This window comes from Patagioenas fasciata, chromosome 7, assembly GCF_037038585.1.
Source record: "Patagioenas fasciata isolate bPatFas1 chromosome 7, bPatFas1.hap1, whole genome shotgun sequence".
Lineage (NCBI taxonomy): Eukaryota > Metazoa > Chordata > Aves > Columbiformes > Columbidae > Patagioenas > Patagioenas fasciata.
This window is the reverse complement of record NC_092526.1, coordinates 15,613,286-15,756,559: the sequence shown is the minus strand read 5'-3', so window position 1 is coordinate 15,756,559 and position 143,274 is coordinate 15,613,286. Positions and strand designations below refer to the sequence as shown.

The 143,274-nt window shown below is 43.5% G+C and overlaps 2 protein-coding genes across 24 annotated transcripts in view; both read left to right on the top strand.

The window, feature by feature from the left end:
* CYP27C1 (cytochrome P450 family 27 subfamily C member 1) overlaps positions 1-9,953 on the top strand; it is a 21,598-nt gene extending 11,645 nt beyond the window's left edge. For 3 of the 4 annotated variants that reach the window (XM_065841099.2, XM_071810888.1, XM_065841101.2), the window contains 5 exons: positions 1-142; positions 3,414-3,580; positions 4,377-4,455; positions 4,792-4,995; positions 7,658-9,953. The exon at positions 1-142 is cut by the window's left edge and continues 22 nt beyond it. In XM_065841099.2, the coding sequence (XP_065697171.1) occupies positions 1-142; positions 3,414-3,580; positions 4,377-4,455; positions 4,792-4,995; positions 7,658-7,774 (709 nt within the window). In that variant the 3' untranslated portion in view covers positions 7,775-9,953. Of the gene's footprint in view, positions 143-3,413; positions 3,581-4,376; positions 4,456-4,791; positions 5,038-7,657 lie in introns of all 4 variants that reach the window. The other variant, XM_071810887.1, reaches the window with a different exon arrangement.
* A 14,253-nt stretch (positions 9,954-24,206) lies between these two features.
* On the top strand, positions 24,207-124,053 carry BIN1 (bridging integrator 1). 20 transcript variants are annotated; one of them, XM_065840479.2, is made up of 20 exons: positions 24,207-24,552; positions 67,272-67,352; positions 74,110-74,164; positions 74,621-74,715; positions 76,561-76,656; positions 80,898-81,005; positions 83,723-83,815; positions 88,872-88,957; positions 90,787-90,862; positions 92,881-92,963; positions 95,704-95,754; positions 100,147-100,297; positions 104,340-104,468; positions 107,234-107,341; positions 109,064-109,087; positions 112,667-112,759; positions 113,530-113,640; positions 115,000-115,101; positions 116,307-116,357; positions 118,547-124,053. In XM_065840479.2, the coding sequence occupies exons 1-20, from the start codon at positions 24,469-24,471 to the stop codon at positions 118,652-118,654; spliced, it is 1,785 nt and encodes a 594-aa protein (XP_065696551.1). In that variant the 5' UTR covers positions 24,207-24,468; the 3' UTR covers positions 118,655-124,053. The 20 variants fall into 20 exon arrangements, with proteins under 20 accessions (XP_065696551.1, XP_071666986.1, XP_065696552.1 ...); XM_071810879.1 differs by having other exon boundaries at positions 24,209-24,552; positions 95,704-95,748; XM_071810884.1 differs by lacking the exon at positions 24,207-24,552 and adding an exon at positions 27,303-27,392.
* The last annotated feature ends 19,221 nt before the right edge of the window (positions 124,054-143,274 follow it).

Here is a 143,274-nt window from a genome sequence, read left to right as displayed (position 1 = left end):
ATTGAAGGCTATTCAGTCTCAACTGGACCAAGGAGAAGTGGTGAATGGTGGGCTGCTTACATACCTCCTAGTGAGTAAGGAACTTACGTTGGAAGAGATCTATGCCAATATGACTGAAATGCTTCTGGCAGGAGTGGACACAGTAAGCTTTTTATAATTTTTCTTGTGCACAGTTGTTACTGTAAACCAGTACCATTTGCAGCTATCTTCGCGGGGGGAGGAGGAGACGTTACTTATAAGGACATAATTTCTGGTACATTTAAGTCATGAGCTCTTTAAAACAGTAGAAAATATGGCACTGTGTAATCTGTCTTCTAGACTGAAGTTGGTGTTGTTCTGTTCTAGCTGTGGTTTACAGGAACCCCCCATTTGAAAGTCAGTTCCACACTTTATTGAACAGATAAAACAGCAATTGTCTTTACATTCAGCTGGAATTTCATACATTTTCTTTTCATAGTTTGAATATCAGGTTGGTATTTGTGCTTCTTTAGGTAAACCACAATAGGAAAGTCTGCTGAAAGTTATTGTGAAGAAATTGATCAATGAACTTGTATCTATAATTTGATAAAGGATTTTTACATATGGCTAATTGAATCAACTGAGACACACATTATGATTCAGATACCTGGTTTCTGCTCCTCTATCAGGTGGAGGGTGTTGGGACAGCACTATTGTGGGTAAGCCGTAAGTTCACTACCCTGCTTGTGCTGACAACAGTCAGGTCAGTCTGAGGCAAAGAGCTGTGGTGATGGGGCTCAGCATCAACGAGGGATGGTAACACCTGCTGAAACATTTTCAGTGGCCATTTTACCTTCTTCTTCTGTTCTGTCATCTAGAGCATTTGAAGAAACATTAAAGTCATGTATACATCTTCCCCTCCTCTCTTCCTATCATAAGAAATCAGTGTAGCTTAGTATTCTCTGCAGTATGACAGTCAGAATAAGAAGAAAAGATAAAAATGAGTTATTATGTTGTATATACAATGTGTATGGAGTTATTTAGAATATCAGTGAACACTTTTATTGTAAATGATTGTAACTGAGCAATTAAAAAAAAACCTATATGAATTTGATAAATAAAGTGCTATGTAGGACTGTGTTTTATAGTCTTACAGTAGAAAAGATGAGTGAAAAAGTAGAGTAGCCTTAAAGTAAAAAAACCCTCTCTGGATAATGGAATTCAGATTTTTTTCTTCAAAAGAGTTTGTAAGGTCTCTAAAGAAACCCCCCCCCCCCCCCAACATTAGTGCTTTTGAATTCCAAAATAAGGAGCCTATGTAAAGCTTATTTATGTGCTAAAGATTATTCCATTGGTTAAATATCCCAAGGGCTTACAAGTTTTGAGAGTGTTCTGATGTTTGGTTCTTAAGTAAAGCACAGTTATTCATACCATTCATTTTCTAATCTTTCAGACCACTAACTTGCCATTTTTAGTGTGTGACAGAGTTTTAATCAGACTAAAAGGACATTATTCAAGTTCATGCCAACAAGAGTTTCTCTTTCTGTTTGACTCAGCTTTCTCAGCTGGCAACAATAATTTTGTGAGAGGACAGTACTTCTGATTTCCTCATTTCCAAGTACAAGACAGAAATTGAGGGAACCTTTTTTCCCCTTACTGCTGTCACTTCAGATCTCATTTTATCATAGAAATGGAAAGAGGTTTAGAGGATTATAAAAGCTTTCAACAGAATTGTAAGGCAGGTTTTGGCTACAAAGCATTTTGGCTGTCCCTGGAACTGTGCTAATTTTTAAGAGGTTATGAAGGAGCTGGGAACCTGGGAAGAAGTTCTGTGTGCAGCTGGCACAGTTGCCAGCTCCTCTGTGCTCTCAGTGCAGCTCTGCATTTTGGCAAGTGACAGCCACTCCACATTACAAGAAAAGAAAGATGTCCTGAGAATGATACTTCTAGCATTATACCCAAGTTTGAAGATGAGACATAAAAGGTCACCGTCATGATGAATTTGCATTCTAACTTGATCTTAAATGTAAGCCCAAAATAAGACACTTCTTGAAGTTGTTTTTTTACCCATACATTGTTTATAACTTTAAGCTTTGTTGTGCCAATAAATGAGAAGCTGAAAATAAAACTGTTTCCTGCCTAGAAAGTGAACCTGGTTGTCTGTCTTCATTAAACAAGTTGAAAAAAAAAACCCCACATTTAAAAATAATTCAAGAAAATTAGAGTAGAGGTTACAATTTTTCTCTCAAAATTCTGTAAGATACTAAGAACAACACAGGTAAGGAACAAAATTATTACATTGTCACTTCCTTTTCCATATTTACCCAGGAACACTGAAAATAATCTTTTCATTGTAAACTTTCTGTCTTCAGTGATGGTTGTGAGGGCAGCAGGCTCAAGTAAGGCCATTTGCTTGACCTTAATGTCTTGGGTGCAACTGATAGTAGAAGCAAAATGTCCTGATTCTGTCTAGTATTTGAATGAGACAGTCGCTGAAACCCAGGTAGCTTAAACACAGGGGCTTGTGGTTGAATGACTGGTAAATATTACATCACAAAATTTGAAGAGTTGAAATACTCTACTTAGTTCCATGTTAGTACAGATGGAGTGAGTCCATGCTCTCAGAATGTATCCTAAACCACAAATGTCTGTTGAAGTGCAATTTTTCTAGCTGAGGTGAAAGAGGATTAGATGATGGGTTCAAATTGAACTGTCTCCTTCCTTCATACAAAATATTTTAGAATGATTTTTCATACAGTACCTCTTTTCTGGATGATTATTACAATCATAAATTATGGGGGATGTGTGGTATTTGAACATTTTGGGGCTACTTCAAAAGTATAAGCTTCTCTTCGAGCTTCCTTAAGAAATGTTTCAATAGGATGCTGAATGACAGTCGAGTGGGAAATTTCAAGAGGTAGAAAGTGCCTATTGTGGTGTAGTATTGCTTACCAAAGGGTAAAGTGTGATCTTAGCAGTGATAGTATCAATTCTATTGTGTGGATGCCATGAAGAGACCACCATATGCTTAAAAGTGGCCGGTAGTGTTCTGAGTTCTCATGTCTTGTTTCCTGTGAAATGTTTTTGTTGGGAAGAAAGATGAAGCATATGGAAAACTAACACTTCATTTGTTGCTGGTTAGAGTGTTTAAGTTTCAGTCTCGTTTCTGTAGTTTTGTTTGCATTTGTTTTTTTCTGTTGCTTTTTAGTATTTCACTGGGAAAACATCAGTATGGCTTGTTTTGATACATGGGGGATTTTTAGATGGAAAAGGGACGAAGGAAGGGATGGTAAAGTCTGAAAACATCCCATGAGTCCAGATATGAATCATTGCCTGTCTGTTTTATAACGTTTTATAAAACACGTAGTTGAAAACTGATTGTTTTTCTTGGCTTGAAGTTATTTTTAATCTAATCTTGTTGGACTTGATGATGATGGTTGTGGTTTCTTCCTTAGACTTCTTTTACGTTGTCCTGGGCAACATACTTGTTGGCAAAGCACCCTGAGGTTCAACAGCGTGTTTATGAGGAAATAGCCAGTAAGCTGGGGAAAGAAAAAATTCCTGTTGCTCGTGATGTCCGCAAATTGCCTTTGATTAGAGCTGTGCTGAAAGAAACCTTGAGGTAAGTAACAGACAACTGCAATCATTAATTAAAAAAATAAATTCCTTATCGTTGTCATGGATTTTGAGTGCATGGTAATGTTCGTATTTAGTTGTTGTTACTGCTGTTTGCTGCTTTTACTTTCATTTGTTGTAGTTGCATTATGTCCAAAGATGCCCAAGCAATGAAATATGACAGTTGATATACAGTTTAATGTTTTAAGTATGGTAGAAGTAGTACCCCACATGTAGGACTTGTCTGTTGAGGTAGGTAACTGAGAGCTTGATTTTTGCCTTTTAAGTATTGGTTTGTATGATGGGCTGTAGCAACCTCCTCCCCCACACACTGCTGCAAAGTGGTACTTTGCAGTGCCACTACAATCATTTTAAGCTTCTTGACTTAAATTGAAGGCATGTGACATGCTTTTTTAATATGTTTATACCAAATGTTCATAGTGAGGTGAGTAAGAGGATTTTAGAGAAGGCATCAACAGGGCTTTTCCAGCTCCCAGTAGTGCTAAAACGTCTCCAGCTTGACCAATTCATTGAATGTTTGCTCACGCATAATGCAAATAAATATGTAGACCAAATAGCTCAACCTCCACTTACTGGTAAATAACTTTTCTCAGATATTAATTGTAGTCTCACAGATGATTGTAGGCCTTTGAATCTCCAAGGTGTTCTGTACTTTTGAAAAATCTTTTTGCTGTGAATGCATATTGCATTCGTATAGCTTATTTGTGAATGCAAATTGGGATCTAAACTGTTAAGTTGTATTAGCTGTTACTGTTGAACTTCTCATAAATATTTGTCTCTAGGTTATATCCAGTATTGCCAGGAAATGGAAGAGTGACCCAAAAGGACTTGATTGTTGGAGGTTACTTGATACCTAAAGGGGTAGGTTCTGTTGCAGTCCTCTGCGGAGAACACATTTTAATTTTTGTGTATGAAATGGGATGTGTTACATATATACACTTCATTGATTTCAAAAGATTTCACCACTGCACCATCTTTAAGATATCCAGCAGCATTTAAAACAATTAAAAGATTATTTCATTTGACCACTTGAGAAAGGGATCTGGTTTTCTAGGTATCATTTTTTCACCTAGAATTATTCAAAGGTGCTTAATTTTTATCACCTCATATTGCAGTAATTGCAATAATTACAAATGCTTTTTAAATTTGTTATGTGTATTGGAGTTAACTAAAAGTAAACATTATTTATTTCCTCAGACACAGCTGGCACTCTGTCACTACACCACCTCATACTGCGAAGAAAATTTCTCCATGGCAAATGAGTTCCGACCCGAGCGCTGGCTGAGGAAAGATAATTTGGACAGAGTAGACAATTTTGGTTCCATCCCCTTTGGTTATGGCATTCGAAGTTGTATAGGAAGAAGAGTTGCAGAGCTGGAAATTCATCTTGCACTGATTCAGGTTAGAACTATGTGACAGCATTACAAGAGGAAAAATATATTGGTATGATTCTTTCCTATGTACACTGTTTCTGGATATCTTACAGTGCTCAATAACTTTGTTTTAGAGTGTTGTCTATCTTGCAAAGGCTTAAAAAGTTGAAATTAATCGTGCTTGGAATGTAGCAATCTAGTTAAACTACATTGCAAAAGAAAAAATCTTTAGAGTACAAATGAAGTAAAACTAAAGGTAAGATTGTTAAAGAAATATATGGAGTTAGTACAGAAGTTTTTTGTAAGCAAATGGGAAGTCTTTCTTAAGTGCAATAGCTACCTGCTCAGTTTCAGTATTTCAGTTTGAAGAATTCAGTACTTACAAAGACATAATATAGTTTTTACATCCTTGTTCTGACCACGGTGTTATGACAAATAGTAGAGTTTTTCTGTTCCGTGGTCCTCTGTCCCTTCTTGTTCTTTCTTCTAACTTTATTATCATTTTAGATACACATAATTTATGTATAGTAGTTAGTACATAGTGATATATATTGTTTTCCATTGCTTCATATCATAAAGAAAGCTTTCCCAACAGCTGCTACATTTTTTGTCATTTACAAGACAACCTTTAACTCAAATACTGAGATCAGATTGTGCAATCAAAACTCAAAGATTTGGAAACTGTAGTTACTTACCTATAAAAATGCTTAGACCCTTCTATCTATTCAAAGCAAAGCTTGATTGAATTTGCCTTAGAATTTCCTTAGGTAAACTCCTAGAGCAATCTCTGAACAATTAGCATCTGTCTTTCGGAACTCAGAGTGAGATAGCTTTCAGGAGGCTGGATGAAACAAACATACTTGCATCTTTGTGAAAAGGAGGATCAAGGAAGTAACAGAGAGCCTGCTTGTCTGTTCTGGAAAGAAACTGGAACAAAATAGCACACAACCTATTTACAAGCATCAAGATGATATTTAAGCGATTTAAAATAGAAACACATGAAGTATGGAGCTGATCAATGAGAAATGGTGTCAGACCAGTCTGATTTATTTCTTTGACTTGATCACTTACCTGATGAGGTGGATATGAAACAAATAATGTATTCTGACTTCAGCAAGTATTTTCACACATTCTACAGATTGTTTTCAAAATTAAATTAATAAAATTTGTTCCAGATGGAAGTACTTATAAAATGCATACACAACTGGTTGGAAAAAAGAAATAGCTGGAGGCAGTAGCTGTCACGTATTTGCTGTTGAACTGGGAAAACATTTAAGTAAAATTCTGTGAGAGTCTGTCCTGCATTTGATTTGAGTTAGTATTTTCATTAACAGTGTATATGATGGATTAGAGAATACTTTAGAGTTTACATAGGATACCAAGCTGAAGTGAATTAGGTTAAAATAAGAGGATGTGAATATAGAATTACAAAAAAGGGAGAAATGTTCCAGAATCAACACAAAATTGTTCACTAGGGGCAGTTGCAAGTTACTGATCTCAACGAGAAATCAAATGCATAAATACAAATTACTGACCAACTGTCTGGGTAATTAGTACCGTAGAAAGAGACTGGAAGGTTTCAGTAAAAAATCAGTCGACAATAACGATGCCAATTCTGACAAGGCGGTGTAATTCTTGGGTACATTGACAGTATTAACAAGCATGTTGTATGTCAGAAAGAGGAGCTCAGTTACTCAGTCTTACCAAACACTGGCAAATTCTCAGATAGACAGTGACAGGCAACCAACCCTGTGTGCTGCGTTTTAGGGACAATATCTTTAAATTGGAGGAAATTTGGAAGACAGGGAAAATAACAAAAATGGGAGGTTTGAAAGAGAGAAGAACGAGATGAAAATTTCATTAAACATCTAACACTGAAAAGGTGCTTATGTGTCAGAAAATAATGCATTGTTCACCATGCTTTGAAGGAGAAGGATAAAGGGAATATTGCTTAGTGTATGAGATTTAATATTAGGAAAAGTTGAGGATGTTGTGGTATTTCTTCTTTAAAGTTTAAAAATAGGTTGCTGAGGTATTCTATGTTCAGCTTCGAAACGGGTGAAAGTTTGAAGTTTGTTTTAGCCTACAATTTCTGTGATTTATGTTTGCAACGGGTTCAGTTAAAATGTATGGAAGTAGAAGTTTAATGTATAGAGAACCTGTGTGATTGAATTACAGTGATTCTGTTCAGGAGAGTTTCTAATATTTGACTCCTTGAGTTATGATGGTTTAACTTGGCGCACTGGACAGTTGCTGCCTCATGTTTCTTTTGTTTTCTTCTGCCCAGAGAAATGTGTGTAACGGGATTGGGACTCTTTTATTGCCTTGTTTTATAATTGTACGTATTGATTTATATTAAAGGCAGCGAAACAAAAAAACACATGAAAAGGAAGCTCATGAGGTTTGAAAGAGACCTTAGTTTCTTTGATAGCTCAGACTATCTAATGTAGTTGTGTGGAATTCTTCAGAAAGGACCGGCTCAACCCTCCCTCTGTCGGGGGATGAAGACTTTTAAACTATAATCTTCACAATTATTTTTTTTTTCCTGAGTGAGAATCGTGGCATTCAGACTCCACAAAATTGGCAACAGAATTCTTTTTGTGACAGCCTCTTATGTTCTCTTTTCCAAAGTCTAATCTTTATCTGTAATTTTGCAGCTTTTCTAATACTTGTCCTGTTTATCTTCACAGTTGCTTCAGAATTTTGAGATCAAAATTTCTCCCAAAACTGTACCAGTTCGTGCCAAAACCCATGGACTTTTGACTCCTGGAAGCTCCATCAATGTGAGATTTTCTGACAGAAAGTGAGACTCAAATGTTTTGGAAATACCTGTGAGATTTTCATGGGAACAGACTTGCATCTTATGGATGTTTAATCATGCTTGTTCTGTGGTTTGTAGGTATTTGGCAAAATGATCAAGTATGTTCTGCCTTAGTTCTAGCAGTACAGAACAGAAATTACCTCTCCTGTAATAGATAATTACATATATGAAAATATAAACTGAAAGAATTTCCTTCTTGCACTGGGAATCTCCCTTTACCTGGGAAGATTTCTAGTAAAACAACACATGTAAAAAATCAGACATGTCGGTATTCAGCAGTTTTGTTACACCGAGTTGTCACAAAAGTCAACTACTTAGTCAGTCTATTTAAGTGCAAGAGGATTACTATGTATTATGTGAAAATTAGCTGCATTTATGAATTAGTGTTTTCCTTTTTCTTATCCTCCAGTGGTTTTTAAAAGGTTTCACCTAACATTGACGTTATGAGATCATTTTTCTCTAGTCTGTGAAAAAAATTATGTGTATTAAAAAATGAATACAGTAATCTGAAAAGTAAAGATAGGAAAAATCCAATTTATGTCACTTCGGTTAGACTCAAAATCCAGAACAATTAAAAATCTATCCAAACATAATCCCCATAAAATGTTTCTATATATTTTTAAATTAAAAATCTTAAAATAAAAGTTTAAATGTCACATTTTAGAGTTATGAACCCAGACACAGTCCTCACCACCAAAGCATAAACTGAGTGGAACAGCACAAGCCACTTTCACTGTTCTAGTTAACATTATGCCAAAAAAACAAATGTAGCAACTATTTCATTTTTATTTACATTTTTGTAACTTAATTACAATACTACTATTAACTATCTTCACAGTTCTTCAACAGTAAGAGCTGGAAAGTTCCCATTGTAACATGCTGAACCCACAGGCAGGTGCACAGTTGCCTTCTGTAGCATGGAAATGGGACTACTGAAGTATTTGGAGATTTTTTGCTGTCTGGTGTCTAATACAAAGAGCGGACACCTGAAAGGTTGGGGTTTTTTAATTATTATTTTATTTTTCCTTTAACAATTAACACAAAAGTCTCTCTTGGTGATACTTCAGTCTTTAGACAACTTCAGTATCACTGCACTAACCTCATGTTCTCATTTTAGAGATAAATCTTATATCTTGGGACCATGTTATGCCTTGAACGATGCTCAAACCTGCCTATCAAATATGAAATGAGCTATGTATAGTTGACTGTTTACGTGTCAGGTTCTGACTGTTGTTTGTGAGATAGTTCACAAACTGGTAATTGTAAGCTTTCCAGACATATGCAGAGTTAGAAAAAAGTTGTGCAACTCAGTTTTTAAAATGACAGTATTTTTCTTTGCTCATCTAGCTATAAATAGTCAGAGACGGGTTACAAATTCAATAACTCACTGTAGTTTTAATGGTGTACATGAAATTCCACATAGCTAACTACTGCAGTCACATTGTTGTGGTATTTTGGTTACTTTTTGTAGTACCTTTTCAAGATCTTGACAAAAGAAATAAAATTCTCCTTTGTATGGATCTTGAGTATAAGATAACACTAAACAAAAATTATGTGATCTGTGAGAAGATTAAATGTTTACATGATGACTTCAAAATATTAATCCTGTATTGAGCGTATGTATGGAGTATAAGAAAAACAGGTAACCTGTGGAGGGCTTTTTCCTTGAATGAGCTTGTCTTCTGATGCTTATTTCCAGGGCTTCACATTATTCCCTTGTTTTTTTCTTTCCCATTGTCATTTCCATTTGTCCCCATCTTAAACAGAATGAAGAGTTGTATTTGCTGGAGCCAGCTCACATCCCAAAGGTGTTTTGCGTAGGATGGTGTAGAAGTTTGTGGGTTGAGTATTTGACTCTGTAACTCTGCCTGTTTTAGCAGACTTGGGGACCAAAGAGCCCCCAGTCCTTGAGTCTAGACTTGGATTCTGTATGGTGCCCTCCTTTTGAATCACCTTAGCATCGTTAGAAACACCAGCCATTGCTGTGTTGCAGGATATTTGCTACTTGTTACCAGTCCCTAAGTAATACATCCCTGTAGAACAGGGAACAGGCTCTTTAAGGCATTTGAATCTTTTTCATGAAAACAGAAAGCCTGTGATTTGTTTTAGTAGACAATCTATCCGTGTAAGTTGTCTTTTGTACGTAATAAAATATTTATACAGAATTTACAAGTCCTGGTTATTTTAACGGCTAATTATAATTGCATTTTTCTTCAGCATCTTAAAGTTTTTAACTGGGTGGATAGCACTGGAAGATTCACTGCTGCATGGAAAATTACTAGTTCAGATAAAAAAGATGAGGATCCATACAAAAATTTAAGGTGTTTAATGAAGGAGTGATAACATTATATTAAAAGTACTGTCGTTCTGGAGGAAAGTTACTGGCAAAGCTACACAAGAAATACCCTAGTACTGATTCTAGTGTCATGTTTTGTTTAATGATAATTGCCTAATACATAGAAGAGTGTTAATGATATAAGGAGTGAAGGCACCAAGTATTAATAAATAAATAAAACAAGCAAAACCCAGAGCCTAGAATGTAATGGAAATGATATGGAATTTAATAGCAAAAGACATGTACGTACAGAATAAAAATAATTTATTTGAGGAGCTCACCAGTTGGAAATGGAATGTGTAGAGGAAGACCTAGGTAATCACAGATGACCAGAAATGGCAAGTGTGTTGGAATAATGAAAAATACAACCTAGAACGTACGAGATGAACTATCTCTGATAGAGATTAGGGAAAAACAGTTGAGGCTGCATCTTAAGTGCCATGCACAGTGTGATTATATGTGTTCAAGAAGGTGGAGTTGGATTTGAACAGGTAAGGTTACTACTAGGACTATGAGATTAATAAAGCTTCTGTGAGTGGAGAAGGGGTTCCACTATGATGCCTTTTGCTTTGCATCCCTGGGCTTTCAGCAGACCACAGCCTGCAGAGCAAGCCCTGCACATCTGGAAGCCACATAACCATGGGCTTAGGAGAACACACAACTCTGCTGACTTGATTATGTTCCTTTCAGTGGGATAAAATTGCGGATGACGGAAACGCGGCTGTCTGCAAGACACTGAATGTATCCTCAGAAATGCTCACCTACTTAGCCTAGAAAAATTAATATTGAGATAGGAGATAAATATTCTCTTTCAAATACCTTCAGATTGAGGTGTTTACTCCTGAAGGTAAAGGGTAATGCTTGCCCAAAACAAGTTTTACCAGCTAGCAATGGATAAACTGGTGCAGAAAGTTTCAAGCCATCAGGAGGATGAGAGTTTAGCATAAATTTACTGTGAGAAAGGACAAAGACAAGAAAAATCTCCAACCAGCTACGAAATGATGGAAAATGGTGAAAAGAATTAAATAAAGTGACTGCTTAACTAGAATCACTGTATTGAGGCAGGCTGTGCTCTATTTTTTCTTATTCTGTTGTAGGTGCATAGGTGTGGAAGGAATCTGTGAGATCGATGGTGAGGTAGTCACAACTCCAGCAAAGTTATGCCAGTGGTGACAGGAACTGAAGAGCTCCTTGAACAGCCCAGCATTGATGTGGCTGTGAAGGTGAAGAACAGGATGCGTGTCAGCTGTGAACAGGAGAGAAGTAGGCACTGGGGGGTGCTTGGAGCTAGAAACAGAGGAGCTGGGCCATCATGCACAGGACTGGGGAAGGGGAGGAGGAGGGCCATGCAGAGTGGAGGTTTGGGGTATACCAGATAGACACTGAAAGCATTCATTAGATCCAAGTTAAGAAACTGGAGAGGTGAGCTGTGCACTGTGTGTAGGATGGGGGAGGATGAGAGAAATGAGGCAAGAACATTTTGGGCTCCTGATGTGTGTGCTATTTGCACCATATACCCCCCAAAAAGGGCCACAACTCTCTTTGATAATTTATTTTTCTTTCTATATTATGTTGTCACATCATGTTAATAACTTAAAAAAACTACGGTATAATTACTGAAGATTTAGATCTTTAGTAGTGTCAAACTTGCCATGTGCACACCCAGAGAAAGACTCTGAAGGGATATAACAAATCATTAATTTTCATTCTTCCAGAATGGCATTAGTTTGCACTGACAGGCTCTTATGGAGACAGATGCACTGGAGGGTTTTTCACCTCCTGAAATGTCAGCAGTGGATTTACAGGGTCGCATGAAAAGCAGATGCCAAGATGATTTAAAATGCTACCAAGTTATAGTTGTAGCAGTGCACAGCTCTTTAGGACGGATGTAAATACACATACCAATACAATCACTACAGAAGACAAGTGGAAACTACACATTGGACCCTTCTGTTTTTGTAAGGTGTTCATCAGTGTCCTGGACAGTATATATTGAAGAAAGATAAATTATAGTTCACTGTAATGCATGTTGGAAAATATTAGGGAATAGGTCCAAAGTTGTTTGATGTTTCTTATTCATATATAGGTTTTCATCTAAATTTTACATCAGCAGTAGTAAATAATAAAGTTAGATGGGAAGGTGTGAGTACTAACTATTTTAATACCAAATCATTCTTAAAAAAAATATTTGTAATATCTCTATGCACCAAAAAAAGAAAAATAGAAAAACATCCCCTGTGACTAGACACACATTCACGTGTCTTTTTCCCTTTCAAAGAAGATAAGTAAATCTGTACCAAGAGCTTGCAAATATTATCTGTTCATGTTAATGCTGAATTAAAAAAAAAAAGAAGTAGATGTCAGGGGTATTTTAAAAATAATTTAATCTGAGAGTTTCCCCTATGGTTTCCAAAGTAATTTTCTTGAAGGAAACCCCTGGATATGCTACACTGTGGGGTTTTTTGTACCACTAGGTGGTGCTGCCTTTATAGTGTTTCTTAGTATCCAAGTCCTTGAAGATCTGTCTATGGGGAAAAAATTATAGCTAAAAACAATGTACTTACTATAGCTTCTTAAAGATAGAGGAGTTTTGTTATACTTGTTTGACAAAGACACTTAGCCCTTGTATGTGTAAATGTGCTCACTTTGTGTTCATCTTTTGCATCTGCTTGCTTAAAATAGCGATTTGCCCCCAAGGATGTCCGAAGTTTGGTGTAGGCCTCTGCAGAGCTGAGATTGATCCTTCACCGAGCTGGTTAATCACTGAGCTTCCACACTCCACCTGTTATCATGCAAAATTCAAAATACAGTTCCTACTCTGAAAAGATTACAGTCTAGATGAGATAAGGGTGAAGAAGACAGGAAATAGTTGAGGGCGGATGTTTTCCTTGTTTCAGGTGCTGTTGTCCTGCATTGCAGTGAACAGTGGGTCTTTTGACACCATTTAAGGGGATTTGTGCTGATCTTGGCGATGTTTGAAACTACCGGGCTGCTGCCAAGTGTTTATCTGTTGGGAAACAGTTAAATTGAAATACAAACTCACTGGATCAGCCCCCTTTATTCAGATAAAAGTAAGGATGGAATTAGGGATTTTGGAAGGAAGTGTCTAAAGGATAAACAATGGCAAGAGAGTATTTGACACTGTTAGGTTTCAGGATAAGATCTGCTTTTACAATTTTATTGTTTCAAATCAGTCCACTGTAGAATTGGTGTCTAAACCAGAAGCTGAAAAGTGTGAGCAGATTGTTCAGGTTGCATTGTTTCTACATTTTTGAGAGAAAAAAATGGAAAAAAAAAATGGAGTATGAATAAAATATTTTTTGTAAAAGGTGAAAGTTGAGTGCTTTCCCCTGTGCAGGACATGAGGTATGAAGTTGCCCAACTTTGTTCAAGTTAACCACTATTTTTTTCAGAAAGCAAGTTGTTAAGCCAGCTTGAAGAAACCAATAAGCAATAGTAGCTGTTTTGAGATATATTTACTGTTGGTTAAATTTCTTTGTCTGCAAAATGCAGATAAGGATTTGCGTTCAGGTTCCCACTTGTCAGCTCAACTGCAGAAAGTTTGTGGGGGCTCTTAGCCCCTCACAAATAAAAAATAATGCAAGAAACCCGCAAAAAAGGATACTTAAAATTGTATTGTCATGAACCAGGAGCATGCATGTAGGCAATTATCAAACTGACCTGATACACATTATCTTAATCATTGGTCTGAGTATTAGCATTTATGGGAGATCTTTACAGTTTAAAGTGCTTGCTGGGACACAAACTGGAAAAGGTATAATATTATGGGGTAAAGCAATGCCCATATGAAAATATTACATATAGGATGTACATTAAAACAAACAAACGAAAACAACAACCAAAAAATACAGAGGCAAATAACTGTTGCAAATGGTCTGAAAAATATTGTCATGTGATGTCCTTCCCAATAGCAAATGTTGATGTTCTTAAAATGAGAAATAGTGCCAACATACATAGACCATTTTTTGAAGTGTTTATGGGAAATGACAAAGAACTATAGGCAGAGAACATGACTAACATCTTGCTAAAGGAACTGTTGATAGAGAAATTTATAATATAGCAATGTTGACACATCCACAATTACAGCAATCTAACCTTAAAAAAAAATTAATCATAAGATTTCAGACATGTTTACATTAGCAGCTGTGTTCCTTTTGGCAATTGGTTATCAGCTGTTTTTCTAACTGAATTAGTGCTTAACTTGGTTTACAACTGCAGGTGTAGACAAGGAGAAGATTAAAAACCATCTAGAAAAGTGTCTCAGTAGCTCAGCTTGGAAGGTCTTTGTCTCCTTTATGCAGACAGGGGTAACCACTTGAATTTGCAAGATGATTCCCAAATAGTGCAGAGATAATCTCATCACAGATGGGAAAAGCAATCAGTAACTCCTGATGGTTAGGGAATCAGAAAGGTATGTGGGAAATTAGTTACACATATTTGGAAGGGCTTGGTTAAAAATCTTAGTCTAAGATACCACTGAAAAGGCAATATTTCACTATCACATTTATAGATGTTTTTTAAATGTTATTGTGACAAATTCATAGATGATAAATGCGTAGTAATCATGATAACTATCAAACACTAGTTATTTTCAGATGAAGTTGTATGAAATAACATACAACTCTTTTCACACAGAATGTAAGCACCAAAATCATCCAAGAAAGAATAGTCATTGCTAGTCAGCTTAGTTTTGCGATATAAATAGGTATCAGTGCCAGAAAGTGTGGGCAGCCATTTGTCTCAGTTCTATCCTACACTGTATTTTAAAGCAACTGTCTCTAATGGTTGTATGTTTGCACATTTGCAAGACTGTAGATTTTAAGCCCACAGTGAACAGTTTCACTGTGTTGAATTCCACTTCCTGTATCTTCTGATGTTGGGCCATCTTGGTTGGTAAGCGTTATTGGCGAATGTGCAGTAGAGATTAATGTTTTCGTCTGTCATGACACATTGGAGCGCAGGAGTAGTACTTGTAATTACTACACTTATGTTGATGTATAATTTGGAATTATGTACATTTGTAACTATTTTTTGATGTTTGAATTTCACTTCCTAATACTGTAGGATGGGGAGAGGGCAAATGAAATTTATGCAATTATTTGGCTAGAAAAAAATTACAAGTAACGCACTATCTTATTCTACTGGCACAGAAAATACTGGTCTATTAATGAGGTTTTGCCACGAGAAGCGATAAAATATCCATCATTCAATTCAGGTAAAATTAAAATAAATTAAATTACAGAAAAATGTACAGTGGATGGGGAATAATTTAATGTTTCCTAGATGACAGGTTAGGTCAGGGTTCTAAAGCTTTCCCACTGTATTGGCTACTTCTCAGTGCAGTTAATCTTTCCTAGGCCTTTGCTTCACTTTTATTACTTTTATATATTTTCTGATATTTATATAAAAAGATGAAGACTTGTTTGCTGGGAGTTTCATGGAAAGGATAGTTAATTAAATATCACCAGGAAATATTTCATTAACAGTAAGGTCAAACCTTCTTGTTCTCTGTCCCCCCTTAAAGAAAGCTTCCTATTTAGAATGGGAATATGTAACTTCAGTAGGAAAGAACTGTGTGGTTTCTAGGATTATCACACCCTATGATGCTATGAGTAGACATAGTATTGGCAGGATTTGCAGCTGATTTGTACCTATTTGTTGCTCTGTTCAGGGAATATAGGATTGCTTGCCTTGGTAAATATTTACTGTATAAGTCTTGGTAAACCTGGAGTGTGTTGGCATGCTAGGGAAGGATTTTTTTTCATTTTTTAATTTTTTTTTTTTTTAAATCTAGTATCTCAGAAGACCTGTCAGCATCATACATCCAGGGGATAAGGCTGTGCAAGATTATTCTTATCCAGGCAGTCTGTTTTGTCTTGCTGTGACGGAGCTCACTAGTGTTATGTAAAAACAAAACATACTGTTCTTGTAGAACAGTTGCCCTTTGGGTTTCTGTTTGCTACCAGTCTCTGGAAGCTAAATATGAGTAGCTACAGTATGCAGTGGGTTTTTTTCTCATATCTATCTGTGGGTATGAAGTCTGCTATTGCTTACAGTAGTGTGACCACAGTAGCAGAGCTATAAGCAAGCTAATGACCTCAGTGAAGCAGGAGTAGATGAGGAACAGTCTCTTCCAAATCCCCAGAGCTAGAAGATAGATGAACTACATCCTTCGGATTTGACCAACAGTGGTCTAAATAGCATCTGGGGAAAAGAAAAAGTAAATGCAAAAGCCACACAGACAGAGTAGGAGAAATTAGATGAGTTTGTGAATTTTTTTTTTGTTTGTTTTTTTGTTTTTTTTTTTTAAGACAGACTTTTTTGGATGTTTATTTGAAATAAAATATTTGCAATAAGAAGTTTCTCTTTCATTCCTCTCTTTGCCTACAAGATGGAATTACTGGGTGGAAAAATATCATTTTCACAAAGGGCAGTGGAACCTGAGCAGTAGTTGGACATTATAGCTTGTTTTCATGGTTTCAGGTTCCCATTTCAAGCAAGAATGTATTTGATGTATTTTCATGCAGGTTCCTTTGTTTACTCAAAGGTATCAGATGGTGACAGGGAATGGAAATATTGAAGTCTTTCCTTCATGGCATGTGAAGTTTGTCTCTCTGGGTAGTTTGGTTTGTTTCAGTTTGTTGTTTAGACTAAAATGTGTATATGAGCATTGCAACCCATTAAACTTTCTTCCTTTATAAGGACTGGTCTTTAGGAAGTTCAGGAAACTTCCAACTACTCAAACTCTCTCCCTTTGGCTGAAGTGTCAAGAGGCTGACGGTGACCACATTGTCTTGTCACTCTTAGGCAGGAAAGAGATGCTCACTCCTCTTAAACTCTCTTCCCTTAGCTTCTGACTAACTGTCACTAACATTGAAGTATGCAGCTTGAATGTCTTAAACTGAAAACATTGATGCAATAGATTAATTCTCCCTGCCCTTCTTTGGTTTTGAGCTTTTGGGATTCAGATTTTGAAGTTTTCTTCCTTTCTGGAAACCTATTCATGTGATTCCAAAAGGTGGGGTTTTTGAGACAACATCCTGTATTGCAAAATTCCTAGTAAAGATGTTGAGATGCTGCGACATTTCCAGACTTGTTCTTTGGCTTTCAGAGTAAAATAGTTGGAATAGTATGCACTTCCACCACTTGTACAGTGACACGTTAAGAAAAAATTTCACACTTCAAAGATGTTTGGTTGGTTTATCTGGTAGAGTCACCTTGTTTCAAAATAGAGTTTGGAAACAAAACAGAAATTTAGCTTGACATTTGTATTTATACCTTCTAGTTTGCTGATGACTCTGTTATCTGTATACACAAGGCTGTGCCTCATTAAACCATCAACAATGCTTGCTTCAAGGCTCTGCAAATGTCTTCTGGTAAATTTGGCAGGGACACTTCAAGATGTCAGAGCATTGAATAACATGTAAAAATGTCATATAATTTGTGAAGAAAAATGTATCGATTTTAACTAGATGACCCTTAATTCTAAGTCTCTATAGTATTCCGTTGTCAATCATGGATCAAGTATTTGTTTATGAATAAAACAAAACTGGTAATGTACTGAACTTGGAAACAGCAAAGCATCTGTAGCAATTGAGTACTTAGAATTCAGGTAGGAATCCAAGTTGGAACAGCAAAGAGCTGTTCACATTAAACCTGTTCTGATGGGATTGTCTGCTCTTTTCCTTCAGAATGGCTTGTGCTTTCTTCCTGGATTTCTAAGTGTGTACTGTCACAGTGCATGGACCCACAGCATTTTTAAGGTGGAATATTTGAGTGATGCAGCTGGCAGCTAGATAATACAAATGTTTCCAATGCATGAAGGCTTACATACAGTAGACAACTATTTTAATTCTCTTTAACCTGTTCTTTTCTTTTCATGATAAATTAACCCTTTGGTGTGTACCAAATAATGGTATAAAGAATAAGAGTAGATTGTATAGTGATGGTGTATTGAATACACGCAGAAAACTGCACTTGCTCAAACCAGAAAGTTACTGTCCTCATTTTCTGAAAAATGAAATCCCAAACACCAAAACCAAAGAGCCGGATAATTTGGAAAACTGAACAAATCTGAAGTGACAGTGAGCTTGCAGTATATGAAGGCAAGATAGCTCTTGTAAATAATTTGTAGTGAATGAGTCACTCAATTTTGTTCCCAAGGAAATGAAATGAGGCTATCAGTAAAGGGACACAAGGAGGAAGACATTACAACTGGTACCATTACATAAGTCTACCTGGTATGGTTATCACCAATGTGGAACCTTGTGGAGGTATGTTTCTCAGAAAATATTTTCTGTATTTCACTGATGGTTTGTGCTGTTGATAGGTATCCTGGTGGCATGATATCCTTTGTGTGATTCCACCAGATGGGCCATGTGTTCCCCCATAGCTACAGACAGAGATAAGCTGGCTAATCTATTAGAGTATATAATTAATTTCAATATTTTAAATATCTTAATTAATAGTAGAAGACTTTCAGAATTCTCAGAGTAATTTCCAAAGCAGGTACATGATTCACTTATCTGCTTCCTTGTTGATGGATGATACTTAAAAACTGAAAAAATGTGTTTCATATGTGCGAAATCCATTCTTTCCTTGCACGATAGGGCACGTAGAAATTTTGGTAAGCTTCTTGGAACTGTATTTGTCCAAAGCTTAAGAACTATTCCCATTTTTCACTCTCTTCATTTATTAGTGAAGGGTAACTAATCTGTCACAAATTCAGGACCTAAGATGACTTTGTGGTGGCCAAATCCACACAGACAGAAAACAAAAAACAGCTATATGCAACTGAATCAAGCATCCAAAATGGCATGTGGGTGGAAAATAAATTTGATCTGAATTTTGAAATTCCATTAAAAAAATAACAAAGTCTTAAGGTCCCAGTAAGTTGTATCACGAACACCATGTAGTTCTCAAGAATTAAAACAAGCTTGCAATCAAGGGACAGTCTTCAGTGAGCTGTGAGACAAAGTTTTCATGTCATTTTATTTCTTGCCTCTCCCCTTTTCTAAGCAGGTGAATCTGAACAAGACTGGCAAAGCTCTCAGCTTTGGAGCTTTCCCTGTGCTCTGGTATTAGATATTTACACTCAGGTGTCATCTTCTCTTGCTCATAACAAGATACTGAAGAGATTCAACAGAAGTTGTGAGTTTGAGAGATGTAGGAGAGAACACCTTCTGGACACTATTTTAAAATCAAAATTGTTTCATCTTACTTTTGTTTTAAGATATAGACCAAGTAATCAGCAAGGTTTTATCTGTTATTTTATGGCAGAAACTTCCTAATCCTTCCCAGCACCTCTCTGTGGGAGAACAAAGCAAGAGTTTGCATGAGAATATGGTCAGTCAGAAAGGAATTATCAAACTAGATAATGGTGGGACTGATGTCTGAATTACCCTGGATAATGTTATTAGGTTAAAAGCAAAGCCAGAACTCACCTTTGCAAGCTCCTCCTCAATGTTGTTCCAGAAGATCTGCAATGATCTGCAATGATCTGCAATGGAAAGGAAAAAGTGAGCAGGCTGTTTAAGTCAAGTAAGGTTGGCATCAGAACTCAATTAGATTTTTACATAATCTATTTTGTGTAATTTGTTTTTTTCAAGGTGTTGTTTCTACTGTCTTAAATTAATCCTTTGACTGCCATCACTGAAGCAATGGAGTGGTGCTGGCAATGGGTGAGGCCAAGTGATCTGTAGTGTTATGGCTGGAGTTCCAGCAGGAACAAGACTGTGGGTCCAAACAACCAGAGGCTTTGGGGTTGCTTAAAGTGTTAACATCAACTTTGAAAACAAACAAGAAACTGTGATTGAAATAGACCCACCTTGCATTATATTAGTACTTGGGGAGAAGGGCTGTAGAGTTCATAGAATAATTTATTATAAATAATATTTAGCATGAATATGAACATTTTAATAATTCAATAATGATATAATTATATTTACCATAAACATCTTTATTGATTGAGCTCTAGTAAATGTGGGGGTTTTTTAATGATGATTATAAATTTAACATCAGAATTCCTTGCAGAAAAGAAACAAAAATAAATTTTACTGAGCTTTGATCTTCTCTGCAACTGGAAGAGAGAATATATACTTCTAGTTCCTAGAATGGTAGAGACTACTGCTATTGTAATTTAAATATTATTTTATTGAAATGAATTAGATTATACATAAAAGATTTTGCCACCAATAGCAGGGAAGCAGACACATTTTGATTATCACAGCTTGTAGCTCTAAACACACAAGCTATGATTAAAAGGCTCAAGTCAGAAAAAATGAAGCTATGTTAATGGGCACGTTCTCAAATCAGTCTTTAAAAACTAAAATTTTATACCAACCTTGAATAGGAATAACGAAGCAAACATCCTGCTCCCAGATGGACAAACTTGGCAAAACAGGAGTAATAATAATAAAAAAAAAAAAGTATCAACAGTTTGTGCAATGAAGGGAATAAATTGTACCTAAATTATAAAATAATAGACTCCAACCCAGCAAGCACTAAAGCATATGCTTAATTGTAAACAGGTGAGCAGTTAATCTCTTTTTAATAAGACAATTGAGAAGTGAAATGCACTTATGGGGCTGAGACCTAACATACGCATTATTGACTGGAGTATTAATCAATTCAGAAAGCAATAAAAAACCAACATTAGGTATGTACATGTTATATATGTGTGTTTGTGCTATTGTGTTTGACAGATTTGTTTCTTCCCTATGACCTGTGTAAATGAATCACACTGTCACCGGGGGGATGGACTACAGGTGGACTTCACAACCTACCTGGCTCTCTGCACTTCAGCTATTTAAGCTATTCATCTAATTTCCCTCTGTAGCTAAGCGGGGAGGGAGATGCTTCTAGAAGCTGTTTATCCTCCTTTGGAGGTACTGATTTCTCTCTTCTGACTATAAAAGAAGCCTGGGTGACTCAGCTGAAATTAAACTAGATACATTTGGCTGGTTACAGTTAGGTGAATTGAAGTGTCCTAGGATCTAGTGTTAGAATAAATGAGACAACTATGCACATACTGAGCTTAAAGAATCTCTTTGCAAGAGATGGATGTAAGCATCAGGTTCTACTTCTTTTAACTCCAAATGTGCAGAATCTGTCATTAACAGCTTCTAAAAGGTTAGACAGCTCTGCCTTACAATGGCACAAAGAGCAAATGAATGTAAGTTTTAAGTTGCTAGCCTGTATGTTTATTACTACCAGTAGTCCTACTGACATATGAAATTATTTACATTCATAAGACTGTGAAAAACTGTAAGCTTGAGATCAGAACAATGGTGAATAGATGTGAGACTGAAACCTCTCCTGTTCACAAAGCAACAGCCTTCAGCGGATATCGCTTGGCTTAAATGGCTTGTATGTTCATTAAAATGCATAGCCACTCACAGTATGTGATGTTCCCTGGGCCGAGCCAGGGGAATGCCTTTTGCGGCACACCTGGAGCCTCACAAATGCTTTGCAGCTTTGGTGCTGATCCAATCAAGCACAGAAATAAGTGGGAAGTGACTCATGCTGAGAGGTGGATGCTTGCTGTTAATCCCAGCTTTTAAAATGTACACGGTTTGTCATCATTTTTCATTGTGTTGAATATGTGTGTCTGGCCACTCTTGTGTCTGATGTTTGCCATGGACTCTCTTTCCAGCTCATGTGCTGCAGTCATTTGCTCTTCACTTGAAAGGACGCAATCAGACAAAAATCCCTTTAAAACCAGTTTCACTGAAGAAAAGACCTAAACAGGAGAAGAAAATATATGAGGTAGGGTGGAGAGGAATGTGTTCCGACCCTGAAACATCTGCTCTTTTAAACGTGATGTTACAAATGTTTAACCACATGTGTGTCTTTCACTCTTAAAAGCTCAGCTAAGGAGGAGGAGAGAGGGGGTAAGAGGCAAAGCAAATGGTACATTAATTATGTTTCCAGAAGATACTGAGCAGTAAGATACTGCAACATTATAGATGATACTGGACAACAACAGTAATATGAAAATACTTAGTAAGACTGAAATAATGGGCAAAATGAGAAGCATTTGGGTTAATTACACAGTTGCATTTCTACAGAAAAACACACAGAAATATAAATACTAAACATGAAGCCAGAAAGGAATTGAATAAAATTGCAGTTTGCAATACAGTGTGGCACCACAGGTATGCACATGCTTGAGTCTGAATATGTCACTGCACTTTTCTCAGATACAACCAAAGCACGTGCCTAGGTATTTTATTAAATGGGAATAGTATGGCTACTAACATAATTGAAATATAGCAGGGATTTAAACCAGTTTCTGAATGAGGGCCTTTGTCATTAAAAAAAAAGCCATTGTCATAAGAGGCAAGAAATGCAGAGGCACTATCTCAGAAAGCCTCGCAAAGAGCTGTTGACAGATTCTCTACCCACAGTTTCTAAGGGCTCTGGCAAGGCAATTGCTTTTATTCCATGTTCTGAATGAACAGAAATCGTACTGAAGCAGAAATGGAAAACAGTAAATGAAATATAAGACTACAAATCTGGCCTAGCTCTCAAGTAATCACTTTCAACATTTTTCTGTTGCTTTAGAGTGCTACACTACCCCTGTGTGTTTGAAACTCTGGAGATAAGTCTTCATCTGACGAAACAGAGACCGTGTGAAATCTTCTTGGTATGCAGGTAGGTTTTGGTACCATCTTTCAATTAAAATAGGTGTAAGAGATGCAAGTCTCAAACAAAGGCAAATGTGAGTTCCTTAACTATCTGAAATGTCTGCAGAGAATTGGTTTGGTTGATACTGCACTGTGTGATGCGTGCACAGAGAGCAGATGTGAGCTCCCACACAGAAGCAGTAAGACGAGTGTGCAGATGAAGGCCTGGAAGGAACCTTCCCCGCCACCTGCCCGAGCCCCAGTGTGTGGAACTCACGGAAACTTTGGGGCAGAGTACTAGGATATGAATAACAGCACTGGGGTGCTTCCTGTATTCCAGGAAGCAGAACTTTGTCCTGTCTTGTGGAGGAATAGTTTCGTGAAAGCTGTTTGCACAGTAGGTCTAGCAAAACAAAACCAAAGCCCTGTTGGGGTGTAGGCAGACGGGAAGTCCAGGCAAGGGGCAGGGTGCATATTTGGGCCAGGAGCAACAACACTGAAAAGCAGTTGAGTCACAGCTGAGGGGTAACACCATGCAGACTAAGGTAGCAGGAATTCAGGGGAAGTTTGGCATATAAAGCGCTCTGTGCAGTCATGATTGTTTTTCTTCTGCAGTGGAGACACACAAATCACTTCACTGTCACTGTTACTCCCTAACTGGAACAGCCATCATGTGCAGCCATGCTGAATCCAAATTCTTGTGCAAATCCAAAACCATGTAAAAACCTGCTACCACAGCACATTCAAAGTTCTGTACATGCATTAATTAATTAGCCATCCTCATGCTATTGTGAGATGAGCTGGTCAACTGATTATTCCAGTTTTCGGAGACAGGGCTGAGTTGAAGGCATTTATCTTGGTCCCGTAATAGGTTGGTACATTAAAGGATGAAATCTTCTGAAATTTCAGTGCACTTTTAAAAATCACAGTTTTCATTCACTTACAGATACCTTCTCCTCAATAATGTAAATTTCTCACTTGTGTTTGTAAAGATCCGGGGATAATTTGAAAAGTACCTTTGCTGTATAGATTTAGGAGTATGGACACTCAGTGATAGCAATTAGTTATACAAATCTCTTAAAAACAGCAAGAATGCTGTTTTACTGCAGGATAAAAGACAACAGCAAACTTGTACCATCACCTATCTGAGGTTAATCACTTGTTACTATACAGCACTATGTGACTGTGGCTACTAACAAAGACTAATAGAGCCATTAGCCGGCATCTCTAAGTACTGTTCCTCAGCTGTTTTTAAGTATTAGTGGCATGTGGGAGGCACATCTCCTCTTCACCAGGAGGCCACTTGGCATCTCTCCCTCCATCCCACATCCCTCCTTGCGATGCTTCCCAGCTCCTTCCGCCCTACCTGTCTCCTCTGGGCCAGGCTGCAGTGGGTTTCCTGCCACAGCCTGGCCCAGAGGAGGCAGGCAGGGTAGGGAAAATCTGGCAAACACCTGCCCCCACTTCTCCCTCCCGCCTTCCAGCAGGAGCAGCACAGAGGAGATGCCCAGCCGTGCCGCTGCTGCCACCTCCCGGAGCGAAGCGCGGTCCCTTTAAGGCGGCGCGGAGCGCACTGTCCCTTTAAAAGGCGGCGGGCGGGAGGCGGCGGTGACCGGGGCCGTCGCCTGCCCGCCGGGTTTTCCCCCCCTTTCCTGCCGGCCCGTCGTTCGCAGCCGCCCGTTAAAAAGAGAAGGCAAGATGGCCGAGCTGGGCAGCAAGGGGGTCACCGCCGGGAAGATCGCCAGCAACGTGCAAAAGAAGCTGACCCGGGCGCAGGAGAAGGTAGGGGAGAGTGTGTGTGTGAGGTGCGCGGCCGCCGCCTCCCCGGGATGCGGCGATGCGGGTACCGGGGTTGACACCCTATCTCAAATCTGTGATGCCCCCGAGGGGCTGCCAGCTGCCTTCCCTGCCTGCGGATTTAGGGCCCCTTTGCATACCGAGAACGCACGGTTCCGCAGTTGTGAGCCGTGCGGGTTTGCCCTCCGTCTGCACGCTCAGGATAACCAGAAACATGGCATCGGCTTCGGCTTCGGCGGGGAGACGGGGGGAGGACGGAGCGCTGCACATTTGTTTTAAACATGTAGATGCTTATTGTTTCAGCAGGAGGAGACCTTCTTTCTGTGGTATTTAGATTGTGCTTTATGCGGCAGTTTAAAGAGCAGAACTGTATTTTGCAATAGCGCTAAACACGCAGCCTCAAAGGCGGTGAGAAAAAGGAGATAACACTTGCTTCCTTACTTCTAATAGCATGGCATGATATTCGCTACTTGTTTTACTGACCTTGAGCTCCAGATTTTGGAATGGTGGTAAGGGAAAAACCATACTGGCTTTGAAGACTGTGCCTATGTCTGGTGAGGGAGGGGTGTTTTTGAATCCCGGGAGCCCTTTCGCTCTTCTCCACCCACGCCTGTGCCAGTGAAAGGTGCCAGGAATATGCAATGGATACTTGTCATGTTCATCTCTCTGGCACGCTGCATCTGATGCCAGCTGCTTGCTCTGCGTAGGGATTATTGGACGCTTTACGCAGGGACATTGATCAGCTGCTTTTATCTCGGGCATGCTCATCTTGGTTTTGAATGATTTGCTGTGAGATGACATTGACTGAATAAGGACTGGTGCATCTTCAAGGGAGGGAGGGTGAGCAGATCTGCCCACTGCTGCTCTGGTTCCCTGGGAGTTATCTTTAGCAGCTAGATTTAATCTAGGAGGTTTGGGATTGGCTGCAACGCTGGCCTGAGCCTTGTACCAATTGCTGACGCTGTTACAAAATGCTGCTGGGTCAGAATGGCAACCCAAACCTGTTGGGCTCAGTTTTGCACATGCAGCTTCCAGTGGTTAAAGCTCAATTATGGAGACTGGAAGTGTGCTTTGAACTTACCTGGCCGCCTGGGAGAAAACCCAAGTGAGTAGCACATCCAGTATGGAACTGGCTGCAGCGGCAGGGACCTGGCTTTGCTCCCTACCTGAAAGTGAGTGTGGCCACATCTGTGCTTTTTCCCTTTCCTGAGGTTGCAGGAGGGGACAGGACAGGGAATCTGTCTGCTGGTATCTGGTCCACTCTGAACTCATCATAGATGCTAAGTTCATTCTGAGTTAGCCACCAGATGGCAACCATATTTTTAGTTAATATTAAGGTAGGTGATAAAGGCCGAGTTCCTGGCCTGCTGATGAAGTTATTGTATTTATTGCTGCAGCTTGGAGCCAAGTGTGGCCTGCCAGGCCCTTCCCCGGCTTCTTATCTGAACACACAGGTTCTTTTCCTAGGGAGAGAGTTTTCCACAAATGCCTCTCAACTGGAGATCTAGTTCACTTCCTTGCTTATTCCCTGATGGTGATTGGGGATATAGGAATAACAACAACAACAATAGTTGATAGTTTAGCTGTGCATTGCAGGTAATTTGCACCATCTGAGATCAGTTGTTTGTCCCTTTACACAGGAAAAAAGCACAGCTCCTTTTCCCTCTAATGAGAAAAGGGAAACAAAACCCAAAGCACTTATTTAAGAAGTTAACACAAGTTCTAGGCTGTTTGGCTGTTGTTTTCCTAACGCAAATGAAAAAACTTTGCTTTCTGGGGTCACAAAATATATAAAAAAATGGCATTGCTTGCTTCATCCCTTACTGGCCCCTTCATACTGCTAGAGCTTCATCTCTAGCAATTCTTCTTTCATGGAGTGTTAGGTGTTTTACCCTGTCTCTAAGGGACAGACTGAGGCAAGCATGTGAATGTGAACTTTAAGGTCCTGAGGAAAGATACAGCTGAATATGCAAGTGAAGATGAAGGCACGAGTGGTTATGGCATTATACTGGTGTTAACCTTGTGGTATTGTGTTTTAAACTGCGATGCATGATACTATGTTTAGCAGGAAGGGTAAACCACGTATCTGGAGATACAGGCCAGGTGTTTAAAAAAAAAAAAATAAAAAAAAGCAATCAGAAGTGGGCAGTGGTAGATCTGGGCATGCAACAGAGCAAGAATTTAAAAATGTATTAGATTTTTGTGAAGGAATGCTGAATGGGGTTGAACTTTCCTTTTAGAGGCAAGGATAATTTGAGGCTTAAACAAGCTGACCGTGTTCCTCTTACGTATCCTCATTTGATTTGAATGTAGGATAAAAATTCTTCCCTTCAGAGTGGTATCTCCCTCCCAACTTGAGCCCTGAGGCTTTGAGTTCAGCGATTTCCTTCATGGTGAATTTAAGCCTTGTGTTAAGCAAAGAATGATGTCTTGTTGTGCAATGCAGAATTTGCAGTGAAACGCTGTACACATCCTTTTTTCCCTCTGAGACGGCTATTATGTAAAGTATGTAAGATATTCCTTCAGAAATACTGTTTGTTTTGAGCCTTTCAGTAAAACTATTGGCTATTTTTGGAAGAGCATTTCTCAGTTCCGCAGGAAATATGGGGCAGAATGGTTGACTATGCTGTCTGCAAATGGGCTGTGCACCCTTTTAACCTCTTTCTCTATTCAAAGGTAGCCTCAAGTACAGCACTTGGCAATAACTTGCCAATTGTCCAGTGAAATGTATCAAATAAGCTGATGCCTCCGTCCAGAGGAACCCACCAAGCAGAAAGGACCCTTTCAAGTGTTGCTAGCTCATGTATCATACTTGCAACTAACAGGTAGGAGATTTAGGCTGGAAGTTGCACTTTGTTCATTCTGTAGTTAGCTGAAAGATTTTCAGAATGAGACATTGAGCTCTGAACCTTTCATAATTCTAAACTTCTTGAAATGGAGTAAAATTGTAGTGCCTTCAATGTGACGGTGTCGTGGAGAGAGCCTAGTGTTTGCAAGGTCTTTTAAACTTTGCCAGTAAGGATTTGAAGTTTTATCTTTATGTCTGTAATTCATCATCTTGATTAAAAATTTTGTTTCTGCTATGTGATCAATTTTTAACTTATACTTTTGAAAATTTTAAGTCTCCCCAATTTCCTGAGTTCTCAAGGGTGTCCTGTTTCTGGATGTGTCAGTCTGCACACGCACAAACGCTTCTTGCTTTGAACAAATTAAACCAGTGTCTCAGTGACGTGATGCAATCCTGGTGTGAGGTTCTCGGAGGGGCTTAAGCTCGGGGAGCACACGGATTGGGGTTTTGTTGCTTGGCTTGCTGTGAGGGTCCTCATCACAAGATCAAGCTCTTTTCTCTCCTCCCGCAGGTGAGACAGAGATTCAGAGTGGAAAGTGGGTATTGGTTGTGCAGGCCCTGACTGATGATGTAATTTGCATCCAGGTTAACAAGCACATCTGGGGACATAATTTATAAAGTTGACAATGGATAGAGAAGTTTTTCCTTGCAAGCTTATTTGTGTGTAGAGGAGTAGAAAGTGATGAACTTATTTTTCCCTTTCTAAACTTATACTGAATGTGGGAAGTTCCTATCCTGTCGAAGTGGTGCTTTCTGTTCATTACAAAGCTAGGCAAAATGATGAGTCTGCGTCTGTGCTATGAATAGGCTGTCGTATTTTTTCATGTGTTTACTCTGATGTACCAACGCATGAAGGCATCCCCATTTTTTTCCCCTCAGTCCCTAACCAAAGGGGAAAGCTTTTTCCCAGAACCTGACAAAGTTTAGTTTGGACATCCAAACAGTAAGGGGTGTCATTTACGTTGTTGGCTTTGCCACTGACTTGCCATGTTGCCATGAGATGTCACTTTTGCTTTCTGTTCTTCGCTTACCTCATCTGTCCCACTGATGTTCACCCATGTCCTTCTTGGCAAGCTTTCCCTGATTAAACCTTTTGTCAGAGCAAAGTTCTGCTCCCCTCTGGCTGCACACTCCAGGGACGCTGGGCTGTATTCCTGGTCTTGCAGGGCTAGTCTGACCATAGGCGTTGGTAGCCAGGCTTGCTGATACTGCCCACTACAGTGCAAAGAAATATTTATATGCCAGTAAAACAGGGTCTTCACTAAAGAATTTGCAGCCTAGCAAGGAGAGATAACCAAGGACACTGGCCCTGAAAAGAAAAGTAGAGGACTGCTTTGGTCAGGCCACTGTAGCCTCGTGTGCCAGTGCTTTTTCCAGTTAATTTGTGTCATGTAACAATTGTAGTAGCACAGGCTGTGTCCAGAAAGGATATTTTCCTTTTCCAGAACCTTAGGCTTTGTTTCTTTCTCCATGTTATCCCTTGTTGGACATGAGGAGATTGTGATTTGGGTGGAACAGGTTTTACAGAAGGTGTGGCTTGCATTTTGAGTTTGCCATGATAAAACTTTTTCCCCTGATAAAACATGCTCCAAGAGGTGGAGCATGGCAGGTGAGAACACCTAGAATGAAATCTCAGCCCTGTTGAAGCAGGTGGGAGTCTATACCAATAAGTAGTATCCAAGAACTTTAAACCGATTTTAAATACATCTGTCTTCAGAGTTCACCTGTTGAATGCTGCTTGATCTGTAGAATGTCTATGGATGAGGATGGAGGTTTTATGTAAAAAATAGTAGATGCAGAAATCTCTCTTTTTGAGAAGGAAGTACCACATCTACGTACTTGAGAGGATGAAAGTTGCTTATTGGTTTTCCTTCAGGATCCTTCTGTCTCTTCAAAGCTTCTGTGGTGTTTGTTTGACTTTGACCACAAAACCATCCCACCATAAGCAATCTGCCTTGTTGTGCTAGTGAATTACAAGAAGCCTGAACAGCTACAAGAGTTCTCTTGCTGGTCTGGCATGGAACTTTATAGTGGCTTTTTTTTTCCTGGAAAGCTCTCCAGAAGATGAGGAAAGGGCTTCTTACTTTCTATCTGTTAGCTTGCTTTCTTAAGAATGCAGAGCTTGAGCCATGGGTAAAGTCTCAAAGGTATTCTGAGCCTAAAGGTTGCTGGAAATCAGGTATTGGATAGAGGAGGGAGGCTGAATTAATGCCCCTAACATACAGATGATTCCAGTATGAGCTCAGAGTATATTACTGGATATTGGATAAACTGCATGGGGCTGGGAGGAGGTGAAATAGGAAACCAGGCTCCACATGTTCCCTTGCCCATGGAATGGTTTGAACTGGCAGGGCGCTTACAGTGGCCTGCTGAATGTACCCCTCTGTCTGGGTATTGACAAGAGATTTCTTTGAAGAATCAGAATCTCATGGTACATGCGTTTTCTGACTGGAAAAGGCCTAGACCTGTTCTTGGTGACTTTATCTTCCCTGTAAGTTTGTGTCTTACCACCAGTCCCCTTCAGTGCAGTTCTTGAGAGACCAGATTCATACTGTAGGATCTGTGAGAGATCTTTTCAGTGAAGACCTTTGAGTCTCTAGGCAGGATAGAATTGGTGTTACAGAACTCACCTGTCAGGGGTCTGCCATCAAACCTATCTGTCCTCTCCATCTTGCATGCTGATTGTTAAGTGGGGTTTTGTGTTTGCAGGTACAAATGTTCTTTACAACATTACAAATGCTCTTGGCATGTGACCAGCAAATGACATGGCTCACCAAGTCATACAGGAAAGCTGGGTGCAGCCTGAGGTGTTCAGCACCTAGCCAGGTTGGGGTCTTTGGGAATAATGCAGGTTTTCCTTTGTTCCTGACTGTTTGGACAGAGAGATGAGACACTGTTGCTTGGGACCAAAAGCATAAAGCTCTGGTTCTAGAAAGTTTTGGAGTGACAGGAGAGTAGCTTAGGTTGACAGGTATTAGAGTGGCTGTTTTTTCCTGCTGTTGTGATGGTGATCAGACACCTGAGCTGCCTGCTGTGTGAGCTCTGCAGCTTCCTGAGGATCATCTTACAGTCCTGGTTTTCTACCTGTACACGCAGGGGTCAGACTTACTTCCCAGAAGTGCTGTACTGGCAACTTGACACTATCATGAATATAGGCTGGATTTGCCTGAGCAGAACAGACTTGTAGGCCTGTCTTCTTCAGCTGGCCACAGTTAAGTGTGCTGGGTTCTTTGAGTGGGCTGACAAAGCCAGGGTGTGCAGACCAGCTGCTCCTTCTGTGGGATAAGACCGGATTAATGGTGGCCAGGAAACCCTGCATTTTACACCTCAGAAGAGTGAGATGGCAACAAATATTAAAATATGAATAAAGCTTCCTCTGAGAGCTGTTGGCATGTAGAATAGCACATCAAGGTCCCTTGTGACTTCAGCTTGTGTTTTTTAGCCTTCTCTTGAGGGACTGTATACTTGCTTTTCTCCAACACCTGCAATATTTAATGCATGAATGCCAGCAAACCTGTACTATTCACACCCCTGAGTTAAAAGGGGGCATCTCTCACAGGAAGGTGTTGAAAGAAGGAAGAAAGTAATTTACCTTGTCTTGCCAGTTAAAATCCATTTTCAATATAGTATTAGTTGACTATTTAATACTGTCAGAACAGGAGTGAGGAACCTCTGCAGAATCTCCTGAACTGCTGGCAGCAGTGCAAGGGATGAACAAATCTTGGCAGGTGGTTTTTCAGCAGGTGCACATGAGTGACTGATGGATCTCAGACAGTTCAGGTTTCCCTTGGAGCGTCTCCTGGCTTTGGTAGCCTCTGAAGCTGCTTGATCTTCACAAAGCTGGCAAGTGCTGCAAGTACTGCTGTCCCTCGTTCCTAGAAAAAATGATAATACAGTTATTAATATTAGCAGAAAATAGGATTAATGAATATTTTGTTTTGTTTTAGATTACGTTTCTATTATGCCAACTGGCTTACATAGTTTTGTTTCTTAGCTGCTACTCAGAAGGCACCTCTCTTCAGATCTGTAGTTCTGTGGTCGGAAGGAACAGTCCTGGTGAATGAGAATAGAAACTATCCAACCTGGATATGTTGTACAGTTCAATTATTCTCCCCCCTCTCCCCTTTATTTTTTAAAGTTTCTCCTAGATTATGGCGGGAGTTTGTGTTCAGGAAGAGTTTGGGCACTAGTTATATTTTGAGGAAGATGTAGAAGCTCCTGCTTGGGGCATTACACAGGCCTAGGCAAGGTCTCACAGAATCACTGTGAAGCAGCTTTATGAAATGAGAAATAGGTAATGTGTTTGCTCAGAGCTCTGCAAGTACACATGTATAACAGAGATTTGTCTACTATTTAGGCTGTTCTGAAGTAAACTTTGCTCAGAGCTGTAGCTGGAAGGTGGAAGTTTTTGAAAGCCAGCTGGAGGGTACAGTTAGGAGAATCATAAATGGTGGACAGTGTCCGTTTCATTTTTGTCTCTTTCTTTAGAAGAAAGGAGAAGTCTGGGTGGCAGTTTGTTCTTAATATAGGCTGCCAGGCAGGATGGAGAGTGCAAACTTTACCAATAAGGAGGAAAGCAGTATGTAACAGCAACTAATCCCTCTCTGAAAACCATGATTCGAGTTTAATCTTTTAATGATACACAGATATTAAAATCTGAAGTACTGGCCTCTCTGCAAGGATTTGACGTACAGATTCGGAAAGCTGGTAACCTCTTCTGTAACGATTTATTTTTTGGTAGTTCTTCATCAGTCATCTTTGGTTTGTGTATTTTAGGTAGGTTTAGAACTTCTTGTAAAACAAAAAAACTTGGTTCTTTTCAAAGTTATCTTTTCAGGAGGGAGAATAGGGGTTGATGTAGCTGAAGTACAAACATTTTTCACTGGGCAATTGCTGACACTCTGCTTTGAAACTGTGTTAGAACTGCAGTGCTTGTTTGGCAGCAGGGACGGAAAGAGAACTTCAATGGTACAGTAACCACAGTGATTGAAAACACAGCTAAAAGTGTTTATGCTGTGTGGTGTGTTTGGTTGTGTGTTGGGTTTTTGTTTGTTTGTTTTGTTTTGTTTTTTTTTACTTCATGTTACTTGGCTTGATTGCACATTTTATCAGGCCAGAAGCAATAATGCATGATAAAACCAACTCAGAGCTGGATTTGAAGATATTTGCAGAGCGAATAAACAATTATCTCCCATTGGATTTATTTGGAATGGTGCTAGTAACAGACGTGAACAAATACTGAAAAAGGTATAAAGACTGACATTTGAAAAAAATGTAGATCTCCATGTCTTTTTCCTTAACAGAAATGCTGGTCCTGTCCCTCTCTAGTACCAACCATTGTAGGTAATGTTACCCAGTCCTGTAAGTTATAGTAAGTGTTTTGATCATAGCTGCTCCAGGATTCTGGGTGTGGAAGGACCAACCTTATTTCTATTCCTATTTCCTCAGCCATTGTGGGGGAAAAAGAGGAAAAAAAAATCAGGGGAAAAATTAGTATATTTTAAGAACACAAGGAATTCCTTTCCGGGAATTGATATGTTCAGCTCATAAATTTTGAATTTTCAGGCAATTGAGAGGTGTCATGGGGAGATACTTTCTTCTGCCCTCCGTCTGTGGCTGGAACATGACCCCTCTGGTCCAAATGTTGATTCTGACACAAGAGACCAAAAAGAGGATTGAGGTATTGTGGCAGGGGACAGCATGTTTCAAAGGTTGCTTTGAAAATACATTTTGTAAAAATTCTGGTGAGAGGGATGGCAGGTTCTATGAGCGGAACAGTGCTCGGGAAAAGTTTAAATTCCTTCAGATGGAGAAATATACTTGGGTTCTGCATTAAAACGCTCCTTAAGGTCTAGGTTCCTCAGTGGAGGAGTGAAATGACTATTCTTCCGTGTCTTGAACTGATTTCTACAGTAGGAGGACACTAGGGATTTCTCCCTTTTCTGTCTGTTCAGACTAAGCCACTGTGAAAGGCCAAGCTTAGCTGTGTGTTAATAAACTTGAGCCACTGAAAGAATGTAGCCACTCTGATAATGTTTCCCTCATCATGCTTACAGACAGTATGATTATTTGTTAGTGTCTGCAGTGTGTTTGTATTATATATTACCAAAAAAAGGCCATTCCTTGTCTTGAAACAATTCCAACATAAATATTGGACAGTCTCAGATAATGAAGATTCTGGTTTGTTTCAGTAAAATTCTGTATTCCAGAAGACGTAAAAGGGTTTTCAGATATTTTTGCAGAGGTTTGGTAAGAATGGTTTTGTAGACAAGGGTACAATGCTATTTTCTATTTTTGAACAGCAAATTTTGTATGAAAATACATAAGGTGAAGAAATTGGAAAAAGAGATTGGTTTCTTTGGAGAGGAAGAGCAGCTTCCTCTATGTGCAGGGCTGGGAGGGGAGGGTTTGGAGACTGACTGGTGCGGTAGAAAAAGTCTGGGGCTGACTTATCAGTCAATGGTAGAGCCCTGTAATGATACGTTCCATTCAACTGCTCATGGACTGGGACTTGTGTGCGAATGGGTGTCGGAATCAGTGGTTAGACCAGAAATTTTTGCTGACCTGAAGGCGTCTATTCTCCCTATTCCCTGACCCTCGGCGAACATAATTACTTATGGGAGGAAGTGTGTCTTATCGGGGCTGGATGCCCTTATGCCTTCAGGACGAGTCTGTGGGTACAGTACTTGAAAAGAGCTGTGTTGCTGTGCTGGATGAAGGTGATTGACTGAGAGCAAGGGTGGTTTTAGCTGGAATATCTTCTAAGCTGCCAGTCCCAAGTCTCTGGTTGAGGCCTTAATTTTTGAGGAGGCTCTTTGGGGAGCACATTATGGTGCTTTTCCTCTCCAAAGGCAATGTGGCCCAGATTTTCAGCAAGTACTTTGGCAAAGAAGCTGTAGGGCTTACACCCATTCACAGCAGGAGAACTAGCCTATCAAGCCCAGTTCTCAAATTTTCTGTTACTTATCCTGCAGCTCTTCTGAAGTAGAAGCAGTCCTCTTGGGCAGAAAGGAAGAAGAGCTGTTCAAAAGCCGCTTGAGAAGAACCAACAAGAGCTGTGTTGCATCATATGTTCCCACTTCGATGGGACAAGCCATTCCTGGTAACGCAACCTGGCTGTGGAGGGCACCGTTCCTAAATCTTTCCCCCATGTTTGATCCTTTGCAGCTATTGCCCTCTGGCTCAGTGCATCCCAACAGCTGATTCAAATGTCCGTGTCTTTTTCCTTTGCCCCATCATGAATACTACGTGTTCCAGATCTGTCCTGCATTTAAGAAACTCCCATCCTTGTTCAGCAAGGTGGTCGCGAACATGTACAGGAGCTTTCCTGGCCTCTTAAGGGCTCTGTGTCCAGCCTGTCCCTTCTGGAAGTCCCTCTCTCACATCATTCTGCCTTCTAAGAGCTCCTCTGCCCCACTCCCTCCTAGCACACACCTGCTCCTTTATCTCTTTCTCCGGCTCAGGCATGGCCCCAAATGCCTTTTTTGTTCTGTCCTGATTTGGTTGCTTAATTTTGCATTAGGGCCTGTGTAAAAATAAAAATACTTACTGCAAATGTATCAGCATTTAAAATGAGTGTTGCAGAGAAGGAGGACTTGAGAAGGGGGATTTGTGCAAACAGCACTATTTATACTATCTATTCCTCTTACTAGTATTACCATTGGCTATAGATAGGGTTTAATTAAGCTATGTTAGATGCCTGCCCACGTAACAGACATTGATGTTGCTGAAGTCCTTTTGCCTGGAATGTCACATTGATGCCAGCTGAATTAGGTGATGCCATTTGGCCTTATTAACTACAGAACTACGATGTAGCTACTATCCAGTTGTGCCCGTGTTTTTTTTGATCTGCTTGAGGCTGAGCCAAACAGAAAGTAGAGTGGAAATTTACCTGCTTTCTTGCAGACTGTTTGGCATTTCCTGCTTCTTTATTTTCAGGGTATTGATAGATACATATTCTCCCCAGTCTCTGGTTTGCTGAAAAGCAAGAACTCTGGGGAATTCAGTGTTTTAACCTTTCTGCTTTGAATAAGAGCAAACCAAGTGGAAAAAAATTGCCCAGAAAGTTGTGAATTAGGCATACAACCACATATGGCTTGATTGCACAAGCACACCTAACAGCTGTGTGTTCAGTTGTCTGTCTCTTGGGCAGTTATGTGGTGGAGTGGTAGACGTGCAGCTTGTGTACCCCTGACTCATTCAACAAACCAAGGATGAATGGTCAAGATGACCCCAATAGAGCTTATGTGTCTTCTGGTGAAGCTGTGAATTTTCAGCCCCTCTGGTATCAGGCCACCTGCTTAAGGCGTCAGAGTTGAAGCATTAGAAGTCTGAAAACTCTAGTTTAAGCTCTTAAGATTCTTAATCTCCCTCACTTCTTGAGGTAGGTGCCTGCTGCTGGCTCTGAGTTTGGTCTGGTGGAAGAAGTCACCACTTCTGAATCGTCATCCTGTTGCCCAGTTTCCTGCTTTGTGCACTGCTGCTGGAGCACTTGGTGCGAATCTCCATCCATTCGCCTGTAGATGAAATCCTGTCTTTGTCAGATCAACAGTTTGAACCAACCCAGCTACTCCCACTGGGGCAGCAGTTTCACATCACTCTTAAACCACATCTACCACTGAGATGTCTCGTCTCCAGATGCTTCTTTTCTCCTCCTTTCTGATGCCACTACCCCATTAGCATCACTCTGATTGTGCTGTTTTACCTGTTTCAGTTTCAAGCCTCTCCTCACAAATAGGTGCATTTGATAGTAAGTTCTGCACAACAAGTGCGGGGACAGGAGAAAGACAGCAATCCAGGGTGGTCAAGAGAGGATCTACCCTGAGGTACAGATAAAGTGGAATTAAGCCCAAGTTCTACCCAATGCAAGTGTGGCTGAATCAGCAGGACCATGGGGCAGTGGGGTGGTACCTGAGCTGGGGCACTGGCCGCTTCCCCAGCTCAGCTTGACTGGACTTATAGCTAGCACCTGACTTTACATTCTCTTTCCTTTATATTCTGCCTGTCTGAAACCCCTGACTGAAGGGCACAAAATACGAGGAAAAAAGTGAGTGTCAAGTTTAAATGACATTTTCCAGGGTTTGTTTTCTCAGAAGTTTGTGTGGTGAAAAAGCAGGACGTTTCCATGTTCTTCTTCAAGATAAATAGGAGACTGAAGACCGAATGGTAGGAGAGGGAAGTATCTGTGCTTTCTTTTTAACTGCTGAAATCTATCAAGCAAAGGAAAATATAAATACATAAAAAGCAATATGTTTTCCTAATTAACTTTCCTAAAGCAAGGCAAGCTCATGCATTTATAGAAGGGGGGAAAACAAGCCCACTTAATAACATAGTGAGTTAGACTTAGAAGGAAGATTATGTATCAGTCAAATGTCTGGAGGTGGGTGAGGAGGTGGGAACATGGATATATCTAAGGAAATAAAAAGCAATAAATAATTCTTGTTTCAGTTTCTTGTATATTGTTTGTTATAGCCTAGAACCAACCCTTGCATTTATTCTAGGGTACACCAGAGGCCCCCGCCAGTTCACTAGCTCAAGGCTTGTCCCTCTTTCAAGTCCCCTCTGTGGAGAGGAGATGGTTTGAGCCCATGGTTACTTATGTAAGAGAACCTTTCTGCCCATCTAGTTTGCTGTGTGCAAAGTAGTAAGAGACAAGGCTTGCAAAACATCCGGAGAACCGAGGTTTTATTTGTGTGTTTTTGTAAACATGCTGTAAAATTACCTTGAGGAAAATAGCCCTTGCATCCTGGAGATATACTGGATTTTCCTAAACTGATTGCTGTTTTCTTGTCGAAAGCAGTTCCTCTGAAGGCTGATATTATACATACAGAAGGTGCATTTATTTTCTCTTGCAGCAAGAAATACAGATTTTTAAGACAGATCTCTGCTTCCAATCATTTCAGTTTGGATCAAACAACTGATATTCACCCATTTCCATAGCTGGCTTTTTGTTACTGTGACGTTGGGCCAATCTCCTGCTTGTACCAGCCTTTTTGTTGTTGTGAGAGCAATTTCAAAGAGGTTTATACTATATCTTGGTCATTTCTGGAACTCACTGGAGCGATTTTTATGTATATTTAAGTAACCACATCCTTAATTTTAGTGCTATGTCTTGACACATAAGGTTCTCCTATCAGTACCATTTAATTTTGTTTCATTTTATTTTTAATGTAAGTGGCAGCAAAAATCAGTTGTTACTATCAAATGAAAAGCTTTGTCTTTACCCTTGATTGTCAGACTCCTGGATGGATTAGTGGTATATCTCAGAGCTCAGGCTTGCAGGCATGGGTGAAAAAGCTCCCCCCATTCCCAGCCCATTCATGTGCATGGTAAGCTGGCTGTGACTTACTGCACATAAATGGGAAAGAGGAGTGAGGCTACGGCTGTACTGATTAATGAAATCTTAACCGATTCTCTTTCTTGAGACAAAAGAGAAAGCAAAATGATGTTGTAGTTCCTTGCCATCTGAATTTAATTGTATTTGATGGATGCTAACAGCAGCTTTCCTTTTCTGCTGGTTCACGTTGTACTAGTGTGCTTTCTTCTGCAATGGGTGCCAAAGCCTGTTTTTCAGCTCCTGCTCAAAGGTGAGTGCTGCCAGGGAGTGGTTGATGTTCAGAAAAAACAGTCTGTTGTGATGGTAGAGAGTCTGAGTGGCTTCCCCTTCAGTATCCCAATGTATTGACTTTGACAACTGCAGTATAGTATGAATGCCAATTACTTGAACAACTTATCAGGGAAGGAAGGGAAAATGATGCTGCTAGCACTTATCAAGATTTTTTTTTTCTACACAGGGATAAATGATTCATCCAAAGTCACTCTTAAATTGGTGAGAAGATGCCCAGGTTGGTTGGGGGAGGGAACACTTCAGCTCAGAACTGCAGTAAGGTGCTATCCAGCCAACCATCCCTCAGTATGCCAGGAAGCTCTTTCAGCAAAAGTGCCCTTTCTGCAGCGTTCGTGTCCTTTTCTATGGAGCTGACTCCATAAATGGACTATTTGGAGGCTCCAGAGCATAATATTCCCAGTTACTTTACCTGCAGGGTCACCATGCCCTCTAATGCAGCTTGCAACCAGACTGGCTTTGCCCTGTCATAGTTATGTGCTTAAAGAGCATTACTCTGGTTATTCAGGAGGGCGGATTAATGGGAGTTGATGGATAATTGGAGCAAGAGAGAGGTGCTTGGAAGGTGAATTTGAGTTGGCAGACTTGTTACGTGGAACAGTCCAGTCTGCTTGTGGAAAAAGTCAACCAAAGAAACAGGTCTGAAGGCACTGTCCGGCCTTGAAGAGCTTGAAGGGGAGGATGGCAAGGTGCTTGTGTGGGAATTTGGGTTGTTAAAATTGTCACTAGTGAGTTGTGGCTGTGTTTGAGGAACTCAGTAAAGTCTTCTGGAATAAAATGTGGAAAAAATAAATTGGAATTGTGGCAGCTAAGTTGTAATTGTTCTAAAACCTGTGTGTTTTCAATCTCCAGCCCTCTGCCATGGTGTAAGCGAGTGCTACCCTGTGGGATGCTGGGGTCACAGATGGGAGACAGTGAGATGTCACACAGCAGTCTGATATACTAGCCACAAGTGGGCTGGGTTAGTGAGGAGTTGTCCCTCTATGTGGTGAACAGAGGCCTTGTGGTGGAAGGGAATGCAGGAATGACCTGGCCATCAGAAACCTTCTGATGTCCAGTGGCTGAGAAGAGCAGTGTATTGGGAGATGTACGAGCTGTTTAATGAGGAAGGGAATGGAAATGGTCTCCAGGTCACCAGAGAACATCTGGTAGTGTAGAAGGAACAAATGTGTTTTAGAGAACTCAACAGGAACAGGATTCAGCTTCACTCTGGGCAATGAAGAATGGGGGAGAGTCTGAGGGTGCGGGTGGAAGCAAGGGGCTTCCAGAGGCGAAAACAAGACTGTCTGCAAGGAAAGTGACACTAGTGCCAGTTCTTACCTAAAAACATGCTCCTCTAGAGGGACAGGAAAGAAAGGGATTGCCAAAGAAATAGCTAGAGAGTGATGTTCTGCCATGTCTTCCTGGAACATGTGTTTGCAGGGACCAAGTTCTGCCCTTGGACAGTCTTAACACCGCTGCTGACCTTGGTGGGGGTTGGATGTGCAGTGCTGACTGTCTGTCCTCACAGCCCTGGAGACACAGATCTGTGTGCCCCTCGTCCAACAAAGTAACAGTAACGCAAGTTGATTTCCTGGGTGAGATTAAGTTCACCATCATGAATGGGGCTGTGAATGAAAACCAGGATGGGACAGTGGAGTGGCAGGCCTAGGAAATAAAGACCTTGAGAGCCTGTGGTAGCTTCCTGCCAACCTCCCGTGATGGGCAGCGGGAGGCAGGGTGACAGCTGCCACTGTGGTGGGGACGCACCCTGCAGCACATTCTTGAGGCTTGGGGATGGCACAGGTCCGAAGCCAGTCACGCTGTAGATGTGGAAGGGTATGGAAAGCGTTGATGGATATTCTTAGCCACATGAGTAGGGGCAAGGGTTGAAGGTGCCAGAAAAAAAAAGAAGCAGCTATTCTTGCATTTTCAGCCTCGTGATGCTGAGGAATTAGGTGTCCTCTTCTAGGGATGACTAATTCCTTGTTCATGGAGTGGAGAAGAGCAAGGAAAGTACTTTTTTTCCTCATCAGATGAAACAAGTAACTGTGTTTGGAGATGAATTTGTCATGCTCAGAATCTGCTGCCTTCGGAGCTTCCTTTTGTGTTACCAGTTGAGTTGCTCGTGGCACTAAGACGTATCTTTTAAACGTAAACCTCAGCTCCCTCACACATTGTAAAATCAAAGACTTGACTAATACCTCTTTCTATTAAAAAAAAAAAGTTAGAGGTGAGGTGTGGGGGAAACCCTGTTGAGGCAAAGTGTATCATTCAATTGTTCTGGTTTGTTATTGTAGGGTTGCTTATGAGAGCTGGGCTGTGAGTGAGTATTTATCTAAGGCCTTCCTGTTTCTTCTTCCCCCTCCAAGATAAGATCTTGTCTCTGGTGAAGCATCTGGGAAAGATGTGGGAAGGGGAAACCTGGGCTCTGAAAAATGTGTGGGCTCTTGTGCCATTCTTAAGCACTCACTGGTAAAGTCTCTGGATGATGAAGATTGAAAAATGGAGAAGGGTGTTTGTGGTGAGAGAACAAATTCTTCCTTCATTTCTTTCCCCTGCTGTGACCTTCATTAATTATCTGACTGTAGTAAACTTCTGAAAATATTTTTAATCATAGAATATTGTTCTCAGTGGCAATGGTAGCTCTTCTATTAACCTCATGTCCATGTACCAACCTGGGTAGATTTTTAGTGTGTTATCCTACAGCTGTGGCCAGGATAAGCAGTGATTTTAACAAGTGGCTGGAAACATGGAGAAGATGTATGAAAACAGAATCTGTTTTCATGGTGGCAGACTGAGATGAAAATTCATGTTTAATGTTTTCTGCTGCCTCTGCTGTCTGGCTCTACTGCTTCCTTACTAAAATCCCTTGATCTGCTTTCTGTTTGTTGCTGTCATTCTCTCTGGTGTTTCTTCTAGCTGTCAATCAGGGATGGCTTGGATTGATTTTGCCGTTTGTGTAAAGAAAGAAAAAGGTGCAAGTCGGGATATCCTCTGCTGAAGTCAGCTGGGGCTGCTCTGGGAGAGTCTGCAGTGGGAGGAGAGGAGGTGATGCGAGATCTGTCAGTTCCCCTGTGCTTTGCTTTGTCGGTGGGGCATGCTGGAAGGATCCAGCTCATTTATTTGGGCTTCAGAAATAGTTACTAGCTATACTAGTAACATATGGATTGCAAAAAAAAAAAAAGGCTTAGAGAAACTGTTGTGTAGTTACCTGTGTTAGTGTATCTTGGGACTAATATCTATGCATCCTGTATGTTTCAATCCCACCTCTTGCAAGCAGTAAGTCTGCCTCTGTCAGAGAATTACCATGTGGGAATGTTCTTTTGAACCCTTTAGACTGGCTTTCGCTGTGCAGTTTGTGTCCTTGCTTTTTGGAAGGAAAAAACCTCCTGTAGCTGAGATTCAGCCTGTGCAAAGCTGACTCGAGGCTGCAAATATAAGCAGTTTTTCATCCTGCCTTCACCATGACCCCTGGAAGACTGAAAAAGAGCCAGAAATCAAATCAATGTTTTTGTCTCCTCTGGCAATACCTGGGCTTGCCTGTGTGTCAGAAATCTTATCTTGCAGTGTGTACTGATAACACAGTAGTCTCTGCAATGGTAAGGAACGATGTTCAGGAGTTGTGAAATTATGTACTGGATTTTCATCACGTGAAAATACTAGCCCCACTATGACAGAAAAGGTAATAATATGGAAAGGCATCATGATTTGTACAAAACCAAACAGAGCATCTATGACAAAGGCAGTTTTTCAGTGCAGCTTTTCCTGGTTTTGAAGGGAACTATGGCAGTTTCTCCATGCCTTCTGTAATAAAGGTTACTGTTTAGTATTGAGGTACGTATAATTTAGGGTTGCTTTTTAGCGCTCTTTCAGACTCTTTGTATGGCAATGAGAAAGTTACTTGTTCTCTAGAGGTCTCATTCTACCATCTGCAAATGATAACAAGGAAGTGATTCTGTGTTGAGATGAAAAAAAAAAAAAGTCCTTGAGTACATGCAGACGTGCAACAAACCATTGCACGTTGCCTGCTCTCCTCCTGACACTGCTTTTAAAATGTGGCTAATGCTGCCCTGCTCTCTGTCGCAGAGCTTTATCATGCTTGTGTTGTCTGTGGTGGTGAAGATGGTCACAGATAGACTGCCTGCTTTCAGCAAGCATCCTTGGCTTATTTATGACTCTGCTCTGGAGTTTGAGATGAGAAAGAAACTGTTTTGTGCTGGCAGTGCCCCGGGCAGTACCAGTGCTTTTGTGTGACACACTTGCTTCTTTTGATACAGAAAAAAGTTCTGTGTTTGTTTTGGAAGTAGATGTTTGAGCATTTCACTGCTGCAACTTGTGCTTCACAAGATATTCATGATCAGCTCTGATTATGCGTATGTTTCTCTCCTTTCTTCTGCTGAGCAAAGCACCTTACTTCTTGGTAGCATCAGCTGCACATCACTAAACTTTCCGCTTCCAATCACCTCTTGCTTTCAATCCCCACACAGTAGTCTTCAGCCATCACCGTACTTGGCAGGAAATCAAGTGCTTTAAGGCCCAGATGCCCTCGTCAGCCAGCTACCGAGAGAAGGGCTTTTCCCAGCAAGATCCAGGGGAAGCCCTAGAAGCTTGATCACATCCCTGTGCTCCCAGCTCCTTTTTGTTGTAGGAAAAAGTGCCCCAACTTTGACTATATTTTCTTGCTTTTGGGAAAACTTGAGCTATCACATCCAACAACTCTTTGGATTTTCTGTCCTCTGATTCTAGACTATCCAAAACACAGGCAACCCTTTCTCTTCCAAGCTAAGATTTTTCTCAGGATCCATGTTGTTCCACAGTAATATCTATTTAGTTGTTGTTCTAGATCCTTCTTGCTGTACTTTTTCTTGCTCTTCCTATCATTTTTAACCTTTGCCTGTGGCAGCTGTGCAATCAGACTAGAATCCAAATAAGCTGCCTCTTTGATCCTGCCTGCATTTAACAATAGGGCTGTGGTTGTTACTGAGGAAATAGCATATCAAGGTGCACTGACTCTTCTCTCATCCAGAAGTTTAATTAGAGATCTGGGCAATGTACAATAGTCTCTGTGTTCTGGAGTGGTTGTGTGGAATTAGAGACCCAGGATACTCAGGAGTGCTTAGTAATATCTGTTACTGTTGGTACTTATATACCTAAATGAAAGGCATGTGGTAGGTATCACACTGAGTTGATGATGCCTGTGAAACCTCTGGATTCTGAATTTTGCCTTCCTGTAAGTTTTCTCACTTTCCTGGGAGCATTTGATGCCTTTTGGTAGGAAATCCAATGAGTTTTGTCTCCCCCAGAGTTGGATGTTGTTTCTGTGGAGTAGTTAAATGGAAACTGGGCACACAGAAGTGCTTTGGAGTTTTGCCATTACAAACTTATCTCTGTGATTTTGCATCCTACTGTATGTGACTTGGAACAGGAGATTCCCACTTTATTTATTTATTTATTTATTACCATTTGAATCTCAGTGCAACCCTGAAGTATTGCAGGAAGTGTGCAAAAACTGACATTTGGAAGTAACTCTTGGTGAGTGAAGCCAAAGTTTTCAGTAAATAAACTAGTTTGTAAAACACTTCAAATTTAAATGAGTTTGAGCCTGAAAATGTGGCTGACTTGTCTCTATCTCTCTTGTATTAATAAGAGATTTTTTTCTAAAAACATTGAAATGCCAAGACCAGAATTCACCAGCTTATCTTGAAATAGAAAACAGCTTGACTGTGATTCTCCTTCTTTAGAAGTAGCAGTGAATTTTTTAGTTCTGTTGAAATATAAGTGTGGCAAATCTAAACCTTGATGTTTTCTTGGGAGTTCATGGATAAAAACGAGACACCGTCTCGTCAAGCTGCCCAGCCACTGAATCTAGTCCTTCAGACAAAGGTCTACCCTCACAGTCTGTGTGAATTAGTGAAAACAATGGCTCTGCATTTTGTAAGAGGACGTAAGTAGGCACTGCTGCTGAGAAAATAATTTCCACCCTTTGTGAGCCAAGCTGGGACATCGGAAACCATTGGTTACTTTTAACATGGATCTGCATTGCTGGTTTTGGTTGAGGTTAGTTTCTCAATCCTTTTTAGCACATGGCCACCCAGATGCTTGGGTTGGCACAAAGGGGATACAGCGATGCAGAATCAGGAGAGAGAGTGGGGAATTAGATTTTTCAGTGTCCTTGTTGGGAAAACTTTAAGTATTCACAAAGCTATGGTGTCTCCAAAGACTGTGATGTGCTTTGGAGAATTCTTCAGGCCAAGGCAAATTTTCTTTTCATCCCCCAGGCAGGATGGTTCTTTTCTAGAAATGAGGTGGAGCAGATGCTCTCTATGTGCTGGAGAATGTACTTCAAAGGAAGGTCCAACTGTTTCTTGCAGGAGATGAATTAGAGCAGAGCTTTCACCCTGGAAACTGCGACTGTCAGATGTCTCACCTGGAAGTGATTAGGTGTCAGTACTTTTGAATGCTTTGTATGTATAAGCTGTCTACAGATGATGGCTTCCACATTACTTTGCTGGTGCCCAAAGGTTTTTAGGATGGTACCCTTCTTAAGAGCGCAGGTCCCTTTGACAGGGAGGCCCCCTCATACAAGTCAGAGGTGCACAGAAGGTAGGAACAACCCAGCCCATTCTTTCCTGCCCCATCCTGTTTTGCCAGCACTGCTGGAATCGATCCCTGTTGATTCTGGCGCTCATTCTGTGCTGGAAGCCACAGGGGACAAAGGCTCCTTTTGTTGGGAGCTGCAGCCAGGCACATGGACGTGCTTCCCGGCACTTGCCTCTTCCCAGAGTGTCACGCAAGGATTTTGCTGCCTCCTGGAATGCGTGTTGCTCAACGTGGTGTTGAAGCACTGACCAGCAACTGTTTCACGTTGTCATGTTCGGGGATGGGTAGGAGAGAAAAATCATGAGTCAAGTGGTGGTTGAGGTTTGCACAAGAGGAAGCTAAATATTGGGTAAACGTGACACTTCATAGCCAAGTGTAGATAGCAAACAGTGAATCAACAGGGACAAATAGACTTTGTTCCATGTTCTCTTCTGTCTTCACTCTTAAAGATACTTTGTGCAGCTAAATCTCAGTTGTGTGGTGTTTTTTTTTGTTGTTGTTGTTGTTTGTGTTTTTTGTTTTGTTTGTTTGGGTTTTGGTTTGTTTTTCTTTCTAAAACCTGTCTTTGTTCAGGCAGTACTAGCGTTCGATACTTTGGAAGCTGTGCAGGCTGCACAGCGCTAATACTGAAGTGCAGTGGTTGCTGGGGGTAGGAGTTGGAGGATCAGGTTGGGATGGGAGTCATGAGCTGGGAAACTCCCAGCTGGTACCAGAGGTTCTCCTCCCTCCTCAGGTTTCTGTTCCCTTTGGTGGGAGGCCCTCCAGTTCCTGTCCTTGCTTGGCTGTGGTCACAGAACTGTTTGAGGAGGAAGCGAAACCTGTGGCAGGATTGTACCTTGCAGGAGGATTTTATTCTGTCCATGACTGGTGGGGAATGGAGGTAGCACAGTAAGTCTCTTGCCAGTGAAATCTCAAAAGACTACGTTTAATCTTCAGAATGCTGTCTCCCGTGCCCAGCAGGTGCTGCAGCGTTATCCAGTGTGGTGATGAATTGGGCAGCTGCTGCAACAACTGTTGACGGCAGCCTTGATGCCTACACTGCCTTCTGGTAGGTGATAGTAGGAGTATTTAGGTGATGGCGCTTGAAGGCACAGAGTGGTGTGCACGTCGTGTTCGTTTTCCTGAGGTATTAGTGTGAATAGCAGCAGTTGTGGAACACTTGCTGGTTGCTGTCATCATTAATTTTTACTAAAATCACGCCGAGCCAAAATTAGCATGTAGGAGCTGCCCAGGAGGCTGATGTGACTGTACTGGAAGGACATCTGTGTGGGTGAGCGTGCGTCACGCTGATGCCCTCTGTACTGGGGAGGGAGATAGGTCTTCACCTGCTTGCAGCAGTTTGCTGCAGTCACAACATGTGTATTACTAAACGTTTAAGTCAGTGGCTGGGTTAGGAGCCTTACTGGATGCAGAACATGGATGTGCCATGTTTGAACAGCTGTATTGGCACACCTGGCATGGTTCTGTGTTTGGGGATCAAGAAAGGGATGTTGCTCAATTCCCCTGACTCTTGCCTGGGAATTAGAAAACAGAGAAACTTTCATAAGGTTTTTGGATAGAAAACTACTTGTCACTATGGTTCTTTTACCCTAGTCGTTTCAGGTTTAAGTCTTGATTCATAATGGGAGTAGATTATCTTGTGTTAGTCTAATGCGGTGCTTGTTCTTTTGTCAGACACACCGATTACTGGCTGATGTTGGAGGGGTTAGACCTGACAGACTGAGCTGTGTCTAAGGTGAAGTCTTTTCTTCCATCCCCTTAGCTGAATGGTCTGCAAATGTGTCAGTGGCATTGAAGGAGTCTCCCTTAAAACCATGATGAGGACTATACCTCATGAGTACAGTCTCATCTGTGCTCTAGCTGAACTAGAGAAGGGCTTCAAATGTTTTATTGAATCATAGGGCCTCAGTTTTATCTTCCAGGGGTTTGGTCTTCTCTGTAAATGCCAAACAAATAGCTTGCTTTTCATAGTTCTTCATGGTCCTTGAAGTCTGCAGACTGCATGCTGAAAATCACAGTGTTGTTTTCTGTTTGTTACCGGATCTGTAAATTCAACCCAGTGTCTTCTGGCCTTGCTGTGTGGTTTAACTCCCTGTGCTATTTCTGCTTTAAGGTTCTGAGCAAATAGTAATGCATAGGCAGGCACCTATAGGCCTTCCACGTGTGCTTGAGTTGTCTTCAGCCTGCTGCTCTGAGCAAAGATTTTTCAACTTCCCTCTTTTGAAAGGGAATTTAATTTAAAAGCTGAAGTCTGTGCATATGGCTCTGATTCTGTGTCTCCACTTGAGGTCTCTTTCCTCCCTACTCCGAGCCTGCACCTTGAGATCAGCTCTCAGTGCACAAAACTGTTTTTCCAATTCATGCAGGTTGGCTGGTAGATACGGGCTTTTTCTTCCCTTCACCCTGCTCCTCTCCCACCTCCCTTTGTTCCAGGTGGCCTGTTACCTTGTGATTAGGACTCAGTGGAAGCGGTACCTTACCCCGCTTTGGTTAGTGTTACAAGCGATTCTTAAATGTTGTCGGGCTGGGGACAGCACTGGGAGGTTCGTGCTTTGTTGGAGGTACTTCCTTGGAGGTACTTGCTTTGTTAAAACCAGATGACCTCCATGCAGGCCATGTTGAACCACTAAAAGCGCAGTATGGTGATGAGAGCTTGTCACTGTGCCCATCCAAATACGAGTGAGGCTAAATCACCTGCTCAGACCTGGCTGCCCAAGTGGTGATGTGGCTTTGCACCAAACACCCCCTTGTTGATCCTCTTGTGTCCTCTGAGAAGGATGCTTTTTGGCAATGCATGGTAGAGGTTGCTTGGTGGATGCCTATGCCTTCCAGGTTGTCTGGGTTCATCTCGCCTCCTGACTGATAATTGCTTTCAGAGGCAATCAGAGAAGCAGTAATTAACTTCTACAGGAACTCCCATGTGTCAACTGTGGCAACTTTATTTTGCTTCCTACAGTGCCAGATTATCTAATGCTGTTTCTGCCTTATTTCATGTGCTTGACCACTGCCCCCCTGTTCCCCATCAGCATAGATCTGGACTCTACTCTGTGGGGTTCATTCTCCGGGAATTTAGTTTTCTAGGTAGGTGAACAAAACCTTAAATCACTCTAGCCATTGAAATCTTTGTTCTTTTCTTTTGCTGGTTCTGCTTCTTCCCTGACTTTAGGCAACAAGAAGAGGAACAGAATGGGGAACAACCAGGATAAGGGTGGCTATCAAAAGTCAGTCTGAGATTAACAATGGAGCAAATCCACTGCAAGGAGCTGGGCAAGTGGAAAAGCCCCTGCGGTATTTCAAATGTGGGACAAGGGAGGACAAACTGACTTGCATGTAGTAATCTGGAATAATAAATGCGTAAAGTGTTGATTTCATAGTGAGGATTCGAACATGGTACTCCTGAAGCAGAAGCTTTCCAAAAAGCTGTTTAGGAGACTGATTATTAACCGAAGTTGTACGTGACTGTCTGGAGACAGTTAATGTTTAAATAGGCAGGTTTTAAAATAGATAAACATTTTGTTACAAGTAACAGGTGAAGTTATTTCATCCTGTTGAATAGCGGTGCAAAAGCTTGTTTATTCCTTTCTTGCTCTTCGGATTTCACGTTAAACTTTGTGCTGATGATGGTGCAGCAGAGCGAGTTGAGTGGAGTGCTGGCATTTTAAGAGCTCTGCTGGTGAATCTACCTCAAGGTCACAGCTTGGTGCTTTTGTCACTGCGGTGGTGAACTGTTTTGCGGTACAGAAGATGAGCTGATATCAGAGCACAGCCTGACTGGTTAGTGGACATGGTTGTAATGTATCAAATACGAGACAGAAAGTATACTGCACTAAGTTTGCTCTTACTCAAATGCACACAGTCAGGTCTTTGAGTTTTCCCTGCAGTGCCATCATGTCTTGCACAGCCAGCACTGAACCTTCCTCTTAGGGCATATGAGCTGCAAGACTCCATGAGTGGCTGGGACATGAGTGTCTGTATCACTACAAAGCGAGTCCAGGACTAGAGATGTATTAGCAAGTTCTTTAGTCTGACTTCTTAGATTGTGTACTTGAATCCTTCTTGGTCATCCAGTGTGTAGTGCAAGGTGCCTATTGCACATTAGTTTTAACATGTTGAATATGAAGTGAAATGTAAAAAACTGTGAATGTTCTTAGATATGGGTAGGGCTTCTTTGGTTTGAGCACTGTTTGTGTGCTTGAGAGTTTTGGATGATGATTTATGGCTGGCAGCTCCTGTGGTCTGTGTCCTAGGCAGGAACATGCTTGTACACCAGCTCTCAGGTAGTCCAACAAGTTGGTTCGTCTGCAGTGGGACAGCTTTATTGCAGCTGGTGGGCCAGATGAAAATGTACAGTGACCTCTTTGGCATGAAGGTCTGTAATCATGAAAACATCCTTTTCCCTTGTAATACAGAGCAAAGAGGGTTTACAGCCTATGTAACAGGGGTGTCAAACTCATTTTCACTGGGGGCCATGTCAGCCTCACGGTTGCCTTCAAAGGGCCGAATGTAATTTTAGGGCTGTATAAATGTTTGACACTCTTGCTATGTAACATCAGACAGTTTGATAGAAGCACTCAGGTCCACCTTGCATCTCTTTGTTTGCCCTAATATACACAGCCCAATTAAAATGTATGTGACTTAAGCTATGTAAGGTGGAATTTCAAGGCATTAGCTCTTGCTACTGCAAAGGGAATCTAGAAGTAGTTTGTCAAATACTGAAATCTGGGCATCAAAGACCGATGTAGTCACTGGAGATAAAGATATTCTTCTGGTGGTGCTTTCACAGCCCATGTTGGCAATAGAGTAATAATCACTTGGTGCTGATTTAACCAAGGGTGGGCAACAGTGAATGGGCATGACATCTATTAAACAGCAGTGACGTGGTTAAAGAGCATTGCTCTAAAACAGAAATGAGCTGGAGTTTTACCTGGACTTACTCTTGGCTGCCATTTTCAAAGAAGCTCTTGGGCAAGAGGAGATAGAAGCAACTAGCTGCAGTTCTGGCCTTTTCCCGAGTGCTGCCAGCTATAGAAACAAGCGTGCTTTGACCACAGAAGGTCAGCGAGGCCTTTAGGCTCTGGATAGACGTCTGATTTTATTGTTAGTCTGTATAACAAGATTAGCACCAAATGACTCACAGAACAAGTCAGGTGGTCTTTAATCTTCTGTAACTGGGTTGGAATGAAGGTATTCTCATTATCATGACAAAATATGGCAGAAAACTTTGACAAAATCAGGTCTTCAGTGACAAGCGTTAATTCTTTATGAAGTCTCAACTTCAATCAAAACTAAACATTGAAAGGGTGTGGTTGTGGTTTGTTGTTTATTTTTTGTTTTGTTTTTAAAACAAACCTTCCCCCCAAGAAGATGAACATCCCCCCCCCAAAAAAAAACAGGAAAAAGATTTTGACATTGGAGCTTTTGGTGAGAGAAAAGCCAGTGCTTTCTTCTTAGCTCTGTGGTGAACCCAGAGATGGTCCTGAACTTCTCAAATGAGGGGGCAATGGACATCACAGCTGAAGCTCTAAGTGATACCAAATTTTGTTCGGGGGACAAGTTCCTTTCTGACTCCTGATCTGCCCTCGCTCACGTACTTGCATGTTGCAAGCTGATAACAATTGCTGCAGCATGAGGACTTAGTGTTCATGGTATTAATAAGTAGGTGAATCTCCATAGTAAATGAAATCTATACTAAACAAAGAGTGTGCGTTACAACACAGACATTCTCCTTTCTCTTAACTGCTTCTGTGCTCATGGCTGGCCTTTATGCCACAAGTACAGAAAGTGTAGCAGAGTTTGCTCCCATTGTAGGAGCGGGGTAGGATTCAGATTAAAATGCATTTATTTTGTCTTCATTTCAAGTTTCCCGTAGACAACGCATATGACGTAGTCAAAGGAATACCATCAGAGCCACCCTGCAAATATCAGTTTATATGTCATCTTGAAAATGTTCTGCAGTCTTTCTTATGTTGAAATGAAGCTAATCCAGTTTTTTTTATTAATGAAAAACATTAACCTATGTAAATACCAGGTGGCTTTAACTTATCAAGTGGTGTGATGGGATGGGAAAAGGAGATTATGTTAAAAGTGGAGATCCTGGCTTGTTAGTGAAAATGTGACTGGAGTTAATAATTTCTGGCAAGGTAACCTATCCTACTTGTGACTTTAGATTTCTCCCTTCTTATTTATTATCTGGCTGCAATGAGTTTATGGTTCTGTGTTGTAACAGCTCAGGAGGTTTAAAAAGGACTTTGATTTACACAACTTTTGCAGAAGGGAACAGAGAAGCCCAGACTCTGATCCCTGAATTTTCAGGAGGCCCCTTGAACGACTTCTGAAAATGTGCTGAGGGCAAAGTCAGCTGTGCAGGAATGGTGAGAACTGTGTGCTAGACTTATTGTAGATGAGACCATGTACAACTGTGGCAGTGCTGCAGTGCACCAGGTGTGTAATAAAAGCATGAGGTCACCAAGGCAGAGGGAGGCCAAGAGGGAGGAACTTGGTGACATTGCTTAAGCATTTGGGTAACTTATCAACCTTTATGATTCCAGCTGACACTTGTATCAGTCTTACAATGTCAGAGAAGGATCAAAGGAATGACTTTGTCTGTAGACATGCAGGTGCTTTGTAGTGGATGAACTTCAAATACTGGATAAACAGAAAGGTGATTGGTAATGTGGTGGGCAAGGAGCACTCAGGTGCTGGTGGCTGTGTTTCCAGAGATATGCATGAGTAGGGACCAGGATGTGGGTTATACATCCCCTCCTTGAGCTACTGCCCAACTGCTCCATGCAGAAAGCCAAAAATCATGTCTGCTTTTCAGTTCCTGTGCTTTTACTGTAAGGATTGTTTCTGCTCTGCCTTAAAGGGTCTGCATTGGAAATACAAAGTTCATAACATATATCAAGACCTCCCTTTCTCTGCATCATTTCATGCCTGAGGTGCAAATGGAAGTGAATGGGCTCAGTGTTGTCCTCAAGCACTGCCACAAACCTCAAATCATTCAGCCAAAGGCAACAGGGTTTGCTCTCAGATCACTGAGAATCCATCTATTTCCCATAGAATCTTATTCTCAGAGACTCCTTTTGAGAGATGAAAGGCTGCCATCCTCTCGCTCTGTGATAGGATGTGACTGTGGGGACGGGACAGTGAAAAGCGAATACTGGTTCTTCATAGCACACACCTGAGCGATGATGCAGCTGAGCTGAGCCTGTGCCCAGCTTCATCTACTCATGTGTGCTGTTCTGCAGACCAGACACAGGCACATCGATTCATATACAAAACATTTTTGTTTTCCGTGAGTGATGCAGATCTGCTTACAATTTCAAGCTTTTTGGAGTAAGACTGTAGCATGAAGTGGTGGGGTGTGGAGCAGGGCTTTGGGAGAGCTGCAGGTTGCTGACAGTTCCTCTGGTTTATTAATGGCCGCAGCAAGGGCTTGTAGGTTCTGAGAATAGACTCTGCATTTGCTTTAGAGACAGCTGACAATGGTGTTTAATACAGCAATATGTCTCTGCCTGACTTTTGACTGACAGTGACACAAACTTGCTCTCCTCCCAGCCATGGCTTAAACCTGGTGACATTTACAGCAGAGCTACTTCTCCAGTCTAAGTTTAGATGGTGACTTTGGTGTTTGTCTGCATGTGTATGCTTAATAAGATAAAAAAGGAGGAGAAGGCTTCTGCCAGTAAAAATGGAACAGGAATTTCAAACCATGGCTGAACGAATGAGGGAGACATTCAACCTTTCATGGTCTAGTTGCTGTGGTTCCTTGTTCAAGATATCTGAATGTTGGAGGATTATTACCTACTTTGGCACTTTTGGTTTGCTGTCATGAAATATGTGGTAAATATTCATACTATGAGGCTGTCTGTTTGATGGGGTGTTTTGGGTTTTTTTTTTTGGGGCAAGCTGCACTTGGAATTGGCTGGTAACCTGAGGCCCACCTGTGTACATGTCCTGTAGTGGGTGTATGTATGTGCATAAGCCATCTGGAAATAGCATGTGATCTTAGCTGGCTGCTGAGACTTAATTTCTTGCCATGCATCGACATTACTCTTTCAAAAGGTTCTCCTGTTAATGAATGCCCCCCACAAGAGAAAAATCCTCCTCCCCACAGCAGACAAGCCCAGGAGAATAAAGCTGGCAACATCCCTCTCAGCCCTGCTGAACAGTGTTGGGGAAGCCCATCGCTGCCCCATTGGATCCTCAAGCCCGTGGTGCTGGAGCACAGTACAAGTGAGAGAGCAGATCCTTTCTAGCGCAGGCTGAGCATGAGGTGTCCTGAGCTTCTGCATAACTTTATGCTGTGCAGTGGTTGTTGAGTGGGAACAGCTTTTGGTCACTATCACTTGGAAGCCTATTTCAGGTGAATGACCTAAAGGGAAATGGATTTGTTTCCTATTACAGACCTTTGCTAAGCCTTCACTCTTTCGGAAACATTATTTTCTTCTGATACTGTTTTCAAGACCTGGTCTGGCAGCAGGTCATATAAGCCAAACAGAAAGAACTGCCTTTTAGAGTTGGTGCTGAGGGCTGAACATAGACACTCTGTATCTTCCCCTAGATGCATGGAGGATTTGCACCTATGTTCCCCTGGCATTACAATGAAAAGTGGGCTATGAAAACTGGTGGAACTTGACCATTCATGGACGTCATGTGCAATTTATTTGCCACATGTTTATAGTTTTTTTTTTTTTTTTTTCCTAAAATGAAGGTGCAAATGTATGATCAGGGCAGAGAACTTGATTGCATCAACCTATTCAGAACTGTTCCATGATGTCAGCAGTCCACATGTCTTTGCATCCACCTTTCCTTCAACAATTGGCTGCCTGGGTTGGATGGGAAAAGATTTGCTGGAAAGTTTTTATTTTACCATTCCTTTTCTTCTCTGTTTCCTCTTCTTTCACTCCCTGCTCCTAAAGTTTGCAAAAGCACACTTATATAAGCAGTGCTAGCAGTATTTTACACTGTCACTTGGTATTTGTTCAGTGAGCTGCCTCTTTTGTCTGCAGGAGACTTGGGGATTTTCAGTTCCAAGTGCTTTGCAACCCTTCTGCCCTTTGCTAACCCAGACACGTGGTCCAGATTCATTCTTGTTAGTGTGATAATGCATTAGTACTGCAGCAGTTCTGAAGGGGAAAACTCCAGGGTCAGGATCCCTCTGTAATCAAACCAATGTGGAACAAGAAAGTCCTCTTGCCTTGAGGTTGCACACAGTGGGGTTGATGCAGGGCAGACCAAGCTTGTGGTTGTGTTGGTGCTGTTATAAGCAATCCTGGCTGCCCGCGTTTGGGATTTTCTGCGGTGTGACATAGAGGTGTGGGTGACAGGGAGGAGTTGGTCCGTCAGCACTCTTGTGAATTAAAGGTGCAGAGCTCTCCTGATCTGACAAATCTTCTTATTTCAGTAACTAATTATTGGATGGTACCAAGATTTCTAGGTATTCCATGTGACATCTATAAAGATATGAGTGGTAGATTGATACTGCCTTGCTTGGAAGAAGGTGGAATGGGAATTTTTTTTATTTTTCACACCTCATCAGATTAAAGAGATTTTTTTGAGCTATTTCATAGTAGCTATGTACCTCCTTGATGCTCTCCTTGAAATCTTTTGCAGCAGTTCTAAACAATTGCCCATGTATTGTTTCATGGCCCTGTTCTTAATGTTGTTGAATGTATGGTCCATAGCAGGAATAAAAGCAGTCTGAAGGTCTTTTAATGGACCCCCCTCCAACTGATTTACAGTGACAAAATTTCCTCAGTGTGCCTTTTCCTTCTCCTGTGGGAGTGACAGGTCATGTCCACTTGTTTGTAATATATTCAGCATCTGTCAACAGTCTTCCAGCCTGGAGTTAAGCAGAGACCCAATCTTCTTGTCCAAAGCTGGTAACTGAGCTCTGAAACTGCTGTCAAAAATAAAAGCTGCTGAGCTTGAATCAGGTCTTGTTATCTGAGAACTGGAAACTGAATGAAGGACAGAAGTGACTGAATTGATAATTAGGAGCACTTAATGTTTTGCCTTGGTTGGCAGATCTTCATATGAAGGTTTAAGAGAGGATAAGTTTGAAAACCTACTTTCCTTGACTTGCTGTGTCCTGTACCCAGTTTAAGGATTCATCAAACTTAGTGCTGCTGCTCTAGCAAATGAAGGAACCCTCTCTTTTCTGTTCCTTTCACCTTAAGAAAAAAGAAAAAAAGAAAATCATCTCGAGATGCCTCTCCCACTCTCTGGCTTCATATGTCAAACTCACAGATCCCGATGCTCATAAAACCCTGTTGTCCAATGCGAGTGTGCCAGAGCTGCAGCACAGCACGCTCTCTGCCCTGTGGAGATGTTCTCAGCTGCGCTGGGCTCTCTTGAGTCGGCCTTTGCATCTTCTGCCACATAAGAAAAAGACGCTTGAGAGGTCTGCACAGTGCTGTGTAGAGGACACAGTTGTGATCAGCTGGGAAGAGGGGGCAGCTGAGCTCACATCACTCCCTGCTGTGGGCACACAGACGTGCCCGGTAACATGTGGATCGCAGCCCCTTTCACACTACCAGTGAATCCGTGCCTGATGTAGGCAGGTGGTGAAGTGTGAAAAGGTCCTGCTCTCCACAAACGGCCATATCAAGCAATGGTGTTATTGTAGCGTACCTGATACAGGTATGTCAAGTGTCCTTGTGCCCTTCACCTTTGATTTGTGTTTTTCGGTGAACAGTGTGAAGCATTCTGGATCTGACCTTTGGAGCAATGGAAGTATTTGCTGCCAGGCCAGCCAGCTTAGTCTTTCCATGGTACCTCCCCTCTAAAGATCTCCAAGTTCAGTGTTCACCTTGCTGGTAGCTAATAGAGCAAACCTGCCTGATGTGGATGTGTTCATGGTAGCTGTTGGAAGGAGAGGACTTGTGCTTGGCAACCTGTTCTTAAGCTCTTAAGAAAATCTTGGGACTGGTTGTATGACTTAAGCCGCTGATTTCTTCAGAAGTGTCTTCATTGTTGACCACATTTTTAACTTTTCCTAGGACAGCTAATAAAAGTACTGGGCTTGCTACTGTTAGGGGAGCAATTCTATTTGTGATTAATTTTTTTTTTTAATTACTTTATGTAACATTTTAGGTGGAACATTGTGTATGTGGTGTAGCTTTTATATATATATATATGTATATATCCTGGTGATATTAGGAAGAACTGAGTTTGGGGTTTTGAGGGTTTTGGATTGGTGTGTTTTTGTGTGTTTTTTTTTTTTTTTTTAATTTTTCTCTTTAAGACTCAGCTGGATCCATTCAAAAGTACTATGAACAAGGGTTTTTTTTTTTTTTTTCACTTAAAGTACCATCTGGAGTAAAAGCAAGGGAGTGCAAGTAGAGCTTGCCTGTTTCTTCAAAGATCTTGTTTATTATAGGCTCTTTGCCAAAACTGATGCCACAAAAAATTGACTGAGCCCCTGGGCTTTGTGTATGCTTGAATGTCATCTTTATCTCTTTCCTTAATGAGTTTGTTTGAGGCTGGAATTAGCCCAGAGTAGCTGCATGGCACTTCCTGTGCCCTTTGGTTTCAGAACCCTGATTTGCAGAACAAGTCCTACTGCTGTTTTGTGGAAAGCCAAGAATCAACCCATCAAACTTGCTGAGATTCAGATATTGTAGCCCCGTTGCGTGGGAAGTAGCAGTGAGCCTTTGGGAGAAGGTAAAGGACTAAAGGACTATGTATGTTTTTTTAAAGCATCTCCATACTTGCTGGGTATCTGTACTGCACTCATTAAACTATCTGGAGGCCAGCATGCTGTGAAGCTTATATAAGGGATACAGAATAAGTTATCTGTTAGATTGGGTCCCTGGTGAGATCCTGCGAACTAGGAGAATGTACTGAAGAGGACCTTTCTGCATCAAAGCAAAAAAATACCCCCAAAATACCAAACACTGGGATGCTCCTTTAACCCGTATTTATTGTAAAGGCAAATTTCAGAAGGTTCTGTGCATTATGCATGTTTTCACAGATTGAGTACTTCTCATGTTGAATACAAAACTGCTCATGAAGTAGTAGCAGGGAGCTGGAGGGTGTTGCAGGGAGCAGAGGCCGCTGGAGGCAGGACGGGTGGGTGAGAGGTTTCACCTGGGTTTCCTGCCTCCTTGGGTGACACTTGCCAAATGGCATTGGGTGTGAGGTACTTGAATGGTCTAAGATGGGAGGCTAAAAAACAACTATCTTGTAGTAGCCTGAGGGATACTCCTGCTGTAAGCAGGAAGTTTTTGGATAAAAGTGAGATAGAACCTGCTAGCTTGTTGCTTGAGTGCTCCAGGCAGTGTGGTAGATTAAAGAAACAAAGGAGTACTCAAGCCTATGCCCAGGAGAGAAGAGAATTGTGGAAACTGGTCAGCAGACAGCTGTTTTGGAACCACCCTAATTACTGACAGAAACCCAGTTCTCTGGTGAGTACTAACTAAAATACAAATTGCAGCCATGTCTTGGTTTTGATTTTTCAATGCACAGGCCTTGGACAGTTGATTCCCAGTGCTGAGAGTTGTAGATAAGTGGGTTCCCAGGCTTTCCTTAAGTAGCAACCCATAGTTACATGCAAAGAGAAGAAACAAGTAATGTTAAGACATTTGGAGACTGGAGATTTTAGGCTTCTCAGTGGGTTTTTAACTTAGTGTTTTAAATATACAACTGCTTATTTCTAGATCATAAGGGTTTGCCAGGTTCTGCCTTCTTTTGGAGAATTTATCTTTCTGAAACCTGTGAACTGGCTGAATAAAATATACAAGTAGAAAGACTTTGGACATTAAGTCAGAATTATTCTGTATAATGTGCTGGAGTATTATGGCTTTGTTTTTGATAACAGTTTGCATAACCTTTCATGGGTTCATCAGTGTGTTAATGAATGCTGACAAGCCTTCTTTGATGCAGCTGGTATAGCCTGTGGACAGACTAAATTAATGTGATAGTATGTGTGTGAGTGAGTTACTCCAGGTCTCTAGACCATTTCTTCAGCATCTTCTGTAGGCCATCACCTACAGTCATTCAGATTGGCCCCAAAGTCTTGATGTGTCATATAGAAATACACAAGAATTTTAGATGTGAACATTTTATAGGTAAATACAGGTGTGTTTAGAAGACTTGAGTTACATGGGCACCCACACAGTAACCAGTCCTTGTAGCACACAGGTTTTTGCCTTCAGACAGGACAGGAGAATGCACACAGAACCTTGGCTCCCATCTTTGATGTTTGGAGCAGTTACACTTTATTGCCTGAACAATGTGACTTGAGCTTGCAAAAAAGCATTTCAGCTGTCCTGTAGGCAACACGTGGGAAGGCTGTGTAGGCAGATTATCATAGTTTTTGGTGGTGGAGGAGAAACCTCTGACTTAGATAAGTATCCAAGAATGAGGTTTCTGGAATTACTCTCCTGACTTGGGGGAGTAGGAAGCAGAATGAAGCTGGCAAAGTTACTCTTTCCATCCTCTGAAGTCCTCATACTTGACCTTTTTGAACAAGGAAATTTTGATTTTTGAAGGAAAATGTTCTGCTCAGGAGGTGGTGGTCCTCAACAGGCTCCTTCCTCTAAGAGGGAGGGCTTTTGCAGAGAAGTTTGTGCCAGCCAGGTGTGGAGCTTTTAGCCTGTCCCATCGTGCTGCTCCTTTTCTTTCCTTCCTACTTTCTTCCTGAAGTTTACTTGTTGACAATATACTATAGTTAGAGACAGTGTTAGCAGATCCCGGTAGTGAAGGCGTCCCAGAGTGAGTGGCATTAAGGGAGGGAAATGTCAAAGCCCAATTTAGAAAGGTAATTTGGTCACAGGGTGAAAATTGAAAGCAAAGTACTTCATGACTCCCTCAGAAAGGAGTGAGTGCTTTCAGTAGGGTGGGAAGGGGCTGAGGGGGAACCTGCTGCAGGTCCTACTCTAGAAAGAAAAGGCTATTTATCCTGGTCCTCAGAGATATTGGTCTTGCTGAGACAGGGAATGGAGTCAGCAGATATTATTGCAGATGCAGAGAGTAGTAGAAACAGAGGACGAGGTAACCTTGGTAATGACAATCACCCTGGCCTTTTTCCTACTGCAGAAGATTAATTTGGGTTCTGGATGTGTGTTCAAAAGGCTCTTTACCTTGAGGACAGGGCTCTGCCCATGGGCATGGCAATTCTGACTTGCAAAGCAAAACAGAAGTTCTAGCAGAGCATGGGAACCAGCTTCTGGAGCTCCAGGTGCAGGAACAGCCTGAGACCTGCAAGGCTCAGTGTGTGGGAGGAATGTGAGTCTCTGGACCTTGGGTGCACTTTGCAATTTTGTCACCCCTCTGTTGCGCTACAGCTCCAATCCTTATCTTTAGGCTGTGGGGTGGACATGGGAGACCAGCTGACATGAAGAGCTGAAGTGCCAACAGCTTTCTCCCACTCCTTGCCGGCTGTCCTGGGCTGAACAAGTCTGAGGGTTATCCCCAATTCTTCTCATTGCATTTACCTGTAGTATAGGGACACCTGCTAATGATGTACTATGTGTAATGATGTGCTGTTTGATAACCAGTACTATGACTGATGTGAATCCCTTGTTTGATAGTCTGTAGCTTGAGAAAAGTTTCCCTGAAGGGAGCCAAGCACAGGAGAAAAAGTCTTCAGAGTGAAAGATTTCACAACCTTTCTACAGTTAGTCTTCGTAATTAATATCCTGAAATAATATAAGTACCTTTACAGAACAGAGAATACAAATACGAAAGTGTTTTTCTCCCTGTAGTAGTATTGATTAACAAGTTTCTAAATGTTTTTGAGATGTTTCAGTGTAGAAGCTGTGTATTTGTATCCATTTCTGGTGGATACTTGCTGGCTGACCCCCATGGGGAGAAACTGAGCAAAGTAACTTTGATTTGCTGGAGGTCTTGGATGTGAAGCACGTGGTACAGTTACAAATAGCTTGTCCCCATAGGGCCATCGCTATAGGCTTGTACCCTGCAGTTGCTTCAAGAAAGGCCTCCGAGTTTGGATGGAGGATGGCAACTGCTATAGACAAATCTGCTGCAGCCAAACAATCCTCCTTTTATGCTTCACATAAAAACAGGAGTCTTCAGCAGTGTCCTCAAAGGAAAATGCTGAAATAAAGCAGGCATTCTTAGATGGGCATGGTGCAACATGGAGCTTCAAAAGTGTGACAGGTCCTTTTTGTACCCCCTTCTTGGGGATATTATTCACTATTTATGTCTCAGCCTTAAGAATAAGGTGACCATCACTCCAAGCCTCCAGACTTGAGAAACGTCCTGCACTTGCTGTGCTTGTTTCTACATCTTGTCTTATAGCTGGCATGGTCAGAAACAGGGGTGTATTCTTAAGATGCTAATTACAGCCTGGTGAAACTTGTTGCCTTGAACTCCCTCTGAACCAATTATGGGGAAGCAGTTTTCTCCAGAAGATAATTCAAAATGCGAAAGTGGAGCTCCTATTTCTTTCCCTATTGACTACAGAGTGAGGAAGAAGGATGAACCAATGTGACCACATGAAGTCACAATAAGCTCAACACTTGTCCTGAAGGTGCAGATCTCGGTGAGGCTGCTCTTTAGTAGTTGCCAGAGGCAGATATTTTAGTTGAGCCTTCAAGGCTGCATTGTGACTCTTGCTTCTACAGAAATTTTGCCATATAGTGCAAGTTAGGCAAGGTGACCTGCTTCTTTGATTATAGGCTCTATATGCCATTATTATTTAGTCACGCTTGGATATATGTTACTCTTCAGACTGATATGGAGGAAGGAAGGAGAGTATTTGTTCAGAGACAAAATGATTGACCTGTTGCTGTCATCTTCAGGACTTGGGAAGACTGGCTTTGGAAGGGCCTTACAAGGTCCATCCCCTATGTGGAGTGGGATCAATCCAGCTTAACTCGCACTCGAGATGCTTATTTAACTTATTTAAAAGTCTTTAATTATCAAAGGATCTCTAAGCAATCTATTCTAATGATTTAGATTCTTCATTGTTAGCATATCGTTAGGGGATGTTCTGAAACTTCAACACCAAAATATGCTGAGAAAATTTGTATTTTTAGTTGTTTGGGTTTTTTCCCTAGTCAGATTGCGTTTTAGAATATGGCTAAGCATGCAAACTCTCACAGACTTTAATTAGAGGGACACCTGTGAAAATCAAACTCAATGTGCCTTGAGCTGAGTACTCAAAACTGGTCACCTCACCTCCGTGCACCTCTCTTTCCTGTTTGCCAGCTGGGGATGCCAGGGATAATTTTGACTCTGCAACCTGCTGAACAACCACTCCTCTTCACAGTTGGATGGATGTGACATTGGACATGGATTTTCTAGGTCATTCAGGAAGTCTCTAGTAAAATTGAGTATTGAACCCTGATTTCCCAACTCTTAGCCTGGCAATTAGCCCTGTTTTTGCAGAGTCTGTTGAACCTTGTCAGCAAGTAAGAAGCAAACAAGAACCACTCTGTCTGCGCCAAGTGTGAAATTGCTCTTTCCCATATTCTAGTGATCTGGGTCTTGGTCTTGCTGATCGCTCAGCCACGGGAATAATTTTCTTAACTTGAAATGAACATGTTTGGTGTTTATTCCTCTCCACCCCCATCCTCCTTTGTCTAATTGTTTCAAAGAAAGACTTAATTGTGCCAAGCTTGCATGAGAAAAGCCAGGCTGTCCCCAAAACCAGCCTAGAGGCAGGGGTGGAGGGCAGGAGGACGTGCCCTGCTGCAGGGAGGGCGGGACTGGGAGCAGGACTCCCGCTTCTGGTCCTGCTTTTCTCTCTGAATCTGAGTGCAAAAACCAAATTATTCCATGAGTACAAATCTACTTCGCTGAGCAAGTCACATTTCATTTGGGTAGAAAACAAACCAGGCTTAAAAAAGCCTATGAAACTTCCTTTGCTTGTACCTCATTGAGTTATGTGGCTTTGTGCTTTCCATCTGACTTGGACACTTTCTCTCCCTCTTCCGATTATAATGTCCTCCATGGACAAACAGGCAGCGACCTGAGATCAAAGATCTATTTGTTCTGTTCCTAGCTGACCCGTTGGCACATGCCAATTTGTTGCAATTCAAAATTAGTCACAGTATTTACTGGCTTTGTGCCCAGTTGGCAGTTGGAGATAATGCACTGGATTTGGCAAATACAGTGAAAGTCAGAGGCATTGTTTTTGAGGGGTGGAGGGGCCAGGATATGGAGTGATTTAGGAGCATGAGGCTCATATCAGTAAGATGTAACTCCAACCCCTTCTCTGATAGAGTGGGGAGTAAGAAGTGGACCTGCAGGGCTCAAGCTGTATGTGCTCTGGCTGTGGGCTTAATGACGCTCCATTCATCAGGGCTGAACCACCCTAAATTCACTGTTTCATATGCAGATTTAGCTCTCTTTGGGATCCACAGCTGCATTTATTTTTTGCCTTCCTACTCATCACGTGCAGGCTCTAAACTGGTCTTTGGCATGGGTGACCCATGCCACGAAAAGTAGAGTTTTATTAGGTTCACATGATGGATTTTCATGGTGTTTGCTGTGAATATTTGGGTTTTCAGGGCTTTTGTTGTGTCATCGATACTTCAGAAGAGAGCTAAGGAAGGTGCTGAGTGGGAACTGTGGATACATTAGGCATCTGGGGTATATTTCTCTATTAGAAAGCATAAATGTGAATCTATTACAGTTGCTTTTCAGAGCAAAGAAGAACCGTGTTTTAGTTGGTCTGATACTGCTTCTTGATGCCCACTGCTGCTGCTCTGCTGGCAAGTATTTGTCCTTAATGGTGATTTCTGTTCCTCATCAGAGTTTGGTGGTCACAGGGCTGATCTCCAGATCTTAATTTCTTATGTCTGGTGCTCAAAGGAGAAGAGCATGGGAGATGCTATGCTAAGCAGTGCAGGGGTTTGCCCTGTGGGAATGCTTCCTCCTGGACACCTGAAAAAAGAGGGTAGACTGCAGCCAGATGAGATGCTTCCCTTTGAGTCCTACAAAACAGTGGTGGTTACCTAAATGCCCAGTTATCCTGTGAATCTTAGTCTTGCTATTGAGAAAAACCTGCAACTTGGATTTTCCTAAGCAACCTTCCCCCGCTGATGGGAAAATATGTTGGTTTTAAAGGCTGTTTCATGCCGTTACTTGCCTGACCAGTGCTAGCAGAATGCCAGATCTCTGATACAGAGGTTTTCCAGATTTCTCTGTCACTTGTTCTGTGTTATCTCACTTCTCAAAGTGTATAATTTCAGAACTTCCTGCAAATAGTTCTACCTGCAACAGTAGATGACAAATGCATCCATGATATGAAAGGAATGTGTTCATTTACTTATTTGTTAATAGCATCTTGCCTCCTGGCATCTTAAAGTGCTTTTAAAACTTCAGTCCGTATCTTCTTGTTTCTTGTTTCTTTTATTCAAATGCAAGTAAAACTGAGGCTCCATGGGTGGAATTTGGCTCTGTTTGGAGATGCTGCAGTAGTTGGTCAGGTGCCTGTGATTCTAGTTTGAGAAACGCAAAGTACCTGCAGATCTAGCTAATTGTTGGAAGAGACCTCGTTTCTGAGCAACACTGGAAAATGGTGTTTAAGTGTCCAAATGGGTCTGGTGCCTGAGGCCAAAAACATTGGCTATGATGACATCCCCATCTTGTCATAGTGAATCCGTAGTAAGCCAAGACTGAAAACCCATTGAAGCCCACTCTGAAATCCATCCCACAAAGTGGTTTGTGGGATTCATGCAGAATTATTCCCTCCTTCACGTTAAGCTTGTACCCTCTTGAAATGGTCCCTTTCCTTATGCAGGGCCAGGACTTCTCAGGTCAAGGGCAGATCAAGGAGCCTAGCCATAGTTGCTTCTTAATCTTTTAAATGCCAGATCCATGCCCTCTGCCTGGTGTGGTTTGTCTCCAGACAGCAGCTGACAGATCACACCATCTCTGATCTGCCCTGAGATTTGGGAGCTGCAGTGGAGTCCTGACTCTTACCCTGGTAAATCTGCTCCATTAATAGCTATCAAAGAGCCTGAAGTTTCCATCTGAACTTTATCTGGCTTTGCAGCAAGCTGAAGGATTAAAGACCATTGCAGGGGAAGGGAGGGAGCAGCCGTGGCTCACCCGGAATAGCCTGACCTATGACGGCACGTACCAGCCCGGGGAGGGGACTGGTCCTGTGAGCTCACGGGCTATTAGCAGTGAGCACAGACATGCCTGCGGTCAGCAGCACACCCAGGGCCGTCTGCTCCACATCTGGCTGACTTAGGGGCCCAGAGGGATTTGTTAGTACAACTTGCCTACATGGCTGTTAGATGGGAGTGGGCTTGAGGGCCAGCCTTGTGAAGCCATCATTTAGTGCTGTTCATATGACCTTAGGGTTTGACTGCTGCACTGCTTGCATGGGGCAGGTCTGTTTTTGAGGGAGAGTGATATGAGAAGATAAACTCTGCCCAGCTGCAGCCCAGGGCTGTTGTCTCTCTGCTGTGTTATATTGAGTAATGAAGGGATCAGAGTGGGCTGTATGGCTGGGACTCGCCTATAGGGCCAGCAGATGTGGGGCACGAGCCATCATCTAGCAGACGGGGGAAGAGTGTAGGAAGCAAGAGCAGGTCTTTTGTTGTAGCCAGGGATTCACTTCTCTCACCCTCTCATAAATAGTTTTGTTTTCCTTGTCTTGTTCCTCTGCTGGTATCCTCAAATCCTGTTTCACCCACCCCATGTCACTCCTGTGGCAAAGCGCAGGGTTTCTTGTTACTTCTCCCCATCACTCAGAGCTGCTCCTCATCTGGGCATCGCTGTTGCAGCAGAAGTCTTTTCCTTGGAGGCAGGCTGTGAGTTAGAGCCCTTTCCAGTGCCCAGCGTTTTGCAGGACTTGTGCAGAGCACCTCACCGCGGTGGAACAAAGATCTTTCCAGCTGGATGGATGACCCCAGACTCTGTATTCTTGTCCCCAAAGGAGCAGTGGAACTACAGATTAGGTTCTTGGACATGTGGGAAGCAGGAGTTCAGCCACCACAATGAGTAGTCTGTGGGTGCTGTTCAGTGTTTTACACCAGGAAGCTTGGAGGCTGTTCTAAACCTTTGACCCTGATGACATACTCCAGATTCCTCCCAGTTAAACAGTCTCCTTCCCTCCCCTCCAGGCCTGAAAGCATTTCATCTTCTGACTAGCCAGACAGATGCATTGCCCCATAGAAAGCTGCTTTGTGTCCCCAAGAATTCTATTGATCTGCACATTGGGAGCATCATTCTGCTTTGGAATTTGCAGCTTGCATACTTGATTGTTATTTATTGTGTTGGGTGCTATTGGCCTTGTGGCTCTTTGGACATCTAGGAAGTCACCCAGCGAGTGGGAAATTGTGCTCCATAGGCTGAGTAGCCTAGGGGAGTACAGCAGAACACAGGGCCTTTGAGCAGCATCCTTTCTGGAAGAGGATCACCTTTCCACCTGATGAGAAAGATGAGGCCATACTGAATCCTTCTCTCCTGCTGCCATGGCAGAGAAATGTGCAGCCTTGGCAGCAGCATTGCTGTGATGTGTACTCTCCTTCACTAGAGCAGATGAGCAAAGGAGGCACCAGTGGCTGGTGTACAGGACTCTGCCTGTCCAACCAGTGTTGCTTCTTCTGCTCTCCAACAAGCTCTTCTGTGCCAAGGCTGAGAGGAAGAAGAGAATATTCATGTTCTCTATGTCCTGTTACATAGACAGGTTTACGAAGCACTTTGGGTGCTTGTAGCTGCACTGCTTGCTGCTGTTGCTTGTGCTGTAGAAAGTTATGCTTCTGACTCTGGAGGTTTTTGGTTCAGCCCTTGGTCACAAAGAGATCAGTCTTTATGTGTATGTGTCCTTTCCCCCGCTTTTGCTGAGACTTGGATACCTCAGCGATTACTGGCAGTGAAGAGAGACTGTTGAACAGAGGGAGAATGAAGAACAGCGATTCCCTCCTAGACATTCAGTCCCAGTCTAAATTAGGGGATTTACGAGCTGGGTGCTCAATGATGGCACTAATTTATCATGTCTAGGGCTAGAGTCAGTTTTTGTGGTCAGGAGTGAACTGGGAATGTCTATGTGTATATGGGGGACAGGGGAACAGAGATGAGCCAAATAAACATAAGTGTCCTCTACCTTGGCTGTGTAAAAAGATGAGAGTGGGCCAGTAGGTGCATTGGCTAGATGATCATGGTAGGTCCCTTCCAACTGAAAATATTCTATTTTATTTTACATCATGTTGCATGGACCTTCTCAATACCATTTTGGGACTGAACGTGAAAGGCTGATCCCTGCCCTGCAGGGGAAAAATCCTCTGAGAAGATCTGTGAGTAGCAAGGGGAGCTGGAGGAAGCTGGTTCAGGGGGCTGTTAGGGCTACCGGGCGGTCCCTTAGAGCATTTGGTCTGGAGACACTTACTAGTGGCATTCCTATAGACCTGATAGCAGTAACATGCACCTGCTTTTGCTTCTTGACCCTCTTCTCTCTAAGACAGGCTGAACATGATGGCCAAGACCTGTGGCTGAAGGACTGATGTGCTCAGCAGAGCAAGAGAGACTTCAGCTTTCCAGTGCTTTCTGCCTCTTGGGCAGTCATGCTCTTGGCACTCAGGAATCCCTTGCTTTTAAAGATATTTCCTCAGCACCCTTTGTAGCTCACCTCTGGCTCTCCAAAACCTCCTGTGACTGAGGATGAGGTGGGCCTTTCTCTGTTTTACTGGCACTGTGAGACAAGTGGTGTGTGTTGTTTGTTTTTTTTTTTTTTTTTTTTTTTTTTTCTTTTTTTTTTTTCCCCATTTTTTTTTGTGGTTAGGTTTTATTTTCCATTAACCAAGATGTTGTAATAGAGCTTAACCAGCTACAGCTTTACATCCTCATCTCCCTGCTGCTGGAGTTGCTTGGGGCATGAAGTAACTGCTGCCCTCTTCCACAGCTGCGGTTTGCTCAGCCTGCTTCTGATGGACCTACTTTCCTACCCAGAAAATGGAATGCTTTGATCAAAGCTCAGGAACAGTCCACTTAGCTGCATGGAGAGATCATTAAGAGAGAAGTGTGATAAGGGAAGTAGTCTGATAAGGATTTTTATACAGGCTGTTGAGAGCTGTGCTGAGCAGGGAGGGGGTGAGAGGAACAGGGCTGGCTGCTGGCACTCTCAGATGTGACACACAGACTGAGTGCCACATAGACTCATGGTGTGAGGTCCCCTGCTGGTATCAACAGCCAGCTCCTGCCAAGCATGAGCATAGTGAGGAAAGGTGGAAAGGAAGTGGGACGTTTACTGTTCCGGCCACCTTCTCTCTCTAAGGAGGTCTCTGCATGGCTCTCTGTGGGGGTAGTCTAGCTGTTCTGGGAGCAAAAACCCTGTGTGGACCAGAGACCAGTGTTAAATCAGGATTAGTGTAACCACACAGCACAAGGCATATTAGGGATGTGGTTTGTTTCTTGCCGATCCAGGAGATAAACTGCTGGGTTGCTATTGCCTTGTCTGCAAAAAGCATCAGGCCAGTGAAAGACAAACCTCAGTCATGCTCTTGGGCACAGCAAAGTATAAAAGGTCTGAGTTTATCCTGATTCATCTGTAAGTTGTTTTTCAAACTATGACTATGAAATATTCTGAAAATTCTGAGTACAAGAATAATGGAGACTTCTGAACTTCTGTTCTTTCAGCCTAGTGAGCAAAAACTTGCAACTTTCTTTGTCTCTGCTTTGCTTTCTCTGTTTGAAGTCTCCTGTATTTCTCCTCTCTTTCTGCAGGTCCTTCAGAAGCTTGGGAAAGCAGATGAAACAAAAGATGAGCAGTTCGAACAGTGCGTGCAGAACTTCAACAAACAGCTGGTAAGATAATTTGTGATATGCAATTACACCCTGGGTTTCAGTCTTAGCTTCCAGTCATCTGCTGCAATATGCAATTAAAGCCTATTAAATTAAATGATGCCATAGACCTATTGAAGTGACCCACAACTCATAGCTGTTTACTTATGAGAAATTACACTGTGTCTTCCAGTGTCCCTATCATGGAGTCAGTGAGAGTATATGCTGAAAAATAATAGTTGTCTAGACCCAAGTTTAGGAAAATAAATAGTTCAACCAGAACACTTCGTTCAGCTAGAAGCTGCTTTGTAATGTAATTTTTCAATGCTGGGCTGGAAGCAGAGGCCAAAGAACAAAGAACAAAGTTGGATAGGATGAGAAACAGATTAGGAATAAAAAATCAAATGGAACAAGGCAGATTCAGTTTCCCAAGGGCAGTGGAGAGCGAAAGAGACGAAGAAAGCAAATAGTGAAAAGGGAACATCCTTCTGTGGCTAAGACCTAAGTCTGACTTCCTCCCCATCCTCGCTTATTCACTGTGTCAGGCCTGAGTCACTGTTCTTTCGCGTGTCTGCTTCAGCCCTATGGTTTAGCACACAAAAATATTTTAACAGTGGAGCAATTTTCCCCCACCCTTATGCTTAAACAACAGTCAGTTTATATCTTGAACTGGGTGTGTGTGGTTTTTTTGTGTGTGTGGTTTTTTTTTTTTTTTTTTTTTAATCTGGAGTTTTCAGCCACACAGAGGAGAGGAAAATGTCAGTTACTCCAGGGGATTTGCACTGGAGTGCTTGGTGTTGAGGAAAGTGGTGTTTATGTTTCACGTCAGGAAATGCATGCCACACCAGAGCTCAGGTGGTGCTGAAGAAATCTTCTAGTTCCTTTGTGCCCTGACATACTCAGGACCTTTTTCTGGAGCTGTTAGCAGCAGCTGTGTCGTGTCTGTTAAGCCTCAGCAGATGTGCTTATGTGTCGCAAAACCAGCTGAGAAGGGATTCACCCCAGCAGAATATAATTACAATCTTTCAGTCTGACTTTGACTTATGTCTAACTGGAGCTGCCTGGAGATTCCTGGAGACTGATGCCCATTTTCTTGGCAGCAATAGTAGCAGTTGCTACAGAAGTTCATGTAACATCTCTCTAGCATGTTGACCAATGATATTGTCTTGTACAAAGAGGAATCCAGTTTGGCTTCTTTCCAATGACATGACATTACCAGGAGTGACTTTTCTGTATCATTTTTAAGTATCAGCAATCAGGAAATAGCCTTTTAAAAGGAGAAATTCTAAAAACCTCAAATCCAGACATCTTGATCTGGCTGTCTGGAATGGCTTTTCAGTTTCCAGAGCCACAAGTTCCAGTGGTGCACTGAGAAGCCTATTAAAGAACCACTGCCTTTTTACAGCTGGATTTCTTTTCTCATTTTGTAGGGGCAGGCCATGAACTAAAATTCTCCAAATAATTTATCAAAGGAGCTGGAGACTGCTCTGCCTTTGATGTTTGGGGTCTGTTGGTTTTGCTTTGGCACTCAGTCTCCCTATTACTAAAATAACAATGCCTGTTTTACAGGGCAAACTGTAAATAAGAGTTAGCTGGATTGTTAGGATATCCAGGTCTGAGAGGTTATCATGATGCCAAGCAGACTGGGGAGAAAAACTTCAACTATATGCGCATGTGTACGCACTCATTTTTATTTTTACATGTACGATATATGTGTGTAGTGTAGGTACGTGTGAGATTTCTGTGACCTTCCCTTACCAAGTCTGCTCCAGAGGGGAATGGAGTCTGGAGGGAAGCTGAATGTGCTGCAGGCTTGTGACAGAACAGCTGTCCTGTGGAACTGGTGGGGCTGTGACCAGGCAGTGGCCTTGTTTGCTGCTTGATTAGAGGCTCCTCTGACTCTAATGAGGAGTTCCATACGTGGGCTGTTGATGAATGGAGAGCAGGTCTAAAAATTACTTGTTCATTTTCAACCAAGAGGTCTTCTGGTTCTCTCAAATGGTGGTTGAGTGGATAGAGAGGAAAGCATTGTACTTCCCAGCTCCTTGTCCATTCAGGCTCATATAAGAGCACTGCTCTGAGATCTCTGAATGGCAAGAGCTTTTTAGCTCAGACAGGTGGAATTGCTGCATGACAAATGAACTGGACATAACTACACTTCTAGAGATCTTGTCTGTTTCTCTTGAAGGCTCGACAAGCAGCAGAACTGGCTATTATATTACTCCCTCATGACAGATTATCTTTGGCAATTAACCTCCCAAAAAGTTCATTTGAAGGCTCCCCTCTCCTTCCCTTTCACAGTGTCACTTGTGTTCAGGCGAAGGAACAAGGTCTGTCCTGGAAATAGTCCTCGCAGACCTGGAAGCAAGAGGCTGGCTGCAAAGGTGCCACACAGCCACATCCCAAGGTGTGCCAAGCTCTGGCTTCGCTTCTCTTGTGTTTGAAATACTCGCTGGAGAGACAGAGTGGGAGGCTGGTGGCAGCCCTTACACCTGGCACCACATTGTTTTTCTGCCTGGTGGAGTGGCTGTATTGTGAGACCCTTTGTGAGCTGTTGCTTGTGTGGAAGTTTTGGGTTGGTTTACGATGTTTCACAGCAAACACAAGAGACAAGCTGCTGCTGGCATGGGCTGCATCCATCTCTGTCCATATCCCGTGGTGTTTGGCACAGCCTCAGCCTGCAGGGCGGGCAGCGGGGACTTAGCCTTTGCTCTTGCAGCGTAGTTCTGGAACAGGACATTACCTGTCTGTCTTGAGTGCAGAACATTCCTGTTGATAATAAAAATCCTTCCCATGGGAACTTCAAAACAAAGGAGGTTATGTAAAGAAGGGGTTGGAGTTTAATGTTAGGATGAAATAATTTCTTTTGAAGATTGGGGAAAAAAGGGTTTTAGGAAACCTGTCTTCCATGAAGAAAAAGCTCTGTGGAAAATCACATGCTTAGCTAGTGCTCAGTGAAAGGTATCGTAAATAACAACCCCTCAGCAAAGCAAGAAAGCACAAAAGGAAACCAAACCACTCTTGTTTTTTAATTGAGAAAAGCTATATGTAATAGGTGGTTCCTTAGGCCTTTGGAGTAAAAGCTCTTCCAGCCTCCTAAGCATAGCACTTCTGTTTTAAAATATGCATCTTCTTGTACATACTGTCCTGCATATTATACCTGTTTGTGTTATAGGCTCACAGGGTCAAATTACACCGTGATTACAAGTATGGCAAAATCTGCTCAACACAATACTTCTGTATTTGAGTAGAACCACTTGTTTTGGTCACTTTTATATCAAGACACAGTGTCATTGTCCCTGCATTAAGGTTTTAATTCAGTTTGTTAGTGCAGCAATGAGAAATGAATATGGGGTTCAGGATCAGCACTGATCTTCAATTTTTGTTCTAGTTTTACTTTCCTTTTGTAGAGTTTTGTAATTCTGAGATGTGTGTGTCTATATATATATATATATATAGACACACACACATATGCACACTATTTATCCTTTTTGATTTTTTTTTTTAACATTCTTGTGATTTAAAAAATACTATACTATTAGGTTTTTGAACATCTTTAGATTTAACCATACCTCTGTAGCTTCCTTCTGCACACCTTTAAACCTATTGCTCTTTGATAACTGGGGAATAGATTAATTTTCCAGATGCCAGTGTAACCATCTTCCCTACCTTTTTTTTACCTCTGAAAAGCATCTTTTAAATGTGCACTCAAGGGTGTTGAAAGCTTCTGTTCTATACAGTACTTGACAGTTTCTGACTGCATTGTGAGAGGTGTTCATGCAGAATTGTCTGTACTTGATAGCTTGCTGTAGCCTGCTTGAAGAAAGCAAGTGCTGCATGCACAGAGAGAAAGCAATTGCCAGAGTTTCTTGGGAAAGCATTAATGCTTAAAATAATAAAAAGAAACCATCGTAGCAAGTGAGGGAGCTGCTTTACTGGTGCACAGGAAATAGCTCAATGGAAATGCCAAAGAGGGACTTGGGTAGGAACTCCAGGTGCTTAGGGGAGCTGGGGAAATGAGATTCATGGCAAAACTGAGCCACTCCTGGGAAATCCTTCTTCCTGCAGATCTTACGGGCTGTAAAGTCTGTTCACTCTCCCTGGCAGGCTTGGTACTTTATGAGGCTTAAGCAGCTGCATAGTCGTGGGGATCACCTGTAACTCTGACTTTAAACATCAGCAAGGGGTGACTAGGAAAGACAACTCCAGTTGCAGGATGCAGCACTGCATAATGGTGACTGCACATCACGGCGAGACAAGTGGTGTCGAGGATGCGGCAGCTAGTTGTGCGTTGCTGCAATTGCACACTCCAATATTTGGGCCATGACTTGCAGGTTTTTCTGGTGTTCTACCTAAGAATCTTGATTTGATGCTTAGTTATGATGCCAAAATACCTCGGAGGATCCTTTTGTCCTCATGAATTTGGGACTGGATATCAAAACCTGAAGAGTCTGGGTTCTGTCATGTGCTGCTTTAGCAGGACTCAGGCAAGTATGGGCTCAATTTTAGAGGTAGTTTCTGATTTTAGATGCTGTAATTCTGAGAGTTACGGTTCTAGATATTGCAGTGCCCAAGTATGTGTTAGGCAAGTTCTGTAGAGGACCTTCCCTGTTGATTAGTTTCTGATAACCTCAAAGATATGTGTTCAAATTTAGTCATTTTTAAAAATTATACAGCTGCAGGATGACAGTGTATCCATGTGAGGGATTTTGCATGATAATTTCTTCAGCGCTATTTCTTCTTGTGTTTTGACATCTGATTTTGCCAGTTTCAGTCTGTGATTTTTAGCATGGACCAATTCCAGGAGGGAGAGCTGCTTTCCTCTAAGCCTTTCTTGCTTCCTGTGTCTGGCACAAGCAAACACATATTACAGAGTGACTGAACTGCTGCTTGTCAGCTCAGCCTCCCTGATGGTCCTCTGTGTGTGCTGTTTGATTATTCTGGCACCTCTTCCCTGGTGCTTTCTGATTGGACTGCTAGGAAGGTCTCATTGCCCAGGTTTCCAGACTCACCTTAAGCCAGCAAAAAGCTCTACATTTGTTTGCTCTGTGTTTTAAGAACTCCTAGGAGTTTTGAAGCAGATGTGGTCTTTATTTCTTTCCTCCTGTACTCTCTTTGTGTCAGTTCCCAATGTTTCTCCAGACTAGGAGTCTGAATTTCTTTTATACAAGCAGCCAGCTCTTTCCCATCCCTCATCTCTTTTGTTGATGGCAGTAGGGAAAGCATAAGTGTGAACTTACCCAGAACTTTTGAGGCAAGGAAAACAAATTGGGCCACGGTGTTAGAAGCAGATGGATTTCTCCACAAAGCTATGCTAACACTGCCACTTCAACAGCTGGGCAGATTTAGCCTCTGCTTAGACAGCACAGCTGCAGTGAGAGCACAAGGGATCACAGCATGAGCTCAGTTGGGCCAAGAGATGCCTGAGTGCTGGGGAGCGCTGTTGGGAAACATCTGCTTTTGAAGCTAGTAGCTCTGAAGCAGCTGTCAGAGATGTCCTGGGAGCTTCCTGTCTCTGGAGTTGTCTTCAGCTGTCAAAATTCATTATGCTGGGCTCCCCCCCCACAATGGGACACAACCAGGGGAAGAAGAGGAGGAATGGCAGCAGGCTGTGAGGAAGGTGTGAGGTGTAGTTGTTGCTTTCCTCCATTCTTGTTTTTGCAGCTACTTTGAGGGATAGTGAGGATCCAGTGAGATCCCTCAGGGTAAGGGATAAAACCACTTTTATAACTGAGATCTTTGCCTGTCAAACTTTTTCTGTACCTCTTGCATACTCCAGAGGTTGTCTGCACGGTTGTCCTCAGTGTCTGCTTCTTTCCTTGCTTTGACATGCTCTGTGGTAGTGTTGGTCAACTTCTCAAGCCTTCCTTTTCCTTTTGTTTCTGTTTGTATAATGTCACTGTATGGATTTGAGAGTGTTTCCCTGTCAGCCTTGCACCACTGTCAGTGACACGTGGTAGGGTGAAGGGGAGGTGGCTATCCTAGTGCAGGAGAGCAGTTGCATGGAGATTGCATGTACATGTCTGAACCAGCTTTGCTGTGAAAGTCTTTGTGACCCTTTCTAATCTGGATTCTTGTACTGCACTCAGCTGTGTCATCTGAATGCTTAAACTGCCAAAACTTAGCCCAGCTTCTGGTATTAATCCTTTGTTTCCTAGTGAGTGAGATCTGCTCTGACAGGCCACTTCCACAGTGAAGCTAAAGAAAAAGATTATTAACTCCATATTTGCTGCACAGGACAATTTAGATAGGATGTTTGGGTGGGTCAGAGGTCCCTTGTACCTCCTTTGCACAGGGGTTTTAGTTTGCAATGTGGCAGGAAATGGTGGTGAGCTGAACTGCTTCCAAACCAGTACAAAATCCATCAATTCCATCTGTCTTCTGTGCCCTACAGACTCCCTTGAGTTACATATATTGCATAGATCTACTAGACCTTGGCTTATAAACTAATTGTTGCCCTTAGAACCCTCTCTAGTTACTTGTATGAAATCAAAACACTAAAGCTGGCTCTACTGGTAAGAGCAAATTACAGCTTTACCCACATGAAGTTACTTGGTACCTTGGTAGTATTGTTGGCCAAACATGCCTGCAGGTCACTGGCTGTGGGCTTACCCAGTCAGAGGACTGTATAGTCTCGCTGTTATTTGTGTTTCATGTTGTCATCAGGCAGGTGTGTAGCCCATCTGCAAGACCATTTTTCTTTATTTAGAAATGCTTGATAACTCCTTCTCATGCTCTTTATGTAAGGGAATAACTGATGTTCTTCTCCTTACATTCACAGTCTGAAGGCACGAGGCTGCAGAAGGATCTCCGAACCTACTTGGCTTCCGTCAAAGGTAAGGACTGCATAAGGAGAGGATCGTTTTCCCTCTAGTGCTTACCTATGCAGTGAGGTTTCTGCAGCCACCCCCTTCCTGGTGTTTCCTCAGATGTGAGTTGTAGGGAAGGTCAGCATTGATTGGGTGGGGGATCTTTCAGAATCCTTCAGGACCAGCTGGGATAGAATAGGGTTGTGCTTTGATGCCGAACAGGTGGTGCTGTCTTAGGAGATAGACTCTCATGTCTTCTGCTAAGGTAGGACAAAGACAAAGGCTTTGATGTGACTACATCCTCAGTTTCTTTTCTCCCTCTGGTCACCTTCCATCTTTGTGTTACCAAGAATCAGATATTCTGTAAGGAGGAGCTTAGCATTTGTTATAACCCTCCTGTGTCCCTGTTCCTCAGGATGAGGGTTAGACTGTGAGGAACACACTGTTTTCTTCTCTCTGAAGCAGTTCCCTCTTCTTTCCTAGCCATGCACGAGGCATCCAAGAAGCTGACGGAGTGTTTGCAGGAAGTGTATGAGCCGGATTGGCCAGGGAGGGATGACACAAATAAAATAGCAGAGGTAAGACTGTCCAGGATGTGGGGTCACCAGGCTTGGTTGGTCAGTGGAGATGAGCTTTGAAGCTGTGTCTGTGTACTGCATTTCTTCGGGCATATGACTCTGGAGTAGAACTGAAGAGACAAACTCAGCATTGGGAAGAAAGGAAAAATGAAGGGAAGTGGCCTGTAGTTTTGTCTGTGTAGAACAGTGTCCCCAGATGCTTGAATGCTACACAGAGCAGTGTGCTTATGCCCACAAGCAATTTGTTCCCCCAACAGTGGCTAAACAGGAACAGAGAATGCCAAAAGAGAGCCAATAGGGTTAACTGGGTGTATTTCTTAAGCTCTGTGCAAGAGAAAGGGGAGGCTAAATCTACGCCCAAAGCACTGTCAGAGCAACCATTATGTAGCTGGAACAACCTCTCACTTGCAGCAGTACCACCAGCTGCCATATTTTGATTGCCACTTTGTTTGGCTGAGCCATGTGTCACCCCAGGCTGCCGTTTTCGCATCCCTTGGTGGGGTGATGCCTGTCCAGCTTGCCCAGGTGTCTTCTGTGGAGCTCAGGGCACAGCCTGTCATTGACAGCTTGGCTCCCCTTGTCATGTGTGTGCGGTGGGTCCAGCTGAGGGCAGGTGCCCTCTGCTCTCTTGCTCAGCTGTTCTGCTGGGCAGCAGCTGTGGCAGTTCAGCTCTGAGGATCCATCTGCCATGGGGCTGCAGGACTTGGCTTTTATCTGCAGCTGTTTGTGGCGTTGGAGCAGTGGGGAAGGAATAGAAAGGAGAGCAGGAGAGGGGTTCTTCCCTTTGCTTTGCCCTGCAGAAAATCTCACCTGAAATAACATCTGCATCTTGCCCAGGAAATACTGACTTCAAAGCAGATAAATCAAACAAAAGCTGAACGTTTCCAGGTCAGTTCTTGCATTAACATGGAAACTTTCCATTAGGAAGTGCTGTTGCAGTAAATAATGGAATTGTAATTCCACTGTTTGGCTTCACATTCTCTGTTGGCCTTGTTTCTTCCTGAGTTGCTGCAGTGCCTCTTGGGAGACTGTCCCTTCAGAGAATTAGAGCCAGAGAGGTCAAGGGGAGCAAGAGTACAGAGAACTACCGGTAGCTATGCTGAGGGTCTGCAGGAATATTTCCAGCTCTCCACCTCCCCCTTTCATGCCTTTGTTTATATTTCTGTCTTTGAGGAAAAGATGGGCAGGAGAACAGTGCTATACCTGCCAAAAAAAAAATAATTCCAACATAAAGTGGGCATTTTTCCTGAGTATTTTAGGCAAAACCCTCTGTTCAAGTGGAAAACCAGGACAAAGCAGCAATTTCCACCTAATTCAAGGGGTTGATATGAGTTTACTGTGCCTGAGATAAGATCAAGGGTACAGGGTGCACATCTTGGATGGGACCTCCACTGGGCTGTGGAGGCAGGCAGGGTGAGGGCCGAAGACATCCGGAATAGCTTTTTATTATTGTTTGTTGTTCTCCAGAAAGCGGTGTTGTAATGAAAAGCAGAAAATGGTGCCTAATGTTGTCAGGTGTCTCATTTTTGTGGCTGCTGGGAAAAGGAGGTAAAGCCAACTTGACCTTCATCTCCCCTTCCGTGGTATGGACTTGGGCTGCCACTGTGGGGGAAAAGATGGGCCCTCAGAGAGGTCACCTGAATTAGCAGCATCAGGCTTTCTCCTCTGTTTCTACATTTCTGGCATGACCACCTATTTTCAACTAATTTTTCTGCTCCTTAGTTTTTTTCAAAGAAATTACTGTTTCTTAAGTGCTCTGGGGGACTGAAATTGTTGACTGTAGGATCATGGAGAAATGCAGAGCTCTGTGTTCTTAGTAGTTAGCTCATTGCTTTTGTTTTTCAGAACAATGATCTCCTCTGGACGGATTTCCATCAGAAGCTGGTGGATCAGGCACTGCTGACCATGGATACGTACCTTGGCCAATTTCCAGACATTAAAGTAAGATTCTCTTTAAACCTTTTGAGAGAATCACAGCAGATGAAACCTCATAAGAATCAATTTCTTGCATCCCTGTCTTCTTTAGGAGGATGTGTGCGTGGTGCTCTGCAAGCTCTCCTTTTAGAGCAGCCAAGATCTTTGCAGCTCTGGGTCATGTGAAAATGTGATGTTCTCTTTTGGGGCTTGAAATGAGGGTGAAGAATCCAGGGGAAATATGCTGAAGAGAAAACATAAGTGTGAAACGGAAGGATCCATAAAATGATTTATTGTATCACAGCGCAGGAGGGCAGTGTCGGCAGTAGCTCACAAGCTCTCAGTCTTAAGTTCTTTGATTTTTTTTTTAATTATTATTATTTTTTTTTAACTTCCTTGTAAGTACAAAGCATTTAGGAAGTGATAAGTGGCAAATGTACCTTATAGGTAGAGGCTGGTATGAAAGACAGATCTGTGTGTTCACTAAAATTGTGCTGTGCGTATAACTAGCTTTTTGCAGAGAAGAGGGAATGCTGGGTAAGTGTATTTTTGGGGAGATTATATCCTGGGACCTAGGTTTGAACGATGTCCTGTTGCTTCCCCCACAGTTATCTTCTCTCTGCTCGTTTTCAGAAGGTTATGCAGGAAATGTCTTCACCATATGGAAGTGCTAGTAATGATATTGCCATATGGGAAATATCAGCTTGGCTTCCTCCCAATGAAAACAACCCTTTCTCTACCACATGCTTTCTAAAAAGTTTGTCAATATTTGTTGTTTCAAGAGGATCATGCTTTTTCAGAGAGGGGCTGGTCACAAGCTTGTAGTATGAACCTTCAACAGCTGTGTCCTTGCTTCCTGGGGCTTCTTGGTTCTGCTTCATTTTTCTAGCCTCTTCTGTCCCTGCTATTTCAAGGCTGCTGTAGACTTGGACTTCTGCACTGCTTCAGTCCAGATCACATTTTACCAGCCTTGTGGGCTGTGCACTGAGTCACCTCGGCGTATCATGTTTCTTCTGTGCTTAGTATCCTAATTCTGCTGAGGTCTTGCTGAGGTTTTATGGTGAGATTTTAGGAGGAGCACAAGGTTGGGACTGACCAAATTCCACCGAAACTCAAAGTGTTAGTTACTGAGTTCCCACGCATCTTTTTTGTCTTTCAAATGGGCCACGAAGGTGTTTATTACTAATGTCCCTTTCTCAGTCTTCAGATGATGCTCTAGAAAATTGGACATTAAAGCAATTTTATGCATGATTTAAGTAAAGCATTAAAGAGAGCACTACTTGTTTGTAGTTCCCTTCCTAAAACAAGTGAGAATTTGGATTTCTGTTGATTCCTACAATAAGATATGGATATATTTCACAGAGTTGGCTATCTGTTTAAAATGGACTTTCAGTGGTATGAATTTAAGAAGGTTGATAAGCTTTTATTGGTAGTTCAGCTGAATGCATCACTGTCCTTACCCCAGAGCAGTGAGAAGTGCTCAGATCAAGGCTGGTTTGTGTGACTGATAGAACCTCTTGTAAGTATCATTGTTGGAGGTTGTGACAGTTGTACAAAAGTGTAGTTTGGCTTCACATGAGGGATTAGAGTTCATGAGAGTGGCAGGCAAACCCCTCCCAGTCTTACATAATTTACAGAATATTTCAGTAGGTTTTGGTTGTTGTGGTAATAGTTTTCTGTTTTGTGTTTTCCACAAAAGCAAATTTTCTGCCTTTCCTGGGATTTTGGCATTACTGTGATAATGAAAGATGATTTATGGAGAGAAGATGAGTTTGAGTTAAATGAAGGCCTGTTTTTCATTAATGGCCCAGTAATGTGTGATGAGTTAGATCATGCATGCATTATTTTTTGTTAAATTCTAACATATTCTGAAATCTCCTTCACTTGAGGGGCTGGAAAAATTCCCTTGAATTTTTTTGGGCTTCCAATGGGATCCACAGCAGGAATGTGAAAACATAGTTTCCTTTAGTAAGGATTTTTTCCTAAGTTAAAGGGAATAGTTTTTTAAATGTTGTATGGGGAGGGATAAGCAAAACCTCTCTGTGTTCTCTAACTTGAAAAATGGAAATGCAAAAAATAGTTCATCCTTTCTTTGCAGGTCAGTATCTATAGGTTCTTGGAGTAGGATTCTTGCATAACCTATATTACTTCTGAGTAAGTTTTTGATTGAGGTTGCAGAATACACAACGAGAGTACAGGTCTCTGCAGAGAAGATAAGCCATAACTCAGGTTCTGCATAGCTGCGGTGATTTTCTGTCTTGCCCTGAAACTGGTATCAGTGAGGGTAAAGCGGAGAAAGGTTTTTTGTTTGTTTGTTTTTAAAGGAGACTTAAATTAAGATGGATTTATTGCTGGAGATAGTGGTGGGCAGCTGCAGCTATCCTGGAGTCATACAGGGAAGCTGCCATGCAGCCTTCAGAGCCTGAGCTCAGTCCCTTTACTGTTATCATGGTTGTGCTCAGTGACTACTCCAGGAGTACTCGCTGTGTATCTGCACCCTGCGGTATTTCCCTGTACTCTAGTAGAAACGTGAGGGTGGCAGAAGATTGGGGGCTGCAAAAAATGGTAGGAGTGACCTTGATGGGACATGGCTGACTTTGAATCAAACTACATGAGTGACATTGAATCAAACTCCCTGGTGGGGGTGGTGGGGAAACCTAGATGTTTGCCACATCACATATGTGGGCAAAACTCCAGCCATCTCTACCAGTCTGACGTGGGGGAGAATTTTATCTCATAAATCCATAATCTGGCCGTATGTTTTATCTGGTGTATGTGTAAGATGCATTAGCTAGCATCTCAAAGACTGTCACACTGCTGGAAGCCCCCCTGACATCCTGTCTCCATCTGTGACTGGCAGTGTGATGTCAGGGAGATGTGACTGAGGTGGCTAAGCTTTGTTGTGATTCCTCTCTAGGAGTGAGCTGAGCACTTTGAAATCACTTTGCACGTGTGTGTGGCTGAGATCCTGCAGATCAGCCATGACTCATGCAGAGCTGCACCAGCGTTTGCTGAAAGCGCAGAGGAGAATGTGTGGGAGATGTGCGAACTGGTCCCAGCTGGTCTGGCAGAAAGATCAGCCATGCGTGCGGTTTTGCAGCTTATCTGCAGGAGCCTGGGGAGAGGAGACCACATCTCACTGCCAAGTGCAGTGCGGGGGGGGCGGATTTTGCTGTTGCAAGTAAATCCCAATGCCGATTCTTCATCTTGCACTTTCAGTTTCCCTGGGTGCTGTGGTTAATTATAAATGCTTCTGACTCCTTGCCATGCCTTTTCACTCCAGTTCTGCAGCCTGCTGGACCAGGCTCTCTGAGCTGGGGGTGCTGGCGTCAGGCTGGGAATACCTGTGTTCCAGCCCAAATAGTCTGGGAAGTTTGTAGAGTCTAAGGGGGATGGCTGGTTGATTCTTAAAACAGGTCAGCCCAGTGGGACTGGGCCTCACCAGGGTGAAACTCTGGTGGGGGACCGAGCCTGAGGCACCTCAGATGAAGAAGAATAATGGAGGGTCAGGCCACGGACCTGAGCTGTCTGTTCTGGATTCTCACTCATGGACTTGTCAGGACTCCATTCCTGAACACGAGTCTGATAGGCAGGTGGCTGCCTCCTTGTGTTTGCTGCAGCCTCAGTGTGTCTTGCCTGTCAATGACACAGTGCTACAGTTTTTCCGTCATGCTTCTCTTGCTTAATAGCTGGTTACAATGGACCACTGCCTGTGGCTGTGGTTGCTTCTGTCTGGAGCTCCTATTGCAGGGTCCAAAATGCTGTCCTAGGCGTATCCTGAGCATGTGGATGAGTGTTTTTGCTGTGCTGGCAACAGAAATTCTTTCTTTTGTTGAACTTAATGTATGACCTTTCATGGGAACTAGAGCTGTGAGCTGGTTAGAGTCTGGCTGCAGCCCTCGGGAGGCCCTGGAAATTATAAATCAGGTGCCTGAAGGATGCAGGCGCATGGGGAGGCTTAGGAATCACCAGAGCTACAATTCTGAAAACACTAATGTCATCCAGAGGTGGGCCCTGTTGTTGGTTGGATCCATTTGCTTTCCCTGGCTCAGTCTGCTCTCCCGAGGAGCTCCCTCTAGAATGGTGGTTTTCTCAGGTGGCTCCCAGGGCCACCTCTCTGGGCAGCCTATGTGGAGTATCCAGTGAGTGTCCTTGAGTGGGCAGAGCATGGAGTGCTCTGGAAGTTGGGTGAGGAGCATTTTCTGAGAGGCTTTGTGCTTTTTGCTGCTGGGGAAGATTATCACAACTCTTTTCTCCATCTTTCTTAGTCTCGTATAGCGAAGCGAGGAAGGAAGCTTGTGGATTACGACAGTGCCAGACACCACTTTGAAGCCCTGCAAACTGCAAAGAAGAAGGATGAAACCAAAATTGCAAAGGTAAAGCAAGCAGAAGGATGTTCAGCCATCCTTTTGTTTTGGGAGGTCTGCCTTTGTCTACTGAGCAGGTTTTACCTGCACCTGTACCTCTTCACTGGGTCTGTTTTCATAGAATCATTTAGGTTGGGAAGGACCTTTAAGACCATCGAGGTGTCGTGAACTGGTAAGGTGTCGTGAACATTTCCTTCTCCCCTGTTTAGTTCTCCTAGAAGGCAGGATGGTCTGTATTGTGTTGGTTCAGATGCACAATCATCAGTCTGCATCTCTTAGTGGCCAAAGCCTAGGCATGCATTTCCTCAGATGCTGCAGTACCAGTAATGTCTGTCAGAAAAGCCTGTGTGTCTCTGAGAGAAGCAAAACCTTGCAATGCCCCAGAAAAAATTTCCAGTTTGTCTGCTTCTTGGGCCTCTGTCTCCCCATCTTAGAACAGCAGTGAGAGTGTTTGAGTATTGCTTGAAGTTGGTTATGTTTGTGAAGTCCTCTGATATTCTAGGACAGAAATGCTTAGGAGTGTGAGTTAAAAGTTCATTGGTGGAAAGGCACCCTATACACACTTGATGGCTGTGTCCTGTTGTCTATTGGTAACAATAACTGGATCATAAATATGGCTGAAGGCATTAAAACAAGAGTTTTCTCTTGTCACGCTATGGCTTTTTTCATGCCTGTGAACAGCTTGATCCAGGATTAACTGCAGAGCATGCCCAACATGCAAGTGAAGGATTTAATTTTTAATTAAAGTAAATGTCATTTAAAATAAAATTTAGATTTTCTGTTAAATGTAGCTGAAGAAAGGTGATAGTGCTAACCTTGTTCTAGAGGAGGCACGTTGTTCAAATACCTACCCAGAAAATGAGCTGTGGATTACTCCTGTACTCTGAGTGGATTGGAACCTGCATGCCCCACTCCACAGGATAAGGCTTGACAGAACAGAATAGTCCAGGGCTGGGGAAATATCTCTGATTTTCTTGAATGGGGGCCATGGCATGTCAGGAGTCTTCAGGCTAGAAGCAGTGCAGGAAAGAAAGAGCCTGGATCTGTATCTTTCAACCGGGCTGAGAAGAGTTGTTGGCCTTTGCTTGAAGTTATTTCTGGTAGGGGGAAATATGGGCTATGTGTGAGAGACTAGTGTTTCTCCTGCATGGAAGAAATAAAGATACATCTGTCCCCCAAGTGAAAGATCTGCATTTAATGGCCAACTGATAACACTTTTATTTTTAATCTGCAGGTCATCTGCTCACTCAGTGCATGCACTGTGATTAACCTTGACAGACTAAGGGAAGAGAGATTGATGGCTCAGGTGTCTTTGCATCATTTGTGTGGCAAAGCAAGTCTTGGTTCTGTATGCAAGGCATGAGATCCAGCTGGTTGTGCCTTCTGTTCAAAGCAGTACTTCATTTTGTTTGGGGAGCAGAGTTTCCTGAGGCGTGGTATTACTCATGGTATGTGCCTGCAGGATCTTTGCTGCAGTGGAAATGTTTTTTATAGGAATTAATCTGCTCAGGTTGGTACCTGGTGATCTGCCCCAGAGGCTGGCCACCTTTGTCATTGCTGCACTTGCTCATGTTGCCCCAAATGCTCACCTAAGATGTTAGTAGCAAGGGATCGTTGTTTGCTCTTTTGTTGAAGTATGAAGAACAGTGCAGTTTGAAGAGTAAAATGTTGAGATTTAGGAATTGGTGCTCTGTTTCTGATACAACCTGTGTGTGTGTCTATTAGTACTCAATCGGACTCTTCTCATTAGCCACAATGTGCACTGAATCAGGTCTTTCCACCCTCTGTGCTTTAGGCCTTAAGTCCATGCACAGGATAATACGTGACACATCACACCATCCTGATCCTGTAAAGATGGGAACAGTGAGTCCCCGAAAGTTCTGTCCATGTGCTCTTCCCAAAGGGACAGGTGTCACAGCCCAGCCAGTGATCCCACACTTGCAGTCATGCAGCTCTTCAGGGCTGTGGGCAGCAGCCAGGGCTGAGTGTGCACTAGGCTGGGGTAGGACGTTCACCTCTCTGGTCCTGTGACTGCAATTTTGCTCATGGGACCTCTGAAGTAGGGTTTTTCTGGTGTAAGGTACTTTGGAATATGACAGGCTCCTAGGAAAGAGAAATCGTGTTTGTGATACAGCATACAAAATGGGAACTGACTTGATTGATGTTTCATGGTATAATAACAGAAACAACGAGAATAGTTTTTGGAGCTATATGGTCTCTTTTTTTCTTCTCTAATATATCCGTGTTCTTTTCCCGATCAGGACTCCTGCCACTTACTGCTAAACTCACAGCCTGCCATTAAAATAAAGCACTGTGGTCTTTCAGCTGTTGCATGTGAATAATTACCGTGGTTAATTAATCCTGACCTCTCTTTAAGGAGCTCCCACTTCACAGCCATGACTCGGAGTAGGGTTGTCTGTGTGCTGGATCACTAACAACTTTATCTGTTGCTCTTTGCAGCTGCCTGGCTGGTCTGCAGTGTCCCAGCCCACACTGGAGCATTAATTACTGCTAAACTTGGCATGCTTCAAAGGATTCGCAACCGATTGGTCCTGGGATGTTTGTTTTTTCTTTCACCTTGGTGATACTGGTTTGGCCCAGCCTCTAAATACACTCTGTTGTGATTTTAATTTTTTTTTTTTAATCCTAAAAGATACATGTTTGTGTCTCTCTTGTTCTCTGTTTATTTTTTTTTCTTTTCACTCAAACATGCTCCCTCCCTGCAGCCTGTTTCGCTGCTTGAGAAAGCTGCGCCTCAATGGTGTCAAGGGAAGCTACAAGCTCACCTCGTTGCGCAAACTAATCTGCTCCGAAATCAGGTGACTGCTGATTTACCTGGCTCTAACCCTGCATGCGCTATTTTGGGCTCTAGATTGTACCATGCAACTAATCTCTAGGTAACGTTCACTCTAGTCCCCTCTGTTAAGCGTGTCCTTGGGACATAGCGTCCTGAGCCACAGCGGATACATGGAAGTTACTGACCAATGAATGAATGTCTGCATGTCCTATTGATTCCTAATCAGGTGTGCTAATACTGGACTATTGTTTTCTCACCCTAAAATGAAATGAGGAGGAAAGAAGCCCATCGAATAGCACTGAGGCAAGGGGTAATGTAGTGTAGCACCTCCAATTATTCCTTTTTCTTGTGAGAGAAGCAGTCAATTTTTATTGTTGCTGTTAAAAATAAAAAAAAAAAGGAAAACATTGGAAAAATTGCTTCTGCGTTTCTGTTGGTGAGTAAAACCAGAAAAAAAGCCCACATTGCTTCAAAAGCAATTTCTGTGGCTACCGATTTAAGTCTCAACATTCTCCCATGGTAAAATCCAAATTTTCAAAACAGGCACTGTCCTGGCTCTTGTGGTCTAAATGAGCTGTTTCCAGGTATACAGAGATTCAGTCTGTGTAGGAGAAGCAGTATGCCCAGACCAGGGAATTTCCACCCCAAATATATTTGAACGGCTCCTGGTTGAAGTAATGGTTGCGTCATTTGGCGGAACTTGGCCAAACATTAAGGTTACAGTGTCCTGAGGGACATAAGAGCAACTCGGAGAAACTGCAGGGACTAAGTATTTCTATCCTACTTGCATAGGAGAAGCATGGCTTCCTGCTGAAATCTCCCTCAGTATTTACCTGGAGCCCCTGGAGGGATGAGAGGGAGCTGGCAGAAAACAGCCAGTGAGAAGAAAATGCTTTCAATAGGCAAGGGATATTAAATCATTACCCAGACTGCCAACACCAGCTACCTGCTCACAAGCTCCTGGTGAGCTCATCTGTTCTCATTCAAATGTTCCTACTGTCACATTCTTTGTCAGTGAATGAACTGGAGTTCAGAAACACTAAGGCACTCTCACCTTTATAAAGCACCTGGATTTTTCACAGTCAGTTTATGGCTACAGATCCAGGAAGATACTAGATTACCACACCAGTAAAGCCTGGGGAAAGAACAGCTGTTAGCAGTCCTCCTTAAGATGCATAGCAAAGGGAGGAAATATGTGTTCATTCCTGATTGCGGGGAGAAGCATATTTGGCATGTTACCCGAGCTCCCGCACCTCAGCCCTGCTGGGAATGATCTGCAGGGCTGTGGTTCTTGACTGGTCTGTTTGGTTGGTGGTATTTCTAGAGGACTAGAAAGCAGGTCTGGGAAGTTTCTCAAGCCACAGATAAATAAATCAGCTCTTGGGCACTTTTCATCTTCTCAGACTGGCTGAGGAGACTGGGAGTAATCCCAGTGCACACAGATTGGCTGTGGAAATGGTGCCTAGGTGTGCTCCCTCTTCCATTGCACTGGGAGCACTCGGACAGGCGTCCCAGAGTCTTTCCATCATTTCACTCACAGGGTGACTTTGTCCTAAAGCGTGTCACAAGGGTTATGTAACTTCCCACTCGCTGTGTTGCAGGGTGTTCATCTGCTAAGTGGCATTAATATTTGCAGTCACCCCAGATATTTTCAAATCAAGTCCTCCTTTAAGTTTTTCCTTTCATTCTTGAACTAAATAATACTATTGTCAACCTAAATATTTAATTTCCAATTGTGCAAGTTTTAAATGTTTTTGTTTAATTTTTATTTTGAATGAGGACAAGCAAAAATAATCTCAATAAAGATTAGTTTGTGTTCTGAACCTGTGGGTTTTACAGCTTTTCTCCACAAACATGAGCAGGCAGGAAAAAAAATGGCTTCAGTTTTTGTTCGTGTGACTCTCAGACTGAAGGTGTTAATGACAAACTTAAATCTCATTAAGCTCTTGATAAAAGTCAGAGAGCTGATGATACTGCATTTATTGAAGAGCTTCAGAATGATAAGCCTAAAAAAAGTCTTTCCTCTTACCAGCAGCTGTGTTGCTGTCTCTTCTTGCCTGATAATTTTACAACCTCCAAGCAAAAATGGGGTCAGTGATACCTATTATTTCTGCTGTAAAGCCAAGTCCCTCCCTCCAGTGTACAAACTACTGGCTTTTTAGGCCTTTAGCAGATACTAACAGAAACAATACAGTGTGTGTTTTCTGTAAAGTCTCCTAGGGGGGTTGCTATTGCACATTCTCAGTTACAAATCTTAGTGACTGTGCTTTTTGAAACAAAAGGGAAAATGCCTTAGAACAGCAAATTCTTGCATTTTTGCTAAGCTCCACTGAAATGCTGAATACAGAGTGAAAAAGCCACATCCTTGGTGCTGGAATAATAGCAGAACAGTGTCTCTGTCTCTAAGAGAAAGCCAGCAAGTTGAGTCCTGGGCAGTGCTGCCCTCTGAGAGGCGGGTCTGGCTGGCACTGCTGGGAGCTCTGGCCTTGGCTGGGCTGCCCAGCTCACCTCTTTGCCCCTGCTTTATGTATTTCTAAACTGTTTTCTGAGCTGTGCATAATTACCACACTTCACAGAACAATGTTTGAAGATAAATTGTCACCAGATTACCTGAAAGCACCATGCTGAATGTTGCCAGACACTCATGAATGCTGGGATGCAGGATGGTAGGAAACAACGTGGAATAGTTGCTCCTCCGTCACACCTGAACTGGTTGTGCGTGTCACTCTGTGGCTTGGCTCTACAGAAGGTCAGGAAAGCATTTGTGTTGTTCAGCTCCTGCTCAAACCTTCCATCTTTCAGGCAGGGAGAGGAAGAATTTTCTGAGAATTTCATGGACCTGGCCTTATGGTCTTCTGCCTCTGTTCTCCATCAGGTTGGTAGGGATGACACCTGAGATAGGTGCACAGATACAGTAGCAATGGACTCTGCCCCTGAAACGTATCTTTCTTCCTTTCCCCACCTTATTGCATGAGCTAGATTTCCCTCTAGCAGGGCTCATGACCAAGTTCTTGTCTGTCTTTGGCTCCGGATGGAAGCAGTCAGGGCTATCCAGTGTCAGGACCCCTGCTTCCAAGCAAAATAAATCCCACTGGTGAGAAGATCCCTGGGCTGAAAAAGGAGTGAAGAATTAATCCAATGCTATACGTGGGAATGAGAGCACTAGTTGGATCCCTGATTCCTACAGCTACTCTAGAGTGAACGTTGCCTGTTGCTGATTTTGCCTTTGCCTCGGGATGTCACAATATTGACACATTGCTTTCTAGGTTCTCTGACCTTCTGAACAGGTAAACGAGTGAGGGAAAGACTGTTATTAATATTCAGTGTATCTGAAAAACTAACAGCATTCAATGATGCCTCATCACCTGGGTTGATTTTGGTTCCAGTCTAATTTGGAAATTAGAATAAGATAAAGCCAAGGGATGGACTGTATTTTTTTTTTTTTTTACTTCCTTTAAAATGCTTACATTAGAAACATTCATTTGTAAAGGGATTTTTAAGGCAGAATGAGTCTTTGTGATGATAATTTCTGATCCAGCATAAACTATGTCTCTGCTAAAATGGGCTCTTTGTTTTGTGCAACCTCTCTTGAAATGCTAGGTTTTTCAGTGAGTGTAGCAGTGAAATACAGGGGTGTCTGGGTAGAAGCATCATATCCCCTTCTCCTCCTGCCTGTTCCTCACAAGGTCTGCTTAACTTTTGAATACTTCAGTTGTGTCTTCTTCTGGGGGAAACTTTCTCTGCTGATCTTGAGTACAAAGTGTTATCCTTGCCTTTTGCAGCAGTGAGCAACCCTCTGTAAGGCAGAGCTAGCTGGAAAGTAGGAGCTTCTGCGGCATCAGTCAGGAGAGAAATGGAAAGAGTGTGAGGATTGTACACAACACTGTGAAGAATAGGACTCTGAACTTCAAAGTGTTTTTAAGTCCTTTCTCCCATGAATCCTGTCTTTGCCATATACTCATCACTAAGGAGCAGTAAGCTGAAACTTCCATTTCATAGAAGGGGTAGGAATCTGACTGTAGGCTCGTAGAGAGATCCAGTTCCCCGGTGACTTGCAGGCTCTTTGCAGAGCCCTATGGCGTCATGACATTCCTGCTGTTGTCACACATATAAGTAGGTACTGACCTTGATGTGAAGATGTGTTGACAAGTTGCTCATGCAGGAATTGGCCATCCTGCATCCCACTGCACAGGGTTATGGGAGAATGCTGTGCTGTTGCAAATTACAGAACAGAAACGTTTTAATTTGCAAGCTTTGAGTTTTAAGTCAGTGCACTGGAAAGAGGAAGATGTCCCAACAAATATAGGAAGGGGAATGTGCTGGCAAGATTAATGTGTCAGTGCTGGAGTCTGTCAGTATCTAGGTCAAATGAACAGATCAAATTGAAACTCTCAACCAGGAGAAAGAGGTCCTGTACAAAGCAGGTTTCCTTTAGTGTTGGGGGCCAATAGCCAGCCAGGGATTGCTCTTGTATTAGATCCTCACTGAGTGTACGTGAGACAACTGAAACCAAGACCTGTTGCTCAAGCGCTGTAGCCTGGCCTCCTGCTGGCACAACTCATGCTTTGCCTACCCTTCCTTGCTTCTCCAGCCAGCTTTGTGAGAGCTGGATCAGCAAGCCATACAGACCTCCCCCCTTCCTCAGAAGAGCTGGGGCTTTGGCATGACGTTACTTGAACAGAGAGTCCCCATGAGGGAGGACTCTTCTTCAGTGCCATTTATGATGGATTTCAACTCTTTCGGAGACCTGGCAAGGGGTCGGGGTCACTATTATCTTCACCTGTACCAAGCCGGAGGCTGAACTGCCTGACCAGCTCCATTCAGTTTTTGAAGGCGGAGAAACATATAGAACTTAGAACACGTTAGTGAATGTTTGAATTGCTTTCTGAATATCTGAACAGGGAAATCAATTGAGTGAAAGCCTGAAGGGGCATCAGGTCTTCCTGGGGACTCATTTGGGATGAGGATTACCCCATGCCAGAATTTTACCTGGTCTCCCAGGGAGAGTCACAGTTGTCACAGCCCTGCAGGGTACTTGTCTGTGCTGGAGCTGACAATCTTTCTTCTCTACTGTTAAGGCTGAAGAAGAGTTAGTGAAGGCTCAGAAGGTGTTTGAAGAGATGAATGTTGATCTTCAGGAGGAGCTGCCTTCGCTATGGAATAGGTGAGTGCTGGAAGTTTTTCCAAGGGCTGGTTGGAATGAAGCAAAAACCCAAGCTCTGGTATCACTGTTCTCTTTATCTTGGGTTGGTTGTCTGCTCTTGTTTTCTGGGTCATCTCAGAGAGGTTATCTGAGGATTCTCCCCAGCCAGGTTCCTCCTGGGCTTTCTGTGCTTTGCTTCATGATCCTAATGAAAATCTCAAATTACCACAAAGAGAAACTGTTTCTATGCTTTATCTGATTAATCCCTTTGCCCCACCAACTCTGCCCAGCTTTCCTGGGCAATGGTCCAGCTTCTGCCATGGACAGCAGACAGAGCAGACAGGGTCACTAAGATTCTAAGTATGGAGTCAGCTGGTTGGAAGGAACATCTGCAGCTGAGTGGGTATGTCAGCTACCTGACCAAGGGAAGATGAGATGTTACAGTCACTGGGATTGGAGAGAGCCAAGAGGGGATGCCTTGATCACTGTGTCTTGGCATGCAAGCTAATGAGCACCCACTAAACCAGCATGTTTAACAAAAAAGAGAGGCTGAGAGGACAGGTTGCTCTGCTTTGAATGCCACTTTCAGGTTTGGGCAGTTGGGTGAGCAAAGATAAGGTGTGGCGGCTGCCTTCTCTTGCCCCTCTATGTGCTCCTGGCTATGTGACACAGGACCCAGTGAGAAACTAGTGGTTATAACTGTCTGTTGTGCTCTATTTAACAAAACATAGCCTGGGCAGAGGAAAATAGGAGAATAGGAAGACTTGAGAAACCATGGATTTGTCATACCTGTGATTATGGTGATAAAAAGGCAGGAGAAAGAAACAGAACAACATCTAGTTTGGTGGATGAACTGGAGGGCAGCAGAAGCTAATGCATAGGGACAGCACAGTGGAAAGCAGGCAAAATCCTCCTAGAAGTGTCCCAGTTTCATATTTTTAAATGCAGTGATCACATCTGGGTTGGCAATGCTGGTCTGTGGGGCATGGAGGGTGGGTGGCAGCAGGGTGGGAGAGCAAAGTGCAGATGTCTGCCCCCATTCCCCTTTCCAGGCTGGATCAGGGCTCTTTGCTCACAGCAGCATGCAGGCCTGGTGGAGGAAGGAGCTGGGAGGGATACAGGCATCTGTGTGGTTCCATGCGCAGCATGGTGATGCCACTGGCCTTAAAGAGCATCTCCCTCCTGTGCTCCTCCAGCTGGGTGCTGGTGCAGCACTCACCTTTGGCAGCTGGCAGGCTGGCTAGAGGAAGGAGAGTGGCTGGCAGCTGCTGGGATTTTAAGGTGTCACAGGTTGTTGACAAGCTCCTGCTATCCAGCTGATCCTTCTGTTTTCCTGTTTTTCTCTGTACCTATCCCATGCTTTCTTACTCTTCTGCCCCTGAAGCAAATGATTCATGCTTTTTCACTTCCCCTGGTGCTGAGGGACTTAATGAGTGAATTAATGTCTGTCCTTCTGCCAATTCTCTGAGCTTTCCCCCCACTCCATCTGCATCACAGTCTCCATCTTTTTCCTTTCTGTCACCCTACCACTGTCTCTCCATTTTTTTTCTTTTTTTTTTTATTTCTTCCCCACCCTGCCCTGCAACCTCCTTCTCCCTTTAGCCAGCACAAATTCAGATTCTATCCCACCTGGCCACCTCCTCCTCCTCATGTTTGACCCATGCCTGACCTTTGCTCCATCACCCCCTTTGTGCTTCTCTGCCGCTCTTGGCTTCCAGCATGTACCAGACCTGACAGAGTTGAGTTTGAGTGGGAATGGTGAGTGAGAGGTAGTAGAAGGGACAGAACTGAAAGTTTTTGGGAGAGCATTGTATCCATTAAGTTATTCTGTCTCATTTTTCATTTGGCAGTCGTGTTGGTTTCTACGTCAACACATTCCAGAGTATAGCAGGCCTAGAAGAGAACTTCCATAAAGAAATGAGCAAGGTAAGGCAACTAACAGCTTATCCTATGAACACAGCTTCTCCTCATTGTTGCTAAAAAAAAAAAAACAAAACAAACAAAAAACCCTGAAAAAAAAAGGCTGGAGAAAACAGAGCGTTTGCCCTATGTCAGATGGAAATGTTAACCCTTGGTTTTTTCTGGGCTGCTTAGGGGAAAGTCTGTCTGAGACAGTAATGTAAAAGGATGGAGCACAGGGAAGAGACCACAAGGCCATGCAGCAGTGGAGAGTTTGTGACACTTGGCAGGGCTCATTTGCAGAGCTGCAGAGGGAAGGGAAGCCACTTCCAGGCCAACCTCTTGCTGTCTTGTTTTAGTTCATCTACACTGTGGATCTGTAACCTATAATGTGGGCACTCTCAGCCTGTTATCTGTTTGCCCCCTCTGCTACCTGGCAGCAAATTGTTGTGAACTCTCATCTACCTGGCTGAGGGGATGAAACCAGCAGTGAATCTGCCAATCTGCAAGTCAGCTGACTGAGACTGGCCTCACTGATACCTCAAGGTACTTCTCAGCAGTACCTTCCTGCTTTGGCTTCTTTCCTGCCCTGTGACATTTGAGGCATTTGAGTGCTTAGCATGGGCCTTGCATGGACTACCAGTTGGCCACAAGTTGGGTGCCACAGCAGCAAACAATGTTGTAGCCTGGTGGTGGCAGCCTGGATCCTGGTGCTCTGTGCCAGCACCCAGCAGAGACCTCAGGAACAGTCTGTGGGAAAGCGCCCCCATTGCCACTTCCATTTACAAGTATGTTCTTGTTGTTCATTCACTTAAAAGCTAGCGAAGTCTTGTAATTCCTTAGGTCTGTACGCTGCTGCTAACAGTTGCACGTTCTCTGTAAATGTTGCACTAATTTTGACAAGCAACTGAGAGCGCAGCTGGAAAACTCTTGCATTCCCTCCCCTTTCCAGTGTCATCTTGACAACAAGACAGCCGCTAAGCAACAAGCAACATTATAGGCCTTCAATTCCCAGCAGTCAGGGGCCCTCTACCTCAGTGTAATGCATCAATTTTGAGCCCTGCTGACATTTCATGGGGACCTTTCCAGTTAATAGCCTGTACTTCTCCACTGAGAGATGAACTGATTGTTAGTAGTAGAAAGGATTGTTATAATTATCAGTTGGTTGCTCTCAACTTACAGTCAGCAAAACATGGGAAAGATGCTTGTTAGACAGGAATTCTCTTCTCATATCATGTCTAGGATTTTTCTTTCTTGAGGACTTGTGTAGGAGAACAGGGTTTTTGCTTTATTCCATAAGAACCATCTGTTTCTTATTACTGCTATAGCATCAAATTAACTGCTGGTGTTGCCGGCACAATGCCTCCAGCACTGATTGTGCTGGATCCTTTCTCCTCCCAGTGATAAATCTGGCATCTCATCTTGCTTGTGAAACAGCTGTTTCAGAATAGCAGTTTCTGGAGTGACTGTTGCAGCCTTCAGTGCCAGGGAGAATTTAACCCCTAATGTTGCATTTCCGCAAAGATATCCAGGTCCTGCCCAAACCTAGATGGCCCAGGCAGCCTGTGAAGGCAATGCTTGCTGTTGATTGGAAGTCCATCTTCCTTTAGCTCTGCAGTTCACATGGACGTTATCCCAAATTTTATGAGCAGATCTGAGGAACAGCTTTGGATACAAATCCAGAGAGAGGCTTCAGTTCCAGCACATAAACCCTCAGATAAACACTGCCTGCTTCTGCAATGGTACCTGGCAGCATAGCAGTGGGGACAGGTGATAGGGAAGCAAAGAGGTTGATGTGTAGGGGAGACAGAGCATTCTCATGGGACACCGTCAGCTTTTCAACAGTTCAAGTGCTCTAGCATTTCATACCCATGGAGGAGTGGAAACAGATGTAGGGCTGTCCTCTCTCGGGATAGCTGCCTATGTGCACATGTCCCAGCACAAGCCTGTGTTTGGTCAGCTGCTGCAGGCCAGCCCAGACTCTCTTCTGGCACTGGGGGCTCTTTTCTCATTCTTTTTCTGTCTTTTGTTTTTGTATTTTGCAGTTGAATCAAAACCTCCATGATGTCCTGCTGGGTCTAGACAAGCAGTACTCAGGCAATGCCTTGCCTGTGAAAGCACAGCCCAGGTCAGTAACTGTGGGGGTAGTGTCTGTGCCTCAGCAGGGGAGGAGGGATAGGGATGTCTCTACCAGGGGTATTGAAACCTCCACGTTGTCTTGTTGGGGAATTATTTGACTACCTGCACATAGCCAGCCAGTGCCTTCCTGAGACTCTCTAGAGCATGTCCAAGATTGCACTTGGGGCTAGGAGATACAATGGAATAGCTCTTACCTTTCTAGCATAGCATCTGGAGGCACAAACTTTCACTGGGTGCTGATATTTAGGCAATTGACTCTCAGCTCTGCCTTTTTAAAGCCAGATTTCATGTACCGATGTGTAATACCAAGCTGCCCTTCCTTCTGGGTCCAGTTGCCCAGCACTCATCCTGTTCTTTCCCTCAAAAGCTTCCACCACATACCTGCAGCTAGTGAGCTTGAGTGCCAAGATCCCATTTTTCCCTCAGCCTCCTCTTTGGCCCTCCAAACTTGGAACCACCTGTTTGCCAAAGCCTTGTGCCCCTCCTGTGTACCCAGCTGGGATGTGTTTCCTCCATGTGTGTTGTGGAAGTAGTTGCAACCTCACTAATATGAGGCCTCCTGATCTCAGACCATTTCCAATCTGCACGTATGCAAGGAGCGAGGGTCCCCCAGGTCTTTAGTTTTCTTTCCTCAGCTGGGTCCAGTCCTGTTTGGTTAAGTGCAAGTCTGCACATTCTCTAGCACTGAGAGGGGAGGGAGAGGTCGGGCTCTGGATGAGGCTGTGTCTGGCTACTGTCCAAATGTGTGAGTGATGAAACTGTGTCAGGCTCTGGCTTCCAGCTGCCGCTAATCCCACGTGCCGGGCGAGCAGGAGCACAGCCCACATCCTCAGTTGGTGTATTGATGGAGGGAGGAGGTGAAGTCAGCATGAAGTAAGGGCAAGCTGCGGTCTGAGCGCATCGAATCAGAAAGGCTACATCAGCTGCTGAGACCTCTGTGCTCCCTTGTCTCTCCTCCCAGTTTAACCTCCTGTTGCAGTCGTGCACAGATGACTTGTGTGTTTTGTTGCAGCAATGTACGTGGTGTTTGCCAGCTTTAAGGAAAGAGGACATTTGAATCAAATTTGCTCCCTGAATTTTGGATTGTTAACACCGAATTTCCAAGATGCTTATAGAAATGCTTCTTGTGAAAATACCTTCTTCCTAAGTTAGGATGTGGGGCCTGTTGATCATCAGAACCCAACAAGACTGAAGCCTTGTGAGGGGGCTGTGGTGCCAGTCCTCTTGCCGCCATGTGCTGTGTTGTCTCTGATAGAAGCAGCTTGAGCCCTCGGAAGCGGATGAGGTAACAGGACAGATGAAGGCTGTAGCCATTGCTTTGTTGAGCTCCTTCCTCCTCGTTCCTTTCTTCTTCAAGGAAGTGATTGCAGACTGTAGTGACAGCCAGGCCCAGACATGTTTGCTGTGCTGTGTCATGAAGTTTATGGCCTGAAAGAGCTTGCAATGAATAAATTACCTGTCCTCACAATCCCCACTCTCATGAAGTGCTAGCTTCATCTGGGGCTATAATGAGTATCTCAGCTGCAGTTCTGTGCTCTTTGGCTAGGAGACCACATGGCCTTAAAAACCAAAAAGGAGCGTACACACAGAGGTCTCTGTGCAGGTAGCAGTCTGGGTGCTGCTGCTTCATCACTTGCTCCCTGCATCTCTGCTGAGGTGCCAGACCTGCCACAATGCGACTCTCTGAACACAGTGGAGCAGGGTGTTGTGGGAGGATGGAGCAAAGGTTTGCCTTGCCAGGTTCATAATTTTTTTTTTTTTGCAGTGACCAGGAAATGCTGTGAGGCACTTCTGTCTGTCCTCCACATCTGGCCTATCATTGTGGCACAGGACGAGAGTGAGAGTGTGCAGGAGGAAACAGCCCTTGCTGATCTGATTGCCCATTGTGGTCTGCAGTAGGAGCAGATGCTTCCCTAGCCCTTCTCTACTGGGAAGGGGATTGGAGGTGGATACAATTGCAGGAAATGAAAGAGGAGGTGTGAGAAGAGAGGCAATTATCCGTGTACATCATTATGGCGTTCATGCGAGGCCCTACAAAAATATTACTGTGGCTGACAAATCTATGCTGGCTATGTAGCACAGTGGCACAGAGAAGCTGATGTATTTCTGGGAACTTCTGACATACGTTTGGGATTTGTTTCTGAAGGAGTTTGCACATTTAGACCTAGGAAATCTGTAGCATTTTCCTAGTATAATCAGACAGACTGGAAACAGACATGGTAGGAAAGCTGCTGATTAGATTCCACATATAAGACTGCACACAGATCATGTAAATAAAGGAGAATGGGGAGCTTGTTTCCTGTTAATTGATATTTACAGGGGAGAGTGAGGAGCTGTGATTACCTGAAAAGGACATTTACAGTTCTCTACTGGTATACACAATTTCCTTTCTTTTTTTTTTTTTTCTTATCCATGTGCACCCTGGCACTATATTCCAAAGAGCAGAGAAAACACTAGTTTGCTCACATGTATGCAAATCTTTGACAGGCACAAAAAGTCCTCTCCCATCCTTTTCAAACCAGGCCATAGCTTTCTAGGAACCAAAGGAAGCATGTACGTGTTTCTGTACATCTGTGTGTTTGTGTGTGTGTGAGAGAGAGAGAAGAGCTTGTCATCTTGATTACAGTGAGTTTTGTGGCATCAAGTGAGTGGGTATTTGGGAGCTTAACTTTTATTCCCTGGTTTGTGCCATCCTGTAACGGAAATGATTTACATGCCATCCTCAACAGAAAGAAAAATAAACTGTTCGCCAGGCTGAGGAAAAAGATGAGCAGGTACCGGTACGGAGAGCAGCATTTCAATACGTGTTTGATTTAGTTCCTAAAACTGGAGGGGCTGTTGCTGGACTCTAACAGCCTGGCACGTGTTAATCCTGTGATGGGAGAGGGGTCCTTTGCATGATACGATGTGTTCATGGCCTGCTGGGTCCTGCTGAGATCTCTCTGTGTCTGGATAATCCCATTAACTGCTTGTGTGCCTGGTTTGAATCCTTGCTTCTTTTCCTATCTAAGAAGGCATCACTGAAAGCTCAGGCATTGTCTGTTGACTTGTTTTTGTGTGACTAAAAGTGCGGTGCTGGGTTTTCCATGGGAAATATGAGCAATTTTGGTGATTAACAAGTTCTAGTTTTACCTAGTGGGGCTTGTCCTTTTCAACATGTCTAAAATGCTGCATTTTCATTCCCTGCCTGGCCAGAGAGGACCATGAGGCAGGTCTTTTGCACTCAAAAGTCCTGTCCTGTCTACCTGTTGCAGTGGGAAGATGATGAGGTGGGAGCAGGACACTTGCAGCTTTGTTCCTTACTTGCTCTGTTCTTGAGGGTCCTCCCTGTCTGGCTTCATCTAGTTAAAATGTTGTGCAGGGCTGAAGGAAATGGAAGCCTGTTATCTTGTATAAAGACTAATGTCAGCAGCTTGCCTTTCAAGACAGTGATGGCATTGAATAACTGGGTTGCTACAATGCCTCAAGTTACCATAGCCAAGGTCAAAGACTTTGATAAGAACGTGCTCTGGAGCAAAGTGGGAATTGCTGCATAATGGCATGGAAACTTCCTCTAATTTTTGTCTTTGTGTTGGTACGCATAGCGTCCTAAAAAAAAATTGCTTTTGGTTAACAGGTCCTCTTAGAGCCTTAGCTCAGATACCAACCTTTTTTTCTTTTTGAGAACTTGGCAGGAGGTGACTGGTCTGTTTTTACTGTGTTGGAAAGCAGGTTTCATCCTCTCATGCAGGATCGTTACAAGCACACAGGATCCCCATCTGCAGGTGTTACTTGGTTTTTCCAGAACAGATGAGGCAACCCCAAGAGGAGTCTGGGAGCTCAGCAGTACTAAAACAAGCTGGGGGATTTTGGCTTTTCCTTCAGCTGCAGTAACTGCATCAGACTCTGCTCCCAGCTCTCTATTTGCAGAAGAAAGGTGACACCCCCTTCCTGCCTGATATTCCTGGATTTAACATAGCTTCCCAACTGCTTATGGGAAGGAAAAAAGAGAGAGCAATGACCTTGTTGTTTTGACTTGCTTTTACTGTGGTACTCATGTTTGGTCAGTGGGCGCAGTCCCCACATTCTTGCTTTTCCCTGTGCTTCCCGGAGCAAGCAGTCGCTTTGGAGACAGGACTTTGCTCCTTGTGTGCTCCCTGGGGACCCATAAAAGCCAGAGGATGCTGGTGACTGGCTCACTTAATGCTGGTTGCCCTGGCTAGATGTGTGCAAAACAGCAAGCGCAGGAAAGAAGGTGCTGCTTTGGGGGGCTGGAAAAGGCTCAGCCAAAATTAGCCCTGGCATTTTCCTAGGGGGATCAGCCAACACATCAAACAAGCTGTAAATAGCAGTGCATTTATGAGGGCTTTAGTGTGGGGCCATGTAAGCCCTTGCAGGATGAGAAGTGGGGCTGTGTCTCATATGGGAGCCTTTTACCAACATATCTCCAAATCAAGTCTCTGGCAGGCACCAGAAACAAGGCACTGAAAAGCTGTTTCATGACCTTTAGAAAATACGCCTGGCCTCCTTTCTTACCAGGAGAACTGGCCTCTTCAAGTCCCTAGGAGAAGTCAACTGTTTTGTTGGGCCAGTTTTGGGTAGCCAGTACTCCCAATACACCCCAGTTGTAGTCTGGGCATTTGAGAAGTCCCGGCAGGCCAGCTGTGGGTCACTGCGTCCCCCATCTTCCTTGTAGTGCTTTCAGATCTAGGGAAAGTAATGTATTTTTTCCCTGACACTGACACCTGGAGGCATTTTCTTTACATCTTTGTAAGCAAAATCTTGCCTCGTTCCTCCCTGTGTTTTCCTAGCTCTAAGGCCTTGATTTTTCTCCCCCATATTTGAGTCCTTGTACATGCACTCCCATCTTTCTTGAGATACCTCCCAGCACTGATCGCAGGGAGTCTTGGATGATCCATCTCTACCATTCTCATCCTTCTGCAGCAGCTCTCATTGGGATAAGGTGGTGTTGTAGGACCTGCTCTAGATACCAGAGGTGGTAACTGAGATTCAGGCCTGGGTCTTCAGTGGGGCGGGGCTCAACAAGGTCTTAGGTGCAGCCTCAGATGATGCCAGAAGAGTCTTGCCATGGGAATTATAGCAAGATGTGCTTCTCCTGAAATAATTTCTGGGTTTCCATGCTGTGAATGAGTTGTGCAGTTCCCTGGTGACTCCCATTTACAGCAGGACTTCCTTACTTTCACCCTCCGACCACTACTTCTTTTAATCAGTAGCACACCCTTGGCAATGTTGCAGAATCCTTCCTACAACCCAAGGCACTGAAGTGATATTTGGGGACCTCTAAAGAAGGACAATGTAGGCATATCCAGTCAGACTGAAGAGCTGCAGGGTTGGCATACATGTTCTTTAGTCCCTCCTCTTGCCTTTTTCCTCTTCCTTTCCTCCTTTTTCCCCTTGGCGTGTGTGCCCCTGGGTGAGGGCTGTTGGCAGAGAACTCCACTGGGTTTGTTGCATCGTGTTGGTGTGCTGCTGGCATCAGTGTCATCAGAAACATCTGACCTGCATGTGGACCTGAGAGCAAGCGCTTTGTGGGGAAATGTGTGTGTGGGGTTTGGAAATGGCTTGGGCAGTAATGGGTGAGAGTGAAATGAATGAAGAGGGAATGGGGTGGGGAGCTTGAAAGCTGGAATGCTGAGCAGGGGGAGGTGCTTGCTTGGAAGGGGAGGTTTGTTGAAATGCCTTGCTGTACCTTCCTCCTCTTGCTGTCCCCCTACTCGTGAGTACTTAGGAATGAAGCCATCATGCATGTTATCAGTGACCACCACACCTCAGGTACCCCAGTGTGAGTGGATGTATGTGTCCAGAGCTCCAGGCTCTCTTGAGACAGAGCAGAGAAATAAACTACTTGATGTCCCAGCTGAATGAGGTCCGCAGTGCTCTGGTCCTGGCTCTGCACCAGGATTTATTGTCTCAAGTTGCAGGAAAGGATCTGTTCCTTTTAGCCTTCTCCCAAGGCCTCTAACTTCGCAAGAACTGTAACTTTATAAGGGGAGGCAAACATCACTCCCTGTAGATGAGGTTGCACAGCCCTTTTGCAATATTTTGTTCTCAGCTGTGTATAGTTTTGCCAATCTGTAACCACTGCTGCTAAAATATCCCCTACTAGTGTCTGTGCTTCTGCGTGACTTGAGATAATTGATTAGTTACTTTTTGGGGAGCTGAGTTTCAGCCAAGATGGTTCAGCTGTTCCAGAGATTTAGGCTGGGAAAATGGTTTTACCTTTATCCCTCTGGTAACCAAATTTTTTCCTATTTCTTTCATGGTTCTGTACTTTGAAGCACAGACTTAACACTTGGCCAGGGCATGCCTTTGGGGAAAGGCGTGTGCCTCTTGCCATTCCTTTGAAAAATCTGTCCAAATCTGGCCAAGTTATGAACCAGTAAATGCCATTGGCATATGTTCCTTGCATCTTAATTGCCAGAAGAATCCCTCTTGACTGAGTGTCAGAAACAGTCCTGGAATGAGGACCAACTTGAAAGGCAAGGGCAGAAGGAGTTTGTCATTGAAAACAAGGCTGGGGAGAGTTTCCATAATAAAAAAAAATCTTTATTGGTAGCCGGAATCTCACTGTTTCTTTGTGGTCTGGAATGAGGTCTGGAATGATCTGTGAAACCTCTGGCTACTTTGCCCTTCTCCCAGCTTAACTGGTTGTACCATGCAGAGGAATATGATATTATACAATTACAGCCTTAGTTCAGGTGTTGTGAATTTATTAGTCAGAACACATGCAGGTATCAGTACATCACCACACAGAAAACCTCGTATTTGTAGAACTGAAAACTAAATGAGCTGCACAAAACTCCCCACAAACCCCAGTATTAAAAGACTGTGACTTAATGTTGGGCACTTAAATTAGAATCTAGCAGAATTAAGGATGCCTGGTTGGTATGTTTTTTTTTGTTTGTTTTTCTGGATCTAAGGTGAAGTATATCAATGCAATAGGAGTTTAATAGCCTGCTACACAGTAATGCTCACTGCAAGTGACTCAGCAAAGATGCTTCTTAGAAGCTTGTAGAGGCTTCAGGTGTCTTTATCACATGTCTAGGCAGTGAAGCAAAGAGATAATGGAGGCCACTGATCTGTGCTGCTTAGCATAACTCCTCCTAGGCCTAGCTCAGACTTCTTTTTCTTTCTCTCTTCCCCCTCTCTCTTTCTCTCTCCCCTTCCTTTAGTGACAGCACCCCAGCGAAAGCAAATAAAAGCCCCTCGCCTCCACCAGATGGATCTCCCATCACCAGCCCTGAGACCAAGACTGTCAACCATGAGCTGGAACCATCCACTTTGGAAGCACCTGGGGCAAGCATCCCAAAGTCACCATCTCAGGTAGCGTCCCTGTGACATTGACCATGTCTTTGCAGTATGACCGTTGATGGCACCATGTCTGTGAATCGAAGTCCATGAGTTTCTTTTTTTTGGACCTCTTCCTACTACCAAGCACAGAGAATATGACATGACAGTTGTTCTCCTCCACTGGTTCCTGAGAATGCAAGTTGCTCATTGGTCGTCTCTATATCATATAGGGAAGAAGTAAGGTGTCTCTGAATGCCTCTACAGGGGAAGGCCAGTAATATGTTTTACTGTCCAGTAGGATGGCCAAGGAGATCCAGGGATGTTGGAGTCGTAGCTAGGAGAGGAACTTTGTTCTTTACATTTGAATTAACCTGTGGAATTCAATGGTCTGGTTTCTTAGCAAGAACTTCTGTCACTGAGGAAGGTTTAATGAAAAAGTTTAATATCGATAAGGAGAACGTCTGTACATTTACATGATGTTTAATTGCAAGATAAAATATGATGCTAAAAATAAAGGCATTATATTCTTATGCTATGAAGAAACTAGATAGGTACCAGGAATAAGACTGTCCATTATATGGAGTCTGATATGTTCCATATTTCTTAGTCCTTTCCTTACATGAGACAGTCAGCAGCATGTTTAGAATAGCAGATGTAGCTCCTGCTTCTCAGCAGATCAAATAATATATTTTACTTTGGGATTTAAGGAAAACAAAAAGTTTGCTTCCTCTTCTCACTCCTCCATTGCTGAGTGGCAGTAAAGCTTAATAGGCAAAACTAGTAATTAGGCCAAATTTATGGCTGGTACCAATCCTTGCATTTCAGTAAGTGGAACACCAGGGAGGAGTCTTCCAGGAAGACTTAAAGCTGAGAGGGATTCTGGCCAAACTGGTAAGAGAAAACCTATCACGTCTAAAAAGAGATGGATACAACCCAGAACTTCCTTGTCACATGTAGCACTGTCATTTCAAGCCCAGGTCTGTGGTGTAGGCTGTCTCCTGTTTTTGGATAGGCTTTCAGTATATTTTTCCCTCCACTGCATTTTTGATTTCCAGGATTGTCTAGGGACAGAAAGGGACAATTGCACATCAGCAGAAGGGTCTCTGTGAGATGTGTGGATACCTGGCAGTGTCTTTTCAAGACTTCTCCAGGGTCTCTGCACCACTCAGTGTTGCACAGCCTAGAACAGCTTTGCCAGCACCTAGGCTAGGACCTTGGAGTAGGGTATGTGTATGGGGCAGAGAGGATAGTTCATGTCTCTCTAGAATTGCTATCCTGTTTTTTCAGAGATTGACATAATTTGGTTTAATCTTGGAACAATTAAGTGTACAGGTTTATTGAGCTGTTCACTGCAGATTTCACTCACCCTGCCTGTGGACTTGTCATGCTGAGTTTGGCTTCTTCCCTTTCCTTTAAATAGCACACATCAGCCTTGTTTTTGCCAGGCTGCAAGTGCTTGCTCATTCACTTGCTGCCTTCCTGCCCACAGGAATGGGGCTGGAGGCACCCCTTGTCGATCCAGCAGAATATTCCAGCTGGAATATTCCCTGGCTGGAACCTCAGATTGGGCAGCAGAGGAGACTGAAACTGTGCTTGCAGCCAATGCTGCCGCCACCTGGCAGCTTGTTCCAATCTATATTTAATGCATTCTGGGCCTCACTACAGTGAAGAGCAAGAGCCCTGCTCTGTATTTGTACTAGGTGCTAAGAGATGGAGCTGGCTCCAGAGGGAGGGAAGACAAGGACGAGGGTTTCATACTTGGAGCCAAGCCTGACACCTGTAGGGATAAAGTCTAGAAACTGTGTGTCAGCTTGACAGCCTGCTGGAAAACAAAAGTGTCTGCTCTCTCAACTTTAATAGTGAAAGCTTCACAGGTGTCATTACTTTGACGTGTGGGTAGGTGATTTGTTCTAGGATCCTCCTAGGGATGCTGGGGGCCTTGTCTTCTGGGGGAGGATGGAGCAAAAAGCAACAAGCAAGTACAGTTCTCTGTCCACTTCCTGTCTGAAATACTAATGGAAACTATAAGCAAAGGCTGTGGAGAGAAAGACAGTGAAACAGGAGAGACCAAATAAATACTAACTAAATTTTGAACTGTTTGCCATGCTAAAAAAAATAGCTCTTTTAAATCTTTTAATTCTCAAAACCAGCCTATTTCTTTCTTTTGAAAGAAGCGACTGCGATCAGCTCTCTGCACTGAGTAACTAGATGGTAACACAGGACTTCAGTTGTCTGTGAAATTTCAAAGGTCAGACCTCTGCTCTCAGTTACACCGCTGAAACACTGTAATGACACTTTTGAAATCAGTGCAACTAGGTTGAACTTAGGTAGAGCTCTGTGGGATCCAAGTCAGCAGAAAAATTTTAGAGGGTTTGTTTTTTTCTAAGCAGCAAAGTTGTTCATGCTGGATGAATTTCCAGGTATAACCCAACATGAATATGCAACCCTGTTTTCTTTGAAATGTGACTTTAGACTGCTGTTGGAGGTAATGCTGGACACTGTGGAAGTGATGGTCTCTGAGACACTAATGCTCTGGAAGGAAGGAGACTGACTATTTTAGAGAAATAAATAGCTGGAGAGTTGGGATATTTTTGGCTTCAGAGTTTGTAATTGGAGCCTCCCATTTCTGCAGGTGATGGCTCTGTTCTGAGAATAGCTTTTCCCTGAAATTTGTGCAACTGGCAGGCAGGGAATTTTCAGGAAGGCATTGTTCTCAGGGAATATGGGCACACCACCTTCTGCAAACAGTAAAAAATAGAGGTGAACACTCTATTTTCATTTCCTCTAGCCAGCTATTCAGTGGAAAATGTGTGTTTGCATACTCACACTCTCTAAAGTAGGTTTACCCAGTAGAAAACTGGGCATATCTTTAGCAATCTGAATAAATGCCTTGTAGAGCTCAGCTGCACACTGGAGGAGCATGAACACAGGACTAGGAGTCGAGAACTGCTGTGTTTCAGATCTGGACCTAACACTGATATACTGGGTGCTCGTTGTCAGGTCTCTGAGTCTTGCTGCCTTGGGATCCTAGGTATGATGAGAAGATCAAGTAACTGTAAAATATCACAGTAAACGGAAAGCACTGTCATTGCTCAGCATTACTGTGGTGCTGGGAATGTGTATGGCTGCTTTGTTCCAGCACAGCTGCAGCTCCTCAAAGTCTGATTTCATCTAGAAATGATCCCTGAGCCTTGGGCACAGGAAAACGTGAAAAGGATGTGCATGGGTTGATCTGTCGGGGGGTCTACCACAGCTTCCCATGGAGTTGTGGATGCAGAGTCAGGCTGAATCTTATAACGTGATTGTGGATATTAGAATGGGTTAGAGTTACAGGGTCAGACTTTGTTATGTGTTCTCTGGGATATCCATTTGGAAAACAACACTTCATTAGTGTCAATGCTCATTGGTGAAACTGAGAGCAGAGTTGGGCCCACAGCAGTCATGGCTTCTCACGAGTTTGAATTGTTCTTGCCTGAAGCTGAGAAGTGGTAGGACACCATCAAGAGCTCCTTCAGACCTTTCTCACTGTACACTGATAACCAGCGCACCAGGGAACCAATACAGGGCAGATCAGAGTTTGTCCTCATGGTCACCTGCCCACAATAGAACAAATTGAGTCTTATCTCACATTCCCTTAGGTGTGGTAAGTATGGCAAAAGGAGGCAGTGCTGCCTTGGTCTATTGAATTGTGTTCTCAGTAACTGATATGCTCCCTTCCCAGTGGTTCTTTTGAAGGTTGCACATGCTTTAATTATGTATGCATGTCCTGTCAATGCATATTAATTGTGTTACGCTTCTCCTCTGCAGAGGGAACCTTGCCCACGGCTGAAGTGTAACTAATGATGCCAAACCTTCTCTGGAGGCGTGTGGTTTTGGTTTTTTTTTTTTTTGGTTTGTTTCTATTCAGCCCTTCACCTTCCCTTGCTCTCTCTTCAGATGGAGTTGACTGGACCCTGCTCTGTTCCTGTGACTGTGATTTCCCCTACCTTCAGTTTTTGTGGCTAACCTGGTTCCTGTCTCTGGTTTTTTTGGGTGTCGCCGTCTGTGCTGTGGCCGTGTGCTCACTTGCATGCAGTTGAGGAAAGGGCCTCCAGTGCCTCCGCCTCCAAAAGTCACCCCCTCCAAGGAGATCAAGCAGGAAAACATCATCAGTCTGTTTGATGACAATTTTGTCCCTGAGATAAGTGTGACAACCCCTTCGCAGGTTAGCTGCTATGCCCTGCCTTATATTTGTCTGCCTCTGAACTTTTCCTTCTGACTTTTCTTCTCTCTAGAGGTGTCAAGCCATGAAATCTGGTCAGGTGAAGGAGAAAAGCAAGCTCAGCATTGGACCTCAGAAGGCAAAGGGTTAGATAGGAGGCTAACTTAGAAGGGTGGCTAGAAGGCAGCTTTGACTAACCATTTGAGGGCTGTCATTCATGGCAGAAACAGAAGAAACGCAACTGGTGAAGATGCCACAAAGTAATGGCTGCATTTACTCAGCAGCAATGCACATGGGTTATGGCTCCCCTCATAGCCCATGGCGTGCTCTCTCCAGGCCCACTGGTCCTGGGTGCGGGTGAAGCATGTGTTTTCTCCTCTTGTACATCCCCAAGTGCTGACCTGTGCCCGTTCTGGGAGAAGGCAATTTTGTGCTCTCTGTGCGTTCACACACAGGCTTTGTGGTTTAAAACCCACACCTGCACAAGAAATGCCAACAGGAATTGCATGAATTTCTCTTTGCAGAGAATAGGTGCCTCCAGTTTACATGGGCAGGACTGTGTCTGCTTTAAATTATATATTTTCCTCTTCACTTTTCTTTGGTTTACATCACTGCAAGAGAAGATGCCCAGGTGGGGAATTTTGTGTTAGATCTAGGAGAATGGCAGTCCTTATATATATAGAAGCCCGACCAGATTTCTGGTTGTACCATGAGATACCTGCATATACTTTTATTTTTTCGATATATATATATGTGTGTATATGCATATATATATATATACACACACACACACATATATATGTATGTATATATACTTTTTACCCCTAAATACTTGTTAAAGCACAAGTAATGCCTCTGTCAGTGCTCATCTGTGACTCATTCCCTATCTTTTCCTTGCATCATGCTGCTCCATTGCCTCTGGTTTCCCACCTTCCACTCAGCTGCTGAGGAGCAGAGGTGGAGTGGGGAGGGAAGGAAGGACATCCATGTCAGGTTTTCCATTGTAATAGATAAATCTTACAGAGCAGAGAGATTATTTGACAGCAGTGTTGGAAGGCGGAGACCACAGGCAGCTGAGCAACTCTCTGCTTCCTTCTCCTGTATCATAATGGGTGGCTCTGTCTGCCGCATGGTTTGTATCATGTATTTCCATGTGAACACCAGGCCTTAGGCAGACATTGTCTTCTGCACCTGATCAGTTCTCTGACCCAGGATGGGATCTGCTGTGACTTCTAGTCAGATTTGAGTTCTGAGGAAGTACTCTGGTTGCCAGAACAATCTTCACTGAAGCACCCAACAGCCCCTGGTGTTCAGTGTGTTGCCTGGGGCCATTCCTGTCAGATGTCTTAGCTCCAGTGAGCTGGTTTGTGGGAGATCTGGGTAGAGGTAAGGGGTGCTAGCCCTTGCATGTAAGTCTTGAATGGCAGGTAAGATTATTCCATGACCGGAACCTTTGGGTCTCACTACCAAATAATACTAAAGCTTGGGGTTGGAACCTCTCTGATGGGTGGCCTGGATGTGCTGGAGGAGCATAGTGGAATATCAGTTGTTTTTTGCATGCTGGTCAGGGCTTATTATTGTGAGGTGGGAGAGCTTGGTTCCTTGTTCTCTGTGGATCTCAAAAAAAGATGTCAATAAGTGAGAGAAAAATCTGGAACAGAATTGGAGTAACTTGAAACGAGAGATCAAAATGATGTTGGTGTGGGTTTTATTCAGAGGACTGCATCTGAAATGGTGTCTCTTGCTACTTTCCAGGAGTTTTTCAATTGTGGGACTATGATGTAACTGTGGATATTAACCTGCCAAGCTTTATGTGGTGTTGGAAAGGCTGCTGAAGCAGTAGGGCCAGTGAGCTGGGAGGTCAGTGGAAACAGGGGCAAATCTTCCTGCATTTCCTGGAGAGAGCAGCTTCCTCTGAAGCTGAGAGGAAAGGAGTGTCTTGTAGTGGTTAGGTTAAATCTAAAACCCAAAAGTGATAGTTTAATTTTGCATACTAATCACTCATATCCTTTGTAGTGGCTGTTTTATTCATGTTAATCAGTGAATATGCCATCATTGTCTTTAACTAGAGTGTTAGTCAGTCAAAGGGAGTTATTCTGCTGACTTTGAAGAGAGTAGCAAAGCTTCTCAAATTTATGCTTTGTTAGAAGGCTTGTATGTGCATGTTTCTGGGATGTCCAGAATTGGAAAACATTTTTGGACTGGAGAATGATTCAAATCCATTAGCTAAGGTGAGCTGCCATATTCTGTGTTTCTGCCTCAGAACGCAGGAGGGAATGAAGACCTTTGTGAGTTAAATCTGAGGTCTCTCAGACATGCCTTCCAGCAGCTTGAGTGCTTTTCTGCCTGGATCCCTGTATGGATGGCCGTTCTTCTGTATGTGGCTGAGGGAATCTATCCTGGGCCTTTCGTACAAAGGCATGAACTATGACAAACAGACATAGATGGAAGATAAGCCCTTCTGAGGCATCAGTAGCAGTGATCCTTTTGACCACAGCAGGTTGGGTTCTTACACCACCTCAGCTCATTTGGCCAGGTGGGAAGATGAATAAGTCCTGTGGAACAGGCTCAGGTTTGGTTTACAGTGGCACCCATGCAAACTGCCTGTGATTAGAGGCACCACACAGTCAGGAGTCACATCAGGTATTTGCATTGCCACCATGTCTTCTGCGCTTGCAGCCTTAGCTCCTGGCTGTCACATACCCTCCGTCTACTGCGTGTGCGTGTGTCTAATGCTCATACTGCTTTTCTTCCTCACTGCTGCCAAGTTTGATGCCCCTGGGCCCTTCCAGGAGGGAGCAAGCCTGTTGGATCTGGATTTTGATCCCATTAAACCAGATGCCACTGTAGGGAAGACCCCCACACCTGCCTCCCAGGTTGGTTCTTATCGTCATTCCTTCTCCCTTCATAACTGACTTGTTGCCAAGTGTGGCATCACCCGCACCCATGTGAATGATGATGTGGACCTGAGCTGGGTGCCCAGACCTGTGCCTTGCAGATGGGCACCTTGGTCTTGTCTGCTGGATGTGTAAATTCAGTGGGAATCAGGTGACTATTAGCCTGGCCACAGTATGGCACAGGGTGTTTGTGGGATGCTTGTGTTTTGCTCTGATGATCTACTGATTCACAACTTGTTCAGCTTAATATATGTCCCTCCTTAGGTGAGCATCCTCAGTATGCTATGTGGATTTAAACTATTATTCTGTAGATGGGAATTCGGCCTCAGTTCTGTGTTCCTGTTATACATCCCTCTCAAAGGGATTTTTAATAACAAACAGGACACTCTGATAATCTGCAGTCACTTAAGGTGATATGAAGCCCTTCTTTTTCTGGGTATAATGTAGCCTCTCTTCATAGTTAAGGATTACTTTAATCCCTGAGTGCAGTGTTGCACAGTGCAGGATCCAAAAGGAATATGTCTAAATCTGGTCTGGCCTGGACCTGGTCGTGTCCACTGTCAGAGGCAGGTGGACTACATATCAATTTATGTCTAAATGGCTGGAGGCTTTGAAGTGCATCCTGTGTTTGGCTGTTGGCCTCTGTCTGTGATTGCCATTAAAATTTGTAATAAACATAATTGGGATGTTTGTAGTATTTCTCCAGTTTCATCATGTCAGGTGGGGCTGTATGACACAGATTTTTGCAGTGATAAGACCTCTTTTATTAGAGAGATCAAACATTAGATGTTTGAGTCTTCTAAAACAAAATACGGTATCTGCAAAATACTAGTTATTGTCATAGTTTGATGTACACCAATGTGGCGAGCTACCACTTTGTGGAACTTTCAGTGAGCAGATTGGCATTTCATGTTTGCTTGCCTGACAGAACAAGATGCATGCCAGGATAAGTTATTTATTTACTTACTGGCATTTTTTTTTTTTTTTTTTCTGAATCACCAGTTAAAACTTGGATAATTTGGTATACTGGTGTAGGCTACAAGTTTGACTTAAAATGGAATGATTTGTTACCCTTCCAGCAAGCAACAAATGTTGCACTGAGTGGGTTTTTCAAAACTGCTCAGCAATAGCATATTGGGTGTTCTAATGTATTTATTATTAGCTTCAGAAGGAATTAGAAGAAAGAGTCTGAAATCAATACTTTTTAATGGTATCCACAGTGTAAAACCTAGCAAAAACCACCTAGTTCTCAAAGCAGTCAAATTTATTTCCTATAAGGGTAGGCACTATGCCAAAGAGGTTCAAATATCTCACTACTGATCCAAAGACACCAGCTGAAGTTTTGTTCTGACATCATAATAACTCTCTTGGGTGTGTATACTTGGGGAGTGTATTTAACCCTGACGGACCACAAACTCCTGAGTTGTTTTCTGGCTTTGTGGTCTGCCACTGATAAGTGAACGTGGCTTGGCTGTCTCCATACAAGAGGTACAAAAAAACATCACTCAAATGCCTTGGTACTTAAATTTGAATATGCAGTAGGGATGGGTATATGAATTCAGGTACTATAAAAATGAGCAGAGAGAAGTGCTGTTGAATGTGTATGTCTGCTTCAGTCTGATCAGCATCTGTAATGTTTGTACTCACTGAAATTACCATGTATAAACGTCTCTTATTTTTGTTGCTCTTCGACATGCTTAGTCTTTACCTTGGGATTTATGGGAGGTAAGAACTTCATATAGCTTTCATCTCTCATCATGTACTGTGCATGTACCAGTTCCATCTCTATGTGCATACCTGTCTCTTTTCCCTGTCTGCTTTTCATTTCTGCACTCCCCAAACCAAAGTTGTTCCATGTGCTGCTGAACCCACTTCTGCACCTTCCGTGAAGCCCCAGGGGCAGCCACATGTTTGCAAGTCACATCTGGCACTCCAAAACTTATATCTCCACCAGCGCACAACCCCGTTGCCTTTCCCTGCTAACCCGCTCATCTTTCCTTTGGCATGATGCTGTGACATTCTCCTCAAACTTAATTCCACTGTGGCATCATCCTCACCCTCCACTCCCTGCTATTTCCTAAACTCTGTACATCCTGTTGGTCTTGTGTGTGATGCCAAATGTTGCAGCTGCCCCTCGTCCTTACTGCCTGTACCACTGGGTATACATACATGTTTGGAATTATCTGTGGTGTTTGCTGTTCATTGACCATTGTTGCCAGAAAGGCTGACGTGACATAGCTCAGCCCAAGGTTTACCCGGCATCTGCCTCAGCCTCAGCTTGGGAGCTTGCTGACAGGGGAGACCCTGTGCATGCTCTGCATCTGAGCCAAAGCCAAACCCTCATTTATGCCCTCGAGATTTGTTGGGCCTGGGAAGGTCTCAGGCTGCTGCAGATTAGCCCACTAGGGGATATTTTAAGCACAACTACTTTTGAGCCCCCCTGGACAACAGCCAGCAGTGTAAACAGAAGATGCTTGGTCTGAGTACTCCAGCCTGCTGCTTGAGCTGGCTGTATCCCATGGTGTAGATGTAAGGACATGTCCTTGGCTTATGCTGGGGAGTCCTGTCAACCTTTCCATTCTCAAGGGCCACATCACCACCTAGAGTCAGTACGTGGGAGGACACAGCTTAACCCTTGATGAGAGCCTGGCCCAAGGGCTTACTGTGGCCATTGTTCTCCTTCACATGGGCTTTGATCATGTCGAGAAATACATTTCCCTTGTGTGTTTTATCAGCCATCAGTGCTTAACATCTGTCATCCCCCTGTATGTGCATTGTCAGTCTGTCTTGGCAAGAAAGAAAAGAAGTTTGTGTTTTCACAAGAAAAGATCTTGTGCCTTTCAAGTGCATGAGCAGGGGTGAGGTATGACTTGTATATGAACTGTACATACAGTCTGGGGTGTAAAAAATATTTTGGGCCATTTCTCCCCTCCTGGAAACTGATTTCACCCAAAGGACGATTTAATCAACCAGGGAGTGCTATTAGACAAGATGTTCTCACCTTGCCATTTCTCACCTTGGTATACCATACACGGCTAAAGAGCAGAACTCGCAGTAACTGGGGAATCCTCCCCTTGCTCTTCAAGTCTTCTGAAGTGTTTTTGCTCTGACATTATTCTTAGGTGTTGATCAGAGGAGACCTGTTGAGTGGTTATATAGTCCCGTGTGCCATGGGTTTAACAACTGCATAGGAAATTTGATGCAGCAGAACTTTCTTAGTTCTGCAGACTAGGAAACTTGCATTTGGTGTGTATGATGCTGCTGTTGAAATAAGCAAAGCTTTCAAACCTGGCAACAGCAGTGAGCAATTCTTCCTCTACTCCCTGTAGTATCTTTCCATGACTGTAAATGCTTTTCTTTGCCTTGGGCTTTCCATAGGTACATAAAATAGAAAAATAGGTAGCTGACATGAGAATGCCCTTTGTTGAAATCCAGAGGATTAATTTAGATTCAGTTTCTCTGGTTATTAAATACTGTTCTTGCAAATTAGCTGCTTTTAAAAAAAGAGCTCATGTTGAGCTCCTTTTAACTTATCCACATAAAACCCTTGCTTGGCCCAGTAGAGTTGGGTTGGCATATGTCCCAGTTCCAGTTTCACTGAATTCAAATAAAAAGCAACCTGGGAGTGAATCTAATTAAATGGGAGAAGCCTTTGTAGCATTTCGTATGCATACATTTACCTTAGCACTGCCAAAGCTGCTGTGGGAATCCTCTGCAGGTTGGGAACAGCTCTGCTGTTTTATGATATCCTTTGGCAACATAGGCCTGTGGACATGGTGATGGGAGAAAGGATGCCATAGGAGAGGAAAGCATGTGTTAAATGGCAGCATTGGAACAGCTGAAGGTAAAGTAATGGCTCTTTGTTAAATCAAAGATTTAATTCTTTGTTATTGGTGCTGTTATTAGAAAACTGCTTGGAGTATTGTGCCAGTGCATGGCTAGTAGCCAGATGGGTGCGGAGTTGAGGGTTACCATGGCTGTTGATTTACACAGGGCTTTTGTAGGGTTGGGACTGTGAGAACTGCAATGTTAAGAGGTCTGGACAATGCCTTGTTTTGAATGCGGTTGTATTCAGGGGTACTTGTGTTTACTGAATGTATGAGGCGTGGAGGCATGTTAAAGCTGGCTTATTCACCTGCATTAAAAATGGGAAATCTCTGTATAGCAGTCTCTATTGTGCAAGTATAGAGCAGGTATCTGGTTAGATTCTGCAAAGAGGTGCGTGTGCTATCTAGTATACAGAACAAATGGGTATAGACTAGCCATGAAGATATTAGGTAGGGCTGCAAATCAAACCCCTGAGATTCTTGTCAGGAGTCTTCCCAAAAGCTGCCTGGCCAGTCTCCCAAGGGGCTGATTGGCGGCAGTGGTGCTACCAAATCCAACTCAATTCCCATGTTGCTGCAGTTTCTGGGAGGGGCAAATGAGTATCTTTAATTTTGTGTTAAAACAGAGTTAGGCTGACTTCAAGCAAGGGTGAAAAAAACTTAAACCACTGAAGTATATAGTATATCAGAGGTGTTTGGTTGGTCTTCTGTTGTGCACAAAAAGCCCTGTCCCTGGGCTACCTAGAACAGTCTCTGCCTGGTGGTGGCAGTGTTTGTGCGTTTGAAACTCCCGTCTCCACCAACACAAGTGTGTGCACACGCCATGCAGAATATTCATAGGAAATTCTTAGTAATAGAATATTCACAGCAGAATCCAGATTCATTATTCTTTGGCCCTGTCCAAAATAGAATTTGTGTGAACGTTTGCAGTTTTCAGTTCATCTTCATTCAGTGCTAATGTCATGTAGATGCTGAGTCCAGTTCCATATCTGGACAAATGACCATGCTCTTCTGTTTCTGGGAGTATGCAAAGGCTTAAATATTCTTTAATTGTTGATCCTTGGGAGCAACCTGTTGGGAGACCCTTGTCCCTTGGCATGCAAGCAGACTTGTATTCACACACAGGTAGGCAATCCATCCATAATCACAGATACTGTGCATGTCTAAAGTAGGTCTGTGATTTAGATAGTGAAAAGAAAGAGGTGCACAGGATTTTTTTATGTTGCATTGATTTTCTCTGGAGAATTGCCTGCTGCGTGGCTGGAGTGAGGGAATGGAGGCTTTACTGTGATATCACTGGATTGCAGGGAGGGAGTGAGACACAAACGTAGCAGGACCCTGAGGTACCCCACCTATTTGTCAGCAGATGGCAGCAGTCAACAGCACAGAGCACTTGGACAGACTGAACTGCATTTTCTGCACACACATGTATCTGTAATGAGCATAACTTTCCACCTGGGTGGGTTTTGTATTGCAGCCTGCAGAAGCAGCCCATGCAGGAGCTGAAGCAGCTGGATCAGAAGCAGCATCTGGAGCTGATGCATCTAAAACTGAAGCTGATTCAGGATCGGTAAGCCCCTCAAGGGACAGCAGTCTCTCCTCTCCAGCATATCCCTTTGTTGTACAGCAGATGTGGGAGGCTGTGCTGGGAAGAGAGATGTGTGACTGCTTGGAAAAACACAGCCCTGCCACCCCAGTAGTTACAGTCCTCTAATTCAGAGGCCAGACTTGGCTGTTGCCTTTTATCTGTGTAATGCTTAGGGAGAAGCTCAGCTGGAAGATCTGCACAAAGGACAGTTCGTTCACCCACGTTGTGAAGCCAGCGCACAGCCCATGCTGTACTAAGCTTGTATCGTCTGCTGGCTTCTTCCTTGCACACCATTTACTTTTACCTACCCTGTCCTCTGGGCTTTGCCTGTGTCCCCTGAATATCCAGGGTACCTCTAATTTTCCTGACAGTGCCACCTTTTTAGGGGACTGGAGTAGGTCCCATCTCATGGCCACTTGGCTGTCACATTTGAGCTGTCTGTTCCATGAGGGCTCTACGAGGACTGTCATTACTGCACTGAATGGGAAATGCTGGGCATTATGGTCCCAGAAAAACATTAAATCCTCTCTGCCCTTCTGCAGCCTTAAGCGAAGGAAGATGGTGGTCACCTCTCCTGCCTTATCACTGCTGCCTCTGCAGCAGTTGTTTTTGTCACTGACTTGTGTGCTGGGAAAACCCACTGCAGCCATGGGTAGGGTTGGGATGTGGATCCTCCAGGGTGGACTTGGAGCTGCAGTTTTGGATTCTCTTATCTCAATGGCTTTTTTCCTTCCCTGGCTGCTGCCTCCCAGAGCTCTCTGCCTGCTGTTGTTGTGGAAACTTTTCCTGCTACTGTCAATGGCACTGTGGAAGGAGGCGCTTCATCTGAAAGACCTGACATGCCCCCAGGATTTCTGTTCAAGGTGAGTGCTTGCTGGTGGGGCACTGAGGTCCTGGTGATTTTTTTCCTGTAATGAATTAACTGGCCGTGGGCTATGCCTCAGAGAAAGGTAGAAAGGCAACTGAAGGAGAGATACACCTTCCTCTCCAGCAGCCCAGCTTCATGCAGTTCCAGATGCTTCAAAGGACCATGTAAGAATATCGGTGTCTAAATGTCTGGCTGTGCTGTATAGCAAAACCCTTCCTTCTCTCTGATGCTCAGCCACAGACTCTGGGTAGTAGGTAAGAAGTTATGCTCCAAACTGGAAAGGTTTGATGCAAGTGGCAAATGAAGAAGAGTTGGAAACACCACCAGGGTCAGATGACTTTGTGTTTGGGGAAATTAGAAAGCCAGGATGAACAGAAAAATATAGGATGAGACAGGGAAGTAATGGTGGGTATCCTGAATAGGCCCAAGCTCATTTGCAACTTGTTTGGAAGGTGTGGAGGAAGGAGTGATTCCGGGTGAGGACAGGCCACAAATTTAACACACATAATGGAATATGGTAGCAAGACAGCACAGATGCATCATGCCCTGAAAGTGAGAAATAACAGTCTCCTTTTTTATTTGTTTAACCTGCTATAGGAATGCTTTTCTTCTGCTTCAGTCATGTCCATGCATCCTTTTTTTGTTTGTTTGTTTTCCCCTGGGACATCTACCAAAAGCTGAAGAATGACAAAGGAGACTCATCATGTTTTGACTTGTTACAAGCAGTATTATAGACTGTGGTGCTTGAAGTGGAGAGCTGTGGTATGAAATAGAAAAGTTGTAACGCAGACGTTGATAGGAATCAGGATGAATACCAAAGAGAAAACATGGCAGGATACAAGCATTTGAAGATCCAAACTGATACTCTTCTCTATGTTTCTCCTCTCTTCTTGCTGTGACAGAGATTGGAGGGTATAATCTCTAATGATCTTGCAGTTCAGCTGCAAAAAAAATACAGGGCACCATTTGAGTGAATACAGGCTTTCTGCCTTGGGAAGATTTTAGGCCCATACTGTGGGAATTCAGCCCTCCTAAGGAGGGGATGAGGAGGTGTTGGCGCATAACAAGTTGAGTGAGACTCACTAGGATGCCCTTGTGGCAAAGGTGAGCTGCGTGCCAGGCTGTGTGACCAAGCATGTAGCCATTAGATGAAGGGAAGTGGTTATTCCTGTAGATGTGGCATTTTTGACCCAAACTTGTGCTGCTTTGAGCAGCAGGTTGGATCAGATGGCCTCCAAAGGTGCCTTCCAGCCTGAATCATCCAGTGGATCAATGCAGTGGAAAGACTTGTCACCTGTTACAAAGCTGGGTGAGAGAAGGCTGGACTCATCCAAGCTCTCTCCTCTCTCCACAGGTCCAGGCCATGCATGATTACACAGCCACTGACAGTGATGAGCTGCAACTGAAGGCTGGGGATGTGGTGCTTGTGATTCCATTTGAGAACCCTGAGGAGCAGGTGAGTGGGGAAGACAGGGTGTGAACCTGGGCTGGGAGGAGCCAAGAGGACTTCCAGAGCCGCTGCTTCTTCCACTAACAGTCGGCTGGCTGGTTGCAGAGCCATCAGTTTGTGGCTGGGAACTGGTGGGAAAGCCAGTTGTCCTTGAGCTTGAGGTTGGCTTCCTGCAACAGAGAAGGACTCTGCTTGTGTTTGGAAGGTAGAGACATTACCCTGCATAAAGCATGTGAACTAGCTGTGGCTTCCTGTCCCTATCAGGGCATTTGAGCAAATGCAGTGGCTTCCTTGATCAGGCAGCCCAACAGAGCCTATACTTTGCCTCCTCACTGCTCCTAAACTTGATGCACATTCACTGTGACCACTGCAATGCAGACTGTAGCACTGGCAGGAGTGACTCACAGCTTACGATGTTTTCTCCCCTTTTGAGAAACGCTGGAGCTCTGGGAAGGCAGCTTGCCATGGATGATGTCTTGCACTTCAACATAGCAATGCCTGTTTCCAAAAGACAGTGTTTGGTCAGGAGATGGCAGCAGAACCAAAGGCTGGAGCAGGATGCTCAGCCCCAGAGAACAGTCTTACTGCCCCTCTCCAACGTGAATTTAACTGGCAGTGTTTTTCTTTAATCTGAGCTATTTCTAGAGGCTTTGAGTAAATCCTCCTTGCTTGCTGTTTTTGAGGGCTTCCAGCTGATAAAGTCTGCAGCAGTTTTACTACTTTTGCTGAGGGAGGTGGTGATTTTATAAAACTCATGCTCATGTCTCCAGGTTTTTGTTTGGAAAAGGGAATTCTCCAACTTGATTCAGTAGTCACTGAATTTGGGTTTGACCAAGCCCAGACAAGATCTGGATTCCACAAGGGGTAAAGGGAAGGTGCTGTAGTTCACTGGCTACAGAAGATGTGGATCTTCTTTGTGGCTCAGTTGTTGGTGAGGCAGATCTTGCTGCTTGTTGTGAAATGGCAGCTATAACGTGCTGGCAGTTCGCACAGAGCTAGGTGCTCTGGAGGGAAGGGTTGTTTGGGGAAGAGGGCAGCGATTCCTTCTGGAGACAGGACTCTGGGTGGGACTGCCCCGCACAAGCACTTGTGACCGTGTCTTTCTCAGAAAGCTTTCTGCATGAGAAATGAGTGGCAGTTCCCCTAGTTTCTGTGGTAGGACATGGCATTTGTGAAGCAGAGTTTTTCAATGCCATATGTTTGCACTCTAGCTGGATATGGGTGCAACAGCCATGAACTCGAGACTCTCCAAGCTGCAGAGGGTGAGCTCTGAGTGTTGCTAACATGATGCTGTAGCTGCACTGAAGCCCTCTAACCCTTCTGCAGTGTATGCTGTGTTACAGCTCATTTCCCTAACCCTGACCACACCCAGCCAGAAAATGCTGGCTGTTAACATGGGCATGAACTGTGCACGTGAGTGGAGGAAACTTAGGATAACAGGCTGTGATCCATGTCCCCATCTTGCAGCTTAGGTGTCAGTTTGTGGGTACATCAGCCAGGCTTGGATTCATCTCTCTTAGAGAGAAGAAAGGGTTGAGGGCAGCAGCACTTTTAAGCTGGCACTTCAGGTGATGTGATTCAAAACTGGGAAGAGTCAGTCCAGTGGGTCCTGGTGTCTAATCCCTACAGCTGAGGAGACCCTTCAGAGCAGGATGCCATGGGAGTGATGCATGCTGTGTTGCATAGGCGCTGTGTGCAAATTGATGAGCTTTTGTGCTTGCTGTGCTGTGAGCTGGAAGCTGCTTTCCAGACACTTGGGCCCAGCGTCTTCCACTTAGTCGTTTGTCTTCCTGATTTATGGCATGTCAGTCCTTCCTCAGCTCCTGCAGATGGCTGCTGCAGATGGGCTCCCGTCTCATGCTATTCCCATGGCGTCTCTTGAATGCTCAAATCCAAGAATCTAAGGCAGCAGCAAGGGCTGACGGCCTGCAGGCACCCAGTACAGCCTGCAAGGAGCAGGGGACTCAGGTACAGTGGCTCATCTGAGCTGCTGCCACATGAAACATGCAGAAAACAGGACAAGAGGGCAGAAGCTGCAAAATGTCAGTGGAAAGCAATATGTCCCCTGTGGATCACCCTGGGCAAGGCCCACATTACCCGTTTGTTTTTAAAGAATGAGTTTCAAGTGAGGTATTGCTGGACCTTGGGTAAAAACCCAGATAACTCCTGCAAGTTCCAGGAAAGGAGAAGTGTCAAAACAACTATGTGAACTACACGCACACATGCCTCAGTTCCCCATGGCTTAGAGCATCTGATTGCCTGAGCATTTTTGCCTGGCAAGTTACATAGCTGGATGTGATGATGTATCTCTAGATGAGCCTGACACGTGCTCATCCAGAGGGTGACAGCAAGCTGTCAAGTTTGGAGGTGGTGGTACCCTGTGCAGTTCCATTGCCTCATGCCGCGATCTTAACGCATAGGCTTCCCCGCTGTAAATGAGTGGGCACATTTGCATGTTGAAGGTGTGCTTCCATGGTGGCAGCTCCAAGGCATGCAGTGATTAGAGTAGCTGCACATCTGAGCTGCAAGAAGTGCAGCTTTCGTACCTTGAATATCTTGTCTCCCTCATGTGCTTCAGATGGAACAGAAATCTTGGTGCTGGACAGCCTGCAGAGAGCAGGGAGAGGGTAGGGAGTCTGGTTCTCCTCCTGGACAGGTTCTACCAGACAGGATTCTATTTGCATCCCTGCTTATATATCTATAGGTTTGGTGGCTAGGGAGGACCCTTGTGAGAGACCTTGAGTCTTAAATCGTGTGTAGCACAGGATGGGAGTTTTGTCAATCACATCTTGCATCAAGCACAACAGCCTGTTGCATTTTGGGAAGCTGGCTTGAACTCCTCAGCTCTCAGTTCTCATGGTGTGGATTTGCAGCATAGCAAGCAAGACTCATTTTGCCTCTCTAAGCTCTCTAAAATGCTAATCACTCGGGTGCTGTGACCAGCCCAGGGGATAAGCAACCCCAAGGAATGATTCATCCTTTCCAAAGGCCAGCACCCCAGATGAATGAGTGAATTACACTGTAGAGATGTCTGTTTCTTCTCTGACTATGGAGAACACTAGACCCGTCATATTTAGATAATGAAAGGTGGGGTTGGTGGTTCCTGTCTTGTAGTTCTAGACACTTTCTTTGGTATAATATCTCCTGCTTCAGTGGGTGTAAATTATGATTTTTACACTTGCTAATGGCTTACAGTTTCACTGTCTCAGAACACTCTGGGCCAGATCGGAGTTTTGGTACCGACCCTTTTGGGATGGAGCCTTTTCAGTGTTTAAAAGGGAGTGAAAGCATTTTTTTACCTTCTCCCTTGTCTTCGTCCTGGATTGTCTCCAAGCCAACTACAAGCATGGCTTTGATATGCCTTGACACCTCCTTCCTTGGCCTGCACTTGGTAAGAAAAATCCCCACTCACATCTATCCCTCAGCACCTGATCTCTGTCTTCTCCTCCAGGATGAAGGATGGCTGATGGGTGTGAAGGAGTCTGACTGGATCCAGCATAAGGAACTTGACCAATGCCGAGGAGTTTTCCCAGAGAATTTCACCGAACGGGTGCAGTGAAAGCCCAGCCCACCAGCTGCATTTCTGCTGGAAGAAAGCAAGTGTTCTCAAAATTGATAAAGAACAGTGGAAAGAAAAGAAGAGAATTTTAAAGGAACAGAAGCCTGAAAAAAATGTCAACTTTAAGGGTGTGTTCTTCTCAAAGGGCAAGGTTTCAGAAGTAAATTGAAATTCAAAGTGTTATCAAAATATATACATAGTAATTATAATAAGGCAAGTCAAATACCCTTTCCCCCTTTTGATTTTAACAGCATTTGGATTCAGAGGACTGATGCAGAAGCAAATCAGTGTGGTTCTTTAAATACTGCATTGACTGAATTGGCGAGATGTCAGTCTGACCCCCGGAGAGGCATTATTTGTCTAATGGCTTGAGAGCAGAAGCTGTTTGCTCTTGGGTGGGCTCATCTGTTTTGTCTTGAAGGTGGCTTGCATGGCAACCGTAAAAATTCAGCCTTCCCTACACGTTCAACCTTCTGTAGGCCAAACTTTCTGTTATGCTGTTGAAAAAAAATATTTAGTGTATAGTGTTCACCAATACAATGTATGTGTGTGTGTGTGTATTTTATTTTCTTCCTTTAAAACAATGTTACACAAACTGTGATTTTGTACATGTAAAGATGGAAGAAACTACATTGAAGGGACATGAAGAAGACGAAACGTGTGAAGCTGTGCTCAGTCCGAAGTTCTTTCAAATGCAGATACCTAAATTCTTGCAGTAGTATTGGCCTGTGAAATGCTAAGGGGAATGGACAAATTGAAGAGGGGAAGCAAGATAAAACAAGCTGATGCCATTTAGATAGCTCAGAAATTTAGGAGAGACCCCCAAGTCCCCCTAGGTGGTTTCAGGAAAGCTTAGATTCATGTAGGTAGAAGACAGCTCTCAGATCTGGCTGGTTAGAAGATTTGCTTTTAAAGAAAGAGATAAGAGAAGAAAAATTTTCTTCTGAAAGAATGTCTAAGAAAAAAATATTGCTTTCTGTGTCTTTAGTTGGCATTGTTATTTGTGGAATCGTATTTCTTATTTTCCTTTGGAGAGTTCTGTAAGTGAAATATTGTTAGATCAGCTTTCTCCAGTGCTGTGCTGGTGATCAAGTTAACCTATATGAAAACTGGACTCTTGAAATACTCATTTAAAATGGCTGCATGACTTAATGGTATTTTAATGCATTAGAAAGGAAGGCAAGAACATCAAAGTGTCAGTGTCAAGAGGACATTCTGCAGTCTAATACTGATGCTGAGACCTTTCCTTTGCTCCTGTTTGTTTTTGAATTTTGTTTCTTTAGTTTAAACAAGCAGATGACAAGGCTGTTTCAAAGTGCTTTTTACACTTGTTATAATAAGCCGGTCTGACCCTCCAAGACTCTAAAGTCCCACGAAGGTACTTTAAACTTTACTTGAATACTGATGCAGCTGGCAAGCAGGTCAGGCTATTACCATTTTTGTATGGCTTCACATACCCCTGATGTTGCTGCCTTGAAGGGATTTTTAACAGTGAGGTTATTTCCTGCTGTAAAGGGACAAGATCACTCTCTGAAATAATCTTCCTAACTGTTAGGAGCTGGCTTTTGTCAAAGATGCACCGAATGCTGACACACACTACTGAAAATCCCACCTTTTCCAATCTGTTTTGATTATTTGTAAGACAACAGAAAAAAACATTGTAGGGCAAAAGTGGAATTTTTTTTTTTCTTAAATTTTAGTTCAGAGGTACAGAAAAGATTAGAAAATGTATTCTCATAAATGCAAGAATTGCTGGAGTTCCTTCTGCTTACAGCTTGGGAGATGATCCGTGCTAGTTATTTACAGCAATGTAACAGACATCAAAATCTGTCCTATAAATCCCTTCTCTCTCTCTCTTTTTTTTTTTTTTTTTTTTAAATAAACATGCAGGAATTTATATTTTGCATCACTGTTACAAAATCCAATAGTATGTAGGAGTAACTGCTCACAATACAGAAGGACTGGACTCCACAAGTTGTAGTATGGTGAGCCATTGCTTTAGAATACTGCCTGGTTTGATATATTTTTTTCTTTTTTCACCAGGGTTGTCTTTATTATTACTCATTTTTTCCAAAATATCTATTTTTATGCATTTGTGACTCCCATTACTCCCTTAAAGAATATTCATAGAAAAAATATACCTTTAAATATATATAGAAATATATATATATTAAAAAGCGGGTTGATCCAATTAACATAATGCTCTCAGCTTAAAATGTTTATTTTTATGCAAAACCTGTGGATTATTGTTGTTTTTTTTTTTTTTTTTTAAAGACAAGATTCTAAGTACCAGAGCTGTGATTTTTTTTGTCTTGCAAGTAATTGTTCTAGACCATTTAGAAAGCTGTGCTGATATCTAATTTATTGTGGGGTTTTTGCTGTTTTTCTTGTTGTCTTCTGCTGTGTTTGAACCAGATGACTGTCCCAACAAAAATCCTGGTAAGGCCTTTTCATTTTATTGAGTTTGCAAAGCAACTATCCAGTACTGTATTGTCCCTGCAGAAGTGGTGGCACTCTGCAAAGAAGGGATATTGTTTTCAGGTCACATGAGTGATGCTCTAATATTGCTAGTGGGGAGGATGTTGCGTCTCTCTGCATTTGCTTCCCTGCAGCCCAAATATCCCAGTCCCCAGACCCCCTTGCTTAGAGCAGGTAGGGTGGGTTACCTGGATCCTGCGTTGCTCGCAAATAAGTGGTGTCAGCACGTCTCAAACACAGGAGCAGGCCCACACTTTATAAATTGCCTTATGTGACAGGAGGGTGGCACAGCAGGAAACCTGTGGATGGCAATGTTGTTTGGAGCTAGGAGATCTTCTCTCCTGGGTCGCATTCAGCCCATTGTAAACAGCCACAACTCCATGCATTTTCAGTATTTTTGCATCTGCTAAATACCTTGATTCTGGTTGGTATTACCTGGTGAAATGAATTCCCATTTTCTTTGGTTTAGGACTGATTGAAGTAGAAAGGACAGTAAACTCCCAAGTAGGCTGTGCCCACGGTGGTTTTTCAGTTTGCAGGCTGAACTGAAAAATCTGGGGAAAAAAGTTGTAAGGGTGACCTGAAGTTGTAAGGGTGACCTGAGACAATTTTTTTTTTCATTTTCTCAGTGAAATGAAAAAGGGAAAAATCAAAACATGAAAAAAAAAATATTTCAAACCAAAACAAAGCATTTAATTTGTAGGGTTGCTTTTTCACTTTTTTAAAAAACATTATGACTTGCGCTATAACAAGTTGTTTTGAAGCAAAAATGTGAAACCTTCTGTTTTGAAAATGCTGAAAGAAGACGTTTTAATGTTAATGGGTTTTTTTGCCTTTGCCTTTTTTTCTTAATCTGATGACTGGTTTCAGTTAACCCTAAACTGCATTTTTGGTGAATATATTATCCACTGAAGAGAACCCAGAGAAGCCTATTGCCCAGTTCTGCTCCACTGACAGGTGCACTGGTCACATTTCAGGGATTACCTGGTATCTGGCTCAGCAAAGCTGCTGTTTCCCCATTTAATAGTCTTCCACTTGATTATTTTACTGGGTGAATAATAAAAGCATTTCTCATGCCATGCCATGGACTGGTTTTGTAGCCTGGCTTAGACATTCTTGCTCTGTTGGTCTCAGCTTGGTCTCAGATTTATGACTACAGATTTATGATGCTACTCCAGTTTGAGCCTAATCCCATCGTGCAGTGGGAATTATCATTTGCCCAACTGATAAGTAAGAAGTAAGGCATTGTTTTTTCTCCCTTTTTCTATCTTAGCAATGTCAGTAATATATCTTTATTAAGTAGAATTAGGGAAAGGTCCCCTAGTAAACATGAATGTGTTGTTCAGGCAGAATCCTGCATGCTCTGTGCTGCTTTCCATGGGCATTCCTCAGTTGTCTGCTTTTACTACTTTTGTGTTTCTTGGCTGTGAAGGAGATGCAGTAGAAGGGGTTATGCAGGCTTCATTCTAGCTGCTCAGAGCTAGTTCTGCTTTGCCATCTGTTTGCCACAGTCCTTGAAGCCTTTTTCACATTTGCAGAACCCTTTCTTGTCCCACTATCCAAAGACCATGGCCAAGGCAAACACCACCAGATCGAAGTGGGTCTCTCTTTTGTGACCTGAAACAGATGTAAGGGCTCTTTATTCTGCCTGGAACTGGGGCGTCAGCTCAGTTAAGTTTTGCAACAGTCTCTTGAAGGGAAAAGGCCCAAGGCTAAGGAGATGCTGGGGGAGGATGGAGCGATGATACATCATCTTTTTCTTTTTGGGGTGATGCACTAACTGCCTCACTTCTGGGTTCCAGAAAAGTCCAGAACCTCTTTATTTAGGGCTGACAACAAAATGAGTGGCCAGGATGAGCATGATCAATATGATCATAAGTGTCTCTTTCTCTTAAACACTTCATGTTTCATCTGTGCCAGATGGATTGAATGCTCTCTGCCACTATTGTAGATGTTTTGGATGCTGTGCTGTGCTGGAGGATGCAGAGGTGTCTCAGCCCTTTCTGGGAAGAGCCACTGATCTTCCACAGACAAGACCTGTGTGCTTGTAACACAGTAGCCTCTGATTTCAGTAGCCTCTGTGTCTTTCAGCATCTGGCCCCGCTCTACAGCTCTTCCTGCTTCCCAAGCTCTCGCATGCTTTTTGAGGATGATGGTAGCACAGGACACTTCCCACCATCCTGAAGTGCCAAGCTATAAGATGCGCTAACTTGTATCCATCAGCAAATCCTCCACGGTGCAGCTTGGTAATGCTGATATCAGGAGAACAAGCAGCAGCTTTTCTTCTCTGGGCTGCCAAAGGGGAGATATTCCTTGCCACACAGGTACCATCACACCCGGCACTGGTGCAGACACTTCTTTGGTTTAGGCATTTCTGAGTAGCAAACTCCTGATGGAAAGGGGACCTGTGTGGTGGCTAGAGCTGGACTGTGCACCAGGTCTTGCAAAGTGTGGGGTCTGTCGCTGGTGCACAGGAGCTGAGAATTAGAAAGCCATTTCAGAAATTCCCTTGTATTTTGATGTGTCTTGTGGCTATAATTCCTTCACCTGCTTTTTCGGTGTATTCTGCTAATCCTGCCCCTAGCCTGCATTTCACGTAGATGGTCCCTGTTGAAACTTGCCAGATGCAGTCCTGGGCTTATTGCTTCTCTTTAACTGAATCAAGTGGCAATGATTTTGGCAATGTATTGGCAATCTCTATTCCTTCTGTTAATTCAGTCTCTGAGTTTAACCACAATGACCTGAGAAATGTTTGGGGTTTGAGTGTTTTTTTTTAATGATTTTAATTTTTGTTTTAACAAAGCTGAACAATTCCCATTGTATTCAGAGCTGTGACGCCCAGTTCCAGTGACAAGTACTAGATGGATTTGTCCCATTTTGTTTCTTGGCAATGTTCAGAAATATAATTTGTGTCATCATAAGTCCCGTGTCAGTTTTTCTGTCTCTTTCTTATTTTTTCCTCCCTTTATGTTAAGAAGCTGAAACAATTCTGGACTTCTTTCTCCTCAAAGAGGTGAGTAGCTTCAAAGAAACTTGGTTTGTCCAGGCACCATTAACACTGGGGGTTCTTGCAAACACATGGGCTGGAGAGGGCAGTGCTGGTCCTTCTCTAAGCAAGTACAACAGCTGAATAAACTCTTCCAGCAGCCATCTCAGTTCTGGTCTGTTGTGAGAACCTGACACCAAACAAATGCAATGTATGTAGGGATTTGAGACCTTTGCCTTTTAACAGCTACTAACCCCAGGGTGATGTGATCTTCATCCTCTAAGGCAAGCTTGCTGATGGGAGTATGACACTGCATGGACACCCTACCCCATCTGGGCAAACGTCTCCCAGCTCCCTTCAGCCTGTTGGCACACCTGGGGGAGGTCTTAGTTTCCAGGCTGGCTTTGAGGTCTCTTTAACGGGGTGTTTCCCTCACCTGTAGAGAAGGGGTGTTTCTGCCCTCTGCCAGCATGCTTTGGGATACTGGAGGGAAGGGGTTAGAGGGATTCACAGTTCACAGCTGACTTTTGGGGCCACTCCTTCGGATGCCTCATTCCAGACAGGCTCTGCACCGGTGCACATGGGACACAGTGTTTGAATAGCAAGTGCTGGCCAAAGGTTGGAGTATGATCTGATGCAAATCAGTGCCAATTAGCACTTTGATGAATGGACTGCCAGAGTCCTCCGCTTCAGCATGCGGGTGTGCAAGCCTCAGAGCCAGCGCGGGGAGCTGGCCAGGCTGTGCTTGCACAGCTCCTTGATTTTCAGATGGCTCAGAGAGTTTGGTGCCTTTTAGCCTCTCACCTCCGTGGCGCTTGGATGGACCTGAATCAAATCCTGCGGTGGAGAGAGAGGAACAGGAAGGCTGTGTCCCTGAAACTATGGCTGCACTTAATGACTGGGGCTCAGCTTGGTGTTGTGTTATGTTGGTGTTGTGTTGTGTTATGCTGCCAGGCTGAGCCAGGTCAGCTCTGTTGGGGCTGGGAGCTTGCAGGGCCGGAGCGAAACTGTAAGGCATGGGGGCTCTGTGCAAGGCTTCTATTTGCCCCTTCTCATGCATTTTCATTCCCATGCCCCAGAAATATAAAGAAAACAGGGGAGGGGAGAAGACAGCCGAGGGGGAGCAGTGTGCATAATTCGTTGTCAGCCACCTCTGCTCAGCTGCATTATTCATTTCCAGTGATGTCTTCTTGCTCCAGACAAGTGGTGCTTGGGCTCATTGGCCACACTTGGTCTGTGGCTATGTGAGCCCTGGCAGTGCATTTGGAGCAGGAACAGGCTGGCAGTCCCCTGGGTCCAGCGCTGAGAGCCCTCACCATGATGCAGGGAGAGCTGAGCTTCACAGCTTCAGGAGCACAGACACAGAAGGAAGCCCCTACAGATGGAGGAGGCACACATGGCTCCAGGGGAGCATCAGGGTGCCTGGGAGTGGGCAGGGCAGAGGCCAGGACATTACATACTGTAGAGGACTGGTACTGACTGTTGCCAGTCGCTCCATGGTATCCTCACATGAAGAGAGAAGTTGGTACCAGGGCTGTCCTTTAATGGGAGTGCTCGCTGCCTGAGAAGACCCTGTGGCAGGGAGTTTGAACTCCAGAGCAGAGCTGGGAGTCACTCTGCAAGCCCGAGGAGATGGGAGCTTGGGGCAGCTCTCAGCAATTTCTCCTGTTTGCTGGCTGGGTGAATCCAGTGCCCTTTGCAGAGTGAGATTGCTGCTTCAGCAGGTGGAGGAGCGTCTGCTGCATGGCCCAATCCACAAAGCCATTAATAACAGTGCTGGAACAGGAATCCAGCAAGTGCCCATGATTAATTAGCCCATCAAGGGCAGTTAATGGCCAGCCTGCTCTCCTTCGCCCCATGGTGCAGGTAATGAAGTACGCATCACTTCTCACTGGGCAAGGTGCAGCCCTCTGCTGGGAGCGATGGACAGAATTTGAAGCTGTTTTGACATACAGCTGATAGGTATTTGGTGAAACTGTTTCCTCAGATGCTGGGGGGTAGATCTGTAAGGGGATTTGCTAGTTATCAGAGCCAGGTACCCAAGTCTCTGGCAGGGGCCCAATCTAATATCAGTCAGCTTTGCTTTTCCTAGCAGTGGTGTTATCTCATGTCTTGCCTGCATTTGGGAGTGCTCCTTACTGAGGCTGAGCATGTTCTTCACATTTACTCTGCTTGCCTCAGCACTTTCTTGTCAATTAAAATATGAATTTCAGGTACCACAATGCTGCATCAGGCATGGAGGGTTGGCAGAGCAGTGCAGTACTGAGGACATGCGAGCAAGGCTGTTTTTTGAAATCTAAGTGGGATGAAATGAGCTGCTCTACAGCCTCCATCCCAGCTGCTTTGCAATAAGGTAGGAGAGAGAAGAAATCTAGCAGGAGTGCAACGTATTTAAATTAAATTGCCCACATTTACTCATTTGGTCAGCGTGACACAGCCTAATGTGTGAAATGAATGTGATGGGACTGGGGTGGCTGCTGTGGAAGTAAGAGAACCACTGCAGGCCTGTTGTCCTGTGTCCTAAGGGGGATCGTGTTCCCCCTTAGGGCACCTTCAGTGACTACCACAACATTGGATATTATGGCAGAAGTCAAGCATGTTCGGACAGCCCTGTGCTACAGACTGTAATTTCTCATCTCTCCAGTTCAGAGAATCATGAGAGCCTCCTGGAGAGACTTCTCCTCTCTGTTGTCCAGGATTTCCACTGTACATCTCTGAGGCTGCCAAGAGAGACCTGGCTATTGATTTTGCAGAATGGGCTGTATTTGCTGTTGGAGGTGATGGTGTGGGTAGGTGTGCAGCAATCCAGCCATACAGCAGCACTTGTGAAATCTGTGAGTGCCTTACCTCAGTGCAAAACATCTCAAATATCTGATGAACTCCCTGCATGTGCTGGACTTCTGGCCTCTCTGAGGAAATCTGAGGAAAGCTCATGCTGAGAGTGTCATGCTGGAGTAGGTGGGGGTTTTAGTGGCTGGGCCATGGTGAGCTGCTCATGTGAAGGGTCCCATTAGCCACAGATGCGTTTAGCCCTCTAAGAGCCTTTCCTGTAACCCACTCCAGAGGCTGGCTTTGCCCCTCTGTGATAAGCAACCACCTTGATAAATCTTCAGCAAGTTGCTCCTGGTGCTGTCTCGTGAAGTGTCCTGCTCATTTTCTGCCTTCCCAGCTTTCCTTCCCATGGGCAGGCACGCCAGGGCAGGCTGTAGTAGCAGCAGTAGTGATGTGCCAGAGCAGGAGGACAGGTATTTTACTTGGCTTTTCTTTCCCCTATCTGGAAGCTTCCAGCGTTGCTCACTGTGGTTCAGGCTTTCTGCTGTTCTGCGAAGCAGACGTCGTTGCTCTTTCCCATATGATACAGATGTTTTTGCAAGAGTGTAAATTACTCCCAACCAGTAAGTCTTTTATGAAACACTATTCCTCTGCACAGTGAAGAAAAATGCAACTGAAGCTGGTAATTAAATGTTTACTGTTAAGTACTTTATATATTATATACTATAGATCATTCCATCAATTAAACAAACCATTTAACTTCCCTCAACAGCATTATTGTCTATTATTAGGTTAATCAGCATTCACATCCTGTAACTTTGCATTTCTATCTAATTAGCCTTTCTTTCTTACTTCATATTTCTATTTAATTAAGCTCAGCATCAGAACTGAATTCCCTGTACTCAGCGCTAGAAGAGGACTTTATCCTTTTGGTGCTCAGAGGGAGGAGAAAGGGGCCCAAATATTTTACAGTCTCCTTGGATTTCTGTTAAGGTTTCCTTCTGTGAGCCAGTTCCTGCTTAACTCCAGAGAAATTTGTGTCCATGTAGGAAGCTGTAGTTTTGACATCTTCCTGATTGTCTCAGATTATCAAAGAGCTCCCCAATGCATGGTGGCTGCAGCTGGTGTAAGAGTGCTGCAATGATTGCGTGGACCATCCAGCCACCACTCCAGCAAGAAGACATGGTGGGTTTGCTGCTCTTGCCTTTGCCTCCAAGTCTTTCCGGCCCCACAGATATTCTGCTACAAGGTCACTGGCAAATTTAGTGTCATATAGATGACTCTCTGCATGGCATCCCTGGATAAAGACACTGAGGGTTTTCAGTGGTAGGAGTCACACAGATACCTGTTGAAAGCTCTCATATCCTATTGATGAACTGATCTAACCTGCTGTTAATGTCTTATCTTAACCACTTTAACTTAACAGTTAACCACCGTTCCCTACTATCCACACTAGCATTTGGGTAAATTGTTTGCATCTAAAGCAGGAGTGAAAGCCGTGGTAGTATTGGTGATTGACCTGGTGTCCCCTCAGAAGGCAAGCCCACTCTGAACCAGTTCATGATCATGCTCAGAGCACCAGTATGCAGAGAGTTTTAGCACTGTGTTTCCCCCAGTGAAGACAAGTTCTTTTTTCACCAGAAAAGAAGAATACTGAAAAGAAGTGAAAAGGAGGTTCACAGATCTTTAAACCTGTATCATGTCATCTCACTGGGAGTTTCAGGTATGTGTTGGGTAAGGAGTTTATTTTCTTCCTGACTAGAAAGCTAGGGAGTTTGTGACTTCATTCTGGATGGTGATATAAGGATTAGCAGCTGGGAACAGTTTGTATCTTACCTGACCAGAGCAAAGAAGTGCATGCTAGTGCTCTTCCATCTGTGCCCAGGCTCTGGCCATGGGTGAGAGTTGGGACTGGTGGGACAGACCATAATACCTGCCCGGGCATGGGGTTTTGTCAATGAGCATCAGTTGTATACGTAATTTTACGGACCCCACTTGACAAATCTTTGCAGAGTTGCTGAGGCTTGGGTCACCAGAGGGATGCACTTTTGACTGAAGGATTGTACTAATTAGCTGATAGCACTGACCCATGACATCGGCGGGTACGAGAAGCCCATGATACCATGCACCAAACTGCATGAGGCTAGGCTGGGTTTTGAGTGCTGTTGTCATGCTGTACATGCCTGCTGATAATGTGCTTTTTTTTTTTTTTTTTTGGCACAAACGTGTGCTCTGTTCTCTCAATCCCCAAGCCCCTGGGTCTACTACAGGAGGCTGTCAACTGCAATCTCTCTCCCTCAGACATTTATGGGGTACCCGAGGCACCCAGCATGACAGCATCACTGGAAACCAGATTAAATAGCAGGCTGGGAACACCTTGCTTGTCACCACTTAGTATCCAAGCTGCAATGGCTTTGAGGAATTGTCTGGGCCCCTCCAGAGTCCCTGAGCAGCTCTTTGTGCTAGTACCAGTCCAGAACAATCAGCAAATTGAGTTCTTTTTATTAACTTTAAAAGAAGACATTAGCCTCAGCTAGGAGAATAAAACCAATTTATGAGGCAATTAGCTCTGCAAAAACATTTCAGTCTCCCCAGAGCAGCCATCTGAGGAACATCTTATTCCAGCTGCACAGCTTCTTCTGGCCTTGGCTTTATGGCACACTCCATTTATCATAAATAATCATAATGTATAAACAAATGGTTTCCTCCTGTGTGTGAGACAGCCAGGAAGGTCTTCTCTGCCTGAAACTAGACTGCGTTGTTGGGTTCCTCCCTTTGGGTGCCATTCTCATGGCCTCTTACTTGATCACAACTAATTTTGATGCTCAAGCTTTTTTATAGGTAGTGTTATCTTACATGGGCTTTTAATGGGATCTGCAACAGGGTTAGCTGCAATCCAGAGAACTTGAACTGCATGAGGAGGCCATGGCAGCAGACTCCAAGAGCTCTTTGTGCACTTTCCAAGTCCCTTTGCAGGAACTGCAGCTTTCTCAGTCCATGGGGAATGCTGGAAGTTCGGGCAAAGCCAGAAATGGGGTCTTCCTCTGCCATTATTTTCCCAATCAAATACATTCTGGATGATTAAGGTGGTGCAGGGGTGAATGTAGATTGGAGTTGACACAAAAGTTTGATCTGCTACTTGTGGGCAAGCCTGAGACTTCCAAATTTGCCTTAAAATCAAATTGAGATGAAAAGTTAAAATTCAGTTTCAGTGAACTGATGCAAAATGTAATTCTGTCAAACAAAGAACTCCTATTTTCTGTATTTTCTTGTTTCAAGTTTTCTGTTTTATTAGAAACATCTGTTTCCTGATTTTAATTACATGATGCTATTGTGGAAGTGAAAACTATACTATCAACCCCCAAACATTAAACCATAACATTTTTACTATGAATATTCTCATCAAAGTTAGTGAAGATCTGCCTAACATTATGATTCTGCTAAATCAACATTTTTTGACATAAGGTGTTGCAGCTGGAGGAATGCTGACCAGCTTTTTTTTTTTTTTTGGCTTCTAGAAGGAGCACTTCTCAGGAGAACAGCCCCAGGCTGGTACCATTTTTACCTCCATCAGCAGGAGGGAATCCCACAGGGCTCAGTGTGTTCTAAGAAACTCAAGGGGAAAGAAAGTGTGATTGTCTGCTCCATAATATGTGATCATATTAAAATAGCCAGAAAAAGAAAGGGCTAAACCCCAAGCTTTTCAATATGAATCGGGATGCCCAAAAGACAGCTTCCTATGGAGACTTTTCAGATATTAAAATTGGTGCTGTCTGTACCTCTGTTTCTCTCTGAGACCTGTTTCTGCATCTCAAGAAGCGTGTACCCAGCTCTGAAATGCAACAGTCTTTCTATTTATTAGTCTAAAGAGCATGAAAGAGCAGGGGAAAACCAATGAAAGCTAATGTTCAGAGTCACCAGCAGCACCAATCCTGTTGGTCACTGGGGATACAGCATAAGAAGCATGAATCTCAGGCAGACCTTCTCATCCTTGAATGTCCACTGCTGCTGTTGGTCTTTGAATTAAAGACCTCACAGGACCAGTACCACCTCAGGTGTGCTGGCTGCAGGCCCTCGGGAGGTGATTTGATTGGATTGTGTGAGTGACCCAGCACACTCAAGTCTTTTGCAACAACTTCCTGTACAGTTGTGCTATTTATCTCATACTCCACACTACAGATTAAGCATGGGATTTACAGCCACTCAGAAGTACTGCTATCAGTAGCTTGACTGCCCCGAGTCTATCAGTGGCTTTGAAAGGATTTTTTTCTTCTTTATATATTAAAATCCTCTCCTGCCCCACTTCTTTCTCCATCATTGAGTTAAAGGTCTGGTTAACATCTCCTTTGGAATAATTCTGCCTTTAAATTTTGATGACTCAGTGAGTCTAGCCAAAGCTTTTTAAAAGCTTTTAATTCTAAGCTTTGGGGGTTTTACACAGCTGGTTAAATCTGTAATGACTTTTCTTCATTTCCACTTGAACTTTCTACTGTCCTGGTGCTCTTTAACTCCTGCAAGGCCTCATTTAGGTTCCATCAAAGCACTTACACAAGCAGAGGAGTGGTTCTTCCAGTACTCCCTTTTTATTAATGCATGGGTGTATAAATGATGCTGCCACTGAAAGGATTGAGCTCAACCTGAAGAAGACACAACCTCTTAAGGTGTTAGTTATCATGGCTGCATCATTCTGTATGGAGCCTGTAGCAAGTGAAATGCTTTGTGTGTGTGTGTGTGTAATACATCATACACTTACAGCACTAAAGTCATTCCTGCCTCTGCCCTCCCTAGGCCTGTGCATATCACTGTTTATTTTACAACCCAGCACTTTTCACAGCTGTCCTGTATGTCCAGGAACATGGATGGTTCAACAAACCAGTGCCAGCCTTAGAGAAAGGACTAACCTCAGCCTAGTTTTTAAAACTGAGAGGTTGGCTTTATGGTTGGGGCTGGTACCAACCATCCCACTTGCTGTGCAGAAAGATCTTGAGCTGCAGAAAATGAAATTGTGTTCTCCATGGCTACAGGTGAAAGGACACATTGGCACAATAGTAGCAAAGAGAGCAATTTTTCAGCAGGACAGACAGTGAGGGCAAGCCTTTGTAACACACCACTGCTGCAAACAGCCATGGGATGTCTCACAGCAATGGCAGTCCTAGAGCACCTCTGCTTTGCTTGCCTCCAGGTGTGAGACAGTCACTAGGCCATTGCCGGAAAAAAGGGTGAATTAATACCTTGTGTTGTACTTGGAAACCATCTTCTGTTACCTGTGTTGTTACACACATCAGCTTTGATAGGCTGCTTAATTGTCTTCTGGCCAAATATTCCTATGCTGATGTACAAAAGCTGTCCCACTTTGACACTCATTCATACAAATGTTAGCGCTGCTGTAGTGGAAGCAGCTGTCAGCTGGATAATTGCATGGAGGGTGCTGGGTTTTTGTGCCAATTATGAAATGATTCAGACATCTAGTGGGAGGCTACAGCATGATGTTTGGGCTGAATTTTCAAAGGTGTTTAGGTGCTAGAATACTCAGATAAGTGCTTGTGGGGATCAACAATGCCTGAGAAGCTTCTTTGCCTAAATCTTACTGAAATCATGTGTGTTCTGGTATCAGAGCTACTGAGATGCTTCTGGAAAGTCCTGTTTGTAAGAGGAAGTGTTGGTAACATACTTTGTGTTATAGAGAGGTGGCAACTACAAAAAACACCCAATGCCAAGACAGAATAAACAAGATAAATGCATAATTGTATGCCCTTTTCTTTGAAAATGGATTTGGATCAGGAATTTGAAAGGATTGGAAATATTAGAGATCATCTACAAGGAAGAACAAATGGGTCAGGAAAGAAAGTTCAGCTGGAGCAGGCTTCAGGAGAGCTGGCTCTGGTCTTTGCCCAGCCCCAGACCTGCTGTGTGATCACAGGAGGTCCTGGAGGCCCAGACTCTTGAGGACATAGCAGCTGAGGCTGGTTTAGTGGTTTCCCACCCCAAGTCCTGTTTAGTCCCCGAAGAGGTTTTTGATGGCAAGTCTATCCAGTTTCCATCAAGAGTTACTAACACATTGATCGTCAGATATTTGGGTAAAATGGAGTTTTCTGTTTCTTGGTGTTCCCTATGCTGGCACCTTCTCCTGTGGGTATGGGCTGAGGGTGATGGTTACTCTGTGCTTGCTGGCACTGTGGGATGAGCTGGGCTCCTTTGCATCTCCAGAAGCAATACTGTTCATGTTTTCTCATCAGGAAACCTGTCATAAAAAGCCCAGTATCATCCTAGGAGATGTGTGTCTCCTAGGTGTTCATCTTCCTTTCGGGACAGGCTGGAAGAAACATATTTCTCTTGTAAATGCCATTGCAGAAGGGACAAAATGTCTTTCAGTGTTACCAGAGACAGCACTGTATGACTTTGCTTCTTCAGACATGAGGTTACAGGGCAGCAGGCCATCTTCAGCTGTCAGACACAGAGAACAAGTGGTGCCCTCCTGGCTTCTTTCAGACTTGATTCTTCCTTAGGACAGTAAGATCTTGCTCTCCTCTTGCTAGAAGCAGGGTTGTGGCTGGCACAGGAGCTGGGCTTTGACAAGGGTGAGTCCTTGCTTCCAAACAGTTCCTTTACAGCTCTTGCAGGACTTGCCGCTATGGCATTTGGGGCTTTTGCTATGATCCTGCTGCTGCCACCATGTTGCAGTTGCCTTCATTCAGCAGGAACTTTTCATTTAGATGTCAGCTCTGCAGTGTCTCAGCCTGGCTCTGTGTTTGGAGGGGGAAAATCGGAGCAGGAGGGAGGCTGCGGAGCCCCAGCAAGAGGCACGCTCCCCACATCCAGCCTCATGCTGTGGCTGGAAATTGTCTTGCAGGTGTCACTGGTCCAGGGCATGGGATGGAGGAAAGCTAACAGGCCTTATCTCAGCTGGGGAAAAGAACTCTGTAATTAGGATAAAGCCTTACAGCTGCCAGTTTTGTAATTTCTTTTCTGCTTTCTTACTATAGGGAGGGGAGTCATGTTGCCCACTCCTGAGAGGGTAAAAGTTTTATTTTCTCAGGCCAGATCACACCCAGGAGTGTGGTTTGGCTATCAAATGGAGAAGTGCAGAGGATAATGACAGCTGGGTTGGTTTTTCAGAAGAAAACAAAACAAAAAAAACCCCAAAAGATGAGGTCACCTTTTCCAATGAAAAGCAGGGAGATGAGGAACTGGGGAGCGTGTGTTACAGTCATTAGCACGGAGTTTAAAAGAACTGCGAGCACCCTGTGTTTTGAAGTTCAGTTGGTAGCACTTAATAGCTCTGGCTTCCCGCAGAAGTTCCTCAGCCTGTTTGCGGTTGCTCCCAGCAGGGAGACCGGTAGATTTATATGATTTTACAGGGGTACAAAATAGTTACTTTTCAGTGTTGTACTGTTTACCCTTAATGGACTCTGTGACAAAACAAATTTCGGTGGTGTAAAAGTGCCTGGGCTGCTGGACTAAAGTAGTCCATTTGCAACAACCTGCGGTGAGTGAAAGCCACAGGCCTGGTTATGGTCATGCTGAAAGGTAGCAAAAGATCTGATCACACCAGGCACTTAGAGAAGGACAGATTTATAGCACAGACCTGTACGATTTAAAGAACAGAATTCCTTTTGCTCCTGAATTCAGCTTAATGTTAAAGAGCCAGTGTGCTGAGTGTTGCACAGGACATTGCAAACAGGGTATCATGAATGACCCTTCAGGGAGCCTGCAAGTGCTACTGAAACACTCATGCAAGGGCATGTTTCTTCCTTAAGAAGGCCTCAGTCCCTGTGAGGAGTCAAAACAGTCCATGGGCGGTGGCCAGGTCCCCTGCGAGCAGCATGGGAAAGCTGTGGGAGGCAGGTTGCGAGTGGTAGAAGGATGCATGAAGGGTGGCCCTGGCAGAATGGGAACAGCACACTGTGGGGAGGAGGTCTCCGAGCCAAGGCTGAGACATAGCCACAGCTTATAGTTAAATGCCAAGGTGTGGGCAAGGACTTCTATGTTGTGGTCTCAAACAAAGTCTCTTTCCCTTAAATACTTCATGTTTCATCTGTTTTGGAGCTGCAGAATTTCTCCCCTTGAGGACGGCTGGGAGGGTCAACAATATCTCTATTAAATTTCATCTTTCTCTCTATGCAGAACAACCAGGGATTCTCAATTGATGGACTAATGTTACAGCTGACACCTGACAGGCTTTTACCTAGACAGCACAAATATGGGTGCAATGTCTTGTTGACATATTGCTTGGACTTTAGGAATGAGGTACATCTATCTAATCCACATTGGAAACTTATTACAGAAGATGTCTAGAGCTAAGCTAGCAGTCCAGTGTCCAGGAGGGGAAAGGAAAGGTTACAGAGCGTAACACAGAGCAAAGTTGTCCCAGTTGGCTAAAGAGGAGTTGCACCAGCTAGCTCAGATACAGATCACACCAGCAAGGTGGCCTGGGTTACGTGTGGTGAGTTGAATTGCACCATGTGTGAACAGAAATAGTTTGAGTTGTTCCATGAACATAAAAGGAGGACTGAAGTTTCACATGTTCAGCCACCATCTCCACATCTTCCTTAAGAACAGGCACTCCCACAGAGCAGGAAAGCAGTCATACTACCTTTGTGGACCGAAGCAGAAGTCAGGCATGTCAAGTTTATTCAGATCTAAACCAATTTAGATCTGTTTTCCCTTCAGGCCTGTGGGTATCATTGGAGAAAGGTGGCTTGTAACAATCCTGTTCACACTCTAGCTCAGCCACCTGATATAAGACCAACACTTGTTGATACTGAGCCGAAATCTAATCTAAGTCCCATGTGTGAGTAGTCAGTCACATACAAGTACCCTCAGAGGGCAGATCGGCCACGTGGAGGCTGAATGTGTGGCATTGCAATGACTTTGAACAAGTGGGGTACATGTAGATGGGCATGATCCCTGATCAGGCCTTTGAACCAATCCAGTCTGCAGACACAGGTGTCTGAGAATCTGCAATTTGTGAGTAGCCAGGCTGGGACCATTGAATATACCTATACCACTGCAAGTATGTGGGGACTGGAGTGTCATTCCCAGGGTCCCACACCATCTGTGACTTCTGTGGTGTAACCCAAAGGTGATGCAGAGAGGAAAGGGACTTCCTGAAGCCAGAAGTTTGACAGCTTTCTTCACAGCTGCTGAAACTGCTGCCTGAACCAGGCAACACAAAGATCCTGTTGCCTTATGCAGCTAAACTTGCTCTGCCTTGCTGGTCTGCATATCCACAGGAACAGCTCAGGGTGGCAGTGCTGCCTTGTGGTTTGAACCGTTCCCTGGGTTGATTTCTGTATCTTGCTGATACACAGAGGGAGTTGTATCCCCAGAGTGAGCATCAGGGGTTTCATATGAAAAAAACACAGATGCGAACTGCAGAAATCTGTGTCCCACCATGCTGGGTTTAATTAAGGGCATGCTGGAAAGGTTTCTGTTTGGTAGCACCTCTCTGCAACCATGCTGTGTTGGAATTCAAGTGGCTTTATGGGAAAACTGAGTTTGGGCTCACATCTGGCAATATTGAATCACTGCCCTGTAGGAAGAGAAGGTTATTTCTATTTTCTGCGTTTCAAGTGACTACATGTGCCAAACACACATTTCTGCTACAACTAGTAGAAAGAAAAAAATGTGTAACTGCTGTAGGAAGTATCAGAAAGGAGCAATGTAAAATGCCACACCACTGATTATTAGCGCTGTCCAGTCCTAAAGGAAAGCGTAGCCTTTGAAGGAGAGCACTTTGTCTGAACACTGCCTGGTTGGGAGGTAACCGTGGCACAGGTGTCTGCTATGGATACAGCCTTGTGCTGCGCTAGTTGCTCTTCTGCTTGTGCTCTTGGCATTGATCTGTCTCCTGGGGACAACTGTCAGTGTTCCATGTGTTTCAAGAAGTTCAAGCAGCTGATATACCATTGCAAAATCTGCCTGCTAAATATGTTCCATTTATTTTCCTGTGCAATATATTATCTACAAAATCTATTTATCTAATATTATCTCTCTACCTCATTAGATACAGTTGTATAAATAGAGATGAAGGCAATAGGGCATAACTTCTTTTCCTACGCATGTCTACTTTATCCACTCAAAAGGTTGATTCTAAGAATTCAGGTTTTCAAGTTGATTCTAAGAATTTCCTTTTTTTTTTTTTTTTGGTTGGTTGATTTGTTTATTTTTGTTTTTTACCCCTCTTCTTCTGGATTTCTGGTGTAGTCTGATTTAAGGTACTGTCACAGAGGCACCCCGAGGTTAGTTTAAGGGACAACAGGGTCCAAAACAACTTTTATTAAACCGGTGAGAAACAGGGTTTTAGCACGCCAAAAGTGACTTAAATACAGGTTTGGATATCAGTTGAGGAAAATTATTAAAGGGCAGCAACTAATACAACAGGTGGTCCACAGAGTGCATGCACGTGGCTTCACCAAAACAATGCCGGAACTGTCTCTGAGTCCGGGAAGAGTACACACTTACCTCAACACGGTGCGGGATTATTTTTAAAGAGATACGTATACTTGTAGTGAGTACGGAAAGTTAGTACACTCGCGATTCTGCAGGAGTAAATTTATAATACACTCGCAATCCTGCGAGGGTTAATTTACTTACAAGTGCAAATGTGCACGGAATATTACACGTGCTTATGTGGAAGCACGGGAGGAAAATACACTCGTGATTGTGCCAGGAAATAATTTATACATGTGCTTGTATTGAGCATGGAAAGTTACACGTGCAAATGTGCACGGGAAGTTACTCGTGCTTGTATTAAGCACGGAAAGTTACACGTGCTTATGTGGAAGCACGGGAGAAAAAAAATACACCCGCGATTATGTGAGGATTAATTTTACACCTGCTCATATAGAGCAAGTAAGGTTACACGTGCATATGTGCACGGAAAGGATAAATATACTCACAATCCTGTGAGGAGAAATTTTACTCGCCCCCGTGGCAGCAAGGCAAGCGGAGTCTCCATCCCGGGGGGGCTCTCAGCAGCAGCCTCTTTCTCGTGCTCCGAGAGACCGGCGACAATGGGTGGAGTCTCAACAAGAGTCCCTTTTTTTATACTGGCTGATCAGATCTGACTGTAGGCATTCTAGAAGCTTTTCTGCACCCCCACACTGGCTGTGGGGTGCCCCTGAAGCCTCCAAACATCCCCCACACTGGTCGTGGGCGCCCAGCAGCTCACTGGTGCCTTGGCACTTTCTTCTCCTAATGGCTCTGGCCAGGGTGCTCTGGGGCCAAAGAAAAGAAGCTGTTAGCCTCAAACAGCAGAGAGAGAGGGAGATGTGCCTACTCCTTCCATACTGAAGGAGGGAGGGGGAGAGAGGGGGGATTTGCATCCTGCCACAGGTACCTATGCTGTACAGTTACTTTACCCCTGAACAACAGAACTGCTTTGTGGATGCTCTGTGCTGTTAATGTGGAAACTGTGGCCCATGTGTTCAAAAGCATGTATATTTGTCCAGGGGCTTCTAGACAGAAATAAAGCCCCTCTAAGATGTATAAAGAGATATAGAAATATATTTTGCATCTATATATGAATCATAAATTTAAACACCCCCCATTTACAGTGACTGTCAATTTTGTGGTGGGGAATTTCAGGAGCCCTGGTAGGAAGGTGTCCTGTTGCAGGCACCCTGCTCTGGGACATGGCGTATAAACACGTATGTATATACAACTGTGTCCTCTCTGTATCACTCAGGATCATTTCAGCCTCAGAGGTAACGTCTCATTCTGGTGCAGTGGCAGATTTAAGGACTGACACAGCCTTGTAGCTTTGTTGATTTGTGTAGAAAAGCATCTCCACTTCTTCTAGGCAGCATTGTGATGGGTTTCCCCTGAGCTTTGGTAATGCCCAGGGCGTTTACCTGGCTTTTCAATCATGGCTTCTGCTCCTTGCCCAGCCAGAGGCTTCTCTCACCAGCTCCTTTCCCCAGGCTGTGCTTTGGATCTGTTCTTTGTGCAGTGAAGTAATAACTCTGAGCCATAAGGGGCTTAATTATTGTGCTTATAAAGCAGAATGTCAGCAGTGCTTAGGCAGATCTGGTTGTGGTGGTGGATGACCATCTACACTTATTTCCAGATTTGTACAACCCTGTGGCTATGTGGAGTCAAACCTGGTGTTGCCCAAGGGGAAATGGTTCTATCAGAGAGAAGATTCACTTTCTGTTCCTGCACCCACTTCCCCTAAGCGTAAAAGAGCAGGGTTATTTTGCCAAGGCTTTGTAGTTTCTTTGGCGTGGAATAAAAAGTCAGGCGAAACACAAAGAATAAAGAGAAGTAGCAATGTGTAAAATGGAGCCAAACACAGTTTTTTAGCATTTGGTTTTTTGGAGGATGAGAGATTCTGTTGACTCTCTGCAGCATTAGTCTCTGCTGCTGTGCTGCTCCTGCTAGAAAGGGAGCACAAAGACTCCTGTTTAGTAGACATGGCCAAGAATTTCTCAGAAGCATCAGATGTCAAATCAACATTTTCAATCTCTTCTCTCTGCCTGAGTTGCTTTCCCTTCATGTATTTTTCACTGCTTTTCTCCTTCTAAATTCCCTCCCTCCTTTTCCCTAATCAAACCTTTTCTCTCATAGCAAACATCATTACTAGAGCAGGCAAGATGAAATATGCCTCAATCCCACTGAAGACAGAAACCCAAGAGAGAAGGGCAAAGAAGAGCAAATCAGGGGGTTTGCAGAATGCCAACACAGCAATGGCAGTGAGAAATACAAGACAGAGCTGTTAACCACACAAGGAAATAAATGCTCCTGTGGGAAAAATCATACACTAATGCCTATTAGCTTAATAGCCCTGTGGTTTAGGCAGAGGGCTGAGAGACAAGGGGCTCCGGGCTCTGCGTGCTGCCGTGCCGCAGCCCGGCTGTCGCCTGCCAGGCTGGATGCTCGCTCTGCCCTTGGCTGCCTTTGCCACTTTCCAGTGTAAAAAGAGAACTGGTTTCTTCTGGGGTTGTCAGGCACAGTCAGAGGCCAGCAACACCAGGAAGAGCTCAGGCTGTTAGATGAAGGAGTTCACCACGTGTGTGTGTACACACTTGTGTAAGGGTCAGGTCTTTCCCCTCATGCGGTTCCCTCTCTCCTATCTCACTCTGTCCAGAGGTTGGAGCTGAGTGAAGGTCTCCAGCACTTGTCTTCAGAAAGAGGTTGCACACAATGTGCCCAGTCCAAAACCAAAGTGCTCTGCAGCTGAGTTGCTGTGAATTTGGGGACTGACCCTCAGAGCAAAAAGTCCGTGTTGAGAAGATAATTAAATGGAAGCAAATGGCACAGCCAGTGCAACAGAGAGCAGGAGATAATAAACAGTACCACTTTACCAGGAAGGTTTATGAAGGAAGTAGAGCAAAGCTTCCCTTGGAGAAAAGATAAAGAGGCAGATTATTATATACTTTACTTCATACTGCTTCCTGAAAAAGAGCCGAGGGCATTGTTTTCTGCTTTAATATTTTGTGTTAAAGAGTAAAGGGATGAAGGCAAGGAACCTGAGTAGCTATGAGTTAATCTGAAAAGCAGAGATTTTTAGGCTGGGGAGTAGAAGAACTTTATTGGGTATTATTAGAGTTTTCAGCTCACAAAGAACAAGTTTAATATTTTTTTCTTTTGACTGCTGCTCCTTTTTCCTTTGATTGTTAAATTCCCTCTCTGTCTAGAAATGCCCTACTTCGAACAGACTCTGCTTGTGTCTAGCAAATGGCCTAAGGATGCTGAGCACTGAGGCACTGGGGCCACAACAGGTAACTCAGTCTGAGCGCTATGGCAGCTAGATTTGGGGATGTACGGGGTTAGTAAGAGAGAAACATCCTGCTCTAGTTGTTAACACCAGGTTTTTGGGGCAAGAACACATCAGTTCCCAGCATCCCTTTTGCTGTGGAAAGGATGAGACCTTAGGGAGGAGAAATAAGGGAATGTAATTCTGTGTTATGTGCTATGAATGTTCTGGGCAAGAAATTTTAAAGAATGGATGTTTGGAGGTCCTACTAGTAACTCAAGATATGAGACCTTTTTTAACTTCTAAGGCTGCCAGGAGTTAATGCAAAAGTAATTGCCAGGCAGTGGGTAGATGGTGATGTGGTGAATAGGCTTAGGTACCCTAAGCAAAAGGCGGGTCTCTAGTGATGAGGGTGTTGTCAAATATTGTAAAAGGCTTCAACAAGTGAAATATTACAATTAGCTGTTGTTTGCTGCTGCTCCTTACATAGATTAAAATGGAAGAGCAAGGTTCCCTACGCCTGGAAACTTCTGCAAGCATGGAAGTGAATTTTGAACAGACATTAAAAAAAAAAGGGAGAAATTCGATATTTTTCCTCTTATGACTATATCAGGTCAGATTTACTGCCTTGTAGTGGCTGGCAAGAAACTTATTAGGAGATAATACTGCTACCTCAGAGCTGGGGTATTAAATTTAATTGATTACTTCTTTGTGACAATGATGAAAGCGGAAAATCAAAGATGGATGAATATTGTACCACATGTCCTTGCTGTTCTGGAAGCACAGACTGAGCCTCAAGCTGTTTGCAAGGTTTTTCTTTCCCAACTGGCCAAAATAAGCCTGTGCCAGCCTTCTCCTGCATCCTACTAGTGTATGAACATCTCCCAGCCTCTAATGCATTCATGATCACCGTGCTACCACAGGGTGATGGATGAGGAAGCAAAGACAGGAGGGAGGCTTAAACCCTCCGGTTCCCGTGGGAATGAATCACCAAAATGTGGTTTATGGAGTTGATGAAAATGAAGAGAAATCCCCTGGCAGAGAAAAGGAGCTGAATCTGCATCACTCCATGATGTGAAAGAGACAACCAAAGTGCAGTACAGGTTACCCTGGATATATAGAGATGTGTTGGGAAAGGACTGCGGTGTGCAACTACTACCAGAAGGCCATGAGCATGCACCCCTGGCTCTTGCAAATGTCTCACCACATCTGCTACACTGACAGCCCAGTGCCATTTACTTGTGTATATCACCAAGATCCAGCTCTGCCATTTGGGTCTCTTCGGGCTTTCCCATAGGGTGGGTACCCAAGGCTCCAGCCTGCCCCAAATGTTCCCCAAGGGCTCTGGCTGGAAAAGGAGCTGCTTTTTCCCTCAGGCTGCCCTCTCTACCTGCCAAACATGTTCTTCACTGCAAAGAGAAGCATCTGTTGCCTACACATGATAGGACTGAAAAGCCAGCGTCTGAGGATAAACTATGAAGGGAAAAAATTTGCTTCAGTGGCAGCTGCTGGCGGGGAGTGTCTGTAATGAGGGAGGCTGAGAGCTGGCCTGAGGAACAACAGCTCCCAGTGCCTCGCTGGGTGATGTCCCTGGCAAACTATGCTTGCCACAAATAGTCAAGTATCTTGCTTTTTAATATCCTGACGAAATGAGCCCTCCATGCCCTCACCTCCTCTAGCTGAAACAATTTTGCCAGTAATGTGAATCATAAATGCCATTTTCCTGCAGCGAGCTGTATTTCTCCTTGGAAACTTCCCTTGCAGTTGTGATGCAACAAACTTTTTGCTTTCGATGAGCAGGTAGGATCAGAGCTTCTGGTGGTGGGAGGATATTCATGTGCATACATATATGCACAGATGTTACTTTCAAACAAATTACGTTTTGTTTTCCAAAAGGCCTGATTTGAATGTTAGACTTTGTAAACTTTCTCTTAATGTATCTTTCTGATGTGACAAATTAACAAAGAAGTTTTCAGTCCCTCTCAGTCTGCATCTGTTATCTCAGTGACATCACAGTTTACTTCAGTGTGGGCTGGAGAGCACAGTCCCAAACCTTCTCCAAAACCTGCAGGAGGAAAGAGTCCACTGTGGCTGACAAGATGCAATGGATTGATGCTTTGTGAGTGCATGTGTAGATGTGCCTATGTCCACTTCATCTTCAGAAAACACAGATCCGCAGCCTTCTTGATGAAAGAAGTTTGGAGCTCAAATAACAAAGAAAGCAAGCAACAATGGGAAGTGTATTTTTTTTTTTTTTTAAATTTTAGCCTTTCCAATTCATAAAGAGATTCTCCAGTCAATCCAAGTGCATTTGTATAAACCTAGGTTGGCAAGGAAAGGACAAGTTAGAAGCAATGCAGTGAGTTGGTGTCTGAAGCTTGTTTCATTCAGAATGATTATTTGCAATATACTGGATTGTACGAATACAGGGTGTTTCAGGCAGGGTCACGCTGCAGGCTCTCTCCCTCAAAGGCAGGTCCTGGAGCTCAAAGAAATCACAAAGCCAACTTTTCTCCCTTCTGGCAGATGTGCTTTCAGGGGTCACAGGTGGAGGGAAATGTTAGAGGTAAGTACGCTTTCAGTCTCTCCTTGCACAGGGCTCATTGTGAACACTACCTAAGGTTGTGGCTCCCTGCTTGTTACACAAAGCAAGTACTAGTGCTTCTTGAAACAAATTTTATGCAG

Bases quoted from the DNA above. Each gene is read 5' to 3' on its own strand.
- BIN1 (XM_065840479.2), top strand. From the start codon at position 24,469: ATGGCCGAGCTGGGCAGCAAGGGGGTCACCGCCGGGAAGATCGCCAGC. The intron at 92,964-95,703 runs GTCAGTAACTGT...CATCCTCAACAG, and splicing joins CCTGTGAAAGCACAGCCCAG to AAAGAAAAATAAACTGTTCG. The intron at 109,088-112,666 runs GTAAGAACTTCA...TTTGTATTGCAG, and splicing joins TACCTTGGGATTTATGGGAG to CCTGCAGAAGCAGCCCATGC.